Raw genomic sequence first — 144,179 nt, 5'->3', positions numbered from 1 at the left:
ATTGGAGCATCCTCAGCTTATAGTCCTGGGTGACTTTAATGTCCACACAGAGGATGCAGCATCCACTCGGGTGACAGACCTAGTGCTTTCCATGGCAGCACTGGGACTCTCCCAACATATAACAGCACCCATGCATCAGGCTGGGCACACATTAGACCTGATCTTTGCGGCGGGAGTTGCAGTGGATCAGATTTCTGCCAAGGCAGTGCAATGGTCTAACCACCATGCCCTGAGGGCTCGTGTGGATGTTCCACCACTACCCCGTTTAGGTGGTGAGAGGGTTTTAGCCTTCCCACGAAGCCAGATGGACCCTCTGCAGCTTCAAACGGCTATGCGGGATCCCTGGCCCTCTGGTAACTCGCTGGATGAACTGGTGGAGAACTGGAACAACCAACTCTCCACGGCCATCGACGAGATCGCCCCCTGACGTCCTTTTCATCCTCGTTCATGATCTGCTCCATGGTATATCCTGGAGCTGCGATCAATGAAACGGCGATTAAGATGACTAGAGAGACAATGGCGGCATACTCACGACGAAGCTACGAGAACATCTTATAGGTCATTTATGCGGACCTATGAGATGGCAGTCCAGGCCACAAAGAAGACTTACTTTGCGTCCCGGATTGCATCTGCGACCTCGCGCCCAACACTATTGATTAGTATAATTCGGTCATTAACAATTTTACCGCATGGTAAACAAAACATTAGAGAATTGGAAATAGGCTGTGAGGCTTTTGCGAGTTTTTTCGCTCCGACGTGACCTTCCCGCCATAATTGATATAGTGAAAGAACTTGGGGCACCGAGCGCGTCTTCTGGTCTAGTTCTAGATTCCTTCAGTCCACTCAGCCTGGAGGAAGTTGACAGGATCCTTTTAGCTGTATGCCCTACGACTTGTAGGTTGGATCCGTGCCCGTCCTGGCTTATAAAAGGTCGGTATCAAACCTTCCCTTTTTGGGTAAGGTTATAGAGCGGGTGGTGGCAATTCAGCTACAGGGATTCCTGGAGGACACTTCCGCACTGGATCCATTCCAGTCTGGCTTTCGACCAGGTCACGGGACGGAGACGGTTTTGGTCGCTCTCATGGATGACCTCATGCGACATCTGGATCGGGGCGGCTCAGCAGTGCTGTTATTATTAGACCTGTCAGCCACTTTTGATACGGTTGATCATCAGCTACTGACTAACTGCCTTGCCGACATGGGGATTCAGGGGTCCACCTTACAGTGGTTGGCCTCCTTTCTCCAAGATCGGGGACAAAGGGTGGTGATAGGGGAGGAGTCATCCCAGAGGCACTCACTCATATGTGGTGTGCCACAGGGTACGGTTCTGTCCCCGATGTTATTTAACATCTATACGTGCCCCCTTGCCCAGATTGTCAGGAGGTATGGACTGGGTTGTCACCAATATGCAGACGACACCCAGCTATATCTAGTGATGGGCGGGCCAGTCCGACTGTACCCTGGAAAATGTAGACCTGGCTCTTCAAGCCGTAGCATCTTGGCTCAGGCTGAGTCGGCTGAAGCTGAATCCGACGAAGACGGAGGTTCTCTATCTGAGCCTGGGTTGTCCAAGGGGAGGTGTCCATCTGCCGGCTCTTGAATGGGGTGCCATTGATACCGGCCCCTAAGGTCAAGAGCTTGGGCATGCTCCTTGAGTCCTCCCTCACAATGGAGGCCCAGGTAGCAGCCACTATTAGATCTGCCTTTTTTCATCTTCGGCGGGTGCGGCAGTTGGCTCCTTTCCTGGAGCACAACGACTTAGCAATGGTGATCCATGCTACGGTCACCTCAAGAATAGATCACTGTAATGCTCTCTACATGGGGCTACCCTTGATGCTGACTCGGAAACTACAGCTAGTGCAGAACGCTGCGGCGCGGCTGTTAATGAGGCTCCTCCGATGGGAGCACATTTGGCCAGCACTGAAAGAGCTGCACAGGCTACCTATTGTGTTCCGAATCTGTTTCAAGGTGTTGGTATTGACCTTTAAAGCCCTTTATGGTCAGGGACCTGTCTATCTGCGGAACCGCCTTTCCCCATATATTCCCCAGAGAGCACTGCATTCAGGGACAAAAAAATCTACTGTCCATCCCTGGACCAAAGGAGGCCAGGTTGCGTTCGACACGAGCCAGGGCCTTCTCGATGGCAGCACCAGAATTATGGAATGCTCTCCCAGAGGCCATAAGGGCCCTGCGGGACCTCTATACGTTCCGCAGGGCCTGTAAGACTGAATTGTTTCGACAGGCCTTCGATATTTAACTGAGAGAGAGCTGCCACCTGGCATCAGTTAGAGTACTCGGTGATCACTGTCTGAAAAGCAGAACCGCCAATATAGTAATGATACAGCACCATGAAATAGCTTTTTAAAAAAAAATTAATTGTAATGATGTTTTATTGATTTTAATTGTGTAAATGAATGTTGTGAGCCGCCCTGAGTTCGCTTGCGGAGAGGGCGGGATAGAAATTTAATGTAATAAATCTCTCTCTCTCGGCTTGGCTTCGCGAACGAAGATTTAAGAAGGGTGCAATAGTCCACGTTTGCTGCAGGCTCGCTGGTGGCTGACAAGACCAATGTGGGACAGGCAGGTCCGGCCACAGCGGCTGCAGGGAAAAGTCTGATTTAGGGTTGGTCCTGTAGCAGTGCGATTCTTCCTCAATCTCCTTTTGTCCTCAAGACCAGCTATGCGTGTGTTCTCAAAGGAAGAGACAGCCTGGTGGATGGTGTGCCTCCATGCTTTGCGATCTGAGGCTAGGTCAGACCACTGGTGATGGTTGATGTGACAGGTGCTAAGGGATTTCTTCAAGGAGTCCTTGTACCTCTTCTTTGGTGCCCCTCTATTTCGATGGCCGGTGGAGAGTTCGCCATACAGGGCAATCTTGGGAAGGCGGTGGTTTTCCATCCTAGAAATATGCCCTGCCCAGCGCAGCTGCGTCTTCAACAGCAGTGCCTCGATGTAATAAATAAATAAATAATAAATAACAGCCCTGTGAGGTAGGCTAGGCTGAGCGTGTGAGTGGCCCAAGGTCACCTAGTGGCAGGCAGAGTGGGGATTCAGACTTGAGTTTCCCAGATCCTAGTCCAACACTTCAACTGCTGCACCACGTAGGCTCATAGAAAAATGACTTCTTTTCTCTTTAGAGCAAAGGAATATGGGGGTAGAATCATAGCATCTAGGGTTGCCAAGTCCAATTTCAGAAATATCTGGGGACTTTGGGGGTGGAGCCAGGAGACTTTGGGGCTGGAGCCAGGAGACACTGGGGTGGAGCTAGGGGGAGGGGGGGAAACGGCGCCAAGGAGCGTGGCGAGCTGCCCCATCTCGGAGCGGGCGGCCGCTGCACTGCTGCCACCTGTTCTCCGCTCACCGTAGCTGCTCCTCCGAGATGGGCTGAGGCTGAGCCCATCTCGGAGGAGCAGCTAAGATGAAGCCGAGAAAAGGCGGCAGCCGCGCAGCAGCATCGCCCGCTCTGAGATGGGGCGGCTTGCCGCGCTCCTTGGCGCCATTTCCTCCCTCCCCCCCGCTTCCATTTTTTTGAGGAGCGGGGGAAGAGGCTGGAAATCCTGGGGTCTCCTGCCAGGGCGGGAGGGTTGGGAAGCCTAATAGCATCGTAGAGTTGGAAGGGACCTCCAGGGTCATCTAGTCCATTCCCCTGCACAATGCAGGAAACTCACAAACCCCTCCCCCTAAATTCACAGGATCGTCATTACTGTCAGAGGGCCATCTAGTCTCTGTTTCAGAACCTCCAAGGAAGGAGAGCCCACCACTTCCCGAGGAAGCCTCTTCCACTATATGTTTCGTGGTTGGGATGGACGTATTCAAGCCTCTAATGAACACCATCGATGTATGAGATAATTTCTTAATAACTTCCTCAGAGAGGCATAATATCAGTCCACATCATTCCAAAATGGACCACAAAAGTGGTGCCACTGCACACTGCTAGCCGGCTGGAGGGGCTCTCCAGGTCTGTGCACCGCTTGCAGGTGTGCTCCTGAGCCCCAGGCCCCAAACTGGGCAACCCCCCAAACAAAAATCTTGGCTATGTGCCCCATCGCAATTGAAATCTTGGCTACAACCCTGAGTGTGCTCGATCTCTGCACCAAAGGCACGAATCAGCAGCTCTGTATAAGTGGAACAGGGGGAAATGTTTGATCTAGCTCGGTAACATTGGTATGATTTATTATGAGGCCTAAACCACCACTATATGTTCTTAAAACACAAAAATTACTTGCGGTTTACTGCAGGCTTTGCCACCGTTCTCTGTATGAACTCTCTTCCTTCTCCCACTCCTAAAAGCCCCACAGCAAAGCATTCAAACACTGCAAAATTCCCTTCCCACATGTACCTGCGCTGACAGGCAAGAAGTGGCACAGCCCAATTTCTACCAAATGTGTAAATTGCCCCTCCTATATGAAGTGAGGACAGGATCGTCCCATTTGCTCACTCGCAGGGGTGGAATTCTAGCAGGAGCTCCTTTGTGTCAAGCATGTTGTTTCTGAATGTTGTATTGCCTATGTTTCTCTCATCTACCCTTACCCCCTCTCTCCCTTTATTTCTTTTCTTCTATCCTCACCATGCATAATAAATCTCACCAGCTCAGAATGTGTCGGTAACCTTGTAATGGAAATGGAAATGCCTCTCCCACAGGTTCTCACCAAACGGGCTTATCAGTATGGGAAGAATGTATGCGAACAGGAGATGTTGCCATTCCGTAGTGACCAAAGAGATAGTTGCTTGTAGCCTTTGAACCCTCAATGCAATTCACATCCTGATGTTATTCTTTTGAAGTTATCTGTAACCCCTGCCTTTGAAGTAACCTTTAAGATGCTATGCAAAGTAACAACCTGTATTACTTCTAAGGTTTCTGTCCTTGGCGCAAGTCATAGAGTTTCAAATAAAACGAGTCTTTGATTTAAACAAAAGCTTGATTATTTCGAAATATCGATGCTTGACACTTTGCATATTAGGCCCTGATGTAGCCAATCCTCCTGGAGCTTAGAAAAAAGAGCCCTGTAAACTCTTGGAGGATTGGTTATATCAGGGGTGTGTGGCCTAATATGCAAAAGAGCTCCTGCTACAATTCCACCCCTGCTCACTCGAAGGTTGCCAATCGCCAGCTGGGACCTGGAGACCCCCAGACGACAGAAGTCAGTTCCCCTCAGGCCTATAGCCAGGATTTTAAAAGTTGGGGGGGCATGTAAAACAGTTGGGGGACACTTAGCAGCTCCCTTCTCCTGGCTGCCATGACTCAAGGTGTCTAACTGATTGGCAGGCCCTTTAAATGCCTGGGAGGGGCAGTGGCTGCTACTGAGTACCCCTCCCATGCAATTTAAATTGGGGGGGGGTGGCTTTTACCCCCACAGTGATGGCAGGGGGAGGGGGAGGGAGAGGGCACCTGACATGAAGTCAGGGGGCATGGCCCCTAAACATCCCCCTGTAGCTACAGGCCTGGTTCCCCTGGAGAAAATGGCTGCTTTGGAGGGGGGGGGGCTCTATAGGATGTTCTACTGTGAAGAGATTCCTTCCACCCACCCCTCCTCAGGCACCATCACCAAATCTCCCTGGATTTCCCCCCCCCCCACCCAGAACTGCGACCCAAGTTCACTTTCATCTTGCAAGAGGCTGTGGCTGCAGACTAGAATGCTTCCTTTCATTCTGGAGCATGTGTATTTTGCTCAAGCTTGGCAAATCCCAAGAAGAAGCATGTTACCTTTAACATGCCCTGACCTGCCTCGCCCCGTGAAGAAGTTGGCTGCTTTGATTTGTTCAGAGGGCCTCATCAGCTGACACCATGTGGGATTCTCCCTCTCTCTCTCTCTCTCTGTGGGAAAGAACATCCCAGGAATGGCTTGGGTAGAATACGACCCTGAAGTTCCACAGTGTATTTCATATTTACAGAACAGTTAGCAAAACAAGTATGCGGGAAGTCATAGCAACAGGGTGAAAGTGAATGTTTGGAATGATGTCCACATCTTTCATGGGAAAACCAAAGCAAACACACTTGAAGCGGATGATAAGAGCAAAGCGGAGGAGCCAACAAAAATATGTGTGCGATTTTTAAAAATGGACACAATCCAGCACCAAACTATGTACTCCTGATTTCAGTGGAGGCATCAGGTCTATGGTTAACAGGGCAAACCTCGATCCAGGTGGGCAGCTGTGTTGGTCTGAAGCAGCAGAACAAAATTTGAGTCCTCGAATGGGCACCTTGAAGACCAACGAAGTTTTATTCAGAGTATAAGCTTTTGTGTGCAGGCTCGTGTCATCAGATTCATTGAAACAGGTGGGGAGGAAGTTGCCAAGTTAGTTGCCAAGAAGGGCTAGTTAGAGTCAAGATGCATAAGTAACCGAGCCATAAATACAGTTGAAATTGGATTACAGCAGCAAATTAGCATACTGAAAGAATTAACAAATAGACATGAAAACTAAGTTTGAGTCAGTGGCAAACCCAAGAAAAGTTATACCCCTCTAAAGCTCCTTGATTTCATTGGATTTAGGAAGGTGAAACGCCGTTTAGGATTGTACTGTTAATTTTCCTTGCAGAAAACAAAATATGCTTAATTTCCATTTTAAAAAATATTATTAATTGTTGTCATATTACAAAAGAATACCACTAAAATTACACACAAATTCTAGTAAGTGGCATCCACTTTCTCTCGAAATTTTCAAATATAAAGAGGGCATTCCTTTTTTTATCTCAGTTTTGTCAATTTCCAGGATATCAACTAATCACTCCATAATTTACTAGACCAGGCCTATTTTCATAAGAAGCAAAAGATTCTGCAATAATCTCACAGCCTCTTCTTCCTGTCATTCAAAGGCAATCAATTTTTAATCTCTGATGCCCCCTGGAATAGTCACCGGCCTGAGAGAAGCCAAGTGTTAAAGAGTCTTTCTGTTTGCACAATTGACTGGATTTTATAAGTCTCACTTGTGCTCCACACAAGATTATGTTCTCTGCACTTTTGGTATACAATTTTGCGTTGCATGTCAGGACATATATACAACCTCTGCAATGACCGGCCACAAATGGATTTCTGGTGCTGTTGTTCTTTTGTTAAAAATATCTACATTTGATCAAAACCAATCATTGCTCCCTCTATTAACTGATTGTCAAAGGGTTCAACAACAAAATTAGTTGCCTCTTACCTTGCTAGGGAGTTGCACCACTCAGTTTTCCCAATAATACCAGATGTTTCCTTCCGGGCAGTAGTACATGTCCTCAAATCCAAGCAAATGTAGATATTCCAATGGGCAACAGTCTTTCCAAGACAAAGGCAAATGTGCCTTCTTTGCAACTCATGGGCTTCTCTGGACTGCTCTGGAGCACAATTCCCAGGCTTTGCAACTGTCTTTCTCAGCTAAATAAACTCCCCCTCCTTGCCTTGAACTGCAGCCAGGCGCTCTAATCTAAAGCAACTGTCAACCTTGCTGTGAAGCTCTCCTTTGGAGAAGAGGTCCCACTCACTACATGCAGGAGACAAGTCTGACTAGAAAGCACTGAGTGCTGGCAGTAAGGTGACATAATACATAGGAAACGCTGTGGGCCAAATCCTCTCATTTAATAAAAAGAATAAGGAAAGAGGAGAAGGGAAAGCAGTCGTTTCTGGCCAAAGCTGAATTTATGATGGATTTGAAACAGGAATTACCAGTCTCATGGACCTGAAAAATAAAGAGTTAGCAGGTCACCCGATCTGTTCATCGAGGACACAGAAGGAACATTCTAGGGTTGCCACCCTCCAGGTGGAGGCTGAAGATCTGCTTTCAAAACTGATCTCCAGAGTGCGGAGATCTGGTCCCCTGGAGAAAATAGCTGCTTTGGAGGACAGACTCTATGGCATCATATCCCTCCTGAGGTCCCCTCCCCTTCTCAAACCACGCCTTCCCCAGGCTCTACCCCAAATCTCCAGGAATTTCACAACCAGGCCTTGAATCCAGCAGGAGCTCACAGGAGTTCAGGTCCTGAACCTTTCTGAGGGTTCCCCCTCTTCCTCCCCACTTACCATGTCCATTGAATAGTAGGTGCAGCTGCATAACAATCCCTGGATTAGGAGAGCGGGCAGCCAGCCAGCCACACCCCCAGCAGCCCTCATTAACCCCTGGAGAAGCCCACACCACCCTTTCTCCACTTCTTATGTGATTTTGGGTGGCGGGTGGCTTGCTGGCTTTTTGAATGGGGGGAGGCAGTCTAGGAGAGTCCCAGGTGAGCGAGGTCTGCTTGGGCCAGCTGGGTCTCTAGCCGGCCCAAGCAGGCCTTGCTTGCCTGGGGCTCTCCTTTCTTGCATCAAGTTGCTTTTGGCTGGTTGGGGGGGTGGCATATGCTAATAAATTATGCTAATGAGCTCCACCACCTATTTTTCTACAAAATGACCCCTGTTCACAACCATAGACTGGGTGACTTGGGGAGGGCACGGACCTCAGCAGGGTATAATCCCCTAGAGCCCACCCTCCAGCCTGCAGCAGCCATTTCCTTTAGGGTTGCCAAGTCCAATTCAAGAAATATCTGGGGACTTTGGGGGTGGAGCCAGGAGACTTTGGAGGTGGGGCCAGGAGACATTGAGGGTGGAGTCATGAGCAAGGTTGGAACAAGTACAATTGAACTCCAAAGGGAGTTCTGGCCATCGCATTGAAAGGGACTGCACACCTTTTCAATGCCTTCCCTCCATTAGAAATAATGAAGGATAGGGGCACCTTCTTCGGGGACTCACAGAATTGGCCCCCCTGGTCCAATCCTTTTGAAACTTGGAGGGTGTTTTGAGGAAAGGCATCAGATGCTATGCGGCAAATCCGGTGCCTCTACCTCAAAGAACATCCCCCCCAGAGCCCCAGATACATCAATTCAACATTATTCCCTATGGGAATCGTTCTCCATAGGGAATAATAGAGTGCCCAGTGGACATTTCCCTCTCCCCGCCCCGCTTTCTAAAGGTTTCTAAAGTGGGGGGAGGGCCTCCAAACTGGGGATTGCCCTGCCCCCTCTCTCTCATACACTCACACTCTCTCTCACACGCACTTACTGGGTCTGGTTCCTCCACAACTTTACTAGCTTTGAAAACGAAAGCAAAACAAACGGAGGGTCTGTGCTCTGACGAAAGTGCTGCTGACCCTTCCCCATGAAGCGCTTCCTGTTTCCTGCTCAACTTTAAAGGCACACATTTTAAAAACAGACCTGTTTGCAGGTTTCTAAACCTGCCGGAGCTCTAAATCTACATGGTGATTGTGGGGGGCGGGGCTTCCCCTGCTGGCCAGCTGGCTGGGGGCGGGGGGAAGCCTGTAAAACCGGGGGATCCCTCGCTGGGACCTGGGGATTGGGAAGCCTAATTTCCTTCCTCCAGGGCAGCTGGTCTCTGTCATGTGGAGATCAGGGGTAACCCCTGAAGATCTCTGTGGGTGGCTCTCCTGGAAGTTGACAAGCCTGTCTGTGTCTCTACCCCCAACACAGAGATAATATGATCCTCCTGCTTTTTGTGGGGTTTGTAATAATTTCTAAGATGATGCAAGTGAACTTCGACTCAAAATGCTGCACATCAAATCCTAAATCGGAATTAAAAAATGCGAATTGAAAACTACACGCAAGGGGGAAACTGTGACTCCTTTGCAGCACCCCCCTTCTCATTTTGCCTATCTAAAATGCTCATCCAATAAATCCTGATGCTCGCTGGCCATGTGCAGCCTGACATGGATTCCTCCAGGATCCCAGAGCATCACAACCCCCGTGACAACCCCTCGTTGTCTTGCAGAGCCTCATCTGGCAGACAGCTGTGCCCTCCTCCTCCTCACTTGCCTCTCTTTTGAGAGAACTTTGGTGCTTCAGCGGGTTCCAATCAGGCCACAGACGTGATTTCCAGGGCAAGGAACAGGACTGCAACTCAAGCGTCTTCCATGTACAGCAAAGAGCTTGTTTGCTGGCTGGGAGGGATTTTGCCGCATAAAATACGGCTCGCCCTTTGATGTCAGCAGCTGCGGTTTTTCCTCAGGCTATATAAACGGAATGCATCTGCATCCAGAAAGCCGTCGAGACAACAGTCAAGTCCTTGGTAATGTCTGCCTGTGTCTTGTTCTTCATTCTGCACGACTGATTGGGGCCCTTCAAACAGGTTGCCTGTACAAGGCGGGGCAGAGTGAAACCAGGGATGTCAAACATAAGGCCCAGGGGCCAGAACTGGCCTGTCCAGGGCTTGGGCGGAGGAGGCGGAGCCACTCCAACTGTGGTGAGTTGAGAGCCATGGCAGCCATATTCATGCCAGCTCAGGTGACTTGCTTTGGCCTGGGGGGCATTCTTTAACAGTTTCTCCCACACATAGAGGGCCTATTATTGGCACCAAACACACAACTCAGTGGCCGAGCTTCCCTCTCCCATGGACCATCTGGTGGCCTTCAGGCATTGGTGGTGGCTGCCTCATGGGGGGCAGTGCCAACAATCTCCAGCTCTACTAGACACTGAGTGGCCCGGGGCCTCTGTCCCCTATGTGGCCTTGTGCATGTAGTGCTCATTCCCCCTTTGGCCTGGGGTGGCCGCTGCTGCATGGGGCTAATATGGCTTGCTGACAATCTCTTGCTTGAATCCCAGCATCACCCCTCCATGGAATAGAGGGAATGCTTATTAAATTTGCCCATGATACTAAATTGGGAGGGGTTGCAAATACAGTAGAAGACAGAAACAGGATACAGGATGACCTTGACAGGCTGGAAAACTGGGCTAAAACCAATACAATGAATTTTAACAGGGATAAATGTAAAGTTCTACGTTTAGGTAGGAAAAATCCAATGCATGGTTATAGGATGGGGGGGACTTGTCTTAGCAGTAGTATGTGGGAAAAGGATCTAGGGGTCTTAGTGGATCATACGCTGAACATGAGTAAACAGTGTGATGCAGTGGCTAAAAAGGCAAATGCAATTTTGGGCTGTATCAACAGAAGTCTAGTGTCCAGACCACGTGATCACTTTGCTCTGGTAAGATCTCACCTGGAGTGTTCAGTTTTGGGCACCACATTTTAAGAAGCATATATAGACAAGCTGGAATTTGCAATCCATCTTCACCCAGCTGTAGACCCAAGCAAAGCCCATTAACAACAGGTAAAGCTGCAGAACTGAAGTCCAAATTCTCTGCTCACGACCTGAGTTCGATCCCAGCAGAAGCTGAGTTCAGGTAGCCGGCTCAAGGTTGACTCAGCCTTCCCTCCTTCCGAGGTTGGCAAAATTAGTAGCCAGCTTGCTGAGGGGAAAATGTAGATGACTGGGGAAGGCAATGGCAAACCACCCCGTTAAAAAAAAAAGTCTGCTGTGAAAACACTGTGATACAACGTTACCCCAGAGTTGGAAACAACTGGTTCTTGCACAGGGGATTACCTTGACCTTTTTAGCAGCGTTATGCATTTTCTTCACAGAAAACAAAGAGCGTTTTCCCACATAGCTTACCTCGGAGCGACGTCCCTCTTCACCACGCAGCATCTGCGCAGATTTCGCACCAACTGCTCCGCATAACCAGGAAGAGCCGCGGCTTTTGCGTCGCAGATGTAAACCGCTAAAAACCAGTTTACATCTGCGACGCAAAAGCCGCGGCTCTTCCTGGTTATGCGGAGCAGTTGGTGCGAAATCTGCGCAGATGCTGCACGGTGAAGAGGGACGTCGCTCCGAGGTAAGCTATGTGGGAAAATGCCCAAAGTCTGCAAACCACAGGTATACTGCTGGTCTGTCATGCACACATCGTATGGGCATGGCTACTTGTGGAGGATTTGATGGCGTTAGAAAGTTCCGTCTCCTCGTCTTAAGATACCGTAGTTTTTTTGCATATGGCTGCCCTCTAGTGGTGCTTTGAAGAGACATACTTGTTTCTACAAGGGCAGGGACTGCAATTCTGCTTCTCCAGCCCCCAGATTCTTAAACCACACATCCACTGCTCCTCATTTTACTACAGGTGGCAGCTATTATGGAGCACAGCTGTTTGAAAGAAACCTGTTTGAACAGCTCCTTCTGGTCTCAAACTTGGTGTTGGTTTTCACGACGGTGTGCTGTCTTCTGTATTTGAAGCTGGGGGTGAAGGGTTGATTTGTTTCACCACTGTGCTTGACCTGCATAGATCTCATACATTGCAAACGGGTAAAGGGTAGGTCAGTGCTTATCATGAAAGAACAGAACAAAGCTTGCATCCGGTGGTACCTTTAAGAGCAGCAAAGTTTAATTCTAGGCATAAGCTTTTGTGTGTGTGCACACTTCATCTGATTGATGCACCCAAAAGCTTATACCCAGAATTAAACCTTGCTGCTCTTAAAGAAGCCACTAGACTCAAACTTTATTCTATTGCTTCAGACCAACCTGGCTACCCACCTGAAAACAGTGATTATCATTCATCCATTTCTGCTGTCAGAGAGCTGTTTATTACTTTGCTGGGAAACTGCTTGTGTTTAAAGCCACCAAGTGGTCAAAGGCCTTCGAAGGTCAGAATTGGTATTCAAAAAGTGATGGACGCAATCCTAATCAAATACGTATTATGGGAGGGGGTGGATAAAGGTTCCTAGCCTCAATTTCAACTCAACTCTGTTCCATTTGAAACAGAAGACCATCCCTTAAACAGAACAAGTATTTGTGGACGGATGCAGTCTCCACACACTCTCTGAGCAGGGCAACTAAATAGGCCCTTCAACATAACTTCTATCTCAGTGATTCAAGTTCTCATATTGCTGGAGATGAATTTCACTTGCTTTGCCTGGGTCACATTAAATTATCCTGTCTTTTATATGAGGACCTCACCGCTCTTTTGTCAAGATCTGTGGCCAGCCTGCATAAGCTTGCAGGCTCCTTTTTGGAATGTCGTTCCGACGAGGGCTTAGCTATTAACGTTACTAATGTTACTGCTCTTTTCAGTAAGAAGCAGAGGATAAAGACATACAAGTGGTCAGTAGCAGGTGAATCCGTGGAGCGAGTGGAACATGTGTTTTTCAAGCAAGCCTTTCTCGGGAAGTGCCCTTGAATTCTCTTGTGAGAGCTGCATTTCGACATCAGAAAAGCCCTGCTGCAGCAGATCAGCCAATTACAGCTATCATATTCCACTTAAATGTCTCCCTGGAGCTTTAGCCTTCCCTTACAGGGGATGGTCAATAAAGAAGCCTTGCAGTGCCTCCTAAAGGTTTTCAGGAATGAATGCCCACCCTCATCTCCTGTTCCAAAAAGCAGGAACAGTCTGTTACAGCTATGGCCGCTTCGGCTACTCCCAGGGGCCGTCATTCCACTGGTGAGGCTGCCATTTCTTCTGTCTGCAGCTGTAGAGCTGCATGTTCCAGTCAGTGAATGGGGTGAAAGAAGAGCACAGCTCTTTCATCTAGGGGTGGGGGGTGAGGGGCAGCTTCATCTGGTGATGGGCAGAACTTTTCTTTCTGTGCTACAGCCAGGACTGGTTCCAGGTGTCAGGAGACCCTGAATGCTCAGCGCTCCCCCGTGCCCTCCTTTCCACCCCCACAGCTGCATGCCCCCTCCTCACCTGCCCATGTGTTCTTCTCCTGCTTGGAAGCCCTCCCACCACCCACACTCTGCGGCCTGCATTACCAGCACCCTCGTTCCCCATCAGCAGTGGCCAGTGGATGCCGCGGGGACTACTGCTGCCATTACTGCCACTGGGTCCCCACATGCCCTCCCATAAGGATTCAGGGGCACAGACCGTAGCTGGAGGAGGCTTGTGGGTGAGGATCGGTGGCAGTGGGCCCCACCAGAAACCCTGGGCCCTGGTGGCAACTGCTGAGGTCAGCCCTAGCTACAGTCAGGTGAGACACCACATGTTAGATACACAGTGTGGTTGCACATCCAGCATTGCATTCATCCACACATTCTCTGTACTTGGAGATGTGGCCCCCTCCGGAACTTGGATATTGGTGACTAACTATTATGGATCTGGGGTGTGTGTGTGCGTGGGGGGGGAGTACTTGTGAATTTCCTGCACTGTGCAGCGGGTTCGGCTAGATGACCCGGTGATTCTATGATTTGGAAGACTTCTATCCCTCCTTTGGATCCAGTGATCCACCAGAGAGTTTGGACACAACAGATTGCACTCAGCCCCACTCCCCACTCCCTTTTCAACGGCAGAGAGCAGGGTGTCCTTCCCGTGATATCCGCACTGTGCAACGGAGAGGGGAAGCCAGTGGTCTGTGGTTGCTCCTTCTCTTGCAAATGGGTGAGGCCAAGCTGGTCTTCCCCCATGTCCTAATATGAAGTCTTCCTTCCCAGGATATTTTATGGCTGAAAGTGGCCAGATTTGTGCACGTATGCACACAGTCTGGTCTGTGGTTCTGTCCCTTTTTGTTCTGCATGCCTTACTGTTCCCCAGATGTTTTGGGGTGGCCTGTTCTCACCAAGAGTTCATGTGGGAGGGGTCTCTGCCTTCATCTTGCGGTGCAAAAGCACACCATTTTTTGGCGCAATGGCAAGTGATAAGTAGCTCTCTGTTGTGCTCTGGAGCCTGCAATACTATGCTGAAGCTGTTTTCGGAAAAGAATGGAAGGTGACACATATCAGAGTGCTGAGCTGGGATCACAGGAGGCAGGCGACCCCAGCCTCAAAGGGAGGCCATCTTAAACTGTCAGCCGGGGGCTCAAGAAGGAATAGCAAAGAACATTTGCTTGGACTGCACTGGACTTGATCGTGTTCCACTTGAGAGTGGGCTTGCTTTGGGTATTTGCTCAGATCCTTGAAGATTTGGTACACTATAATTCTGCATTGCGGGTTGCAAGGTATGCTCAGAAACAGAATGACTTACATGACCCCTTGGTCTGATCCAACAAGGTAGTTCTGATGTTCCTATTCTATTGATGTTTGTTCTGCCCTTCTTCTGAGAACTCAGGGCAGTGCAACACACTCCTACCCTCCTCCAGTTTACACTCACAGCAATCCTGGGTGGTAGGGCAGACTGAGAGAGAGTCATTAATCTAAGGGCTTCTTGGCGAGTTGCATGGCTGAACAGGGATTTGAACCTGGGTCTCTCTAGTCCTAGACCAATACCTCAACCAAAGTAGTCTGCAGAACCAGATTCCTCTCAGGAGAGGGGGCTCAGGAGAGCCAGTTTGGTGTGGTTAAGTGCACGGACTCTTATATGGGAGAACAGGTTTGATTCCCTATGTCACGGCTGGGGCCGGGTCAGGCAAAGTCCAGAGGCAGTCCGAGGTCTGTAGCCAGTAAGCAGGAGGGTCCGAGGCGCCAAATCCGAATCACTGTAGAAGTATCGCAGGTCTGAGGTCCAGAAGCCGAGGTCAGGGAGTCCAGAAGTCCAAAGCCAAAGTCAGGGAGTCAGGAACCAAAGTCAAGCCGGAGTGGATGCTAGAATGTCAGGGAGATGACTAGTTGCTTCCACAAAGCTTCCTCCCAAAGCCTACAGCTATATAGCCCTCTGCTGGCTGTTGCCCGTTTGGGCTAATTGCTGGCTCAGGGAGGCAGCCAGGATCCTGTTACCACTCAAGCATCCTTGCTCTTAGAAGGGCCAGAATCCTCTCAGAACTCAGGGCTCAGGGAGCGTCTTGCTTGTGAGCGTGCCGCCCTCCTCCGATCCCTGAGGTCCTGCCGGAGGCGGTCACGCACACGAGCCACCCGAGAGGGCGAGGCAGGGGGGCTGGGATCTTCTCCAGCAGGAGGCAGGGGCACTGGTGCAGGTGGCAGGGGCACAGTTTCCTCATCAGACTCAACCTCCTCTGAAGGGTCCCCAGCACCCATGACACTATCCCCCCCCCCAGGGCCCCCCTCCGTCGAGGGACCTGGAAGGTCGGGGTGGTCGTTGTGGAACTGGTGCACCAAGTCCGGGGCATGAAGATTGTCCTCGGGCTCCCAAGACCGGTCTTCTGGGCCGTATCCCTCCCAGTCCACCAGGTACTGGAGGCCTCCACGATGGTACCGGGAGTCCAGGATCTGGCGCACCTCATATTCTTCCTCGTCATCCACCAACACTGGTGGTGGCGGCGGTGGGGAAGGAGTCCGAGCTGGGTCAGGGGGTGCAGCCGGAACAAGGAGGGAGCGATGAAACACGGGGTGAATGCGGAGGTGGGGTGGCAACTGGAGCCTGAAGGCGACGGGGTTTATTTGTTCAACGACGGGGTAGGGTCCAATGAACCGTGCATCCAGCTTGTGAGACCGACCAGGCCGGCGCAGGTAGCGAGTTGAGAGCCACACCTGATCCCCCAGCTGCACTGGAGGGCCTTCTTGCCTCTTTCGGTCCGCAGCCCGTTTATATGCCTCCTTGGCTTGCTGTAGCTGCTCTCGGAGCAAGTCTTGGCTGGCACGGAGTTCTTGCAGGTAGGCATCGACGGCGGGGACATTCGTGGGTGGTAGGATCGCTGGGAAGTACCGAGGGTGGTACCCGTAGGTTGCAGCAAACGGGGTCATTTGGGTGGATGAATGGACCGCGTTGTTGTATGCAAACTCCGCTAGGGGCAATAGAGTGGTCCAGTCATCCTGCTGGTAACAGGTGTAACAGCGGAGATATTGCTCTAGCGTGGCATTGGTGCGCTCTGTCTGGCCATCTGTCTGTGGGTGGTAGGCCGAGGACAGGTGCACTCGAGTACCCAGGCTGGAATGGAGGGCTTGCCAGAACCGAGAGGAGAACTGAGGGCCCCGATCGGAGATCAGATGGGCTGGGAGTCCATGCAGACGAAAGATGTGTTGCAGGTAAAGCTGGGCCGTCTCCTGAGCTGTGGGGAGTTTCGGGCACGGAACAAAGTGGGCCATCTTGGTAAATAGGTCAACGACCACCCAGATACAAGTCTGACCCTTGGAGCATGGAAGTTCCGTGATGAAGTCCATCGAGATGGTATCCCAGGGTCCTGAAGATGTGGGCAAGGGCTGCAGCAACCCTGAGGGTTTGGCTGGGATGTCTTTGGCCCGTCGGCAGACGTCACAGGAGCTGACATAGCGGGCAACATCAGCGCGAACTCGTGGCCACCAGAATTCCCTTGTCAGCAAGTGGGTGGTCTTATGCTGTCCAAAGTGCCCGGCGGGTAATGAGTCGTGGGTCAGGCGTAGCACTTCTGCCCGCAAGGGCCCGGGCGGCACATAGAGGCGTTCGCGGTGTAGCAAGAGGCCGCCTCGAGTCGTGAACTCCCCTGTTGGGTCATCTTGGAGAGCCTGGAGGTGTTGCTGGACCCAGGGATCATTGGCCTGGCTAGCCCGAATGTCCTCCACGAGTGCTGGTGAAGTGGAGGTGGCTGCAAATACTGAGGGCGGCAGGATTGGAGCAGCGGGCGCGGTCTCAGTTGAGGCAGGGGCGTATTCCGGTTTCCGGGAGAGCGCATCTGCTTTCCGGTTCTGGGTATGGGGGATGTAGGAGATCCGGAAGTCGAAGCGAGAGAAGAATAGGGACCACCGGATCTGGCGCTGGTTGAGACGGCGGGTGGTCTGGAGGTGTTCCAAGTTCCGGTGATCGGTGAGCACTTGAACAGGGTGGCGAGCCCCTTCGAGGTAATGTCGCCAAACCTCAAACGCCGCCTTGATCGCGAGCAACTCCCTCTCCCAGATGGTATAGTTCCTCTCTGCAGCAGTGAGCTGCCGCGAGTAATAGGCGCAGGGCTGTAGTGGCTGGGACGGCTCCTCGCGCTGGGACAGCACTGCTCCCAGGGCCACGTTGGAGGCATCAGCTTCCACCGTAAAGGGAAGCTGGGGGTCGGGGTATCTCAGGAGTGGCCCGGTGGCAAAGCGAGTCTTCAGGGTGGAGAAGGCGTTATCGGCCTCTGGGGACCAGCGGAAGGGTTCTTTGGGGCGGAGTAGTTGAGTCAGGGGTGTGGTCAGGGATGCGTAGGCCGGGATGAATTGCCGATAGTAGTTGGCAAAACCGAGGAACCGCTGCAGGTCTTTGCGATTCTGAGGAGCCTGCCAGGTCAGGACCGCTTCTACTTTTTTCGGGTCCATGAGGATCCCCTGCGGTGACACGATGTGCCCAAGGAACTCGACGGAGCGCAGGTCGAAGTCGCACTTCTCCAGCTTGGCGTAGAGACCATGGGCTCGTAGGCGCTGCAGGACCTGGCGGACGTGCTCGGCGTGCTGGGCAGGATTGTGGGAGTAAATTAGGATGTCATCCAGGTATATGATCGTGAAGCGGTCGAGCAGGTCCCGGAATATGTCATTCATGAACCTCTGGAAGACAGCGGGGGCATTGGTCAGTCCGAAGGGCATTACCAGGTGCTCGTACTGCCCGTATCGGGTCCCAAACGCGGTCTTCCATTCGTCTCCGGGCCGTATGCGCACCAAATTGTACGCTCCACGGAGGTCCAGCTTGGTGTAGATTTGGGCCCCCTTTAGGCGATCCAAGAGTTCAGGGATCAGTGGTAGAGGGTACCGGTCGCGGATGGTGATCTTGTTCAGGGCCCGGTAGTCATTGCACAGCCGGAGCTCCCCACTTTTCTTCTTCACGAAGAGCACTGGAGCAGATAGGGGAGAGGTTGAGGGTCGGATGAATCCGCGTTTCAGGTTCTTGTCCAGGAAGTCTCGCAGAGCTGCCAACTCCGGCTCCGACATTGGGTACAGACGCCCCACCGGGAGTGGTGCCCCAGGTACCAAATCAATGGCACAGTCGTAGGGCCGGTGAGGGGGAAGCTGATCAGCTCCTGTCTCTTCGAAGACATCAGCAAAGTCCACATACTTCTGAGGGAGCTGAGGACCACCACTCGGGATGCCAGCTGCTAGAGTGGTGGGAGGAGTCAGATGGGGGCATGGGTCTCGGAAGCGTAGTTCCTGCTGGGCCCAGTCCACGATGGGGTTGTGCAGCTTCAGCCAGGAAAGGCCTAGAATCAGCGGGAAGCGAGGCATGCGGGCGACATCAAACCGCAGCTGTTCTTGGTGCTGCTGGACGTGGAAGGTGATGGGACAGGTCTCCTGGGTGACGGGGCCAGAACGGAGGAGGCGCCCGTCAATAGCCTCCACCAGCGACGGAATCCCTTTTGTCTGCACAGGGATCTGGTGCTGCTTCACAAAGGCGGCATCTATAAAACAGTGGGCCGCTCCCGAGTCCAGCATGGCATACACGAACAGCCAGCGTTCATCAGGCAGACGGAGTTTGACTGGTAGCAGGAATGGCCCTGGGGTATCAGCCCGCTGTTCGGAGGACCCAGCTAGTCGCCCCAGGCTGGGGGGTCCACTTACGCCTGGGGCTGCCCTTTTGGCGGCGGTGGCAGCGAAGGTCCAGGTATCCGATGCTTAGCAGGGCAGCCAGAGGCATAGTGGCCTGCCGTGCCGCAGTAGAGGCACAGATTCTGCGTGCGGCGTCTGGTCTTTTCCTCTGGGGTCAGGCGGGGTCGAGCAGCTCCAAGCTGCATAGGCTCATCCTTGGTGCTGGTACTAGCTGGGGACGGGCGAGGAGCCAGGTAGCACGGCGCAGGGAGCTGGCGCCCTCTGGTCTTGGCTTGGGGGCGACTTTCCAGGCGGCCATCGATGCGGAGGCAGAGGGTGATAAGTTCTTGGAGCGTGAGTGGCTGCTCCACCCTGGCCAGTTCATCCAGGACCTCCTCTGCCAACCCCTCAGTAAACTGGTCCATCTGGGCAGCCTCATTCCACGCCAAGTCCTGGGTCAGGAGCTTGAATTCAGTGGCATATTGAGCCACCGAGGAGTTGCCTTGTCTCAGTGCCCTGATCTTCCGGTTGGCTGTGGCTGCTTGGACTGGGTTTGAGAAAGCAGCAGACAGGTGGGCCTCAAACCCCTGGTAATCAGTCAGTAGGGGAGAGGACGCGACCAGTAAGGGTGTGGCCCATTTGGCCGCCTGCCCCTTTAACAGACTGATGACGAAACACACCTTGGTTTTGTCATTGAGGAAGTCCCGTGCTCTCAGTTCAAAGTACAGCCGACACTGTGCTAGGAAGGCAGGAAATTCTTCCACGGCACCCCCAAATCTGTCAGGTGGGGGAACTGGGCACTTGGCTGGAGCACTGGCCGCAGGTTGTTGCTGCAAGTGCACTACTGCCTGTGTTAGCTGCTGTACCTGGGCTTGGAGCGCAGCCAGTAGTTCTGTGGTTTCACTTGCTTCAGCATCCATCCTGTGGAGTGGGTGTTTGTCGGTGGAAGCAATCTGTCACGGCTGGGGCCGGGTCAGGCAAAGTCCAGAGGCAGTCCGAGGTCTGTAGCCAGTAAGCAGGAGGGTCCGAGGCGCCAAATCCGAATCACTGTAGAAGTATCGCAGGTCTGAGGTCCAGAAGCCGAGGTCAGGGAGTCCAGAAGTCCAAAGCCAAAGTCAGGGAGTCAGGAACCAAAGTCAAGCCGGAGTGGATGCTAGAATGTCAGGGAGATGACTAGTTGCTTCCACAAAGCTTCCTCCCAAAGCCCACAGCTCTATAGCCCTCTGCTGGCTGTTGCCCGTTTGGGCTAATTGCTGGCTCAGGGAGGCAGCCAGGATCCTGTTACCACTCAAGCATCCTTGCTCTTAGAAGGGCCAGAATCCTCTCAGAACTCAGGGCTCAGGGAGCGTCTTGCTTGTGAGCGTGCCGCCCTCCTCCGATCCCTGAGGTCCTGCCGGAGGCGGTCACGCACACGAGCCACCCGAGAGGGCGAGGCAGGGGGGCTGGGATCTTCTCCAGCAGGAGGCAGGGGCACTGGTGCAGGTGGCAGGGGCACAGTTTCCTCATCAGACTCAACCTCCTCTGAAGGGTCCCCAGCACCCATGACACCCTACTCCTTCACTTGTAGCTGCTGGAATGGCCTTGGGTTAGCCATAGCACTGGCAGAGGTTGTCCTTGAAAGGGCAGCTACTGTGAGAGCCCTCTCAGCCTCACCCACCTCACAGTCTGTTGTGGGGGGCAGGGAAGATAAAGGAGATACTGAGCTGCTCTGAGACTCTGAGATTCAGAGTGGAGAGAACCGGGTTTGATTCCGCACTCCTTCACTTGCAGCTGCTGGAATGGCCATGGGTCAGCCAGAGCTCTCTTATCTGGGAGAACCGGGTTTGATTCCGCACTCCTCCACTTGCAGCTGCTGGAATGGCCTTGGGTCAGCCAGAGCTCTCTTATCTGGGAGAACCGGGTTTGATTCTGCACTCCTCCACTTGCAGCTGCTGGAATGGCCTTGGGTCAGCCATAGCTCTGGCAGAGGTTGTCCTTGAAAGGGCAGCTGCTGTGGGAGCCCTCTCAGCCCCACCCACCTCACAGGGTGTCTGTTGTGGGGGAGGAAGGTAAAGGAGATTGTGAGCCGCTCTGAGACTCTGAGATTCAGAGTGGAGGGCGGGATATAAATCCAATAACTTCTTCTTCGTCCTTACTTCTCCTGAACATCTGTCTTCATCTTCTCCTACGTCTTTAGTGCTGAGAAAGTTTGTCCTGGGGATTTTTATATGTGAACCTGCTCTGCATCTCTCCTTATGTCAACGGCTGCTCTGTTAATAGCCCTCACTTCAGAGACCATTTGATGACGGTGTGTTTAATACAAAGGTCAACCTCAATTGCCGCCATTTTTGCACCATTAAACCCAGAGAAGAAAAATATGTTCCAAGGCAGCCCCTTTGCTCCACAAATTGTTTCTTCTTGCTATCGCTCTTATTCTGTATGAAAAAGATTGTGTTCCTGATAGGAAAAGCAGGCAACATAGAGGGGAAAGTAATGGGGTGAATTGTTATCATCTGCTGTGTCTATCGAACGGAGGCTTTCTCAGTACTGCAGCTGCTGCAGCCGCACGATGGCAGAAGAGCTGTTTCCCTTTCAGCAGCCCCTACAGCGAGGCTCTTTAAGGACAACCAGGTTGTGAGGTCTGCATTTTCATTAAAATCTCCTGGCCACGGTTTGTGTTTAAAGCCTGCCTAGTCGTCCCATTCTTTCTGCAGAGTTCCCTGCTCCCTTCGTCCCACTGCCCTGCCTCCAGCAATAGCTACGTTTTCCTGAAAATAAAATATATTTCATTTTAAAAGACGACCATGAATTGGTCTAATTAGGATTAAATGTACACAGTGGCAGGAATCAGACGACATCTGATATACGTCAGATGAGAGATGTGCAGAGTCCATCAATGGATGGTGAAGAAGAAGAAGGTATTGGATTTATATCCCACCCTCCACTTTGAATCTCAGAGTGGCTCACAATCTCCTTTACCTTCCTCCCCCACAACAGGGGCCCTGTGAGGTGGGTGGGGCTGAGAGGGCTCTCACAGCAGCTGCCCTTTCAAGGACAACCTCTGCCAGAGCTATGGCTGACCCAAGGTCATGCTAGCAGGTGCAAGTGGAGGAGTGGGGAATCAAACACGGTTCTCCTAGATAAGAGTCCACACAATTAACTACTACACCAAACTAGTGAAAAGTGTCCGGGGAGGGAAAGCCCTGAGGATCAACTGAAATGCAAACTTTTGTTCACTCGTCTCACTATCTCCTATACCCATGTCCCCAACATGGTGCCTGTAGGCCCGCCCCCCATGGCACTCACCAACATTTTTCCTGCTTCCCATCAAGTGGTTTTCAATATAGGTGGGGCCAAATGGGACTTTTGCTTAGGAAGGCTTCTGATTGGCCATTGGAGATTTGATTGGCTGCACCAATGCCCCATGATGCAGAGTGGTAAAGCTGCAGTACTGCAGTCCAAGCTGTCTGTTTACGACCTGAGTTTGATCCCGGTGGAAGCTGGATGACTCAGCCTTCCATCCTCCCGAGGTTGGTAAAATGAGTATCCAGCTTGCTGGGGGGGGAGTGTAGATGACTGGGGAAGGCAATGGCAAACCACCCCGTAAAAAAGCTTTGTTGGTCTTAAAGGTGCAACTTGACTCCTACATTGTTCCACTTCATAAAAAGTCTGCTGTGAAAACGTGATGCGACGTCACCCCAGAGTGAGAAATGACTGGTGCTTGCACAGGGGACTACCTTTACCTTTACCTTTTTTTTTTTTTAAAGATCTTTTATTTTTTTCACCCAGTTTTAAATTTTTTATTAAGTTTGAATATAAAGAGGGTAGGAAATGTGGGGTTTTGTTGTTCAGTTGCACAGTCGAGTCCGACTCTTTGCGATCCCATGGACAAAGTCACGCCAGGCCTTCCTGTCTTCCACCATCCTCCCAAGTCTGCTTAAATTTGTGTTTGTTACATCAGTAACACTGTCCAGCCATCTCATCTTTTGCCGCCCCCTTCTTACCTGTTACATTTCTACCTCAAGACAAAATACCAAATTCTTTCTACCCGAAAGCCTTAAATTTTTACCCATTATAACCCTTTAATTCTACAGTCTTATTATTTTGTTATATACTTTTAACTATTCTGTTTGCTTATAATATAAATCTAAACTTTTCATCTTCAGTACATACAAATGAGAAAAGCAGAAGAACCAACCATGAAACAGAGCTGACTGGTTAAATTTAGCAATATTAAAAACAAAAGCTAACTAACTGGTTTAACAATATTAGCAGTTAACATAAGCATAAACGGTAAATATAGTTCCTTTATCCGTAATGTTAATTTATTTTTAGCAGAGAGAGAAAGCAGAAACAGAAAACACAGTAATTTATCTATTTCCTTATAGACAGTTTCTCTTGTCAGAAATATCAGGAGCAGACTTAAGATTACAAAATATTTGTGTAGCCTGTCTTATTACAAATTTACTCAAATTGACTTTTTATCTACTTTAAACATTTAGAATTCTTTTAAAATTTTGGAGACTATAAATCCTATTTTCATAGTGCTCTGAAAAACACAGGTTAATATGCAATAGTTACCTCATCTCCCATACTTGTTTATTTTTAGGTAAATAAAAACCCATACAATCTCCTTAGCCCACTCTTAATTACATTATTCTATTTAACTCCCATAGATAATTATAACAAACTGAAAAAAGGCATCCCAATTCTTAAAGCCTCATTTGCCATTACGGAATCACTTATTAGCCCCTTTTATTAATTCAATATTAGCCAGCTAGATGTAAAAAAAAAAGGCGGAGCAAAAAACCCCCTGCAGTTAAAATCTCTTCTTTTTGAATGCTTTCCAAAATTTGATCTTGCTGAAATTTGCCTTTTCTCCTCTTGATATCTCCATTCATTTTGCTGAAAGTGTTACGATCACTGCTTCGTCACTTCCTCCCATGCAAGCTATAGTCGATGTTGATTTCCGTTTCAACTTTATAACTACGCAGGCTGTCTCCATTTTGATTTTCTTCCAAACCTTTCCCAACGGATCTTTAGCTTTTTTTCTCAGCTTGACAGACATCACTGGGGTCTCTTTATTACTCTGCTCATGTAGATTTTCGTTTTTGCTGAATTTCAAAATAAAAGTCTCCTTCTGTTGTCGCATCAACTCCGCTAAACGACCAAGTCCCTGCTTTAAGGAGGTTATGTTAATCATAATATCACACGCTTTAGTCTGAACTGGCATTTCCTCCACAGAAAAAACTCAGTCTGTTAATCAAAGTTAGAGAATCGTTCAAAGACCCAGTTAACCTGTTTCCTTCAGCTTCGAATTTTCCTCCTGCATTTCGATTGTAACCATTTCAGTCCTAATTAAGAATCACATACGTTTCTCTTGTAAGCAAAATTACTTTTTGTTCAGACTGTGTTGTAATCAGAAGGTGATCTCATTAATGCTTATTTATTTATAAACCAAATCTGTTCAAATAACTTTGCTCAGTCCAATTTAAATTGTTGAAAATTTTCCAATTTGTTTGCTTTCTGAAGCCTTCTTTGCGAAGAAGGGGGGGGATTTTTCCTCCTCTTTCCCTTTCTTTTGGAACAGTTCCAATTGTTGTTATGTTAAAGATCCATTAACCAGTATTGTTAGAAAGCTTACTCTCATGGTAGAATTCCAGTGATTAAGGTAGAAGAATGATGCATCAGAAGCAATGTTCCCTCTAAGCTGCAGAGTCCTGTGAGCAAAAATTATACTTTGTGAGCTACTAGCATTAAAGTTGTGAGCTACAGGAGTTAAAAGTTTCAAGCTGCTGCATAAATCAGTGTGCTCTGGGGTCATCCTTCCTGAGCTAAGACAAAAACGTATGAGTCGGAGGCTAGAAATCTGTGAGCTAGCTCAAGCTAACTCAGCTTAGAGGCAACACTGATCAGAAGCTTATTGAAAGAGAAAAGCGGTTGGGCAACCACCTCTTGCTGCCATCATGGCGATTTTGGCAGCAGGAGCACTGGAGCAGACAGGAAGAATAGGGAACAACCGCTGTTGTTTCTCTGGGTCCTGTAAAATTCCTTGCTGACAGGGCCTCCCCCGCCAAGGCCCCCTTCGGGATGCTACGGCTGTAGCACCCCTCCTGCCACCTGATTCGGGGGGGGGGGGGTCATTGGAGCCGAGCTCCTCCTACCACCTCTGAGCTTGAGGCACTGAAACCCAGGAAGTCCTTTACAGATCTTTTAAAATGTTGCTTAACCAGCAGCTGCCACCACAGCACAAGGATCTGCTCTGTATGATTGAAAGTAAGCTGTGGCAGCCATTTTGTGGCTGGCTCTGCGTTCTGCAGCAGCCATTTTGTGACAGCTATTTTGTGGTTGCCCCCACCCCACTGTGTCAGAATTCCGAAGATGCCTCACAGGCTGAAAAATGTTGGGGACCCCTGTCTATACCAACTGGAGCATCTCTCCAAGGGCTCAGACAGAGTTCTTTCTTAGCCAAGTCTCCTGAGAACCTCTTAACTGTAGTTGCTAGGAATGGTAAACTATAGACTGTCTTCAGCTACTCCTCTCTTGGATTGCCTCTCTCTGTGCTGGCCTGTTTCCTCAGCAGTCATGTTGGTCCAGCAGCTGGACATCATTTCAATCATGTCACAAAGCTGGAGAAAGTAAGACAGACTGGACAGGTCTCTTGTTCTAGACCTCTCCTTTACCTCCTGCTTGGTCTCCTGCCAAAGTTCTGCCTGGAGACTTCATTCCAAAGCTACCCTTCTGTCAGTTAGCTTGTTTGTTTGCTGGTTTCAGCTCATTATTCAGGATTCCTGTACAGGGAACTGCCAAGCAGGAAAAATGTTCTGGAAAATGCATCCTTCTGAAGTCACCATATGGCCAGTATTCATCTTGCTTAGCGATATATCACCAAAGTCAGATGCTGGTGCCCATCACAAGGCGCTCCTGACCACAGCAATAAACCAATTTGCAGCAGAAGATAAATGAATGCTCCTGCTGCTGGCCTGGCTTTTAAAGGGAATTTGTTTTCCTTGCTGATACGAACTGGGAAATGCAGCCTTGGTTTCACTCAGCACTATTCACTCATACACTATTAAAGCAAATGGTCAAAACGTTAGAAAATGGGGACATATAGAAGGAGAGAGGCAATCATTTCCCCAGAAAGCACTTTCCTGGGAACACCTTTGAGGTGGGGGCTGTAGCTTGGACCCCGTAAATCCAACCCTCATCAAACTTGTAGAGGCAGGTAGAGGAGAGTCAGCCAGAGGTCCCCTGAGTTTGGTGTCTCTACACGCGGGCAAGGGGAGGGCATTCTGCTACATCACAAATCTCATAAACTGAAATCTCATAAACTTAGCTTGACAGCTAAAAGTTCATGACACACCACAAACCAAACCACATTTTCCCAGTTGTGTTCATCCCTAGCAGGGAATGTTAGTAGCGAGTGATAATACAAGGTGTTAAGTAGTGGGCTCAAGATGCTACCGTGATTTCAGCATAGGTCTCTTTATTCAGTAACAAGGCTCAAGATGCCACCGTGATTTCAGCATAGGTCTCTTTATTCAGTAACAAGGCTCAAGATGCCACCGTGATTTCAGCATAGGTCTCTTTATTCAGTAACAAGGCTCAAGATGCCACCGTGATTTCAGCATAGGTCTCTTTATTCAGTAACAAGGCTCAAGATGCCACCGTGATTTCAGCATAGGTCTCTTTATTCAGTAACAAGGCTCAAGATGCCACCGTGATTTCAGCATAGGTCTCTTTATTCAGTAACAAGGCTCAAGATGCCACCGTGATTTCAGCATAGGTCTCTTTATTCAGTCACAAGGCTCAAGATGCCACCGTGATTTCAGCATAGGTCTCTTTATTCAGTCACAAGGCTCAAGATGCCACCGTGATTTCAGCATAGGTCTCTTTATTCAGTAACAAGGCTCAAGATGCCACCGTGATTTCAGCATAGGTCTCTTTATTCAGTAACGAGGCTCAAGATGCCACCGTGATTTCAGCATAGGTCTCTTTATTCAGTAACGAGGCTCAAGATGCCACCGTGATTTCAGCATAGGTCTCTTTATTCAGTAACGAGGCTCAAGATGCCACCGTGATTTCAGCATAGGTCTCTTTATTCAGTAACGAGGCTCAAGATGCCACCGTGATTTCAGCATAGGTCTCTTTATTCAGTAACGAGGCTCAAGATGCCACCGTGATTTCAGCATAGGTCTCTTTATTCAGTAACGAGGCTCAAGATGCCACCGTGATTTCAGCATAGGTCTCTTTATTCAGTAACGAGGCTCAAGATGCCACCGTGATTTCAGCATAGGTCTCTTTATTCAGTAACGAGGCTCAAGATGCCACCGTGATTTCAGCATAGGTCTCTTTATTCAGTAACGAGGCTCAAGATGCCACCGTGATTTCAGCATAGGTCTCTTTATTCAGTAACGAGGCTCAAGATGCCACCGTGATTTCAGCATAGGTCTCTTTATTCAGTAACGAGGCTCAAGATGCCACCGTGATTTCAGCATAGGTCTCTTTATTCAGTAACGAGGCTCAAGATGCCACCGTGATTTCAGCATAGGTCTCTTTATTCAGTAACGAGGCTCAAGATGCCACCGTGATTTCAGCATAGGTCTCTTTATTCAGTAACAAGGCTCAAGATGCCACCGTGATTTCAGCATAGGTCTCTTTATTCAGTAACGAGGCTCAAGATGCCACCGAGATTTCAGCATAGGTCTCTTTATTCAGTAACGAGGCTCAAGATGCCACCGTGATTTCAGCATAGGTCTCTTTATTCAGTAACGAGGCTCAAGATGCCACCGTGATTTCTGCATAGGTCTCTTTATTCAGTAACGAGGCTCAAGATGCCACCGTGATTTCAGCATAGGTCTCTTTATTCAGTAACGAGGCTCAAGATGCCACCGTGATTTCAGCATAGGTCTCTTTATTCAGTAACGAGGCTCAAGATGCCACCGTGATTTCAGCATAGGTCTCTTTATTCAGTAACAAGGCTCAAGATGCCACCGTGATTTCAGCATAGGTCTCTTTATTCAGTAACAAGGCTCAAGATGCCACCGTGATTTCAGCATAGGTCTCTTTATTCAGTAACAAGGCTCAAGATGCCACCGTGATTTCTGCATAGGTCTCTTTATTCAGTAACAAGGCTCAAGATGCCACCGTGATTTCTGCATAGGTCTCTTTATTCAGTAACAAGGCTCAAATTGCTACCGTGATTTCAGCATAGGTCTCTTTATTCAGTAACAAGGCTCAAGATGCTACCGTGATTTCAGCATAGGTCTCTTTATTCAGTAACAAGGCTCAAGTTGCTACCGTGATTTCAGCATAGGTCTCTTTATTCAGTAACAAGGCTCAAGATGCCACCGTGATTTCTGCATAGGTCTCTTTATTCAGTAACAAGGCTCAAGTTGCTACCGTGATTTCTGCATAGGTCTCTTTATTCAGTAACAAGGCTCAAGATGCCACCGTGATTTCTGCATAGGTCTCTTTATTCAGTAACAAGGCTCAAATTGCTACCGTGATTTCAGCATAGGTCTCTTTATTCAGTAACAAGGCTCAAGATGCTACCGTGATTTCAGCATAGGTCTCTTTATTCAGTCACAAGGCTCAAGATGCCACCGTGATTTCAGCATAGGTCTCTTTATTCAGTAACAAGGCTCAAGATGCCACCGTGATTTCAGCATAGGTCTCTTTATTCAGTAACAAGGCTCAAGATGCCACCGTGATTTCAGCATAGGTCTCTTTATTCAGTAACAAGGCTCAAGATGTTACCGTGATTTCAGCATAGGTCTCTTTATTCAGTAACAAGGCTCAAGATGCCACCGTGATTTCAGCATAGGTCTCTTTATTCAGTAACAAAGCTCAAGATGCCACCGTGATTTCAGCATAGGTCTCTTTATTCAGTAACAAGGCTCAAGATGCTACCGTGATTTCAGCATAGGTCTCTTTATTCAGTAACAAGGCTCAAGATGCCACCGTGATTTCAGCATAGGTCTCTTTATTCAGTAACAAGGCTCAAGATGCCACCGTGATTTCAGCATAGGTCTCTTTATTCAGTAACAAGGCTCAAGATGCCACCGTGATTTCAGCATAGGTCTCTTTATTCAGTCACAAGGCTCAAGATGCCACCGTGATTTCAGCATAGGTCTCTTTATTCAGTCACAAGGCTCAAGATGCCACCGTGATTTCAGCATAGGTCTCTTTATTCAGTCACAAGGCTCAAGATGCCACCGTGATTTCAGCATAGGTCTCTTTATTCAGTCACAAGGCTCAAGATGCCACCGTGATTTCAGCATAGGTCTCTTTATTCAGTAACAAGGCTCAAGTTGCTACCGTGATTTCAGCATAGGTCTCTTTATTCAGTCACAAGGCTCAAGATGCCACCGTGATTTCAGCATAGGTCTCTTTATTCAGTCACAAGGCTCAAGATGCCACCGTGATTTCAGCATAGGTCTCTTTATTCAGTAACAAGGCTCAAGATGCCACCGTGATTTCAGCATAGGTCTCTTTATTCAGTCACAAGGCTCAAGATGCCACCGTGATTTCAGCATAGGTCTCTTTATTCAGTAACAAGGCTCAAGTTGCTACCGTGATTTCAGCATAGGTCTCTTTATTCAGTAACAAGGCTCAAGATGCTACCGTGATTTCAGCATAGGTCTCTTTATTCAGTCACAAGGCTCAAGATGCCACCGTGATTTCAGCATAGGTCTCTTTATTCAGTAACAAGGCTCAAGATGCCACCGTGATTTCAGCATAGGTCTCTTTATTCAGTAACGAGGCTCAAGATGCCACCGTGATTTCAGCATAGGTCTCTTTATTCAGTAACAAGGCTCAAGATGCCACCGTGATTTCAGCATAGGTCTCTTTATTCAGTAACAAGGCTCAAGATGCCACCGAGATTTCAGCATAGGTCTCTTTATTCAGTAACAAGGCTCAAGATGCCACCGTGATTTCAGCATAGGTCTCTTTATTCAGTAACGAGGCTCAAGATGCCACCGTGATTTCTGCATAGGTCTCTTTATTCAGTAACGAGGCTCAAGATGCCACCGTGATTTCAGCATAGGTCTCTTTATTCAGTAACGAGGCTCAAGATGCCACCGTGATTTCAGCATAGGTCTCTTTATTCAGTAACGAGGCTCAAGATGCCACCGTGATTTCAGCATAGGTCTCTTTATTCAGTAACAAGGCTCAAGATGCCACCGTGATTTCAGCATAGGTCTCTTTATTCAGTAACAAGGCTCAAGATGCCACCGTGATTTCTGCATAGGTCTCTTTATTCAGTAACAAGGCTCAAGATGCCACCGTGATTTCTGCATAGGTCTCTTTATTCAGTAACAAGGCTCAAATTGCTACCGTGATTTCAGCATAAGTCTCTTTATTCAGTAACAAGGCTCAAGATGCTACCGTGATTTCAGCATAGGTCTCTTTATTCAGTAACAAGGCTCAAGATGCCACCGTGATTTCTGCATAGGTCTCTTTATTCAGTAACAAGGCTCAAATTGCTACCGTGATTTCAGCATAGGTCTCTTTATTCAGTAACAAGGCTCAAGATGCTACCGTGATTTCAGCATAGGTCTCTTTATTCAGTCACAAGGCTCAAGATGCCACCGTGATTTCAGCATAGGTCTCTTTATTCAGTAACAAGGCTCAAGATGCCACCGTGATTTCAGCATAGGTCTCTTTATTCAGTAACAAGGCTCAAGATGCCACCGTGATTTCAGCATAGGTCTCTTTATTCAGTAACAAGGCTCAAGATGTTACCGTGATTTCAGCATAGGTCTCTTTATTCAGTAACAAGGCTCAAGATGCCACCGTGATTTCAGCATAGGTCTCTTTATTCAGTAACAAAGCTCAAGATGCCACCGTGATTTCAGCATAGGTCTCTTTATTCAGTAACAAGGCTCAAGATGCTACCGTGATTTGAGCATAGGTCTCTTTATTCAGTAACAAGGCTCAAGATGCCACCGTGATTTCAGCATAGGTCTCTTTATTCAGTAACAAGGCTCAAGATGCCACCGTGATTTCAGCATAGGTCTCTTTATTCAGTAACAAGGCTCAAGATGCCACCGTGATTTCAGCATAGGTCTCTTTATTCAGTAACAAGGCTCAAGATGCCACCGTGATTTCAGCATAGGTCTCTTTATTCAGTCACAAGGCTCAAGATGCCACCGTGATTTCAGCATAGGTCTCTTTATTCAGTCACAAGGCTCAAGATGCCACCGTGATTTCAGCATAGGTCTCTTTATTCAGTCACAAGGCTCAAGATGCCACCGTGATTTCAGCATAGGTCTCTTTATTCAGTAACAAGGCTCAAGTTGCTACCGTGATTTCAGCATAGGTCTCTTTATTCAGTCACAAGGCTCAAGATGCCACCGTGATTTCAGCATAGGTCTCTTTATTCAGTCACAAGGCTCAAGATGCCACCGTGATTTCAGCATAGGTCTCTTTATTCAGTAACAAGGCTCAAGATGCCACCGTGATTTCAGCATAGGTCTCTTTATTCAGTCACAAGGCTCAAGATGCCACCGTGATTTCAGCATAGGTCTCTTTATTCAGTAACAAGGCTCAAGATGCCACCGTGATTTCAGCATAGGTCTCTTTATTCAGTAACAAGGCTCAAGTTGCTACCGTGATTTCAGCATAGGTCTCTTTATTCAGTAACAAGGCTCAAGATGCTACCGTGATTTCAGCATAGGTCTCTTTATTCAGTCACAAGGCTCAAGATGCCACCGTGATTTCAGCATAGGTCTCTTTATTCAGTCACAAGGCTCAAGATGCCACCGTGATTTCAGCATAGGTCTCTTTATTCAGTAACAAGGCTCAAGATGCCACCGTGATTTCAGCATAGGTCTCTTTATTCAGTAACAAGGCTCAAGATGCCACCGTGATTTCAGCATAGGTCTCTTTATTCAGTAACAAGGCTCAAGATGCCACCGTGATTTCAGCATAGGTCTCTTTATTCAGTAACAAGGCTCAAGATGCCACCGTGATTTCAGCATAGGTCTCTTTATTCAGTAACAAGGCTCAAGATGCCACCGTGATTTCAGCATAGGTCTCTTTATTCAGTAACAAGGCTCAAGATGCCACCGTGATTTCAGCATAGGTCTCTTTATTCAGTAACAAGGCTCAAGATGCCACCGTGATATCAGCATAGGTCTCTTTATTCAGTAACGAGGCTCAAGATGCCACCGTGATATCAGCATAGGTCTCTTTATTCAGTAACAAGGCTCAAGATGCCACCGTGATTTCAGCATAGGTCTCTTTATTCAGTAACAAGGCTCAAGATGCCACCGTGATTTCAGCATAGGTCTCTTTATTCAGTAACAAGGCTCAAGATGCCACCGTGATATCAGCATAGGTCTCTTTATTCAGTAACGAGGCTCAAGATGCCACCGTGATATCAGCATAGGTCTCTTTATTCAGTAACGAGGCTCAAGATGCCACCGTGATTTCAGCATAGGTCTCTTTATTCAGTAACAAGGCTCAAGATGCCACCGTGATTTCAGCATAGGTCTCTTTATTCAGTAACAAGGCTCAAGATGCCACCGTGATATCAGCATAGGTCTCTTTATTCAGTAACGAGGCTCAAGATGCCACCGTGATTTCAGCATAGGTCTCTTTATTCAGTAACAAGGCTCAAGATGCCACCGTGATTTCAGCATAGGTCTCTTTATTCAGTAACAAGGCTCAAGATGCCACCGTGATTTCAGCATAGGTCTCTTTATTCAGTAACAAGGCTCAAGATGCCACCGTGATTTCAGCATAGGTCTCTTTATTCAGTAACAAGGCTCAAGATGCCACCGTGATTTCTGCATAGGTCTCTTTATTCAGTAACAAGGCTCAAGATGCCACCGTGATTTCTGCATAGGTCTCTTTATTCAGTAACAAGGCTCAAGATGCCACCGTGATTTCAGCATAGGTCTCTTTATTCAGTAACAAGGCTCAAGATGCCACCGTGATTTCAGCATAGGTCTCTTTATTCAGTAACAAGGCTCAAGATGCCACCGTGATTTCAGCATAGGTCTCTTTATTCAGTAACAAGGCTCAAGATGCCACCGTGATTTCAGCATAGGTCTCTTTATTCAGTAACAAGGCTCAAGATGCCACCGTGATTTCAGCATAGGTCTCTTTATTCAGTAACGAGGCTCAAGATGCCACCGTGATTTCAGCATAGGTCTCTTTATTCAGTAACGAGGCTCAAGATGCCACCGTGATTTCAGCATAGGTCTCTTTATTCAGTAACGAGGCTCAAGATGCCACCGTGATTTCAGCATAGGTCTCTTTATTCAGTAACGAGGCTCAAGATGCCACCGTGATTTCAGCATAGGTCTCTTTATTCAGTAACGAGGCTCAAGATGCCACCGTGATTTCAGCATAGGTCTCTTTATTCAGTAACGAGGCTCAAGATGCCACCGTGATTTCAGCATAGGTCTCTTTATTCAGTAACGAGGCTCAAGATGCCACCGTGATTTCAGCATAGGTCTCTTTATTCAGTAACGAGGCTCAAGATGCCACCGTGATTTCAGCATAGGTCTCTTTATTCAGTAACAAGGCTCAAGATGCCACCGTGATTTCAGCATAGGTCTCTTTATTCAGTAACAAGGCTCAAGATGCCACCGTGATTTCAGCATAGGTCTCTTTATTCAGTAACAAGGCTCAAGATGCCACCGTGATTTCAGCATAGGTCTCTTTATTCAGTAACAAGGCTCAAGATGCCACCGTGATTTCAGCATAGGTCTCTTTATTCAGTAACAAGGCTCAAGATGCCACCGTGATTTCAGCATAGGTCTCTTTATTCAGTAACAAGGCTCAAGATGTTACCGTGATTTCAGCATAGGTCTCTTTATTCAGTAACAAGGCTCAAGATGCCACCGTGATTTCAGCATAGGTCTCTTTATTCAGTAACAAGGCTCAAGATGCCACCGTGATTTCAGCATAGGTCTCTTTATTCAGTCACAAGGCTCAAGATGCCACCGTGATTTCAGCATAGGTCTCTTTATTCAGTAACAAGGCTCAAGATGCCACCGTGATTTCAGCATAGGTCTCTTTATTCAGTAACAAGGCTCAAGATGCCACCGTGATTTCAGCATAGGTCTCTTTATTCAGTAACAAGGCTCAAGATGCCACCGTGATTTCAGCATAGGTCTCTTTATTCAGTAACAAGGCTCAAGATGCTACCGTGATTTCAGCATAGGTCTCTTTATTCAGTAACAAGGCTCAAGATGCCACCGTGATTTCAGCATAGGTCTCTTTATTCAGTCACAAGGCTCAAGATGCTACCGTGATTTCAGCATAGGTCTCTTTATTCAGTAACAAGGCTCAAGATGCCACCGTGATTTCAGCATAGGTGTCTTTATTCAGTCACAAGGCTCAAGATGCTACCGTGATTTCAGCATAGGTCTCTTTATTCAGTCACGAGGCTCAAGATGCCACAGTGATTTCAGCATAGGTCTCTTTATTCAGTCACGAGGCTCAAGATGCCACCGTGATTTCAGCATAGGTCTCTTTATTCAGTAACGAGGCTCAAGATGCCACCGTGATTTCAGCATAGGTCTCTTTATTCAGTCACGAGGCTCAAGATGCTACCGTGATTTCAGCATAGGTCTCTTTATTCAGTAACAAGGCTCAAGATGCCACCGTGATTTCAGCATAGGTCTCTTTATTCAGTAACGAGGCTCAAGATGCCACCGTGATTTCAGCATAGGTCTCTTTATTCAGTAACGAGGCTCAAGATGCTACCGTGATTTCAGCATAGGTCTCTTTATTCAGTAACAAGGCTCAAGATGCTACCGTGATTTCAGCATAGGTCTCTTTATTCAGTAACAAGGCTCAAGATGCCACCGTGATTTCAGCATAGGTCTCTTTATTCAGTAACGAGGCTCAAGATGCCACCGTGATTTCAGCATAGGTCTCTTTATTCAGTAACGAGGCTCAAGATGCCACCGTGATTTCAGCATAGGTCTCTTTATTCAGTCACGAGGCTCAAGATGCTACCGTGATTTCAGCATAGGTCTCTTTATTCAGTCACGAGGCTCAAGATGCCACCGTGATTTCAGCATAGGTCTCTTTATTCAGTCACGAGGCTCAAGATGCCACCGTGATTTCAGCATAGGTCTCTTTATTCAGTCACAAGGCTCAAGATGCTACCGTGATTTCAGCATAGGTCTCTTTATTCAGTCACAAGGCTCAAGTTGCTACCGTGATTTCAGCATAGGTCTCTTTATTCAGTCACAAGGCTCAAGATGCTACCGTGATTTCAGCATAGGTCTCTTTATTCAGTCACAAGGCTCAAGATGCCACCGTGATTTCAGCATAGGTCTCTTTATTCAGTCACAAGGCTCAAGATGCCACCGTGATTTCAGCATAGGTCTCTTTATTCAGTCACAAGGCTCAAGTTGCCACCGTGATTTCAGCATAGGTCTCTTTATTCAGTCACAAGGCTCAAGATGCCACCGTGATTTCAGCATAGGTCTCTTTATTCAGTAACAAGGCTCAAGATGCCACCGTGATTTCAGCATAGGTCTCTTTATTCAGTAACAAGGCTCAAGATGCCACCGTGATTTCAGCATAGGTCTCTTTATTCAGTAACAAGGCTCAAGATGCCACCGTGATTTCAGCATAGGTCTCTTTATTCAGTCACAAGGCTCAAGATGCCACCGTGATTTCAGCATAGGTCTCTTTATTCAGTCACAAGGCTCAAGATGCCACCGTGATTTCAGCATAGGTCTCTTTATTCAGTCACAAGGCTCAAGATGCCACCGTGATTTCAGCATAGGTCTCTTTATTCAGTAACAAGGCTCAAGTTGCTACCGTGATTTCAGCATAGGTCTCTTTATTCAGTCACAAGGCTCAAGATGCCACCGTGATTTCAGCATAGGTCTCTTTATTCAGTCACAAGGCTCAAGATGCCACCGTGATTTCAGCATAGGTCTCTTTATTCAGTAACAAGGCTCAAGATGCCACCGTGATTTCAGCATAGGTCTCTTTATTCAGTAACAAGGCTCAAGTTGCTACCGTGATTTCAGCATAGGTCTCTTTATTCAGTAACAAGGCTCAAGATGTTACCGTGATTTCAGCATAGGTCTCTTTATTCAGTCACAAGGCTCAAGATGCCACCGTGATTTCAGCATAGGTCTCTTTATTCAGTAACAAGGCTCAAGATGCCACCGTGATTTCAGCATAGGTCTCTTTATTCAGTAACAAGGCTCAAGATGCCACCGTGATTTCAGCATAGGTCTCTTTATTCAGTAACAAGGCTCAAGTTGCTACCGTGATTTCAGCATAGGTCTCTTTATTCAGTAACAAGGCTCAAGATGTTACCGTGATTTCAGCATAGGTCTCTTTATTCAGTCACAAGGCTCAAGATGCCACCGTGATTTCAGCATAGGTCTCTTTATTCAGTAACAAGGCTCAAGATGCCACCGTGATTTCAGCATAGGTCTCTTTATTCAGTAACGAGGCTCAAGATGCCACCGTGATTTCAGCATAGGTCTCTTTATTCAGTCACGAGGCTCAAGATGCTACCGTGATTTCAGCATAGGTCTCTTTATTCAGTCACGAGGCTCAAGATGCCACCGTGATTTCAGCATAGGTCTCTTTATTCAGTCACGAGGCTCAAGATGCCACCGTGATTTCAGCATAGGTCTCTTTATTCAGTCACGAGGCTCAAGATGCTACCGTGATTTCAGCATAGGTCTCTTTATTCAGTCACAAGGCTCAAGTTGCTACCGTGATTTCAGCATAGGTCTCTTTATTCAGTCACAAGGCTCAAGATGCTACCGTGATTTCAGCATAGGTCTCTTTATTCAGTCACAAGGCTCAAGATGCCACCGTGATTTCAGCATAGGTCTCTTTATTCAGTCACAAGGCTCAAGATGCCACCGTGATTTCAGCATAGGTCTCTTTATTCAGTCACAAGGCTCAAGTTGCCACCGTGATTTCAGCATAGGTCTCTTTATTCAGTCACAAGGCTCAAGATGCCACCGTGATTTCAGCATAGGTCTCTTTATTCAGTAACAAGGCTCAAGATGCCACCGTGATTTCAGCATAGGTCTCTTTATTCAGTAACAAGGCTCAAGATGCCACCGTGATTTCAGCATAGGTCTCTTTATTCAGTAACAAGGCTCAAGATGCCACCGTGATTTCAGCATAGGTCTCTTTATTCAGTCACAAGGCTCAAGATGCCACCGTGATTTCAGCATAGGTCTCTTTATTCAGTCACAAGGCTCAAGATGCCACCGTGATTTCAGCATAGGTCTCTTTATTCAGTCACAAGGCTCAAGATGCCACCGTGATTTCAGCATAGGTCTCTTTATTCAGTAACAAGGCTCAAGTTGCTACCGTGATTTCAGCATAGGTCTCTTTATTCAGTCACAAGGCTCAAGATGCCACCGTGATTTCAGCATAGGTCTCTTTATTCAGTCACAAGGCTCAAGATGCCACCGTGATTTCAGCATAGGTCTCTTTATTCAGTAACAAGGCTCAAGATGCCACCGTGATTTCAGCATAGGTCTCTTTATTCAGTAACAAGGCTCAAGTTGCCACCGTGATTTCAGCATAGGTCTCTTTATTCAGTAACAAGGCTCAAGATGTTACCGTGATTTCAGCATAGGTCTCTTTATTCAGTCACAAGGCTCAAGATGCCACCGTGATTTCAGCATAGGTCTCTTTATTCAGTAACAAGGCTCAAGATGCCACCGTGATTTCAGCATAGGTCTCTTTATTCAGTAACAAGGCTCAAGATGCCACCGTGATTTCAGCATAGGTCTCTTTATTCAGTAACAAGGCTCAAGATGCCACCGTGATTTCAGCATAGATCTCTTTATTCAGTAACAAGGCTCAAGATGCCACCGTGATTTCAGCATAGGTCTCTTTATTCAGTAACAAGGCTCAAGATGCCACCGTGATTTCAGCATAGGTCTCTTTATTCAGTAACAAGGCTCAAGATGCCACCGTGATTTCAGCATAGGTCTCTTTATTCAGTAACAAGGCTCAAGATGCCACCGTGATTTCAGCATAGGTCTCTTTATTCAGTAACGAGGCTCAAGATGCCACCGTGATATCAGCATAGGTCTCTTTATTCAGTAACGAGGCTCAAGATGCCACCGTGATTTCAGCATAGGTCTCTTTATTCAGTAACAAGGCTCAAGATGCCACCGTGATTTCAGCATAGGTCTCTTTATTCAGTAACAAGGCTCAAGATGCCACCGTGATTTCAGCATAGGTCTCTTTATTCAGTAACAAGGATCAAGATGCCACCGTGATTTCAGCATAGGTCTCTTTATTCAGTAACAAGGCTCAAGATGCCACCGTGATTTCAGCATAGGTCTCTTTATTCAGTAACAAGGCTCAAGATGCCACCGTGATTTCAGCATAGGTCTCTTTATTCAGTAACAAGGCTCAAGATGCCACCGTGATTTCTGCATAGGTCTCTTTATTCAGTAACAAGGCTCAAGATGCCACCGTGATTTCAGCATAGGTCTCTTTATTCAGTAACAAGGCTCAAGATGCCACCGTGATTTCAGCATAGGTCTCTTTATTCAGTAACAAGGCTCAAGATGCCACCGTGATTTCAGCATAGGTCTCTTTATTCAGTAACAAGGCTCAAGATGCCACCGTGATTTCAGCATAGGTCTCTTTATTCAGTAACAAGGCTCAAGATGCCACCGTGATTTCAGCATAGGTCTCTTTATTCAGTAACGAGGCTCAAGATGCCACCGTGATTTCAGCATAGGTCTCTTTATTCAGTAACGAGGCTCAAGATGCCACCGTGATTTCAGCATAGGTCTCTTTATTCAGTCACGAGGCTCAAGTTGCTACCGTGATTTCAGCATAGGTCTCTTTATTCAGTCACAAGGCTCAAGATGCTACCGTGATTTCAGCATAGGTCTCTTTATTCAGTCACAAGGCTCAAGATGCCACCGTGATTTCAGCATAGGTCTCTTTATTCAGTCACAAGGCTCAAGATGCCACCGTGATTTCAGCATAGGTCTCTTTATTCAGTCACAAGGCTCAAGTTGCCACCGTGATTTCAGCATAGGTCTCTTTATTCAGTCACAAGGCTCAAGATGCCACCGTGATTTCAGCATAGGTCTCTTTATTCAGTAACAAGGCTCAAGATGCCACCGTGATTTCAGCATAGGTCTCTTTATTCAGTAACAAGGCTCAAGATGCCACCGTGATTTCAGCATAGGTCTCTTTATTCAGTAACAAGGCTCAAGATGCCACCGTGATTTCAGCATAGGTCTCTTTATTCAGTCACAAGGCTCAAGATGCCACCGTGATTTCAGCATAGGTCTCTTTATTCAGTCACAAGGCTCAAGATGCCACCGTGATTTCAGCATAGGTCTCTTTATTCAGTCACAAGGCTCAAGATGCCACCGTGATTTCAGCATAGGTCTCTTTATTCAGTAACAAGGCTCAAGTTGCTACCGTGATTTCAGCATAGGTCTCTTTATTCAGTCACAAGGCTCAAGATGCCACCGTGATTTCAGCATAGGTCTCTTTATTCAGTCACAAGGCTCAAGATGCCACCGTGATTTCAGCATAGGTCTCTTTATTCAGTAACAAGGCTCAAGATGCCACCGTGATTTCAGCATAGGTCTCTTTATTCAGTAACAAGGCTCAAGTTGCTACCGTGATTTCAGCATAGGTCTCTTTATTCAGTAACAAGGCTCAAGATGTTACCGTGATTTCAGCATAGGTCTCTTTATTCAGTCACAAGGCTCAAGATGCCACCGTGATTTCAGCATAGGTCTCTTTATTCAGTAACAAGGCTCAAGATGCCACCGTGATTTCAGCATAGGTCTCTTTATTCAGTAACAAGGCTCAAGATGCCACCGTGATTTCAGCATAGGTCTCTTTATTCAGTAACAAGGCTCAAGATGCCACCGTGATTTCAGCATAGATCTCTTTATTCAGTAACAAGGCTCAAGATGCCACCGTGATTTCAGCATAGATCTCTTTATTCAGTAACAAGGCTCAAGATGCCACCGTGATTTCAGCATAGGTCTCTTTATTCAGTAACAAGGCTCAAGATGCCACCGTGATTTCAGCATAGGTCTCTTTATTCAGTAACAAGGCTCAAGATGCCACCGTGATTTCAGCATAGGTCTCTTTATTCAGTAACAAGGCTCAAGATGCCACCGTGATTTCAGCATAGGTCTCTTTATTCAGTAACGAGGCTCAAGATGCCACCGTGATATCAGCATAGGTCTCTTTATTCAGTAACGAGGCTCAAGATGCCACCGTGATTTCAGCATAGGTCTCTTTATTCAGTAACAAGGCTCAAGATGCCACCGTGATTTCAGCATAGGTCTCTTTATTCAGTAACAAGGCTCAAGATGCCACCGTGATTTCAGCATAGGTCTCTTTATTCAGTAACAAGGATCAAGATGCCACCGTGATTTCAGCATAGGTCTCTTTATTCAGTAACAAGGCTCAAGATGCCACCGTGATTTCAGCATAGGTCTCTTTATTCAGTAACAAGGCTCAAGATGCCACCGTGATTTCAGCATAGGTCTCTTTATTCAGTAACAAGGCTCAAGATGCCACCGTGATTTCTGCATAGGTCTCTTTATTCAGTAACAAGGCTCAAGATGCCACCGTGATTTCAGCATAGGTCTCTTTATTCAGTAACAAGGCTCAAGATGCCACCGTGATTTCAGCATAGGTCTCTTTATTCAGTAACAAGGCTCAAGATGCCACCGTGATTTCAGCATAGGTCTCTTTATTCAGTAACAAGGCTCAAGATGCCACCGTGATTTCAGCATAGGTCTCTTTATTCAGTAACAAGGCTCAAGATGCCACCGTGATTTCAGCATAGGTCTCTTTATTCAGTAACGAGGCTCAAGATGCCACCGTGATTTCAGCATAGGTCTCTTTATTCAGTAACGAGGCTCAAGATGCCACCGTGATTTCAGCATAGGTCTCTTTATTCAGTAACGAGGCTCAAGATGCCACCGTGATTTCAGCATAGGTCTCTTTATTCAGTAACGAGGCTCAAGATGCCACCGTGATTTCAGCATAGGTCTCTTTATTCAGTAACGAGGCTCAAGATGCCACCGTGATTTCAGCATAGGTCTCTTTATTCAGTAACGAGGCTCAAGATGCCACCGTGATTTCAGCATAGGTCTCTTTATTCAGTAACGAGGCTCAAGATGCCACCGTGATTTCAGCATAGGTCTCTTTATTCAGTAACAAGGCTCAAGATGCCACCGTGATTTCAGCATAGGTCTCTTTATTCAGTAACAAGGCTCAAGATGCCACCGTGATTTCAGCATAGGTCTCTTTATTCAGTAACAAGGCTCAAGATGCCACCGTGATTTCAGCATAGGTCTCTTTATTCAGTAACAAGGCTCAAGATGCCACCGTGATTTCAGCATAGGTCTCTTTATTCAGTAACAAGGCTCAAGATGTTACCGTGATTTCAGCATAGGTCTCTTTATTCAGTAACAAGGCTCAAGATGCCACCGTGATTTCAGCATAGGTCTCTTTATTCAGTAACAAGGCTCAAGATGTTACCGTGATTTCAGCATAGGTCTCTTTATTCAGTAACAAGGCTCAAGATGCCACCGTGATTTCAGCATAGGTCTCTTTATTCAGTAACAAGGCTCAAGATGCCACCGTGATTTCAGCATAGGTCTCTTTATTCAGTCACAAGGCTCAAGATGCCACCGTGATTTCAGCATAGGTCTCTTTATTCAGTAACAAGGCTCAAGATGCCACCGTGATTTCAGCATAGGTCTCTTTATTCAGTAACAAGGCTCAAGATGCCACCGTGATTTCAGCATAGGTCTCTTTATTCAGTAACAAGGCTCAAGATGCCACCGTGATTTCAGCATAGGTCTCTTTATTCAGTAACAAGGCTCAAGATGCTACCGTGATTTCAGCATAGGTCTCTTTATTCAGTAACAAGGCTCAAGATGCCACCGTGATTTCAGCATAGGTCTCTTTATTCAGTCACAAGGCTCAAGATGCTACCGTGATTTCAGCATAGGTCTCTTTATTCAGTCACAAGGCTCAAGATGCCACCGTGATTTCAGCATAGGTCTCTTTATTCAGTCACAAGGCTCAAGATGCTACCGTGATTTCAGCATAGGTCTCTTTATTCAGTCACGAGGCTCAAGATGCCACAGTGATTTCAGCATAGGTCTCTTTATTCAGTCACGAGGCTCAAGATGCCACCGTGATTTCAGCATAGGTCTCTTTATTCAGTCACGAGGCTCAAGATGCCACCGTGATTTCAGCATAGGTCTCTTTATTCAGTCACGAGGCTCAAGATGCTACCGTGATTTCAGCATAGGTCTCTTTATTCAGTAACAAGGCTCAAGATGCCACCGTGATTTCAGCATAGGTCTCTTTATTCAGTAACGAGGCTCAAGATGCCACCGTGATTTCAGCATAGGTCTCTTTATTCAGTAACGAGGCTCAAGATGCCACCGTGATTTCAGCATAGGTCTCTTTATTCAGTCACGAGGCTCAAGATGCTACCGTGATTTCAGCATAGGTCTCTTTATTCAGTCACGAGGCTCAAGATGCCACCGTGATTTCAGCATAGGTCTCTTTATTCAGTCACGAGGCTCAAGTTGCTACCGTGATTTCAGCATAGGTCTCTTTATTCAGTCACAAGGCTCAAGATGCTACCGTGATTTCAGCATAGGTCTCTTTATTCAGTCACAAGGCTCAAGATGCCACCGTGATTTCAGCATAGGTCTCTTTATTCAGTCACAAGGCTCAAGATGCCACCGTGATTTCAGCATAGGTCTCTTTATTCAGTCACAAGGCTCAAGTTGCCACCGTGATTTCAGCATAGGTCTCTTTATTCAGTCACAAGGCTCAAGTTGCTACCGTGATTTCAGCATAGGTCTCTTTATTCAGTCACAAGGCTCAAGATGCTACCGTGATTTCAGCATAGGTCTCTTTATTCAGTCACAAGGCTCAAGATGCCACCGTGATTTCAGCATAGGTCTCTTTATTCAGTCACAAGGCTCAAGATGCCACCGTGATTTCAGCATAGGTCTCTTTATTCAGTCACAAGGCTCAAGTTGCCACCGTGATTTCAGCATAGGTCTCTTTATTCAGTCACAAGGCTCAAGATGCCACCGTGATTTCAGCATAGGTCTCTTTATTCAGTCACAAGGCTCAAGATGCTACCGTGATTTCAGCATAGGTCTCTTTATTCAGTCACAAGGCTCAAGATGCCACCGTGATTTCAGCATAGGTCTCTTTATTCAGTCACAAGGCTCAAGATGCCACCGTGATTTCAGCATAGGTCTCTTTATTCAGTCACAAGGCTCAAGATGCCACCGTGATTTCAGCATAGGTCTCTTTATTCAGTCACAAGGCTCAAGATGCCACCGTGATTTCAGCATAGGTCTCTTTATTCAGTCACAAGGCTCAAGATGCCACCGTGATTTCAGCATAGGTCCCTTTATTCAGTAACAAGGCTCAAGATGCCACCGTGATTTCAGCATAGGTCTCTTTATTCAGTAACAAGGCTCAAGATGCCACCGTGATTTCAGCATAGGTCTCTTTATTCAGTAACAAGGCTCAAGATGCCACCGTGATTTCAGCATAGGTCTCTTTATTCAGTAACAAGGCTCAAGATGCCACCGTGATTTCAGCATAGGTCTCTTTATTCAGTAACAAGGCTCAAGATGCCACCGTGATTTCAGCATAGGTCTCTTTATTCAGTAACAAGGCTCAAGATGCCACCGTGATTTCAGCATAGGTCTCTTTATTCAGTAACAAGGCTCAAGATGCCACCGTGATTTCAGCATAGGTCTCTTTATTCAGTAACAAGGCTCAAGATGCCACCGTGATTTCAGCATAGGTCTCTTTATTCAGTAACAAGGCTCAAGATGTTACCGTGATTTCAGCATAGGTCTCTTTATTCAGTAACAAGGCTCAAGATGCCACCGTGATTTCAGCATAGGTCTCTTTATTCAGTAACAAGGCTCAAGATGCTACCGTGATTTCAGCATAGGTCTCTTTATTCAGTAACAAGGCTCAAGATGCCACCGTGATTTCAGCATAGGTCTCTTTATTCAGTCACAAGGCTCAAGATGCCACCGTGATTTCAGCATAGGTCTCTTTATTCAGTCACAAGGCTCAAGATGCCACAGTGATTTCAGCATAGGTCTCTTTATTCAGTCACGAGGCTCAAGATGCCACCGTGATTTCAGCATAGGTCTCTTTATTCAGTCACAAGGCTCAAGATGCTACCGTGATTTCAGCATAGGTCTCTTTATTCAGTCACAAGGCTCAAGATGCCACAGTGATTTCAGCATAGGTCTCTTTATTCAGTCACGAGGCTCAAGATGCCACCGTGATTTCAGCATAGGTCTCTTTATTCAGTAACGAGGCTCAAGATGCCACCGTGATTTCAGCATAGGTCTCTTTATTCAGTAACGAGGCTCAAGATGCTACCGTGATTTCAGCATAGGTCTCTTTATTCAGTAACAAGGCTCAAGATGCCACCGTGATTTCAGCATAGGTCTCTTTATTCAGTCACGAGGCTCAAGATGCCACCGTGATTTCAGCATAGGTCTCTTTATTCAGTAACGAGGCTCAAGATGCCACCGTGATTTCAGCATAGGTCTCTTTATTCAGTAACGAGGCTCAAGATGCCACCGTGATTTCAGCATAGGTCTCTTTATTCAGTAACGAGGCTCAAGATGCTACCGTGATTTCAGCATAGGTCTCTTTATTCAGTAACAAGGCTCAAGATGCCACCGTGATTTCAGCATAGGTCTCTTTATTCAGTAACGAGGCTCAAGATGCCACCGTGATTTCAGCATAGGTCTCTTTATTCAGTAACGAGGCTCAAGATGCTACCGTGATTTCAGCATAGGTCTCTTTATTCAGTAACAAGGCTCAAGATGCTACCGTGATTTCAGCATAGGTCTCTTTATTCAGTAACAAGGCTCAAGATGCTACCGTGATTTCAGCATAGGTCTCTTTATTCAGTAACGAGGCTCAAGATGCCACCGTGATTTCAGCATAGGTCTCTTTATTCAGTAACGAGGCTCAAGATGCCACCGTGATTTCAGCATAGGTCTCTTTATTCAGTAACGAGGCTCAAGATGCCACCGTGATTTCAGCATAGGTCTCTTTATTCAGTCACGAGGCTCAAGATGCTACCGTGATTTCAGCATAGGTCTCTTTATTCAGTCACGAGGCTCAAGATGCCACCGTGATTTCAGCATAGGTCTCTTTATTCAGTCACGAGGCTCAAGATGCCACCGTGATTTCAGCATAGGTCTCTTTATTCAGTCACGAGGCTCAAGATGCCACCGTGATTTCAGCATAGGTCTCTTTATTCAGTCACAAGGCTCAAGATGCTACCGTGATTTCAGCATAGGTCTCTTTATTCAGTCAAAAGGCTCAAGTTGCTACCGTGATTTCAGCATAGGTCTCTTTATTCAGTCACAAGGCTCAAGATGCTACCGTGATTTCAGCATAGGTCTCTTTATTCAGTCACAAGGCTCAAGATGCCACCGTGATTTCAGCATAGGTCTCTTTATTCAGTCACAAGGCTCAAGATGCCACCGTGATTTCAGCATAGGTCTCTTTATTCAGTCACAAGGCTCAAGTTGCCACCGTGATTTCAGCATAGGTCTCTTTATTCAGTCACAAGGCTCAAGATGCCACCGTGATTTCAGCATAGGTCTCTTTATTCAGTCACAAGGCTCAAGATGCTACCGTGATTTCAGCATAGGTCTCTTTATTCAGTCACGAGGCTCAAGATGCCACCGTGATTTCAGCATAGGTCTCTTTATTCAGTCACGAGGCTCAAGATGCCACCGTGATTTCAGCATAGGTCTCTTTATTCAGTAACGAGGCTCAAGATGCCACCGTGATTTCAGCATAGGTCTCTTTATTCAGTCACGAGGCTCAAGATGCTACCGTGATTTCAGCATAGGTCTCTTTATTCAGTAACAAGGCTCAAGATGCCACCGTGATTTCAGCATAGGTCTCTTTATTCAGTAACGAGGCTCAAGATGCCACCGTGATTTCAGCATAGGTCTCTTTATTCAGTAACGAGGCTCAAGATGCCACCGTGATTTCAGCATAGGTCTCTTTATTCAGTCACGAGGCTCAAGATGCTACCGTGATTTCAGCATAGGTCTCTTTATTCAGTCACGAGGCTCAAGATGCCACCGTGATTTCAGCATAGGTCTCTTTATTCAGTCACGAGGCTCAAGTTGCTACCGTGATTTCAGCATAGGTCTCTTTATTCAGTCACAAGGCTCAAGATGCTACCGTGATTTCAGCATAGGTCTCTTTATTCAGTCACAAGGCTCAAGATGCCACCGTGATTTCAGCATAGGTCTCTTTATTCAGTCACAAGGCTCAAGATGCCACCGTGATTTCAGCATAGGTCTCTTTATTCAGTCACAAGGCTCAAGTTGCCACCGTGATTTCAGCATAGGTCTCTTTATTCAGTCACAAGGCTCAAGTTGCCACCGTGATTTCAGCATAGGTCTCTTTATTCAGTCACAAGGCTCAAGATGCTACCGTGATTTCAGCATAGGTCTCTTTATTCAGTCACAAGGCTCAAGATGCCACCGTGATTTCAGCATAGGTCTCTTTATTCAGTCACAAGGCTCAAGATGCCACCGTGATTTCAGCATAGGTCTCTTTATTCAGTCACAAGGCTCAAGATGCCACCGTGATTTCAGCATAGGTCTCTTTATTCAGTCACAAGGCTCAAGATGCCACCGTGATTTCAGCATAGGTCTCTTTATTCAGTCACAAGGCTCAAGATGCACCGTGATTTCAGCATAGGTCTCTTTATTCAGTCACAAGGCTCAAGATGCCACCGTGATTTCAGCATAGGTCTCTTTATTCAGTCACAAGGCTCAAGATGCCACCGTGATTTCAGCATAGGTCTCTTTATTCAGTCACAAGGCTCAAGATGCCACCGTGATTTCAGCATAGGTCTCTTTATTCAGTAACAAGGCTCAAGATGCCACCGTGATTTCAGCATAGGTCTCTTTATTCAGTAACAAGGCTCAAGATGCCACCGTGATTTCAGCATAGGTCTCTTTATTCAGTAACAAGGCTCAAGATGCCACCGTGATTTCAGCATAGGTCTCTTTATTCAGTAACAAGGCTCAAGATGCCACCGTGATTTCAGCATAGGTCTCTTTATTCAGTAACAAGGCTCAAGATGCCACCGTGATTTCAGCATAGGTCTCTTTATTCAGTAACAAGGCTCAAGATGCCACCGTGATTTCAGCATAGGTCTCTTTATTCAGTAACAAGGCTCAAGATGCCACCGTGATTTCAGCATAGGTCTCTTTATTCAGTAACAAGGCTCAAGATGCCACCGTGATTTCAGCATAGGTCTCTTTATTCAGTAACAAGGCTCAAGATGCCACCGTGATTTCAGCATAGGTCTCTTTATTCAGTAACAAGGCTCAAGATGCTACCGTGATTTCAGCATAGGTCTCTTTATTCAGTAACAAGGCTCAAGATGCCACCGTGATTTCAGCATAGGTCTCTTTATTCAGTAACAAGGCTCAAGATGCTACCGTGATTTCAGCATAGGTCTCTTTATTCAGTAACAAGGCTCAAGATGCCACCGTGATTTCAGCATAGGTCTCTTTATTCAGTCACAAGGCTCAAGATGCCACCGTGATTTCAGCATAGGTCTCTTTATTCCAGTAACAAGGCTCAAGATGCTACCGTGATTTCAGCATAGGTCTCTTTATTCAGTAACGAGGCTCAAGATGCCACCGTGATTTCAGCATAGGTCTCTTTATTCAGTCACGAAGCTCAAGATGCCACCGTGATTTCAGCATAGGTCTCTTTATTCAGTCACGAGGCTCAAGATGCCACCGTGATTTCAGCATAGGTCTCTTTATTCAGTCACAAGGCTCAAGATGCTACCGTGATTTCAGCATAGGTCTCTTCATTCAGTCACAAGGCTCAAGTTGCTACCGTGATTTCAGCATAGGTCTCTTTATTCAGTCACAAGGCTCAAGATGCTACCGTGATTTCAGCATAGGTCTCTTTATTCAGTCACAAGGCTCAAGATGCCACCGTGATTTCAGCATAGGTCTCTTTATTCAGTCACAAGGCTCAAGTTGCCACCGTGATTTCAGCATAGGTCTCTTTATTCAGTCACAAGGCTCAAGTTGCCACCGTGATTTCAGCATAGGTCTCTTTATTCAGTCACAAGGCTCAAGATGCCACCGTGATTTCAGCATAGGTCTCTTTATTCAGTCACAAGGCTCAAGATGCCACCGTGATTTCAGCATAGGTCTCTTTATTCAGTCACAAGGCTCAAGATGCCACCGTGATTTCAGCATAGGTCTCTTTATTCAGTCACAAGGCTCAAGATGCCACCGTGATTTCAGCATAGGTCTCTTTATTCAGTCACAAGGCTCAAGATGCCACCGTGATTTCAGCATAGGTCTCTTTATTCAGTCACAAGGCTCAAGATGCCACCGTGATTTCAGCATAGGTCTCTTTATTCAGTCACAAGGCTCAAGATGCCACCGTGATTTCAGCATAGGTCTCTTTATTCAGTCACAAGGCTCAAGATGCCACCGTGATTTCAGCATAGGTCTCTTTATTCAGTAACAAGGCTCAAGATGCCACCGTGATTTCAGCATAGGTCTCTTTATTCAGTAACAAGGCTCAAGATGCTACCGTGATTTCAGCATAGGTCTCTTTATTCAGTAACAAGGCTCAAGATGCCACCGTGATTTCAGCATAGGTCTCTTTATTCAGTCACAAGGCTCAAGATGCTACCGTGATTTCAGCATAGGTCTCTTTATTCAGTAACAAGGCTCAAGATGCCACCGTGATTTCAGCATAGGTCTCTTTATTCAGTCACAAGGCTCAAGATGCTACCGTGATTTCAGCATAGGTCTCTTTATTCAGTCACGAGGCTCAAGATGCCACAGTGATTTCAGCATAGGTCTCTTTATTCAGTCACGAGGCTCAAGATGCCACCGTGATTTCAGCATAGGTCTCTTTATTCAGTAACGAGGCTCAAGATGCCACCGTGATTTCAGCATAGGTCTCTTTATTCAGTAACGAGGCTCAAGATGCTACCGTGATTTCAGCATAGGTCTCTTTATTCAGTAACAAGGCTCAAGATGCCACCGTGATTTCAGCATAGGTCTCTTTATTCAGTAACGAGGCTCAAGATGCCACCGTGATTTCAGCATAGGTCTCTTTATTCAGTAACGAGGCTCAAGATGCTACCGTGATTTCAGCATAGGTCTCTTTATTCAGTAACAAGGCTCAAGATGCTACCGTGATTTCAGCATAGGTCTCTTTATTCAGTAACAAGGCTCAAGATGCTACCGTGATTTCAGCATAGGTCTCTTTATTCAGTAACGAGGCTCAAGATGCCACCGTGATTTCAGCATAGGTCTCTTTATTCAGTCACGAGGCTCAAGATGCCACCGTGATTTCAGCATAGGTCTCTTTATTCAGTCACGAGGCTCAAGATGCCACCGTGATTTCAGCATAGGTCTCTTTATTCAGTCACAAGGCTCAAGATGCTACCGTGATTTCAGCATAGGTCTCTTTATTCAGTCACAAGGCTCAAGTTGCTACCGTGATTTCAGCATAGGTCTCTTTATTCAGTCACAAGGCTCAAGATGCTACCGTGATTTCAGCATAGGTCTCTTTATTCAGTCACAAGGCTCAAGATGCCACCGTGATTTCAGCATAGGTCTCTTTATTCAGTCACAAGGCTCAAGTTGCCACCGTGATTTCAGCATAGGTCTCTTTATTCAGTCACAAGGCTCAAGTTGCCACCGTGATTTCAGCATAGGTCTCTTTATTCAGTCACAAGGCTCAAGATGCCACCGTGATTTCAGCATAGGTCTCTTTATTCAGTCACAAGGCTCAAGATGCCACCGTGATTTCAGCATAGGTCTCTTTATTCAGTCACAAGGCTCAAGATGCCACCGTGATTTCAGCATAGGTCTCTTTATTCAGTCACAAGGCTCAAGATGCCACCGTGATTTCAGCATAGGTCTCTTTATTCAGTCACAAGGCTCAAGATGCCACCGTGATTTCAGCATAGGTCTCTTTATTCAGTCACAAGGCTCAAGATGCCACCGTGATTTCAGCATAGGTCTCTTTATTCAGTCACAAGGCTCAAGATGCCACCGTGATTTCAGCATAGGTCTCTTTATTCAGTCACAAGGCTCAAGATGCCACCGTGATTTCAGCATAGGTCTCTTTATTCAGTCACAAGGCTCAAGATGCCACCGTGATTTCAGCATAGGTCTCTTTATTCAGTCACAAGGCTCAAGATGCCACCGTGATTTCAGCATAGGTCTCTTTATTCAGTCACAAGGCTCAAGATGCCACCGTGATTTCAGCATAGGTCTCTTTATTCAGTAACAAGGCTCAAGATGCCACCGTGATTTCAGCATAGGTCTCTTTATTCAGTAACAAGGCTCAAGATGCCACCGTGATTTCAGCATAGGTCTCTTTATTCAGTAACAAGGCTCAAGATGCCACCGTGATTTCTGCATAGGTCTCTTTATTCAGTAACAAGGCTCAAGATGCCACCGTGATTTCTGCATAGGTCTCTTTATTCAGTAACAAGGCTCAAGATGCCACCGTGATTTCAGCATAGGTCTCTTTATTCAGTAACAAGGCTCAAGATGCCACCGTGATTTCTGCATAGGTCTCTTTATTCAGTAACGAGGCTCAAGATGCCACCGTGATTTCTGCATAGGTCTCTTTATTCAGTAACGAGGCTCAAGATGCCACCGTGATTTCAGCATAGGTCTCTTTATTCAGTCACGAGGCTCAAGATGCCACCGTGATTTCAGCATAGGTCTCTTTATTCAGTAACAAGGCTCAAGATGCCACCGTGATTTCAGCATAGGTCTCTTTATTCAGTCACAAGGCTCAAGTTGCCACCGTGATTTCAGCATAGGTCTCTTTATTCAGTCACAAGGCTCAAGTTGCCACCGTGATTTCAGCATAGGTCTCTTTATTCAGTCACAAGGCTCAAGATGCCACCGTGATTTCAGCATAGGTCTCTTTATTCAGTCACAAGGCTCAAGATGCCACCGTGATTTCAGCATAGGTCTCTTTATTCAGTCACAAGGCTCAAGATGCCACCGTGATTTCAGCATAGGTCTCTTTATTCAGTCACAAGGCTCAAGATGCCACCGTGATTTCAGCATAGGTCTCTTTATTCAGTCACAAGGCTCAAGATGCCACCGTGATTTCAGCATAGGTCTCTTTATTCAGTCACAAGGCTCAAGATGCCACCGTGATTTCAGCATAGGTCTCTTTATTCAGTCACAAGGCTCAAGATGCCACCGTGATTTCAGCATAGGTCTCTTTATTCAGTCACAAGGCTCAAGATGCCACCGTGATTTCAGCATAGGTCTCTTTATTCAGTCACAAGGCTCAAGATGCCACCGTGATTTCAGCATAGGTCTCTTTATTCAGTCACAAGGCTCAAGATGCCACCGTGATTTCAGCATAGGTCTCTTTATTCAGTAACAAGGCTCAAGATGCCACCGTGATTTCAGCATAGGTCTCTTTATTCAGTAACAAGGCTCAAGATGCCACCGTGATTTCAGCATAGGTCTCTTTATTCAGTAACAAGGCTCAAGATGCCACCGTGATTTCAGCATAGGTCTCTTTATTCAGTAACAAGGCTCAAGATGCCACCGTGATTTCTGCATAGGTCTCTTTATTCAGTAACAAGGCTCAAGATGCCACCGTGATTTCAGCATAGGTCTCTTTATTCAGTAACAAGGCTCAAGATGCCACCGTGATTTCAGCATAGGTCTCTTTATTCAGTAACAAGGCTCAAGATGCCACCGTGATTTCTGCATAGGTCTCTTTATTCAGTAACGAGGCTCAAGATGCCACCGTGATTTCTGCATAGGTCTCTTTATTCAGTAACGAGGCTCAAGATGCCACCGTGATTTCAGCATAGGTCTCTTTATTCAGTAACGAGGCTCAAGATGCCACCGTGATTTCAGCATAGGTCTCTTTATTCAGTAACGAGGCTCAAGATGCCACCGTGATTTCAGCATAGGTCTCTTTATTCAGTAACAAGGCTCAAGATGCCACCGTGATTTCAGCATAGGTCTCTTTATTCAGTAACAAGGCTCAAGATGCCACCGTGATTTCAGCATAGGTCTCTTTATTCAGTAACAAGGCTCAAGATGCTACCGTGATTTCAGCATAGGTCTCTTTATTCAGTAACAAGGCTCAAATTGCTACCGTGATTTCAGCATAGGTCTCTTTATTCAGTAACAAGGCTCAAGATGCCACCGTGATTTCAGCATAGGTCTCTTTATTCAGTAACAAGGCTCAAGATGCTACCGTGATTTCAGCATAGGTCTCTTTATTCAGTAACAAGCTTGTAACACACGTGGCAAGCCACAACTATATACACACAAACCCAAAACACCCCCCCCCCCAGAATACAAACACACCAATAGGGACAACAGGCACTCGGAACCCTTATTTGCATGAGCACCAGTCTACTGATGTTACCTGATTGACTGGCTCAGCAAGGGCAGCCAATCTGAATGCAGCTGCTAGGAGCCTCTTGGACTATTGCAGCTTGAAGCTACAATACACAAGACCAGGTCTAGTTTGATATATGCTGTGGTGAGTGGGAAGCACTTTTGGGAAGGGATCTTGAGAAGAGGTGCGAAAGAGGAAAGCAGAGTTTTGAGCGGACTAATGAGATAAAACGATAACAGCAATTTTAACAGTTTTCTTTTATCTTCTTCTCAATTGGATCGGAACCTTGCCTGAGGCACTTATGTGAAAGGGGACACCCTTTCTAGCTCATGTTTTCTCTTTCTGGGAGAGAGACCACCTTTATTCTTTCCAGAGCCAGCACATGGCAGCACAGCAGTGTAGTCAAGGCTGGCCCTGCCACTAAGCAAACTAGGCACTCGCCTAGGGCGCTGGCCTTCTGTGGGTGCCAAATTGGGCGTCCCAGGTGACTTAATGATGTTATCAGTGGGGGGGGGGCAGCACCAGAAGTTAGCCTTGTGTAGGGTGCCAGACAGTCTAGGGTTGGCCCTGAGTGTTGTTAGCTGAGTTACAGTAATCAATGCTAGTATTTCAGCTTTATCAATTGGCACAGAATGCTGTGGCTCAAATATTATTAGCAGCTAGATGGAGCTTCCTTTCTGTAGTCACTTCACTGGTTGCCCATCATTTGCATGTAGAAGAAGTGCCATCAAGTTGCTTCTGCCTTATGCCATCCCTATGAATTTACAGCCTTGCTCAGATATTGGCAACGGATGGGGAACACTAGGACATGAATTAACTTTATCTTGGCCACCAGTGAGACATCCTTACACTTAAGAATCTTATCTGGTTCCTTCATGCCCTTCCCAGCCACAACCTCCTCCTGATTTCTTGTTGCTGCAGCCTCTCCTTTGGTTGATGATGGAGCCAAGAAATGAAAAATCTTGAATTATTTCAAGCCCCTCATTGTCCGCCTTGAAATTGTGTAATTCCCCAGGAGCCATTACTTTTGCTTCATGATCTTCAACTATAATCCTGTTTAGCAGCACAAACAGTTGGCCCCAGTTATAGCTTTCTTAAAAAAACAAGAATAATTTTGTTCCCTGTTAAGTTTTTGCTTAGGTAAGCTATGGGCTGTCTTCAGCTACTGGTCTCTTGGATCAACACCACTCTCAGGCCCAACTGATGGGCACCAGTTATAATGATAATTTTTTAAGTGAAATCTGGGGCTTTGAAATCAAGGCCTCCTTCAAAGCAAAGCCTTCTGACATTCCTATGTGCACTTTCTGAAGTGTAGATTGTCCTTCTTTGTGGGGGTAGGCAAGGCAAGGGGGGTCTCATCAAAATTTGGGATAAACTTTCTGTTCAACTCCACTATTGCTAGGAATGCCCGCTCCTGTTTTTTCCTTTGGGGCAAGGCTAAATCCCTGATTGCCTCCACCCTGAATCTCTTGAAAAATACAGCTCTTTCCATACACCACTGGCTCAGTGGAGGGGAAAGGGGGCATGAGTAGGCTTGCCAATCCCCAGGTGGGGGCAAGGGATACCCCGGTTTGGAGGACCTCCCCCCCGCTTCAGGGTCATCAGAAAGCAGGGGAAGGAGGGAAATGACTGCTGGGCACTCCATTATGCCCTATGGAGACCGTTTCCTATAGGGCAGTGTTTCCCACTTGCAGGGTTGTGACCCGGTACTGGGCCATGGAAGCCTCACTACCGGGTCACAAGAAAAGCCAAAGCTAGCCCCACCCCCAGCAAAGCATGACCTCTGCTCTGCTTCCTTCCTTCCCCCGTCTCTCTGTTGTGCAGAGAAAAGCTAGCCTTGAAGACTGACACAGGCTGCAAAGCCTGAGCTCCATTTGGCTTCCTTCCTTCCCCCGTCTCTCTGTTGTACAGATAAAAACTAGCCTTGAAGACTGACACAGGCTGCAAAGCCTCTTCTCCATTTGACTTTCTTCCTTCCCCCGTCTCTCTGTTGTGCAGAGAAAAGCTAGCCTTGAAGACTGACACAGGCTGCAAAGTCTGAGCTCTGTTTGGCTTCCTTCCTTCCACCGTCTCTGTGTTGTGCAGAGAGGAGCTGGGCTGCCTCTCCTTCCTTCTCCCCCCTCCCAGTGTTTGAGAGAAAAGCTGATGTCCACTGGCACTTTAGACCCATGAAGTGTTCTTCAAGGTATGAGCTTTCCTGTGCCTTGCAGTATGTTCTTTTGAGGAGATTTCCTCGGGAGGCCTGGGTAGCAAAGAAGGGTGTGTGTGTTTTTTTTCAGCCGGGAGGGGCAGGGAATAGGCATTCCAGTAGCTATTTTTTTTTTTTTTACCAAACGACCCCTGGGCAGAATTGTTGCTGTCTGGGGTCATCTGATGGTGAGGAAGGCTTTTTTTTCTTTGCCCCCCCTTCATTTCTTTCCCTGCAAGTGATGCTCTGTCTGTATTCTTGGTGCTGGGAGGTGGGGAAGCAACAGTGGGAGGGCTTCTAGTGCCCTGGCCCCACAGATGGACATTTTGGAAGTGACATCACAGGAAAAGGTGGAGTTTTGGTTCAGTGTGCCCCAGAAGTGACATCACTTGGCCCTTAACACCACAGGAAATGACATAATTTCTGTCACCCCAAAGTCTCCTGGCTCTGCTCCCAAATTTTAGTGGATCATGAAGGAGAAGTGTAAAAATAACCGGGCCATGGGAAAGAAAAGTTTGGAAAACCCTGCTATAGGGTATAATGGAGAATTGATCTGTGGGGCTCTGGGGGGCATTGTTTTAGGTAGAGGCACCAAATTTTCAGCATAGTATCCGGTGCCTCTTTTCAAAGCACCCTCCAAGTTTCAAAAGGATTGGTGCAGGGGGTCCAATTCTATGAGCCCCCCCAAAGGTGCCCCTATCCTTCATTATTTCCAATAGAGGGAAGGCATATAAAAAGTGTGCAGTCCCTTGAAATGTGATGGACAGAAGTCCCTTTGGAGTTCAATGATGCTTGTCACAACATTGCTCCTGGCTCCACCCCCAAAGTCCCCAGATATTTCTTGAGTTGGACTTGGCAACCCTGGGCATGAGGGAAGGGAAAGACGAAGACTCACCATTAATGAAATCCAGGCTGCCCAGCAAAGACCTCACTGAGGCTGTGGGGAGAGTTCTCCCCAGAGAAAGACAGGTTGCTTACCTGTAACTGTAGATCTTCGAGTGGTCATCTGTGCAGTCACACTTGTGGGATACTGCGCCTGCGCGGGTCCCCGATCGGTATCTGTAAGAAGCCCGGGAATTTTCCGCGGTCGGCGCCACTGGGCATGCGCAGGCGTCCCATTGCGCACGCCCAACGGCGCCACCGCGGTAATCCTGCCAGTTCCTTCATGACCGCTGAAAAAAGCCCCCCATAAGAGGGAGACCGTCAGCAGTGGGGAAGGAGGGCGGGTAGTGTGACTGCACAGATGACCACTCGAAGATCTACAGTTACAGGTAAGCAACCTGTCTATCTTCTTCGTGGTCTCTGTGCATCACACTTGTGGGAGATTAGCAAGCAAGGCATACCTGGAGGTGGGAAGACGGTCAACCGGAGACGACAGATTGCAGCACCGCAGTCCCCAACCGAGTCCTCTGCTGAGCATGCACGTCCAGCGCGTAGTGCTTCATGAAGGCATGCGGGGAGGACCAGGTGGCAGCTTTGCAGACGTCCGCCAAGGAGACGCCTTTCAGGAACGCCACCGATGTCGCCATTGCTCTGGTGGAGTGTCCGCGAACAGGTCCTGGCAGCGGCCTCTTTGCTAGGAGGTAACAGGTCTTGATGGTCTCCGTCAGCCACTTCGAGAATCGCTGTGAAGAGATCCTAGACCCTAGCCTGGGCGAAGTATATGAGACGAACAGCTGTTGGTCCCTGCGAAAGGCTTTAGAGCGCTTTAGGTAAAAGAGTAAGGCACGCCTGACGTCTAGGGAGTGCAGCCTCCGCTCCTTGTCCGAGGAGGGGTTAGGGAAGAAGGTGGGTAGGCAAACCTCAAGATTGAGGTGGAATTGGGAGGGTACCTTGGGGAGGAAGTTGATATCTGGGGCCAGGGAGACACCAGATTCTATAAAAGCTAGGTAGGGGTAGTCACAGCGCATCGCCGTGAGTTCCCCCACGCGACGAGCAGAGGTGATGGCCACGAGGAAGGCAGTCTTCCAGGACAGGAGCTGCAGAGAGCACGTGGCCATAGGTTCAAAGGGACGCCTGGTTAGCATGTCTAGGACCAGAGTCAAGTCCCACAGCTGAGTGGGAGGTCTAGATGGTGGATGTAGTCTAAATAGTCCCCTCATAAACTTTTTGGACTGAGGGTGGGCGAAAACTGAGTATCCGCCCACAGGGTCGTGAAAGGCAGATATTGCTGCCAAGTAGACCCTGATGGACGAGAAGACTAGGCCTGCGTCGACTAGAGACAATAGGAAGTCGAAGATTGCCGGCAGGCCTGCCCTCTGTGGTGTGCCTGGCCGGTCGGCCAGAAAGTTGGAGAATTTCTTCCACTTTCTATCGTAGGAAGCCCTGGTAGAGGGTTTTCTGCTATTTAGTAGGACTTCCTGGACCCTGCTGGAGAAGTCTAGGGGTCTATGAGCCACGCTGTCAGTTTCAGGTGTGGCACATTGTGGTGCAGCACTAGCCCCCCTTGAGATGACAGGAGGTCTGGGTCCGCTGGGAAGTGGTAGAAGTTCCTCCCTGCCATGCGTAGTAGGGAGGAGAACCAGTTCTGACGTGGCCACCAGGGGGCCACTAGGATGCAGCGTGGCCTGTCCCTGGCTATCTTGTTGAGTACCCTCGTCAAAAGGGGGAGGGGCGGAAAGAGATAGAGGAAGCGGCCCTCCCAGGAGATGAGAAGGCCGTCCCCGAGGGATGCCGGGTCGGCACCCCCTCTGGAGCAGAACCTGGGACACTTCTTGTTGTGTGCTGTGGCGAAGGCGTCCAGCTGAGGGTAACCCCACAGCTGGAAGACTGGCTGCAGGAAGCGCCACTGGAGTTCCCACTCGTGCGGTGAGGCCCCCCCTCTGCTCAGGGAGTCCGCCTGTATGTTGAGGACCCCTGGGAGGTGCGCGGCCTTGACGAAGATGTCGTGCTGGATGCATTCCGCCCATAAGTCCGTTGCCAGTGCGCAAAGGCGACGGGACACTGTTCCACCCTGTCTGTTGATGTATGCCAGGGCGGTGGTGTTGTCTGTGAGCAGAGCCACCGTCTTCCCTGTCAGCTTCGGGCGGAATGAACGCAGAGCAAAGTGGATTGCTAACAGTTCCAGGTAGTTTATGTGTTGCAGGGCCAGCTTGGGTGGCCACTGGCCCCCCACGCACAGTCCTTCCATGTGAGCGCCCCATCCCCACTGGGAAGCGTCCGTGGTGATGGTCACTGTGGGGGCCGGAAGGTGGAAGGGCGCTCCTTGGCAGATGTTGTCCTTTGACCCCCACCAGTGAAGCGAGTGGAGCGCCATGGGGGGAATAGTGAACCTCTTTCGAGGTGAGTCCCTGGTTGGGCGGAACTGACGTAGGAACCATAGCTGCATGTTCCTCATCCTCAGTTTCGCGAAGAGAAGCACGCTTGTCGTCGCCGCCATCAGGCCCAGCATCCGCTGGATCTGTTTGACTGTGCCCCATCCCTGCCTCTGGAGCAATTGTACAGAGCTGGTAATGTCTTTTGCCCTTTGGGCGGGTAAGAACGCTCGGTGCAGGTTTGTATCCAGCACTGCTCCTATAAACTGCACTGACCTTGATGGGGTGAGTTTCGATTTTTCTAGGTTGACCTGTAGGCCCAGGGCATCCAGGAGGCGTAGCGTGGACGTGATGTGAGCAGATAGGCTTTCCCTTGAACTGGCTACCAGGAGCCAGTCGTCTATGTATGGGAAGACCATCACCCCTTGTAGCCTGAGGTGGGCAGCCACTACGCTCATCATTTTTGTAAACACCCTGGGTGCTGTGGAAAGTCCGAATGGTAGGGCCGTGAACTGGAAGTGCTGCGGGCCTACCGCAAACCTTAGAAACCGTCTGAACTCTGGGTGGATGCTGATGTGGAAATAGGCATCCTTGAGATCTAGGGTGGCCATCCAATCGCCTTGGTTGATGAGGGGCAGGATGGATTGCAGTGTGGACATCCGGAACTTGCGGTATAGGATGAACTTGTTCAGATTCCGAAGGTCCATGATGGGTCTCAGTCCCCCGTCCCTCTTGGGAACCAGGAAGTAACGGGAGTAGAAACCCCCGGGACTGTCCTCTGGAGGTACTTCCTCTATGGCTTGTTTCTGTAGGAGGGTGGCCACCTCTGCCAGCAGCGGTGGGGAGGGGGGGGTGGTAACCACCACGGACTGGTTTGGAATCTGAGCAAAGTCTAATTTGTAGCCCTCTTTGATGATGGAGAGAGCCCACCTGTCTGAGGAGACCTGCTCCCAGGCAGGGAGGAAGGGGCGGAGGCGGATGGTGCAGCGGGCAGGGGCGACGATGCGTGGGACAGAAAAGTCAAAGTCCCTGCTTGGAGGGGCGGGCACCCTTAGGTTTGCCTGAATGCTGGGTGGTGTAGCGCCCCCTGTTAGTGTTATTGCCCGAATAGGCCTGCTTGTCGGGCTGCGAAGGGCGTGGGCGCCACTGTTGGTCTGTGGACGACTTGTGGGAGGGTTTCCTAGTCCAGGATCTACTCCACTGTCTAGCCCTGGGCTGTCTGGAGGGTGCCTGCACTCCCAGGCTCTTGGAGATCTTAAGGTTCTTATCTAGTTCCTGCAGGGCGTTATCTGTAGTGGAACTAAAGAGCCCGTCCCCCTCAAACGGCAGGTCCTCGATAAGTGCCCTGGTGTCCTGCTGCAGGGCGGTGGACCTCAGCCAGGAGTGCCTGCGGATGGCGATAGCGGACATGATGTGTGAGGCAGAGACGTCCACTAGGTGCTTTGCAGTTGTCAATTGCTGCTTGGCCACCTTCAGGCCCTCCTGCTGCAGTTTCTTGGCAGCCGCTTTTTTGTCCTCAGGCAGGGCGGATAGGAGCGGGGACAACTGTTCCCACATGGCGTATTGATATCTCGCCATGCAGGCTGTGTAGTTGGAGGCCTTGGCACCCAAGGATGCTGCAGAATAGATCTTCCTGCCCATGGAGTCTAGTTTCTTCCCCTCCTTGTCAGGGGGGGCAGAATGCACCTTGCGCGACCTCGAGGAAGACGAGACGATGGCTGAGTTGGGTGTTGGATGAGTGAATAAAAACTCAGCCCCCGCCTCCTGGATCTTGTATATGTGATCCAACTTCCTCGAGGACACCGGTGCCGATGATGGCTTTTTCCATGGGTCCTTGAGTGCCTGCAACATGACCCTGGTCATCGGTAGGGCTATGGCTGTGGAGGCGTCGCGTTGGACGATATCGAAGACGCTATCGTCCACCACTGGCTTGGGTTGCGAGATGGGTAAAGCGATGGTCGATGCCATCCTCTTGATCATCTCCGCATAGGAGCTCAGGTCCTCGGAGGGTGAAACCGGGAGGTCCTCCGCAGTATTTGGGTCGGGCGAGGGTTCCCAGGTCCTCCCCTCGTCGCTCTCCGAACCCGATGGCTCGGACTCTTCACAGTCCGAGTGTGTCGACAGAGGTGGTGTTGGCTCCCTCTGCTGGATCGGCGTCAGCGGTCGGGTCGGGGGGTCTGTCGCGGCGGCGCGTTCCTCCGGCGGGATCGAGCGTGATGCCGATGGTTGCCTGGGTCGGTGTGATGTCCTAGAGAAGGAGGACGTATCGGACCGACGCTCCCATTCCTGGTGTTCCGGTGGCTGGTACCAGTGGTAAGGCGGGCAGCAGGGATACGAAGGCTGCCATCTGTGCTGTTCCCAGGGGGGCATAGATGGGAAGCGGCGCGGGTCGGCCGATGGGTCCCTTCGTCTCACGCGCTCGACCGATGGGTCGGTTCGCCTCACGCGCTCGACCGACGGGTCCCCTTGTCTCGGTCGCTTGGGCGCTGCAGGCGTCGCCTCGTCAGCCGATGGTAGGGGCTCGACGTCCGATGCCGAGTCGATGCTCCTCCGACGAGAGGCCACCGAAGGGGATCGACGGGTTAGGTCGATCTCCGCTTCTGGTGCTGGAATGTGCTGCCCCTTAGCGCTCGGGTCGAGGATCGGCGAGGTGTGCTGCCGATGAGCGCTAGCCCTCGGAGTTGAGGGACTGCGCGGCCGATGGACGCTAGCCCGCTGAGTTGTAGGGCTGTGCGACGTATGCGCGCCGACCGCTGGAGTCGAGGGGCTGCGGAGCGGAGAGGGAGGAACCCTTCTGCGCGGCTCAGTGGCGGTCGATGCCGCCGTGTCCGGTGGCGGAGGAGAGGAGCGAGGTCGCTTTTTCTTTTCTTTACTCTTCTCCTTCTTGGAGGACTCGCGGCCCGCTTCCTCGCGTCGCTTCTTCGACGGCTTCTCGGTCGACAGCTCGAGGGACCGTTTCGCCGAGTGCTGATCTCTCGGCGTTCCCGTGTCGACTACGGGGGCATCGACCGATGGACCCGTCGACAGTTGGGCATTTGCCATTTTCGGTACCGAAGCCGAAACTGGAGGTCTCAGTGCCGAGGCGGTTAGCGCTGCCGAAAGTCTTGCCGCCCTGTTCTTCCTTGTCTGTTTGGAGAAGTGCTGGCAGTGTGGGCAGGTCTCCACGCGGTGCGCCTCTCCCAAACAAAGAAGACACAGGGAATGGCCGTCGGGAGGGGCGATCTTCTTCCCGCAGGCCTGGCACCTCTTGAAGAAACCCCAGCGACTGTCCATAGACAGTGGTCGCTAGGAGGGTCCTCTCAGAGTCCTCTGAGAGGAGAAAAAATTTTAGGGAGCAGGGGAGGGGGGGGAGTCCCGGAGGACAAACCCCGCGACACGCACCCTGAGAAAAAACAGCTTTTTTTTTTTTTTTTTTTTTTCTAACTAGCTAACTACTAAGAACTAACTACTATTCTAAGAAAAACAATAAACAGGCTAATATATATACAGAGGCTAAGGGGGAAAAAAGGGTGAAAAACCCCGAAGCTCACCGACCGGGAACACGATGAAAACGCAGCTTCTTCGCGCAGCGGTCAGAAAGGAACTGGCGGGATTACCGCGGTGGCGCCGTTGGGCGTGCGCAATGGGACGCCTGCGCATGCCCAGTGGCGCCGACCGCGGAAAATTCCCGGGCTTCTTACAGATACCGATCGGGGACCCGCGCAGGCGCAGTATCCCACAAGTGTGATGCACAGAGACCACGAAGAAGATTTGGCTCCTTTGCAGGCTCCTGTTGGGCAGTCCAGTTTAAACTAGGCTGAGCAGCAGAGCCTACAGACAAGGAAAGATCATCTGGGGCAGTTCGGAGCTGCCAGGTCCAGCCACCCAGCTGATCCGGGGTTGGCTCCTCTTGCAGCTTGGTTTAAAGAGGAGGCAGTGAGCCCCAGCCAAGGCAGTGTGGAGGTCATCTCAGCTGATTCTTTCCTGCAGCTCAGAGCTGGGGCAGCACAGTGCCGACAGCTCCATGCCGCTTCTGCTGGGGCTGGCTGGCCCAAACAAAAGCCAAAAGAATTGTGGTTTGCAGGCTGAACTGTATCAGGAGACAAAGGCAGATCTCAAATACAGTAGTCTAATACAGGGCTCGATAAATACCTTATTGGTATTTATTAAGCCAAATAAAGATCTCTGCTTTGGCTTAATAAATACTGATAAGGTATTTTGGGGGGTATTTGGTGCGGTTTATACCAAACGCACACCCCTAGAACCAAGCAGCTTATTGGTTCCAGTGAAGTAGCCTCCAGTCCTGTTGGAATGGACGCAGGTTCCTCCTCCATGAACGCCTTCTCCACTTGCATCTCTGGTGTGGCCCTGCAGTTGACCCACATTTGGAACTCTCCCTGCAGCCTCAGGGGAGTCTCAGCTGGGCAGCCTGGTTCAAAGAGAGCCTGCTAAGGGGCCAGTCTGCTCTGCTGGGTTGCCCAGTTGCAACTGGACTGCCCTGCAAGAACGATGCTTCTTAAGGTCAGCAGAAAGGATGCTGGGGCAGGAGGGGGAGATCTGAGATCTTCCCTTCCTCCTTTCTGCTGGCTGCAGCTCCTGGGGGCCAGCAGAACGGAAGGTGGGGGGAGAGATCTGAGATCTTTCTTCCCTCCTTTCTGATAGCTGCAGCTCCCAGAGGCCAGCAGAATGGATGACAGTCATTGACTCTGCTGTGCTGGGGCAGTCTTCTTCGCTGCTGGGCTACTGAAGTACAAAAATGCTTTCCCCCATAAGCTTGTATGACAGCGCCCGCCTCACGGTCCCACTGGATCGCTTCTATGTGCTGTTTATGGCTACCCCAGCCCCTCAGTTTCTCCTCAGTTCTTCCTTTTAAAACTTTTACCTCAGGAATATATAACTAAAGGGGTGGGTATGATATGGATTTCACTCTTCTAATCTCTTCGGGGTTTTTGTTTTCAGATGGATATATAATTCTAATTCGCAGGGGACCACAGCAGCTTTGACAGTTTTCCCAAATTAAAGGCACCAGAGAACTTTAACGTAAACCACCGATATTTATTTTAAACACAAAGTCTTCAACTGGGGATATGGGAGATATTTACACGGGCTATAAAGTATCTCACGTAGTTAACAAGTTGCTCAGTTGTTTTAGGCTTTCTAATATATCTTTCTTCTTAGGTCTCTCAGGTTCACAGTTCCTAAATAAACACTCTCCAACTCTAGCATCGGCTGGCCTCTTGGGTATGATGTGCCAAGTCTCTCCAGTCGACTGGAGCCTCTACTCCCAGCCCTTCAGACTCTTAGACCCACACATATTCCCTCAACCACCTCTCTAGATCTTAAGAGATGTTTATATATGTGTCTGTGACCGTTCAGGTCTTCACGTGACTCTTCCTTTTAGTCACACACAGCCCCTTGCTGTTTTTATAGAGCTAGCAGTCAGCTTTGCTTCTCATGAAGACTCTCCTTAGCTACTGCCCCAGCTCCCTCAAAGACCAACTCGCTCAGATTCTGTCAGGCACCAACTCTCTCCGGCTCTGACAGGCACTAACAGACTGCCTCAGCCATTAGCTGTCAATCTCACACTGAGAGTTCTGAGCACTCTGGCCCCCACCCTCAGGTCACCTGATGCAGGCTCTGTGCGTCCTTGGTTTTCTGTTTAACCCATACCTTACCGTCACAGCTTGCTTTTAATGGCGCCCCTTGATCAGAGTGGGCTTTTGGGGTAAACTAGAAGCAAATCTTGTCAGTGGTGGTGGTGTGGGGCTCACCCAAGCAAAATGAACAAAGGAGGTGGCTCATCTGAGTGGGTCATTTTTGTGCCACCGTGGAGACATTCCATAAATAAGGCTTTTGGGGACATATCTGTTGAGAGAAGAAGTCCCAGAAGCAAGAAAAGTTTTTTGAAGTCTTTCAATAACGGATCAACATCAGAGCGGAGGAGAACACAACCCAACCAGGCGGTGGTGAGGAAAGGCCTGAGGGAGAGGGAGGGCCCGGTTGGTGGCTGGCCTGTGCAAAGGCATTCTCCGTATGGGACTGCACAGAAGATTGAAAACTATTATTTATTATTTTATTTCTTCTATTTATATCCCGCTCTTCCCATGAGTGGGCTTATTGTGGCTTACAAGGTCACATAAAATTTCATGACAGAGAAACAATATAATATTCAAACAATTAAAATTTTAAAAATTGTTATAAGAGAACCAGAGCGAAAGTTGCCTTGGTAGTGCCACTGGGATGGAAACCTTCTGAGTGGGGTTGTGGGGTATCAAACCACTAACCACTAGGCTGGGCCTATCAGCAGGGAAAGCCAACAATGGGATTTCGATGCCCCCTGCATCAACGGAAAGCTTGGTGGAACAGCTCTGTTTTGCAGGTTCTGCGAAATTGTAACAGATGGACTGTAGGTATGCTGCTTCAGTGACACTGGGGCGTACACAACCACAAGGATACAGTTCTTGTGCTGATTTTGTTTCCAAAGAGAGGTCTTTTAGAGCCAGTGTCATGGACAGGATTTGCCAAGCACAAGAGCAAAAATATTTGTGCTAAATATTTAAACACAATATTGTGCTAAATATTTAAGCACAAGAGCTAAAATATTTACGTACCACGGCATCTTTTCTATACTTTCTACTGTAAAACCCAGCATAGGAAATAATTTGGGTTGGTAGTAATGTTTCTTCTAAGCTGCGGAGTCTTGTGAGCAAAAATTCTACTTTGTGAGCTACTGGCATAAAAGTTGTGAGCTGCTGCATAAATTAGTTTGCTCTGGGGCCATTTTTCCTGAGCAAAGACAAAAATGTGTGAGCCGGAGGCTAAAAAACAATGAGTTAGCTCACACTAACGCAGCTTAGAGGGAGCACTGGTTGGTAGTCCACTTATGGACAGTGTAAGTTTGTGTGTTCCACAGAATTCACTGTGATTAGGTAATGAAATGGTTCTGCTTCCTTGACAGCTCTCTGGTGATAACGTGACAAATTCATCTTACTTTATTGCCATTTTCATACCGCTGCCATTCAACAAATGCATGTGTCTGACTGCTAAATAAATCACTTTCATAGCAGACAGCCATTTAGCCACACAACAGATATTGACTTGCACCTTCCAAAACAATGACCCCAATCCCATCAGCAGGTTTTATCTTTTCAAAAGGTCACTACAGTCTTTAGGGGAATTGACAACAGTGAGATTGCTGAGCATGCAACTGTATAAATCAGTCGCCTTCAAAACATTCTGCTGTTTCACACTGACTTGCGTGAACAAGAAATGCTGTTTGCACAGAGCATGCTCATAGTTGCCCTGTGGAGACAGCCAAGTCTCCCTCCGGAACACTGCCCCACAAGGCCTGCGGTAGAGCAGGACCAGTCATGTTCAGCCAGGGAAACTTTCTCACCCATCTTTTCAAGCCCCAATGAGTTTCTCCAGGACTCCCAAGATTCTCCGGAAATGCAATGTGGAAATCACCAATAGGTAATGGGGAACTTGACGGTGAATTTGTTGGCATATTTCTGTAAGTTCCAGAAACTGTCTCTAAGTGAATATCTGACGGCCAAACTCGATTGTGACTGTCTCCTTCTGGCTGCCACAAGGAAGCTGCCACCATAAACAGGTTGCTTACCTGTAACTGATGATTTTTGAGTGGTCACCTGTGCATTCACACTGATGGGATATAGTGCACCTGCACCGATCCTCATCAGGACTTCAAAGCCTAAGAAAAAGTTTTTGTACCCTTTCCAATTGCCCTATGCAGGGGCTCCACCACACATGCCCAGTGGGATGGGCACGAGGATCCTGCCAGTTCCTTCTGACCACTGAAAGTCCCTAGAAGACGACTTACAAAAGTGGGGAAGGAAGATGGATAGTGTGAATGCACAGATGACCACTCAAAGATCATCAGTTACAGGTAAGCAACCTCTTTATCTTCTTTGTAGTCTCTGCTTCACACGGATGGGAGATTAGCAAGCATGAGAGAGTGGAAGAGAGTGCTAGTGCCCTTGCAGGATGGGCATGAGGAGGCTTCTTTGCCAATACATAACAAAGTTTTATGGTCTCCATGTTGTTTTGACAGGCGTTGGGAGGAGATTCGGCACCCCATGGTTCTGGCAGCGTATGATACGAACAAGAAACAAGTGTTATGAGTTCAGTGGAGGGAGGATGAAACCCGGTGGACATCCAGGGTATGGAGTCGACGCTCCTTGTCAAAAACTGGATGTGGGTAAAAGGTAAGTAGAATAATGTCTGCAGAGAGATGGAACTCAAAGATGACTTTGGGTAGAAAGTTCCCTGTGCACGGCAAATAGGAAAGGCATGAAAATAGTTTTCCATAGGCTTTGAAGTACCGATTGGGATTGGCGCAGGTGCACTATATCCCATCAGTATGAAGCACACAGACCACGAAGAAGATTTTAAAGCTATTTAAAAATGCTGCAACGACCCAATTTTGATTGGACCTGCAATGATGTGGGCTGAGGACTGTTCCTCCCCCAATACATTATCAGGTGCCAAAACGGCTGCAACCCACTGCAGCTGTCTCAGCACCTGAAAAAGTGCTGGGGACAAGAACACTGCGGGGCTGATCAGGATTGGGGCCTCACAGCATTTTTAATGACTGTAAAATGGCAAGGCTGCCAATATTGTCCAGTTTGGTCGTAAGTTTATGGATCAAGTTCTCCTTCTTTGGAGGTTTTTCAACAGAGGCTAGACGGCCATCTGACAGCAATGGAGATCCTGTGAATTTAGGGGGAGGTGTTTGTGAGTTTCCTGCATTGTGCGGGGGGTTGGACTAGATGAACCTGGAGGTCCCTTCCAACTCTATGATGCTATCCTAAGTACAGTTGCACCCTTCTAAATCCACTGGAACAGATGGGTTCAGAATGGCACAAGTCTTTGGATGCCTGGTTAGTCTCTTTTTACTTTCTCACCTTCCAGGAATGGCCGCACATCAAAACAAGCCACTTCCGGATGAAGCTCATAAGCTGCCCTCCCTCTCTAAAATATGGTCCAATCACCATGCTGCAACTGTGCATTTCCAGGGCATTAAAAAAATTAGCTCTCGTTTACAGAGTGGGGGTTACTTTGTGGGTCCTGCGTGAGTGCCTGTAGCAGTCTGGATGCATCCTGCGGACCGCAGAGTCGACATCTGCCAGGGATCCTGGAGGTTTTTTGCCATCTTTAGGGCATTGGTGGGGGGATATATTTGTGAATTTCCTGTATTGTGCACTAGATGACCCTGGAGGTACCATCCAACTCTAGGATTCTTGCTTTATTCCATACTGATCCGCAACCTCTTTCCATGAGACAGGTCACCCCCACCCCCCATCAGACAGGATTAACACCTGGTTACAAATTGATATTGGCCGGGGTCTCCCCAACCAGGATTGCCATCCTTTCTGAGCCTGATGCTCCAATGATATTGTCTCTTCCAAAAACTGCATAAGAGAGAGAAAGGAAATCGCAGTGATCAGAACTTCTGGGTTTGGGCGCTAAGAGCCAGTGTTTTGTGATGGTTAATAGAAGAATGTCAGACTAGGATCTGGAGACTCAGGACAAGCTGGAACGGGTCCAGAGGAGACTGACGAAGATAGTGAGGGGTCTGGGGACCAAGTCCTATGAGGAAAGGCTGAAGGAACTGGGGATGTTTAGCCTGGAGAGGAGGCAGCTGAGAGGTGATAGGACCACCACCTTCAAGTCCTTGAAGGGCTGTCCTACAGAGGATGGTGTGGAATTGTTTTCTGTGGCCCCGGAAGGTAGGACCAGAACCAAAGGGTTGAAATTAAATCGAGTTTCTGGCTCAACATTAGGAAGAACTTCCTGACCGTTAGAGCGGTTCCTGAGTAGAATAGGCTTCCTCGGGAGGTGGTGGGCTCTCCTTCCTTGGAGGTTTTTAAACAGAGGCTAGACGGCCATCTGATAGCAATGAAGATCCTGTGAATTTAGGGGGAGGTGTTTGTGAGTTTCCTGCATTGTGCAGGGGTTGGATTAGATGACCCTAGAGGTCCCTTCCAACTCTATGATTCTATGATAAAATCTTCATTCTGCTATGGAAGCTTGTTGGGTCACTTTGGACGTGTCATACACACTCGGGCCATATTCTATCTCACAGAGAGGACAAAAAGAAGGCGAGGAGAATGGCATAAGCCACTTTGGGGGAGTCTATAAATGAAGCAAACGGAATGATTGCAGACGGAGCTCCCGTCTTGCATGCAGCAATATTATCTGCATAGCATTGGTGGTGGTGTGGCTCTGCTTCTCCTTCCACCACACGAAGTCTGCCACTGCAGAGGGATACAACAGATCTTCAACGTGGAATGAAGATTTCACGACAGAATAATTATTTCTACCCTGGATAAGAAGCTCAGCAGTATGGAGTCTACAGACCTTGAACAGAATGCCTTTCATCTGCCAGAAAACCTGTGGGATTTGGGGCCCTGAAAGACAAGGGCAGGCAAGTTGGTTAACTGAAGAATCCATCCCTCTCTCTCTCCTTTAACAAAACCCTTCCTGCAATTTCAGCCTCTTGGCTATGTGGGGATTACTTGTCCGGAGGGCAGCCGGATAATCTCCCCTGTTGTGTCTCTCAGCACACGAATGCCCTCCTCTCCCCCGCTGCAAGGTTTGATAAAGCCTGCACCATAAAAGAGTGCAAGACCCTTGGTTCCACTGATACCTTCCGGGGAAAAAACTGATCTGAGAAGAGACTTAGGTTCTTCTATTTCAAGCCCCAGAAGGACAAAGTAACTGAGGCGAGTGACATGCAGTGGGTCACAGAGAGGGTTGCCAGCTCTGGGTTGGGAAATACCTGGAGATCTGGGGGTTAAGAGACTTGAGGGTTTGGGGAATGCTGGGAGCTCAGAAGGGTACAATGCCATAGTGTTCGCCCTCCAAGGTAGCCATTTTCTCCAGGGGAACTGATCTTTGTCACCTACAGAATAACTAAAATAAAGGGAGATCTTTAGGCCTCATTTGGAAGCTGGCAACCCCAGTCACAGAGTGGTAAAGCTGCAGTCTGAGCTCTCTGCTCATGACCTGAGTTCAATCCCGGCAGAAGCTGCGTTCAGGTGGCTGGCTCAGGGTGTCTCAGCCTTCCATCCTTCCGAGGTCAGTAAAATGAGTCCCCAGCTTGCTGGAGGTAAAGTGTAGATGACTGGGGAAGGCAATGGCAAACCACCCCGTCAAAAGTCTGCTGTGAAAACGCTGTGATGCGACATCACTCCAGAGTCGGAAACAACTGGTGCTTGCACAGGGGACTATCTTTACCTTTAAACCCAGTCACAATATATATCTATATATCTCTATCTAAAGGCAAAGGTAGTCTCCTATGTAAGCACCAGTCGTTTCCGACTCTGGGGTGACATCGTATCACGACATTTTCACGGCAGACTTTGTAAGGGGTGGTTTGCCATTGCCTTCCCCAGTCATCTACACTTTCCCTCCACCCAGCTGGGTACTTATTTTACCGACCTCGGAAAGATGGAAGGCTGAGTCAACCATATGTATGTGCGTGTGAGCATATTTTCAAAATATTGCATGGAAAGGATTGTATGCCAAACATTTTTAACACTTCAAATTAAGTTTTGCACAACTAAGCGAGAAATCACCATGGGGCCTTGGTGTGCAGAGAAGGACTGTGATTACACGGAGGAACCAAAACTTCTGAAGACAGTTTTTCGTTAAGCGAGTTTCGAGTCCACAATTCAAAAATAAGGAACTACAATCCTGAGGAAAAATATGCCAATAACTTAATAGTTTATTAGTCAGTCAACGATATTACAAATATTTAAAAATTACTTAATATATAAATAATTGGCAGCAAACTATTCCATTACAGAGTTAAATTACCAGTACAACAGACAGACTGGAGATTTAGACACCTGGAAGATAACAGTAAAATTAACCAATTTTTAAACAAAAGTTTTAAAGCCGAAGGTGATTCACTTGGGGTGCAAACCACCAAACACTGCTGTCGCCAAACCTCTTCCCTCTCTTTTCCATGAGGCTTTTATGGGTTCCCAATGGAAGCGCCACTGAGCCCAAGGGCTCAGCCGCAGTGCCTGGTAGATTGCTCCCTTTGTGTCCATAAAAGCATGGGTTTTATTTTTATTTAGAAAAAATAAAATAAAATAAAAACTGCTTCAACACCACATTAGGAATACAAAATAAAATTAACTGAAAATATTGATTTTGCATATCAAAGAACCATTTATAATTACAATTGAAACACTCCATAAACCACTTGTGCGATTCTTTACAGAAACTCGAAATTTAGAAACTAGTTGCTTTAATATTACAAAGATTTTTAGCTCCAAAAATAATTCAACATAAAATAAACTTTTAGCAATTAGCGTCATAAAATTATATATTTCCACACAAAAATACAAAATAATATTAATGACAAGAATATGAAAAATTATTCCAAGTATTTTTTTTACTATTTGAAATAAAAGAAAAACAAAAAAACCCAAAAGACAACAAAATAGAAATATGCATGAAAAAAGTCTCTCCTTTTGTTAGCAAAACACTATCCAAAATAACTACGATCATTTACATCAGTACAAAGATTTCTGGATTTTAAAAAATATTTGCAATGACAAAAGGGGTTTTTCTTCTTCTGACAGTAAAAAATGACACTGTGGATAAAATTTGCAAAAAATGCAATGAAAAAAATAAAATTTGCATTTAAAAAGGTTTACACTGTTATTCTTTTTTATACAAACATTAGAAACAGTATTGCACGTCACAACACAGAATCGAGGTTAGTCAGCCTTCCAAAATGTGTTATATTCAAGTTTTGTAGCATCTTTGAGGAGAGGCTCTGTGCAGCCAGATGCAACAGGGAATAAAATATCAAGTGTTTTCCATTCACAAATATATAAATGCTAAATGTTTCCTTCTTAACAAAAAAAGTGTGGACTTTTAAAGTATTTTTTTTTTCCTCCACAGTCATATGTTTGGGCAGCAATATGCACATTTGGGGGATCAAAGTAAAGAAGCTTTAAAAATACAAAAATACAATAAAATTAATCTGCTACAAAAATAGTAAAATAAATATGATTTGTAAAAAAAGAAAGAACCCAACCAAACACCGTGGAACCACAAGGAGGGAAAAAAATAAAAAAGAGCACAATCCACCCAATCACCAGTGCTCTGTGCTCAGGGGCAAAGAACTACACTTATGTCCTTGCCCGGCTCCCACAAGTTCCAAAGGCTGCTGGCACCAAAGACCTTCATGGTGGATTCTGCCCTAAGAGCACAATCTTCAAAAGAACAAAAGAAAGAGAACAGATGCAGAAGCTATCTGCTTTAATAGCTCCAGAAATTTAAGTGTCAAGCAAAGTTTGATATTTTGGTTACATTTACCCACACCAAAATTAAAGAAGAGATGTCCTCATGTTTCTCTAGCTTTCATAGCGTAATGGGAAGATAAATGGATTTTTCAACATCTCCAATTATTTCAATTGTTTTTCCATATTTGTTTTCATTATTTAAAACACGTAAAGGCTCTTCAATTTTAAACTTCAAGCAAGAAATATGAAAATAAAGTTAAAAACATCTGCAGAATTAAATTATATCTAAATAATTAACATTGCAAAACTACTGATTTTTTTTTCCTCTTTTCTGAATTCCAAAAATTGAGGTATAGCAAAGGAGATGTCATCAGTCAAAAAAAGGTGTGCCTTAAAATAGCTGACTTGTTGGAAAAAAATCTCTCTTAGAGATATAAAAATAGTGCATAACAAATGTCAAAAATGGATCAAGGTTTGGCAGGGTTTTAAAGGTTAGAAAAGAATACTCCAAAAAATCTGGAGGATCATGGTTAAGTAACAAATAGGGAACATTGACAAACAAATCAGTTTAAAAGCTCTTCTTAAAACAGCATCAACTTTAAAACATTAAAAACATGAACCACAACCACGACAAAACAGCAGAGTTAGACACGAACCACATATCGTACAGTACAAAAAGCACACTGCAAATGACCAATGTAAGAGTAACACTTTGCATACATGAAGGATTGTCCCCATGGGGTTGCCAAGAGCAAAACCCTTGTACGTTTCTCTCTAGGAGTTAGAGACTTTCAGTTTTGCATTTGCCATTGCTGAGTGCTTGCTTAAACTGTAGAGCAGCTCTTTCTTTTCACTGAAACGTAAGGGCTAGTTGCAGTGAAATGCTTGGAGAGGGACAAATGCTAATGAATATCTCTCGTTCAGAATCTATGGAAAGTAGGCATGTAGTTTTCATTTCTTCTCAAAAAATTTGCAGGCCATGTCATCACTAGATCTCCATCAACATTAAAAGAAATTACTATGTTTGGTTGTCAATCAACTAATGACATTTCATGCAACAGTGACCCCAATTGGACAGAACACCAAATGCACTCAAGGTCAAGCAAGCACACATACAATTTTAATCCCATTTCACTGTTGTCTTAAAGGTAAATTTTAGCTTATGCAACTAGCTGTCTGTATATTACACCATCTCCATTTTGACTTCATTTAGATTTTATTACTAAAGCGTCAGCCTTTCCTTTATGAACACGTTTCTACACATATTTCTCAGTAGTTTCCCATTTGGTGACTGGTTAGCAGTGGGCTGGCCATCTTTGGTTTTGTAGAGGAAGTTTTAACCATGAATGATTAATGGGGCTGAAAGAATAAGTTTGGAAAAAAACAAAACCCTAGTAGTTGTTTTTCTTACTCAAACGTGTCTATGCTACACCACGCCACATTAATTAGAAACACACATCACAAAATTGCACAGGGGTTACAATATTATATCCAGTCTGCAAAAATTGAATTCCACTACCAACCAGGTCACAAAATGGCTGCACTTTCTAATCTAAAACTAATTTGCATATCGTACACATGTAGGACGTTATAAAACTTTGAGTCACAATCATGCATGCAAGTCTTTTTTGTAACAAATTTTGCAATTTGCTCATGCTACCTAGAGTTCAGAGCCTTTAAAAAAAACTGCAATAACTTGCGTCTTGTTAGATCTAGTGCATGCATATGGTGTATACAGGTAAGTAAACATGCAGTTTTTCACATTCTAAAACTATGGCAGTTTTTGGCCATACGGTGTTGCCTGCATTTTAATCTGTAATGCAGTGTATCTTGAAATCCCGTATTTATAGGTGGCATTACACACAACACCTATATAGCAGCAAAGCTAATACAGCTTGTGATTATAAATGTTTAAAAATAGCTAATAAATCAGATTATCTTGAGGTATTATTTCTTGCAAGTCAAAACGGAGGCAAAAAAATCAACCCTATTTTTTTAATCGATGTATACACTGAAAATAGCAACAATAAAAATAAGCTTTTTTTTGTAGCAGACATATTCCATCTTCACTATTTTTGCTACCTTTGGTAAATTACTGGGGCAGATCTTGAACTTTAAAAACCCATGTTTAGAAATAAGTGCACGCTTCACCCACTAAATATAGCAGCAGACTGCCTGCCCCTATGCAAAAACATTCTCATATTTAGTTTTAAATTTACATATAAAAATAAGTTGGAGAAAAATACAAAAAAACATTTTTTTTTATTTTAACATGAAAATATCACAAAAATCAGTAAGCCTGAGATGTAGGGTTTTGGTGAAAAACAAGAGGCTTTTGTAGTGTTTTGGCTGCTGAAAAAGATGCATGTATTGAGAGTTGGGGTAAGAAGCAGAAAAATGCACTTATTTCTTCTGCATGTCAGTTTCTTCAAACACAGTAGGCCACATGCACTCTTCTTTCCTTATGAGGATCTTGACAAATCTAGCTCAGTTCCAGCGGAAGTGGATCTGGCGTGGGCGGTCAGCCCCCTCCTTAACCAATGGCTTATGGAATTCACGTCCTGCCCGAGAATGGATGTTCGCCCAGCAAAACTCACAGTAATACTGCAGGCAAGTGACGTTGGCACAGAAAAAAGGAGCAAACTTTCCACCACATCTTGCACCCTGGCATTCGTCACACATCTGGTCATCCAACACATATGGCTTTACCTCCACCTGTTTAAACAAAGGAAACAGGAGCAAAAGAAATCTCTGACTGTCCTCAAATGTGTTTCTTCCCAAACTTGACAGAACCAATGTTTTGAAATTTCTACCAAGTCTTCCCTAGAAGTAACTCCAAGTCAGGCCCCTCAGTTGATCCATGAAGCTTATTCCCCATGAGGTAGGTCGCAGTGGTCGTGAGTAACTCACAGCCACATGGACTGAGCAAAGTGTTTAACCCAGGACCAATCATCTACCCACAATCTATCCTCTGCTGCTCCAATTATATTCAAAGAAACAGTTTTTGGGGGGACTGAAAGTAGCAGTAAGGGATCTTCATCAAAAGATGTACTTTGTCTTCCTCCTATTCCCCCTCCTACAGGTTCTGTGGCTGCTAAACAAAGAAGATCCTGAAGCATCATTAGGCAAACAACAAGGGGAAAACAGCTTCAGAAATTAGCTTTGCTATTACACACACCACCCCCAACAAGGAAGGAAGGAATGAATGAATGACCAGTCTCCTGCATATTTCCAAGAGTGATCATGTGGCAAATGTTAATCAGCAGAAGAACAGGGGCACAAAAAGCTCTTTGATGCTCTGGTCACAGTAACAGCTCAAGAAAAATGTATTTTTTGTACTATTAAGTATCCTTTACACAGAACTTTGCAAAACATTGACATTAAATCCTGGCAGCAGAGTCTCCATATTTCTGCATGCTGGCCATGCCTATTCTGCTCACAGATGAAGGAAGTGCTACTCCAAGGAAACAGAAGAGCAAGATTCAAATCCTGCAGCACCTTAAAGACAAACAGGATTTCAAGGGAATATGTTTCGAGAGTCAAAGTTCCCTTTAACAGCGCTTTATATCCTGGAAATCTCATTGGTCTTTTAGGTGCTACTAAACATGTATGTGTGTGTGGTATCCATTATGTTTTGTTGAATAGTATACAAATATGTGCATACAAAGTTGCCATTGCCTGTTTATATGTTAATTTTACACGTGTTGGTAGACAAATTCATTTCTTAACTAGTTGCCTTCTATATTGGTTCCAACATTCCATTAAAGCAACAGTGGAATGAGCAGAGAGAAGGGAGAAGTTAGTCTAGGGTTAATTAGTTTTTAGTCATAGCAATAGCAACCCGGGCTATCCCTATATTTATTATCACTTTTGTCGTGACACAAAATTACAAGAAATTGTGAAGAAGTTAGGATTCGGTTTTGTGGTAACAATCATTAGAAAATATGGTAATTAATTTATGAAACCTTGAAGACTGACAGGAGTCTAACTCCTCAATTTTGGGGCTGGCTTCTAGAGCCAAGAAAATGATCACTAAAGGCCTGCTTTAAAACCAGGCTTCCAAATTATAGTTGATGGGACAGCTCAAACCATAACTGGCAAATACTGAAGTCATGAGAAAAAAGATGATGATGATATTGGATTTATATCCCGCCCTCCCCTCCGAATCTCAGAGCGGCTCACAATCTCCTTTATCTTCCTCCCCCACAACAGACACCCTGTGAGGTAGGTGGGGCTGAGAGGACTCTCACAGCAGCTGCCCTTTCAAGGATAACCTCTGCCAGAGCTATGGCTGACCCAAGGCCATTCCAGCAGGTGCAAGTGGAGGAGTGGGGAATCAAACCGCACACTTAACCACTACACCAGACTGGCTCTGAGAAGGTACATACAGGCAGCACTGAAATGGAAGTGGAAAGGGAGGAAGAAGCATGCAAGCCCTTGGCTTATTTTCTTATGAAGAGACCCAGTTTGGTGTAGTGGTTAAGTGCGTGGACTCTTATCTGGGAGAACCGGGTTTGATTCCTCATTCCTCCACTTGCACCTGCTGGAATGGCCTTGGGTCAGCCATAGCTTTTGTAGGAGTTGTCCTTGAAAGGGCAGCTGCTGTGAGAGCCCTCTCAGCCCCACCCAGCTCACAGGGTGTCTGTTGTGGGGGAGGAAGATAAAGGAGATTGTGAGCCGCTCTGAGTCTCTGATTCAGAGAGAAGGGCGGGGTATAAATCTGCAATGCTTCTTTTTATTATTTCCTGTGTACAGCCCCACTTGCACCCCGTGTCCTTCAAAGGCCTTGGTTCAGGTTCAGTGGGAATTCTCAGGCTGCCATGGAGACACCTGCCTTATATACTGTTTTCTTCACAAACACAGGTGGACTATCAGGATGGAAACACGGCAGGGATCCAAAGAGGATGAGGCCAAGGCAGCTGAGCTGCTAACACAGCGTGTGAAGAAAACAGACGCTCAAAAGGAAAAGCCAACATGCTGTGTTTTTTTTTTAAAGCAATTCTCTCTTTATAGTGAATGTGCCTCCAAGCCCTTTAATCCAAGTGTCCCAGAAAATCCAGAGGATTTTATGAAGATCTGCATGCGCGGGTGTGTGTGTGTAATTTTTGTCAATTTCCCCCTTGCTGTGGCAGTCTGTAACCTCTCTACCGATGCTACTTCTGGGGAAGCCCTGTCCACAGCAGATTTCAGGCTGCAGCAGGGAGGGGGAGCTGGGGAACTAATGCTTCATGCCCAGAATTTACATGGAATCCAACCCACTACTTTGCATCAAGCAAATCTAGTATAAAAACCTCTATATCTGACTGCTTCTGTGACGAGATGCTCTGTATATTAATGACTTAACTGGGCATGTATAGGTATGTACATGAACAGCAGCTACTTTTATGAGCATGGACAACAAATGTAGGGTCAGGAGACAATGGGTGCATCCACACTACTCTAAATAATGCATTTTGCAACTGGATTTTTGCTATTCTTACACAGTAAAAATCCAGTTACAAAACACATTACTTAGTGTGGTGTGAATGCGCCCAGTATTCTTAAAGGCTGTTGCTAATAGTGGAGGCCCTTCCCCCTTTATATGCCTTGACCAGAAGCGGTTACTGCCTGTCCTCTCCTTTTGACAGTGGTGATTGAAGGAGCATGGGACAGCTGCATCCTGTTGGAGCCTCCAAGAGGAATTAGACAGTGCATGTTAGTGTGTGCGTGTATGCAACACAGAGAGGCATGCATAGGAGAGGAGGATGGGGAAGGGAAACCTATAATCAAAAGGCAGACCATCAAACCACCCATGACCAATGTTCTCTCTAAAGCTGCTAAGTCTTGTGAGCAAAAATTCTACTTTGTGAGCTCCTGCACAAATTAGTGTGCTCTGGGGTCATCCCTGCCTGAACTAAGACAAAAATGTGTGAGCTGAAGGCTAAAAATCTGTGAGCTGGCTCACGCTAACTCAGCTTACAGGGAACACTGTTCATGACACAGAATCGGAGGAAGGTATCTCCAGGGTCATCTAATCCAACCCCCTGCACAATGCAGGAAATTCAAAAGTACCTCCCCGCTACACACACACCTAGTGACCCCTGCTCCATGCCTAGAAGATGACAACCCAAAAAACCTCTCCAGGATTCCCTGGCCAAACTGACCTGGAGAAAAAAAATTATTTATTCGATTTATGAACATATGAAGCTGCCTTATAATGAATCAGACCTTTGGTCCATCAAAGTCAGTATTGTCTTCTCAGACTGGCAGCGGCTCTCCAGGGTCTCAAGCTGAGGTTTTTCACACCTATTTGCCTGGACCCTTTTTTGGAGATGCCGGGGATCGAACCTGGGACCTTCTGCTTCCCAAGCAGATGCTCTACCACTGAGCCACCGTCCCTCCCCGGTGGATTTATATCCCGCCCTCCCCACCGAGGCAGGCTCAGGGAAGGTCCCCCCCCCCATCCTCCTCTCCTATGCATGCCTCTCTGTGTTGTAGTGGCAAACAGCAGTTCAGTGGGTGTGTAAGGAAGGGCCACGAGAACCAAGCACTGATGCAACCCTTCCTGCCCTCCCTCTCATAATCTGCCTGTGTCCACAGAATCAGCATTGCCGCCGATGGCCAAGTAGACTTTGTTTAAAAACCTCCAAAGGAGAGCCCACCACCTCCCAAGGAAACCACTGTTACTGGCATGAAGCTCTTCCTAATGTGGAGCCAAAAACTCTTCTGATTTAATTTCAATCCGCTGGTTCTGGTCCAACCTTCTGGTGCAACAGAAAACAACTCCACAAGTCTATATGACAGCCCTTCAAGTACTTGACGATGGTGACCATGTTACATGTTAGTAAGTGTTTTCACTGCACACGAACAAGTCTTATGAAGGTTTCAGAGGGTAGCCATGACGGTCTGCAGTAAAACAGATCCCGGTCCAGGAGCACCTTAGAGACCAACAGGAGTTTCAGGGAAGAGGCTTTCGAGGGTCAAGCTGTCTGATGAAATGACCTCTGACCTCTTGAAAGCTCCCGCCCTGAAACTCCTGCTGGTCTCTAAGGTGCTCCTGGTTTGAAATCTAAGCATTATGAAGAACAGCAGACTCAAATATTTTAATAATAGGAGGCAAAACACAAACCCTTTGAGAGGCAACTGATTTATACCTGATGAGAATCAAATCCAGGCACAAGGAGTATCTGACTACTTCCCCTCTTAAAGCTTGCTGGTACAAATCATTTAATTTATAGCCCAGGTTGCAACCTAAAGAGATCCCAAAGGTGTCTAAAAATGCTTTGAAGTTAAGGGGAGTCCTAAGGAAACCAGAGAAGCAAAACCAGGCACAGCGATAAGGACTGTATTGGAAGACGAGGAGTCTGCGCAACTTCTGTTCTATAGATAGCTGTCCCGAAGATGCCGCTTAGTACACTGTCATATGTTCTAACCCAGAGAAACGCTTCATGTACAACTTACTCGTTTATCAATATCGCCATGCTGAAGTTGAACAAACCGAGCGCTAATGGCAGCAATGTAGCTCTGCTGATTGGAGAAAGCAACTCGCCCAGCACCTTTTGGGTATTTCAGTTCAGGATCTGTATCGATTCCTGCATAACAAACTCCACCGTAGAGTCGGTCCATTATCATGGCCAACTCCACTACAAAGAAACAGGGGGGAATGCATTACAGTAACGCTTTAAATTAAGCTGAAATACTTTAATATAATGTAAAAAATCAACAGGAAAAACATTTGAGAAGCCATAATATATTGTATGATGGAGAAATAATGAACTAGAACTTATTTTTTACAACTAAAGCAAGATTAAGGACCAGGTTCCCAGCTCCAGAAAAGATGACACTTTTGTTACATTCCCTGGAAGATGATTCTCTTGTACCAGATGTGCACCAGTCAGCCTATAAAACTGATGCACGAGGCTAGGGTCAAAAAACTGGGGCACAATTCACTAGGGGCTGCTGCTGTCTATGAATTAGAGGAGTAATCAAAGGTTTCCTGTTTATTCACAAGCATCAATTTTGAGGACAAATTACACAACTATATCTCCTGGAATTCTTTCTGCTGTAATTCCAGCTTCTTAATTCCCATAATAAGCAAGCTGCATTAAGTAAGAACAGCACATCAGTATGCATTAACAAAAAATGAGAACGTGATCAGTGAATGAGTGAAACCAGTATCAATGTAAATAATAATATTTCTGGCAGCTAAACCCTTCAAACATACTTGTTAATGCTGATGCTATAGGAAGTCTATAAGAAGCCCTGAAGTGACATGCAGAAAAAAGCTGATTTCATTTAATTCCAAACCAACCATGAGGATTCTCCTCAACAAGGCCCATGAAAATCAAACATAATACATTCAGAGTGTAGTTTTTGCAGACATTTGTATTAAAATTAATGTGACTTTTTTTTTTAAAAAAATGGGCTTGTTCTTAATGAGCTCTTACTATACATTCAACACATTCACAAATGGTAAAAGCGATGCTTTATGACTAAAGTTCCTCAAAAAAGTTGCCAAAGAATGTGAACAGCATTCAGTATCGACATAAATCTTACCAAGGGGTATGAAATGTTCAGTTTTACACATCCACAAACATTAATCTGTGCACACATCACATCAAGCCTCTTGTTTTCTCTGTGATGACCTAAGCTATGCAGTGATGCCAACATCTATGGGAATGTGTGTTGCCAGCTGCTGGTAACACCCCCATAAATACACAGCCGAGGCTGCCTACTGACTGCTTGCTACCCACACTGGGCAATACATGTTCCATGCTCATGTCAGCCTTTTCTAGAGCCCAGCTGGGCTAAGTAGGTTTTAAATAATAAATAACACTAATTTGATAATGCCCATTGCAGAGAGAGGTTAGGAGAAAATAGTGCAAATCTGAATCCATTTGCTACCTTATACTGAATCAGACCAGGGGTGGAATTCTAGCAGGAGCTCCTTTGCATATTAGGCCATACCCCCCTGATGTAGCCAATTCTCCAAGAGCTTACAAAAAAGAGCCTTGCAAGCTCTTGGAGGATTGGCTACATCAGGGGTGTGTGGCCTAATAGGCAAAAGAGCTCCTGCTAGAATTCCACCCTGAATCAGACCCTTGGTCCATCACAATCAGCACTGTCTACAAAGACTGGTAGCCACTTTCCAGGGTTTCAGGCAGAGGTCTTTCTCATCACTTAGTGCCCAGTCTTTTTAACTGGAGATGCCAGGGACTGAACCTGGGACTTTCTGCATGCGAAGGAGATGCTCTACCACTGAGCCACGCCTCCTTAACCAAAATGTTAGGGATTTGAACCTGGGTCTCCCAGATACTAGTCCGACACTCTAACCATGACTCACACACTGCATGGCTGGAGAACTGGATTTCTAAGAAATAATGCCCAGCAACAACAAAGCATGAGTGACACTACCAGGACTAGGAAAAGGATGACGGGAACTATGACAACAGGAGCCCTGGAGCAGGGCTCTCTCAAAACCTTCTCTTTCATGCCAAAATAATTGCTTGCAAATTTTCTGTTCTGCTCTTACTAAGATTCTTACTAAGAACAGTAACTCTATACTCACCAGCTCTTAATGGCCTGGGGACACCGCCCACAAATATAGTTTTCCGAGGGTCAAGAGGTTGTGAACCATCCATTACAAAGTCACTATCGCTTAAGTTCCAGGGACGGATTTGGACCTAGTGAAACAAAGACCATGGCTACTGAAGTCTCACTACATTGTTTGAACTGTGATTTCATCAGTCCAAAATAAACTGCCAGACAGTCACAATTCTGTTAGCTTCTCTGGTTGTTTTCTTTGTAAACCTATGTATTCAACATACTGAGCAAAACATTTCATAATTGATCAAACTATCCCTGTGATGGAACCAACCCGATTGGACTTACAGACCTGGCTCTGCCAGCCTCCTCCTAGGCTTGTGCCACTTCTTGGAGGGTGCTATTCTGCTTCCTGCCACAAGGGTGTGCTGGCACCATCTGCTCAATTTAGAGGTCTTGAGAGAAACAGGACTCTCACAACCCCCCTAAGTTCTGAGGCCAGGCCTGATGGTCTCCTGCTACTCAGTGCCTGATTACCACAGAGACCAAATTCCTTTTTCAGGAGGTCCCTGGAGAATTGGCAACCTGTTGCCCTGGGCTGTTTGTGCTCCCGCTTCCCGGGATTCCCCTCTTAAAGTCACATGGTCTAAAGTGGTTGGGGACCTATGCGGCACAGAGATTTACTGCCAGCATCCAAAATATTAAAATGTGTTTTTAAAAGAAAAAAGGGTACAAGCATGCTTTCAGCACTGGATCAGCAAGCAGAAGAACAAATCAAGGTTGGTCATCATCACACGGTTCTAAAAACATAGATGTTGAAATACGGCTGGCATTTCTACGTTTAGTAAGTTACAAAATGTTCTAAGGATGCCTCATTACTTCAGACCTCCTTCCTCCAGCCAGAGAGTCCAGGCTAGCCGCATGGTCAATATGGTTGCTGACCAGAGCTCTGCAGTCTGTTTTCTTCCAATGCCCAGCAAGCACTTTTATTAATCCTCTGACTCCACCCACTTTACATCGCTCTCCTCCCCTTGTTACCTGCTCCGCCTGTGGTCTTCAGGATGCCTCCTTTTTTTGGAAGGCATCCTGGGAAACCCCCATGTGTTCTAGGAAATCTCCAGCTCATTCCTGGAGATAGTCTCTGGGCTGATCTAGCCCAACGCCCACCCCACTCTGTTTCTTGCCTAGAGGAGGGGGATGAGCGGGTTCATCTCACTGTCTCTTCAGGCAGTTCTCTTAGCATCTCTTAAGAAGCACCTGGGTTACCATGGTCTAATTCCGCACCGCACACCACCCCTCCTTCTGCCTGCCTCTGAATTCAGAGAGAGAAGCCTGCTTGCCACCTCCCCGGGAGGCAAAGCATTTCTCCACAATCCCCACTGTCTTAATCCTAAATTATTGCCAGCATCTGATTCCTTTAATCCTCCTCTTCCACTTAGAAGCAGCCTTCAGACAGATGGCAGCTACCGCCTGAAGGCCATCTTGTATTTCAGGGGTGGCCGATGGTAGCTCTCCAGATGTTTTTTGCCTACAACTCCCATCAGCCCCAGCCATTGGCCATGCTGGCCGGGGCTGATGGGAGTTGTAGGCAAAAAAAAACATCTGGAGAGCTACCGTTGGCCACTCCTGTTGCATTTACTTACTGGCTTATCCTTGATAGTGGGGCTAGAAACACACAGATAGAGCTTTCCATCTTCTTCTATGCAGGCATCAATCAGTGCCTGGACAGAACTCTCCTCTTGGAAAAGGAGGAATGCATAACCTGGAAAGGACAGAGGAAGGGGGGGGGGCAGGAAGAGAATTTTAAATATGGTTAATATTTTCCTTCATCTTTTCAAAATCTTTGATAACATATGACCCAGATCCAAAAGGCCCCTTGGTCACACCTAAAGTGCTTCCAAAGAATGCTAGGCTTTGCTGAAGCTTCACTTTGCGCTCAAATCCCTTGCATTGTTATGTGACCACTGTGAACAGCTGGGGGGGAAGACAGATCCAGGTGGGCAGCAGCGATGGTCTGAAGCAACAGAACTACTTTGGCAGAGATTCTGGCTTGGTACTATTTTGCATGCTTATATATGTAACTCTGCTCACTGTACCCCATTTCATTGTCTGATGAAGTGCGCATGAACGCGAAGGCTTACATTCTGAATAAAACCTTGTTGGTCTTAAAGGTGCTACTGGACTCCAGATGGGAGGGAAGAAAAGAGAACGACAGGAGGAGGAGGAAGAAAAAGGAGGAGGACGACAGCACTGGATTTATACCCCGCCCTTCACTTGGGAGTCTCAGAGTGGCTTACAATCTCTTTTTCCTTCCTCCCCCCACAATGGACACCCTGTGAGGTAGGTGGGTGTGAGAGAACTCTGACAGAAACTGCTCTTTAACAGAACAGCTCTGAGAGAGTTATGACTGATCCAAGGTCACACCAGCAGTTGCATGGGGAGGAGTGGAGAATCAAACCTGGTTCTCCCAGGTAAGTCTGCACACTTAACCACTACAGCCATAGCAGTTCATGATTCCAAAAATGATCAGGTCACAAATGTATAAGGCCAGTACCGTCATCCGCAAAAAGATTTTTCCCAGTCAGTCTCTCTGCCAAATACGCTTACGACGTAACAAACTGCTGTACTGTTCCCAAGTATGTACTAGTCTACTCATAATAATCAAAACCTGGCTGCCTTTTCCATGATAAAAAAATCTTAAATTTGTATTTAGTTTCCCAATTCATACTTAACTGTTAGGAATGGATGCTGTACCATGAAAACTAGATCTCACGTGACAGGACTAATCTCAGTTTTGGAGATTAAAAATAAAAGTCTGTCGTGTAAACAACCTAGGAAGTTTCCCATCATAGCACAAACAAAAATTCAAAGAGTATTTCATGTATGATTTTTAATTTTAAAAAATCTAGATACCAACTGTGCTCCATGTACAGTACAAAGCAGCAACCTAACCTGAATGTTACTAGTCCATGGAAGAACTGCAGTTTGCACAGGCTGGTAAAATGCCCTTTCCGGTTTGGAGGCGCTCTGGCAAAGTAAGAACTGGCTTGAACAGTATCCCCACTGAAATATAAGATCCATACAGGAACCCTCCATGTAGGTAAACATCTATCAAAACAACAGGATGTGCACTACATGCGTTAATGCATTTAGTTGACTTCTATAATTATATTAGGGTTTTAGGGTTTGTAGAATCTTTCCGGCTCAAGTGCCGTGTTCTACTGGAGAAAGTTTTTCTTCCAAACGTTTCGTTCTCAATGTCTGGAAGAAAAAACTTTCTCCAGTAGAACACGGCACTTGAGCCCGAAAGATTCTACAAACCCTAATGATGATGCCAGCCGTGAAAACCTGAAATCTGTGATATTAGAGTTTATTTGAGCTGTAGTCCTTAACTGGTATATCTCTGAGAAGCAAGCTGATTAAAATAGGAGACACAATTTACTCAAGTTAGCCACTCCACCCTCCCTGCGCCTCAACCACTCCTAGAACAGTGGGCACCCAGCTGTGACGGTGGCTGTCCTGCCCTTCTTGGAGTCATGTCCCAGCCCCTCGTCACTGAGTTTTCAATGTGCAGAGCCACAGCGACATCCCATCAGGAGGGAGGGAGTGTCTGAATGCTGAAGAAGAAGAAGAAGATGATATTGGATTTATATCCCGCCCTCCACTCCAAAGAGTCTCAGAGCGGCTCACAATCTCCTTTACCTTCCTCCCCCACAACAGACACCCTGTGAGGTGGGTGGGGCTGAGAGGACTCTCACAGCAGCTGCCCTTTCAAGGACAACCTCTGCCAGGGCTATGGCTGACCCAAGGCCATTCCAGCAGGTGCAAGTGGAGGAGTGGGGAATCAAACCCGGTTCTCCCAGATTAGGGGTCCCAATCCCCCCGCTTTAGCGGGAGACTTCTGGGTTCCCAGCTTAATCTCCCGGTCTTCAAAAATTGAGAACCGGGGGGGTGGGGGGGTGGAGGGGGGGAGAACATACCTATAGAGCTCCTGAGCAGTTTGTAAAATCCCTGTCCCTTTAAGGCTGGGCAGGAAGGAGGAAACAGGAAGGGCTTCGGAGAACGGCCCCTCCCTTCTTTGCTTTCGTTTTCACAGCAGGCACAGTTCTCCGGAAGAAGACCAAGTAAGTATTTGTGTGTGTGTGTGTGTGAGAGAGGGAGGGGGCAGGGAGGGGGATTCCCTTGTATGGAGGCCCTCCCCCCCTTTAGAAAGCGTGGGGGGGGGAGGGAAATGTCTACTGGGCACTCTATTATTCCCTATGGAGAATGATTCCCATAGGGAATAATAGGGAATTGATCCGTGGGTATTGGGGGCTCTGGGGGGGCTATTTTTTGAGGTAGAGGCACCAGATTTTTAGTATAGCATCTAGTGCCTCTCCCCAAAATACCCCCCAAGTTTCAAAACGATTGGACCAGAGGGTCCAATTCTATGAGCCCCAAAAGATGGTGCCCCTATCCTTAATTATTTCCTATGGAAGAAAGGCATTTAAAAAGGTGAGCTGTCCCTTTAAATGTGATGGCCAGAACTCCCTTGGAGTTCAATTATGCTTGTCACACCCTTGTTCCTGGCTCCACCCCCAAAGTCTCCTGGCTCCGCCCCCAAAGTCCCCAGATTTTTCTTTAATTGGACTTGGCAACCCTATCCCAGATAAGAGTCCACACACTTAACCACTACACCAAACTGGCTATGAGTGGGAGAGGAGAAACGGGATTGAGATCATTCCAGGGAGAAGGGACTCAGTGGGGGCTAAAAGTCTGGCTCAGAGAGATCAGGCTGGTTATTTGATGAAGGCTGCTGAGGAAAAGTCATCTTAATCCAGAGTGAGCCTATCTTCTGAAGGAAGCAGACTGGAGATACCGGATTGCTGATTTGAAGGACTTCTGAAGTTGGAGTGGCTGCACATTGGCAGACTGATTACATTGTCAATAATCTGGGTTGAAAGTCCATTTATCCTCTGAAGGGAGCTGGATTAGCCGGTATCCCTGCCCCCCTTTCCCACCAGAACACTAATCCTTTGAAACAGAGAAGGTTTGCCTCAGCAGGAAACTTTATTGCTATAACATTCAAATATCAGGAACTGTTAAGGCATTCTAACAAAGTAATAAACAATTCTGCTTACTTCTTTTGCGAACCTGCCTCTTTTGCCTCAGTCACATTTACAAATAGTTCAGCTGTCTTCACAATAATGAATTCATATTAATATAGCTTTTGAAATAAAGACTGAGTCGTGTCAGTTTAAACCAAAGGTGTCAAAACTCATTTGTTTCAAGGGCCAGATCTTTGCTGTTGTTTTGTTGGCCAGACCATGTGTGCCATAAAATGTAACATGAGATTCTGGCGATAAAAAGCTATAAAGATGATTTCAGATGCCAAACGGCAAGAGGCTTGATTGGATTAGGTGTGATATGCAGAGGAGTAGCAGGCATAGAGATATCACCATTGGTAATGAGACAAGAAACCTAGGTCTCAGTTTGGTCCAAGAGGATGCAAAGAATAAAAAAAAGGTAAAGGTAGTCCCCTGCTCAAGCACGTCGTTTTCAACTCTGGGGTGACGTTGCTTTCACTCCAAAGACCCAACAAAAATTAAAGCCTATATTGCTTGTAAGACAGCCTTCCTGGAGCTTATTACATCCAAAAAGAAAGTTTTCCTTTCAGAATAAATGGGACCAACTTTACCACTCGATAAAATCTAATGATAATAAGGCTTTCTGGAGAATCATTTCGGGTAATCTAAAAAACAATTCTGTTACTGACCCAAAAATTTCAGCGCAAACATGGTTTGATTACTTCTCTAACATTTTTGCTGCTCCATGTGTATCCCCCTCCTATCTTAGCAAACCCCACAGTTACTGATATGCCGGTCTGGCCTTCAGTAACTCTAGAGGAAATCAGTGATTTATTGAAGGATAAAGCGCCAGGCCCTGATGGCCTTCCCGCTGAGGTATTCACAAAGTTTGCCGATTGGTGGCTCTTGCCCCTTGCAAAATTGTTCTCTTTCACTAATCTGCATGGCTCCATCCCAGACTCTTGGCTTGATTTTATAATTATCCCAATTTACAAAAAGGGGGGTTGGAGTTACCAGAAAATTTCCGCCTCATTAGTTTATTATCTATAATGGGCAAATTGTATGCCAAACATTTAGAACGATTAAATGACTGGATGCACCTAGGAAACATAGGTCCTGAACAAATTGGCTTCTCCAAAGGCAAATCTGCTATGGACCATTGCTGCACTTTGGCCTTCCTTGCTGAAAAATATATGCATACCAGTAGAAAAAAATTATACGCTGCCTTCATCAACTTGAAGGGTGCATTTGATTCAACAGATAGAGCCCAACTATGGATTAAGCTAGGTTACCTGGGAATGGACCCTCGTCTGCTGTTTCTCTTGAGGAAACTTCATTCTAATACTTTTTGCCAAGTGAAATTTTCTTCTAGTGGTGACTTGACTAGCAAAATCCCAGTGTTAAAGGGGGTTAAACAAGGTTGCGTGCTGTCCCCGAATCTTTGAGGCCTTGCCTCTGTGTCTCCTGCTGCCCAGTGCCTGGTCACCATGAGGACCATCTGCTGCCTTGTGCGCCCCTGCAAGAATAGCCAGTTGCCAACTACTTGTTCACAAGCACACTTTCAGCACAGCACCAGACTGTGCAAGGGATTCAAAAGAAATGGGTAACACACAATTCCTCTATCCCTCTCTATACATGTCCTATCAGATGTTAAAATACAAGACATGCTCCTTAGCTTAGGATGTTATAGCTCTCTGCAGAGTCCCATCACCTTGCAGCTTCCTCCAGCTTTTCAAGCCCACCCATGATTAATGGCTGCCTCCTCCAGATCTCAGTTAAGAGTTCAGTCTGCTCTGATGGACTCAGCACCAAAGATACCTTCCTCTTTATTCCCCTAAGTTTTATCACCTCTATTTTCCCCCCCCACTGACCAAGACAGGCCAGAGAAGCTTTTCCTGAAGTCTGTCTAGGATTTCACACCTCCAAATCTCTGTTTCCTGCTTGAAGAGGGGCAGAAGCTTGACCAGGAACACACAGGAATGCTCAAAGCCACCTCTGCTCATCTCTTGCCTTGGCTGGCTTGGCATCACGGGGTGTGGCCTAATATGCAAATGAGTTCCTGCTGGGCTTGACCATTCCACTGTCTAGACTTTTTAGCATTTATATGAAGGTGGGCTGAGGTAAGCCTGGAAAGCGACTGAACTGACTTTCCCCTCTTTCTGCCTGCTCTCTGCCCAGCGAGAAAAAAACCTTTAAAATTCAAGAGTGAAAGTTTTACTCATTCCAAACCTCCAAAGGAAAAAAAAAATGCACTTCTTCACAGGGACCAATCATGCAATTGCCCTCCAACAAAAATCCAGGGGCAGTTCAGTGGTAAACAGGGAGCCCTGGGTACTCAAGGACGGCCTGACACGTGATGCCAGCCCTTGCAGTTAGAAACATTTGTATTTAATAAGAAACTGAAAAGAAGTTCAGATATATTTGAAACAGAACTTTAAAAAAAGTATTTACCTTTAGGGGGGAAATAGGATTTGCTTTCTGCTTTGTGAGGCCAGTCAACCACCAGAGGTCCAAATCGTCTGAAGCTAGCAGTAATTTCATCTGGAAAAAAATTGCATACTAACTGCAGTTAATGTATTATATTGGCATGTCTTTTAAAACTGTTTTTCAAAGCTAGCTGCGGACATCCAATTTACTGTGTTTCCAAAAATGATTTTTTTGACGTACATAAAATATATTTAAAAGAAACACAGGAAAAAGGGGAAAGCTAGTAATGAACACCTAACTTTTTAGAGTGCTGAAACAAAAACTGTTATGGATTTACAGAACTGATTTTCTTCTTGCAAGCAACAAAATGCATCAGTGGTCGTGGATAACATATGGGATGTCTTTTGGCCCATTTTATTTAATTCATACATGGATAATTTAGTAATTTTTATCAATTACAATGTCCAAGGCTAGGAATATATTAAGTCCTCATCTTTTTATATCGTGTATTCCGTCAGAACATTTTGGAGGTCTGCAAAATATTTGATGGAATGAAAGAATCTTTCCTCATATAACACTTATGATCCTCTGTTCTCAAACAATGCCATCCAAGAGCAATATAAGAAGGCACTGCCACAGCGGTTTGGGGCATAAGTTCTACAACTGAAATTTAGGATGTTTGTCATTAATTCATGCACTGCCCCATATATATGAAGAAGAAACTATTTCAATTACCAAAGAAGAAACTATTTCAATAGTTGCTGTTACTTCTGTTCAAGAGAAATCATGAATATGTTTAAAACTTTTCTTTTTTACTTTGTAACATTCGGTGTAGGAGCCCTAATAACACAGACTAGCCTGACCAGCTAAGCAGAGTCAGTTTGGGAGACTAGCAAGGAAAACGGGCAGCTCTGCAGAGGAAGGCAACAGCGAACCACCTCTGCCTTGAAAGCCCCATGCAGTGGAACTCCATGGGGTCACTGAGAGTCAGTTGTGGCTTAAAGGCACACTTCACCTTTATACATTTAGTATGTCCATAGTGGCCAGATTTGCAGTCTGGGTCTGGAAAATTAGCAACAAATTCATGGTAGTTTATATGGTTGAATGTTCTGCAGTAAGAGCTATTGTTATTTTATCATTCCTTTAGTATTTATGTTGTTTTAATCGTAGAACCATAGAGTTGGAAGGGGCTATACAGGCCATCTAGTCCAACCCCCTCTGCTTAATATAGGATCAGCCCGGAGCATCTCTGACAAGTGTTTGTCCAAGCGCTGCTTAAAGATTGACAGTAAGGAGGAGCTCACAACCTTTCTCAGTAGCTGATTCCACTGATGAACAACTCTTGTAAAAAATTTTCCCTAATATCCAGCTGGTGCCTTCCTATCCTTAATTTAAACCCATTATTATGAGTTCTCTCCTCTGCTATCAACAGGAACAGCTCTCTGTCCTCTTCTAAGTGACAGCCCTTCAAACACTTCAAGAGAGCAATCATGTCCCCCCTCAGCTCCTCTTCTCCAGAATGAACATTCCCTCAGCCTTTCCTTTTAGGTCCCTGATAATCCTCATCGTTCTCCTTTGCACCCACTCCATTCTGTCCACATCCTTCTTGAAGTGAGATCTCCAGAACTGCACACAATACTCCAGGTGTGGCCTGACCAATGCAGTGTACAGTGGAACTGATCTCTTGCAATTTAGATGTTATGCTTTTGTTGATACAATCCAAAATCATGTTAGTCTTTTTTGTCGCTGCATCACATTGGCTGCTCATATTTAACTTACATTCCATTTGTGGCTTCCCATTACCAGTGGTTAAAACTTTCTGGGTGATCAATACATTCAAATGGATTCAATATTGATTAGTTTAGCTATGATTTAGCAATCAAATATTGAGCACATTCTATAAATTAGCTTAGCAGTAATTTCTATTGTTGTTTTGGTTCTTCTTATCTATGTCCAACAAAATAATGAACAATTGTTGCTGAGACAAAGCAGCCTTTTGGGCAGTTTAATGGCTCAGAAGGAAGCCCACTGCATCTAACTGCCCACCCCACCCATACCCCACTCAAATGTTTCACTTGTCAGTAATCAGGGCTTTTTTTCTGGGGAAAAAAGGTGCCGGAACTCTCAAGAGGGAAATGAAGGGAAAACACACAGGTGCCCCTCACACACTTTGAAACATTTTTTGAGAAATATGTTTTCACACAGAGGTTCTGGAACTCCGTTCCACTGTGTTCCCCCCAGAAAAGAAGCCCTGCCAGTAATAACATGGTCTGAGTGCTGGGAAATGCATTCTGTTCTCATACAACACATACTGCACTATCATGTTCATGCTGTTGCTCTTTCTTTTCTCATGCTAAGTATGGGATCTTTGGGAGACAATTACACTGAATGATTTTTTTTTATTTTCGCTGAAAAGCAACTCACCTTCATCGATGTCTGGCGGAAGACCACCAACAAACACTTTTCGAGAGAACCGTTCTATCCGTTCTCCGTTTTGATGAGCGGAATAGCAAGTAGGTGAATTCAACACACCAACTTGATCAGTATGACCATCGTCCAACAATCCGTCGTCTATTGGGAAGAGTGAAGAACGACCTTAAAACAAGAGAGAGAGAGGGGACAGAAGAGAGTTTTGTAGGTTGCTGTCAACACATAAAATGGGTTCGATTCAGTCCTCAATTCAAATCTCACTTGAACTCACTAGGGCAACCTGAGGCAAGCGATCTTCTCAGTCTCAGCCTACCCATCTGTAATATGAGGATACTAATTCTGACCTACCACACTGGACGGTTGTAAGGATTACTGAAATTATACCTGTGAAATACCCTGAACATCCTAAATTTCTAGACAAATGTTAATACCTTGGTACAAATTAAAAACAATTTTTTGGGGGTGGTGTTGGTAATCAGGCATAGTGAAAAATCACCAGTTCATTAATTTTAATCCAGTATATTTCAAAACTATGGAATTGGAGGCTCACTAAATGCTACAGCTGTAGTTTTAATACATGCATGCTATTTTGCAAAAGGAAAATACATACTGAGGGAGCAGGCAAATACAGTTAGAAATCATATTTAATACTGGTTATATGGGCTAAATAAAAAAAATTGAGACATAGTAAAACACCCTGAAAGGTTAATGCATAAGTAGATTCATCCCACTGGCAATCATCTCTGTGTATATAACCTGAGGATGGCACCGACACGTCTGAATCCTCCCCAAGGTTCTCTGGGTGAAGAGAATCAGAAAAGAACAGGAAGGCACAAATGCCGAGGGGACCAGTAAACCAAGGCAGAGATATTTTAGAGTTGATCCATTTTTCTCCCCTGACAAGGTGTTCTTGATAAATGCCAAGTTTACTTTAGTGAAAGGTGCAAAGCAACCTGATAAGTGTTTTTTGACGCTAAGCAGTACCAGTCAACAACTGAATTAAGATGTTGCTTGGGAGTTCCATGTCTGCTATGGACCACTGCCTTTCCAGAGAGCAGAATTTAAATGTCCGTGAGCTTTTAGAAGCACCATTTAACAGAATGCTCTATGAACATTTAAATAGCAAGGGCAAAATGAAAGATGTCATGTACTTCAATCATTAGGGAGCCACGCTGTCAGGAGGCCCCTTCCAAAACTACACAGGCCACCTTCTATGTAGTGGTAGCAGAAAAGTGGCACTGCTGGCCAAATTTTTTGGGAGGGGGGATGGATTACAGACATAATAAAAACAGTTAAAACCCAACGATGGAATAATAATGCAGGATTGCACATACTCCCCATATGACACAGCAGGCAGATACTACTCACTTATTTCCACAGGTAAATCGCACCATTAATTCCTGACACAGATAACGTGTGTGTAGGAAACTTCATGGAACTCACACATATGGTCTCATACGACATACTTGCTTCACCATATACACATCCGTAGAATGGCTGCTGCCAGTCTGGGCTTTCAGCCGTGCAGCTCTAATTCATATTTTTAATGTTCGCAGTGTAAAAGACCATCTACGCTGATGGCTTGCCCATGGAGCAAGAATAGGTATACAGTGCTACAAACAAAGCACACCTTCCTGGAGAAGAGCAGTGCCCTGTTTCCAGGGCATTCTCTAGACTGCCACCCTAGGCAAGGTTAACTTCTGCCCCCGCCCCGATAACCATTTTCAAAAACAGATGATGAAGAAGAGGATATTGGATTTATATCCCGCCCTCCACTCCGAAGAGGCTCAGAGTGGCTCACAATCTCCTTTACCTTCCTCCCCCACAACAGACACCCTGTGAGGTAGATGAAGATATTGGATTTATATCCCGCCCTCCACTCCGAAGAGTCTCAGAGCGGCTCACAATCTCCTTTACCTTCCTCCCCCACAACAGACACCTTGTGAGGTAGATGAAGATATTGGATTTATATCCCGCCCTCCACTCCAAAGAGTCTCAGAGCGGCTCACAATCTCCTTTACCTTCCTCCCCCACAACAGACACCCAGTGAGGTAGATGAAGATATTGGATTTATATCCCACCCTCCACTCCGAATCTCAGAGCGGCTCACAATCTCCTTTACCTTCCTTCCCCACAACAGACACCCAGTGAGGTAGATGAAGATATTGGATTTATATCCCGCCCTCCACTCCGAAGAGTCTCAGAGCGGCTCACAATCTCCTTTACCTTCCTCCCCCACAACAGACACCTTGTGAGGTAGATGAAGATATTGGATTTATATCCCGCCCTCCACTCCAAAGAGTCTCAGAGCGGCTCACAATCTCCTTTACCTTCCTCCCCCACAACAGACACCCAGTGAGGTAGATGAAGATATTGGATTTATATCCCATCCTCCACTCCGAATCTCAGAGCGGCTCACAATCTCCTTTACCTTCCTTCCCCACAACAGACACCCAGTGAGGTAGGTGGGGCTGAGAGGGCTCTCACAGCAGCTGCCCTTTCAAGGACAACCTCTGCCAGAGCTACGGCTGACCCAAGGCCATTCCAGCAGCTGTAAGGGGAGGAGTGGGGAATCAAACCCGGTTCTCCCACATAAGAGAGCTATGGCTGACCCCAGGCCATTCCAGCAGCTGCAAGTGGAGGAGTGGGGAATCCAAGCCGGTTCTCCCAGATAAGAGAGCTCTGGCTGTCCCAAGGCCATTCCAGCAGCTGCAAGTGGAGGAGTGTGGAATCAAACCCGGTTCTCCCACATAAGAGAGCTATGGCTGACCCCAGGCCATTCCAGCAGCTGCAAGTGGAGGAGTGGGGAATCCAAGCCGGTTCTCCCAGATAAGAGAGCTCTGGCTGACCCAAGGCAATTCCAACAGCTGCAAGTGGAGGAGTGGGGAATCAAACCCCGTTCTCCCAGATAAGAGAGCTCTGGCTGACCCCAGGCCATTCCAGCAGGTGCAAGCGGAGGAGTGGGGAATCAAACCTGGTTCTCCCAGATAAGAGAGCTCTGGCTGACTCAAGGCCATTCCAGCAGCTGCAAGTGGAGGAGTGGGGAATCAAACCCGGTTCTCCCAGATAAGAGAGCTATGGCTGACCCAAGGCCATTCCAGCAGCTGCAAGTGGAGGAGTGGGGAATCAAACCCGGTTCTCCCAGATAAGAGAGCTATGGCTGTCCCAAGGCCATTCCAGCAGCTGTAAGGGGAGGAGTGGGGAATCAAACCCGGTTCTCCCACATAAGAGAGCTATGGCTGACCCCAGGCCATTCCAGCAGCTGCAAGTGGAGGAGTGGGGAATCCAACCTGGTTCTCCCAGATAAGAGAGCTCTGGCTGTCCCAAGGCCATTCCAGCAGCTGCAAGTGGAGGAGTGGGGAATCAAACCCGGTTCTCCCAGATAAGAGTCCGCACACTTAACCACTACACCAGTCTGGCTCTCCAGATGAATTGTGGGGAAGATGTGTGTCTGATTTGGACCCCGCCCCCCACCCCCATGATTGCCTATTTCACCTAGTGGCAGGGCTGGCCCCGTCTGTTTCAAAAGTGGCCAAATACATCTATGAAGACCACAAAGAGGGCATTATATATGCGGAGATCAGACGCAATAGTGTACGCACTTATAGCATGTTCTTCAAGATTTGCAATGAAATTCTCAGAACATTCACTCGAAAGTAAATCTCATGCAGCATAACTGACCAGGATAGACCGGGCTAACCTGACCTCATCAGATCTCAGAAGCCCAGCTGGGTCAGCCCTGGACTAGTATCCGGATGGGAGACCACGAAGGAATACCAGGGTTGTGACGCGGAGGCAGACAGTGGCAAGCCACCTTTGAATGCCTCTTGCCTTGAAAACCCTATGGAGTTGCCATAAATCACCACCACTAAGCACGTTCAAGACTGCAGCCTTGGTTTGTCAGAGGACTTCCAAGGGTAAATAGGTGAGACTGCTGAATCTCTGGTAAGCAGGTAAGCATCCAAGCACAATGCAGGGTGAGTTACATGTCATATATGCTCAGCCAGCTGCTCAAATGCTTCTATGGAAAACGCATGCACTGGAAAAAGCAGAATACCGTGCCCATATAGAATCAGAATCCCCCAGTACACACAGTATCATCTTCAAGGACAACAGCCACAACTGTATGTTATAGATTAGAACTCTAAACCAACAGGGAACAGATCAATCCCCTGCAATTGTTCAGTATGAGAGTGTCATTCTCCATGAGACATAAGAAGATCGTGAGCACAACAAGGACCGTGCTTTTGTGCATTTAATCTTTAACTTGGACTTGCGAGCAGTGAGCTGAAATACTACCAGCTGTCATCACTGGTATTATATAGCAGAAATGAACAAAAACAAGGGGGAGGGGGGCATTCAACCCAGAACAGGTAACCAAAGAAGCTGAAAAAAAGAATAAAGGCTTTGTATGCAGAAATATCAAGATCAATTCCAACAAAAAACCTAAACTTCTATTAAATAAAAAGATCTTTACTCGATTGTAAATATTAAAAATTGTGCATAAAAATCTATCAACATCAGTTACATATAAAGGTACCTTCCTGTACAACAAAAAAGAAACTTCCTTTTGTACAATTATACTTCCATACACAATGATGTCAAGACCAACTACAGTTAATACTATCATAGGTCTCTGGGCCCTATCTTATCAGGGCACAGTAACCATAATGGAAAATCCATTCCACATTTTCCTTGCAGCTTTGCTTCCTGCTGCACCCGGCAAAGACAAAGCAGGAAGAACAGGGAACTTTGTCAGCCTTGGAGCTACAAAGAGTGATGACAGGAGGGGGGAGAAAAGAGCCCTCTTGGCCTGAATAGAGCCCTGGGCGGGCCAGTTCTGGTCTGTCGGCCAGAGGTTTGACACCTCTGACCTAGACCATTTCTTTTCTCTTTTAGGATGTTCAGTGCTTTGGTCATGCATAATGTAATTTTAACAAACACACTGCATGGTGTATTAAGAGGTGCTGAACTTATTTGTTACGAGGGCCAGATCTAATATAAATATGACTTTGTGGGGCTGGGCCACATGCGTCATAAAATGTAATGCCAGGTAATGGAGATAAAAACTTTATAAAAGATATGAACACAATTAAATATTATACATATTACTTAAAATACAAACATACTTTAAACTCTTGTGATATTTTGTGGAAAGGTGGAAAAATAGCGGGATTTGGCAACACAATTTTTTAAATAAAACATTAAGTACAAAGATGACAGTAGAAACTAAAAATATAGCATGCTCTGATTCTAGGAAAACGTGAAATGGCTGGGTATTGCAAGCTTCTCCCCGCTCCACAGTCTACTCCGAGTGGCAATGGCTCTCCGGTGTAATGTCCCCCTTTGGCTGTGCGTTCCCAGGTAAGATTATTCACTGGGCACCCATTCTCAGGTCCATTCAGCAGAGACATGTTGGCTCAAAGCATCAACTATTTAAATGCCTTTTCTGTCATTTTTTTTCTATCCCCCTTTCCATTTAAGTCATATATGATTTATGGTGTGATGAGCAGTACGTCCATTGATTGACAGAGTGCCAGGACACTCATCACAAGCATGAGCAGCATTTGCAAGAAGGTTTGTCCTGAGATGTACCATGGCTGACTATTGGGAAACTGGTCATGCCCTTGATTTTTTTTCTGCACCAGCAGCTGCGTTTTCTTTTGATGTAGTCTATGGACTACTTTGTGAGCAGATAGATCTATTACTTCTTTAATGTGATTCTAGGACACATCCACTTGTTACTTTTAGTACTTTCCCCTTCTCTCTCATGTGATATTTGTGGTTTATCTTGTCCCTTTTCAAGACAGGTCACAGTATTTTAAAAGCAGATGAAAACCAAGGGGGGCCTCCTCATTGAGAAAATTACAGCAATCTATCCTTAGTATTGAGAAAATTACAGCAATCTATCCTTAGTATTAACACGGCCGTAAGAAAAGACTCTAAGTTCAAAAGTGTAATTCAAAAGGAGGACCACCCTGCTCAAATGTATCTCAAATCCATCAATAATGGATCTTCTTACATATTCCTAGATGTTGCTATCCTTCCTTCACATATCATCAAGTTATTTTCCTGTATGAACCAGCCACTAGATGAAGAAAGTAATGCATTTTATACTATCAAAACAAACCAATTAAACCTGAGGATTAATATTTTTATTAGCCATGAAGTTTGAAATCTGAACTTAAATCTTGTCATATCAAAAATAGATGCAAAGATTCCAGAATTAGTTTTATTGTATATAACAACTACATACAGAATCTAATTCATGATACTTGAAAGAAAGGGAGAGGAGGTGAAAGCTATTACTGAAGGTGCATATTTGACAAGTATTTACTGTCAGAACTAATGAAATTATAAATGGTATAGCAAAATATTTGACTGAGAGAATTTACATTCAGTTATTGTACAAAAATAAGAATCTAAGACAGTGAAAGATTTTTTCTTAAGTGTGAGGTCATGCAAAGTCAAGGGAATCAGCTGGCCTTATTAAGATCAGTTGGTATTTTACCACCAAGTTCAATGAGAAGCCATTAAGCCTACTGAGAACCATCAATCTGAAGTAATTAGTCACATCTACCACTATTACCCCTTGATCAGCATTCTAAGTATTAAAGCAAATGTAAGAGAATTACCTCGTCTTCTCCCATAGCTCCTCGCTGCATGTAAACAAAGGACAAATTGTAAAATGTCAAAGAACTACTACACATACACCATTACAAAAACACAGTTACGAAACAAGAGAGCTGTGTGTTTCTGGACAAACTAAGCCTGCATTAGTGAATTGCTACTGACGTGCAATTTTGTTTTCATTTTATGAAGGCCATTTAAATAAGTAAAATATTTTGGATCATCACTTAAAATGTGGTATTATCTAATGAATAGTTGTCTGTTGACATTAGCAGCAATAAACGCAATTTGTTTTATGCAAATATTTAAACATTCCGTCCCTTAAACGTGTAGCTTTTCGACTTTGTGCAGGAACTTAGGCAACATGGACAGCTAACATTATTAACAGAAAGCTCTTCAATCTTAACAGCGTCAAAAGACTTAGATGAATGTCAGAAGTGTCCTGGCTCTTGGGACATTTTGTCCTGTCCCCTACTGCAGCAATACAAATACCAAAGCCAAGATCTTCATTTGCCGGGAAGACAGCTGGCAGAAAATTAACTCAAAGACTTTTGTCTGGAACAAAAGCTTCTTTATGAGCAGACAGGTCTTGCAGATTAACTGGGTGGTTCTGGCCCACTTGGCTGCCCTCAACAGACTGAACTTTTTTGCCATTTAAAATCTGGCACAGTTGTGGATTCAACTGCCAATCTGCTCCTGTTCCCTCTTACCTAGGCCAACAAGCCACGCGGTGACATTTTCACACTTGCTGTTTCAGAACTGTAAATTCCTAGGAGGGTGGAGCACACAGCCACGAGAGCAGGAGGACGGTTGCCTGCTTTCAGCTGCTCTTGCCCCACCCATTTGCCACTCACATCTTACATGACTGTATGAGTCACTCCTGCGGTCCTGTTCAAATTAGGATTTGTGCTAAAACCACAGTTTACACTGAAACCATAATGAATGCACGCTGCAGGGAAACCATGGTTTGGGAAACACGTCTGTTTTCATTTTCTACACTTATTCGCAGGGCGGTACAGCTGACTCTGGAGGCAGAGTGACGGCTGTTGCTATGGTTTGTTAACTCCCAATGCTGAGCACTGCTGGAAGGTGCTGGGAGAGTGGTGGTGAAGAGGCTCACAGGCTTAGAAACACCTAGCACTGGGAAAGGAAGAAAGGAGGGCTGTAGGCAGGTCATACTCTGCAGAATGGGAAGGAGCCCTTGTCAAACTGAGCATGGCAGCTGGATTTCTGGACTTGCAAATTCACTTCAGAACGACAGCTTTCACTTGCTTGTGGAGGACAAAACATTGTTCCTACACTACACAGAGGCTAGACGGGATCCAGGTTTGTAAAATGATGTAATTAAGCTTCATTAGAGTTTGTAGAATCTTTTGGGCTCAAGTGCCGTGTTCTACTGGAGAAAGTTTTTCTTCCAGACGTTTCGTTCTCAGCTGCGGAGAACAGCTGAGAACGAAACGTCTGGAAGAAAAACTTTCTCCAGTAGAACACGGCACTTGAGCCCGAAAGATTCTACAAAACCTAATGATGTTACCAGCCGTGAAAACCTGAAATCTTTGATAATTAAGCTTCCTTAAACTTGATTGGAACGATGTCTAAAATGAACCCACATCTGTACAATATACAAGGCTGCAATGTGTAGCTCCCACTTGTACTCAGACCCAAGTTTTGTAACCACAACTTTAATTCAGTGATCTGTGGGACTATTGCTCATTGAGTATCTTCTGTGCAAACGCACGTAAGGGAACTGCAATGAGCAGGCCTCCAGGAGGTGCTGTGCGCCAGGGACCATGGCTCCCTGCCCTCAGTACCTCTAGCACCCCTGAAGCAAGAGCATGCAGCGGGGCAATAGGGAGGGTCCCAATAGTCGTGATCCCAGTCTCCACTCAAATTAACATCAGTGGACAAATACCTAATTCTTGGAAACATTCTATTATTGTCCCAATAATTTTAAAAGAGATCCAGACGTGACCCATCCTGTTAGCGATCAATCAGCCTTCTCTCTACTCTGGGAAAACGATATTGTTTTCTTACCAAAGAAACTCCAGGATTGGATGGAATCATAAACCGTACTGGGGCAGGAACAGGTAGGATTTAGGTGGGGTTCCTCGACATACGACCATAGTCTAGTTCTTTATCACTTGGCTGAGAATATTCATCTTTTGGGGGCAGAGATTGTATCTGGCTTTTATTGACCCTCAAGGGGGTCTTCCGACTCCATAAATCTCCCTAGATTGAGGAACAAACTTAAACTACTGTGCACAAAAGGCTTCTGGGACTCATTCAATACTTATACTTGGGTTTCACTGGGTATGATCGGAATTTAATAAATCATTTAATCTGGAAAAGGGGGTTCATCAGGTATGCTTGTTTGCACCTTTCTTGTTTAATTTATACTTAAATGATGTAGCAATTTTTGATATTATTGTCACCCGCCAAAATTAGCTGAGATTGGTGTACCTATTTTGCTTTATGCAGTCGACGCCATGATTTTGTCCTGAACCAGGGTTGGACTAAAAGGGGCCTTGAAATCTTCCTCCAGTTGTTGTTGGGAAAGAATGGTGATTAACTGCCCCAAATCTAACAACCTACTCTTCACCAAGACCAGAAAATGCAAGCCATCTCAATGGTCGATCAACACCACCAATACTGAGAAAGTCAAGACCTTCTCATATTTGGATTTTCTTCTTGGGAGACCTATCTTGGAACACGCCCCCCCCCCCAATTCAGAACAGTGCTTAATAGAGCAAAACCTTGTGCAAATGCCAGAGATAGATTTTTTCCCCCCCACAATAAAGGGGGAAAGTTTGTTCCTGGACCAGTAAAAGCCTTTAATTTTAAAGTGGCTCCCATCATTCTTTATGGTTCAGCTATTTGGATTAAAGCCATCTCTGATAATATCGACCAACCACTAGCCCAATTCTTAAAGTACTGAATATTCCCCGCTGCATGTCAAACATTGTATTATGAGCAGAATTTGGACAGATACCCATGGAAGCAAGAGCGTGGCTTTTTTGCCTTCAAACTGAGGCTAAAAAAAGCTCTTTGCTGAAGATGGTTCGTTAGTTATTAGCCGCTTTAAATCAGGATACCCACAGATCAGATTGGATGAAAGCCCTGGAGGAGAAACTGATGAAAGCTAGAACGCTGACTGAAGATATTTTGAGATGGGCAAAACCAAAGCATTCTCTTTGATCAAAAAGTGAGTCCTCGAAATCCACCATGGTAGTCTGAACCTGAGAGCCCCCGGAGTATGCTCACCCCTATTTTTTGGTCTTTCTTACTCAAAATCTTTACCCCCTTATATACAATAGTAATTCCACATTATTGCAGAGCTTTTTTGTTTGCAGGACTGAACATAATACCTACAAGGGTTTTGCAAGTGATATCTTTGAATAGACCATACACTGACAGAATCTGTGTCAAGAATGTTTCTTGCCATGAGAACATCCATTTTGGATTCCTGCTGCAGCTATGATGATTTGCTTTCTTGCTTTGCTTAGAGGGCTTGCTGGCTTATTAATCTACTGTATTGTGCCTGTAAAACTGCTTAAATAACTTTCCACCCTGGGAAAGAGTGGCATGAGTAGATGCTGAAGGGCAAATGCTTCTCAGATCCAGAGACTTTTGCTTATGAGAATAATCTGCTGCAACTGCAACTGATAACAAGGGGGGGGGGATGCTCTTATTGGTAGAAAAAAGGTGCTTTGAGTTTAACTTTGTAAAAGCTTGGAATCGGCTATATCTGTGTGCCTGAGCCAGGGTGGGGAGGGGCTCAGTTTCACCAAGACACAGTCTTGGAACTGTAATGTCTTCATTTAATGAATAAACCTGATTACATCATAGAGCTAGATCATTGATGGGGACTGTGCGGCACTCGACAACCTGCCCTTGTGTCTGTTGCAAGGGCTCCATTTTTTTCATCTGCAAATGGCCAAGTAACTAGTCCCCAAACTTTCCTCCTGCTACCTAGCTACGGTGATCCACAGAATGATCATCTCCAGGCTGGATCACTGTAACTCGCTTTACGCAGTGCTACCCAATTGAGACTGATCTGGAAACAGCAGCTGGTCCAAAATGCAGTGGTGTATGTTGTCATATGGACACATCTGAATGTACACATGCATCTGGTGCTGTGCCAGCTGCATTGGCTACCAGTTGAATTCTGGATCAAGTTCAAGGTCTTGGTTCTTATATTTAAAGCCATATGTGGATTGGGACCAACACATCTACAGTACTATCTCTCTCTATAAATATACCCCTCAAAGGGCCTTGCGCTCTTCTGCTCAACATCTACTAGTCATCCCCAGCCCCAAAGGTGTCTGCCAGCCTCAACCAGAGCCAGAGCTTTCTCAGCTCTGGCGCCAGCCTGGAGGAACGCTACCTCACTGGGTCAGGGGAATGCTATAGACATAGTTTATCTTGACTTCAGTAAAGCTTTTAATAAGGTTCCAAATCATATTCTTGTTGACAAGTTGGTAAAACGTGGTTTGATCCTGTTATTGTTAGGTGGATCTGTAACAGGTTGACAGATCACATCCAAAGAGTGCTTGTGAATGGTTCGTTATCCTCTTGGAGAAGAGTGACATGTGGAGTACCTCAAAGATCTGTTCTGGGACCTGTTTTGTTTACTATCTTTATAAATGATTTGGATGAAGGGACGGGTAGCAAATGCAGTAGAAGACAGAGTCAGGATTCAGGGTAATCTTGACTGGCTGGAAAACTGGGCTAAAACAAATAAAATGAATTTTAACAGGGATACATTCTGCATTTAGGTAGGAAAAATCAAATGCATCATTACAGGATGGGAGAGACTTGTCTTGGCAGCAGGGGTCTGGTAGGGGTCTTAGTTGACCACACACTGAACATGAGTCAGCAGTGTGATGCGGCAGCTAAAAAAGTCAATGCGATTTTGGGCTGTATCAACAGAAGTGTAGTGTCCAGATCACTCAATGTGATGGTATAACTATGCTCGGGTTAGACTTTACCTAGAGTCTTGTGTTCAGTTTTGGGCCCCACAATTTAAGAAAGATATAGACAAGTTGGAACCTGTCCAGAGGAGGGCAACGAAGATGGTGAGGAGTCTGGAGACCAAGTCCTATGAGGAAAGGTTGAAGGAATTGGGTATGTTTAGCCTGGAGAGGAGATGACTGAGAGGTGATATGATCATCATCTTTAAGTCCTCGAAGGACTGTTGTATAGAAGGTGGTGCAGAGTTGCTTTTCTGTTGCCCTAGAAGGTCAGACAACAACCAATGGGTTGAAATTAAATGAAAAGAGTTTTTGACTAAACATTAGGAAGACCTTTCTGATAGTTAGAGTGGTTCCTCAGTGGAACAAGCTTCCTTGGGAGATGGTGGGCTCTCCTTCCTTGGAGGTTTTTGAACAGAGACTAGATAGCCATCTGACAGCAATGCTGATTTTGTGAACTTAGATAGATTATGAGAAGCAGGGCAGGAAGAGTTGCATCAGTGCTTAGTTCTTGTGGCCCTTACACACCCAGGGAAATGCTGTTTGCCACTTTGGGGATCAGGCAGAAGATATGCAAGGGATTCTGGAAGTTTTTTTTTTTTTTACCATCTTCTGGGCTTGGAGCAGGGGTCACAGGGGATGTGGGGGCAGGCATTTGTGAATCTCCTGCATTGTGCAAGGGGTTGGACTAAATGGCCCTGTAGGTTTCTTCCAATTCTATGATTCTAACTTCTGAGTGTTTTATTTCATATTATCATAAACTGGAGGCCTCTGTAATAATCAACCCTTATGTTTGAACTTAGTATGCTAAATTAGAATACAAAAGACTGGTCTTAATTCCCTGCCCAACAAAGCTGAGCATAATACCACTAAGTGGAAAGTAATTGCCTCCACCATAGTGACATGGACAAAACCAATGAAAAAGCCTAAGATCTCCATTTACAAACCTCTGAGACAGTTACTGCTCCTTTTATTCATCATCTGTTACCAGTACTTGTCATCTAATCTGTACACACAGAAAAAATGTCACTTTTCCAGTATATTGTCATTGTCAACGGCCAACAATAGCATAATGTTCCATGACAACACTAACCATCTAACACTAACTAACTACAAGATAATGCATGGGATGGAGAAAGTAAAGAAGGAAGTACTTTTCTCCCTTTCTCACAATACAAAAACTCATGGGCATTCGATGAAATTGCTGAGCAGTCAGGTTAAAACGGATAAAAGGAAGTACTTCTTCACTCAAAGGGTGATTAACATGTGGAATTCACTGCCACAGGAGGTGGTGGCGGCTACAAGCATAGACAGTTTCAAGAGGGGGTTAGATAAAAATATGGACCAGAGCTCCATCAGTGGCTATTAGCCACAGTGTGTATATATAATTTTTTGGACCACTGTGTGACACAGAGCCATTGGCCTGATCCAACATGGCTTCTCTTGTGTTCTTAATCTGGTACTGGGGTCAACTTCATATATTCAGCATAGTCTAAATTTTGATCATTCACTGGTAACTCAACTGCTGAAGAAACCTGGAGCTCTTTAAAGACTGCAATATGAAAGAGCCAACAAGAAGACTGCTTGCAAGACAGCACTACTCTAACACCAAAGTGAGGGATTTAAGAAAGAAAAGGCAACTAGATGCTATTGAAAGGCGGACTGTGCAAGGAAATACAAAATTCTGCTGACTACAACAGTAGTGATGTCATGTACAGGAATAAGCTATTAAGAAGAGTTGGCTTTACCTACCCTTCACTTGGAGTCTCAGAGCTGCTTACAATCTCCTTCCCTTCCTCTCCCTACAGGACACCATATGAGGTAGGTGAGGCTGAGAGAGCTCTGGGAGAAGTGTGACCGAGTGGGGAATCAAACCCGGTCCTCCAAATTAGCACAAAAAGATGAACAGCACAAAAGGGGGGGGAGAAACCCAACTATCCACTAATAATGAAAAATATATGAAAAGAATATTCAGAAAATATATACAATGACATAGAAGAAATATACCAAAATACAAGAAAATCCAATGACCATTTGCAAGAAAACATGACTGAGAAATTACAAAAGAACTGAATGACAACATTGAAAGTCAGATAAATTTTATTCTTTGCTTCAAATATGAAGCTTGCACTGGGTAAGCCTGTTAAAATGAAGAGTTGAAGATACCGGTTTCTATTTGCAGCTTCATGCAAGAAAGAAAGAAACTCCATACTTGAAATTAATCAACAACATTGGTCTTTAGCGAAGAGAAAAATCAGCTCCCTGCCAAAGCTTCTTAGTTCTATCTAATATTTCCATAACATAATGAATGGTACTACAACAGTCTGACGGAAATACAACTGAATGCTTCATAACAGAAAACTGAATGAGACTGTCGCTGTCAAAACTTTTTTGGCCCCACCTTTTCAGCATTCAGACTCTAAAATGTTGAGGATTGGTAGAGACAGATGGCAAGCTATATAGTCTTCACCTAAAAGCTAAAAACAAAGCATGGCACAACTTGGATAACTGCTGTTCACAAACCGTGTTACACTTGTCCTCACACTAAGTCAGTTACATATCCTTGTGGACCTCCTCTCTATTCATGGTTTACAGTCTTTGTTATGATCAGCATAACTATAGTCATGGGACGAAATACTGTGAAGTATAATCATGGGACAAAGAATTGCATAACAACGTATGATCTCCATTTAGAGGCCTCGGAGACAGTTACTAAATTCTCCTTTAATTCATCGTTTGTTATTGGTATTTGACATTTCAGTAAGCACGAAATATATCAAGAAAATCAACTACTGCCACGTTTAGCCAACTTACCGGGCATGCTTGAAATATCAAAGAGAGCCATCTACTGAAGATCCTGCTCACACACATTTCCTCAGCACTTTGTCACATGGTAGTGAGATATGGGCCACCCTCCAGTTGCCCAGAGAAGGAAGTCAACAGCCTCAAACAGTGCTATTTACACATCATGCCTGGCACTTCCTGGTAAACTAAGCAAACTGGTACAGATACCTCTAGCATACCAACCTCCCTAAAACAGAGTCTTGGCCTGAACACATTCACAGGACAGAAGACTAAGAGAAACAGAGACCAACCCACTCTGAAATTCACATCAATGAGTTTTTCAAAACAGGACAAACTGGTGTCAGATTCAGGCAGCTGCAGCAACATTAAGCAATTAGCAGGTTTAATGGGGCAGCCTATCAATTTCAAGGGAGAAGTTCATCTCTTCCTCCGATACCCTGTACCTTCACATGGCCAAACCATTAACTGAACAGAGACACCTTTGTGGGCAATGGAGTATTTTTGTGGCTAGATTAGGGCACATAAAGACAAAACTGTTCATTGTATGTATTATATTGTAGACCCACTGCCAAAATGTATACATACATTTACACCTAGTAACTAAAAATCTGATAAGAATATTCACCTTTTTAAAAGGAAACCTCTACTTTGAGTAAAAGTATTCAAGATTTAACTAATATTGCTAGAATCTTCTGCCTATGGCATATTATTATCATGGCAAACATCGGGGAGAGGGGGGGGGGAGAATCAGTATTTAGATCAGCAGAAACTAAATTAAGAACATAAGAACATAAGAGAAGCCATGTTAGATCAGGCCAATGGCCCATCCAGTCCAACATTCTGTGTCACACAGCGGCCAAATATATATATATATATATATATATATATATATATATATATATATATATATATATATATATATATACACACACACACACACACACACACACACAAAAATTTGCCTGAATTTATTACACGTTCAAAATGTTACATTACATGGACACATTTGCAACATGTCCTGTGTTCCCAGTGGAACACTATGAACAAAGCTGCCTGTTTCACATGGTAAAGTCTGTAAAATAGAAAGCTCTTTCTGTGATACGACACAGAAGTCTGCTGTCCAAAGCAAAAAGTCCCACAAGAAATGCCTGAACCCTTGGAAGAAGAAAGTTTCTTATTCCTCTTGCCTGTCCGCCCACTGTGACAAGCCTGGTATGTAGCCTTAGCAGACGAATCAAATACAGCAACTGCCACAAGGAAGAGAGAAAGGAGGACAGTGGCAACTGCATTCTTACTGATATCAGAAACAATGTAATACTAAAAAATGAATAGAATGTACAATAATGATCGCAAACAAAAGTTCTGAAACACCGTAATTGCACAATCCTACATCAAAGGGCATTTGAACAGTATTTGGCAATTCTTTACTATACCATAAAGCAACAATTCTATGTCAAAAACTTTGTTTAAAGGATGGGTGTCAGAAAACCTAAGCAACACCATTCATTATTTCCAGTTACCCTGTTTCACACTTGTCCTTAGGCTCAAGAGCTCATTATACATGTTAGTTTTATTCTTCATTTAAATGGTTTGGGTGGCAGAATGGCTCTCTCTGCCTTGTGGGCCCTGCTCTGCTTCAGCCTTCGGAGGCACCAGTGGCCGTCCTGAGTCTCAGCCTGGCACCATGCCACTCTTCTGGCTCGCTCGACTCTGAGGGAGCTTCTTTCACCAAAAGGGCTGGCACTCCTAGCTTTCCTTTAAAGTCTCTGCCTAGTGACTGCATCTTCCACTACTCAGCAAATGGTTACCATGGGGGGGGGGGGGGGACTGCTTACCGCATGTGCACACTCCCAGGAAATAAGCAATCCCGCAACCAACCACTTCCCTTCCCTTGCTGCCCACTTTGAACAGCACGTTCAGGCAGCAGAGGTCTGTGGATCTGAAGAACCACTACCAGCATTCTCCTCTTTCTTATTCCACTCCTCTGACCTACAGGTCTAGAACAGCATTTATTAAACATAACTGGGAACATGAGGAAGAAAGAACCCAGAAGGAAGGAAGAATTCAGACCAGACAGGGCTAGTGCGTATGCTACAAAGACAACTGCTACCTTGTAAGTTGCCCCAACCTCTCACGGCCCAAACTAAAAATTTATCTGAAATGAATACATTTTCTACCCTTGAATCTGCTAATGATTTACAAAATTAGGATGTCTATTGAGAACCTGGTCCACTGTTGTGTATGTCAAGATCGACTAATAACGACTTGAGACTGGGGGATCATGGCCTAAGCAATAGGCCCTGTTAAAATCTTAAGGGATCCACTGCTACTAATGTTCTACCTTAGTTGCTCCCCTTCCCCCCTTTTCTTATTTTGATTTGTAACTGGGGTGAAGGAACTAGCCGGCACCTTCTCAGGGCCTGAGGTGGGAGGAAGCCTTGCATAAAAATTCAAGAGCAGGAAGTATCTAGTAGTTGTGTGTGAATGTTTCCTCCTGTAAACCCCCCCCCCCCCCCCGTAGGAATGTTTTGAAGTGTACCTTAAAACCCATGTATCACTGTATTGGTTTCATTCTTAGCAAGCTAGAGGCTTGCGCCAGAGTACCGGTTATCAATAAATGGGAACTTAGTATCAACTTTGACTCATTCTTGAATCCATCGGCTTGACAGTTGTGTCAAAGGTTTAAATCATTTCTGTCTTGCCTTATTACCCAGGAACAATCAAATAAAACAAGTCTCACAGATCCAACAGCTCCTGTACCACAGCTACAATATCTATTTAAGAATGGTATGTCCAATGAGTGGCCTTTAGAAACCAAAGAAGGGAATGCATTTAATCTTGCAAGCATAATTGCTCATACGTACTTCGGGACTGCTAAGCTGAATAAATACTTCAGAACTGTAAAGGATTCAGAACAGTAAATAATTCATTAAAAGGAAAATGTCCTCACTGCACAGCAACAGACTTTAGCAAGGAATACAAAGAAAAGGTGCAAAGATGCAGTCCTTCAGCCCTCAACTCTAAACAAGCCCCAGCTCAGGGGTGTCAAACTAATTTGTTATGAGGGCCAGTTCGGACATAAATGAGACCTTGTCCGGCCAGGCTGTGTTGGGCTGGGCCATGTGTGGACCTATTTATGATTATATAGCAGAGATATAAACTTTTAAAAGGACACAGACAAACATGATTAAAGGGTTTTTTGAAACTTAAAATAAAGCATGCTTTAAACATTAGCACTTGTTGGTCTTAAAGGCATTTTCTTTGTATTTCTCATATGGGATCCACAGAACTGGGCAAAGGAAGCTCTGGCTCTTTCTCTCCCCCCACCCCAGGGGACCAGGAGGCAGAGAAGCCTCAACCAATGGAGAAAATAGAGGTTTTGCTCTGTAGCTCCTGTGTGATTGAGGAAGCCTTGCAAAGCAAGCTGAGATGCAGAAGGAAGCAGGAGAGAGAGAAGGAAGCTCACAAGAGTCAGTTGCTTAGGGGCCTGATAGGAGCCCTCCAGGAGCCTGATTCAGCCCCCAGGTTGCAAGTTTGACACCCTTGCCCTAGCTGGTCTTATTCTAAAGTGTGCTCTCTTTTTTTCCATATAAAGGCTATACTTTAAACTATTGTGTTTACAGTGCTTAAATATTAATACAGTATTAACCAATGTCTGCCATAAATGTAAAACATCTATTACTTTCGTTGTCTCAGTATATTCTTGTAAAAATTCCAAAATTGGAAATCATATTGCTGTGAAGTCTGAACAGCTGTCAAAGTTATTCATTGGCTTTGTAATAAGGTATGCTCTTAAAGCTTAGACATTTCAGCATTCTGAAAGCTTCCCATTACCTTGAAGTCTTTGACCAGACAGCCCTTTGTCTGTTCCCTGCAACAATGGGAGCCATTGAGATGCAGGCCAGGGGTGAGAACTCCTTCCTCCAGATGAAATCAGCCAAAAATGGTTCCTTTCCCTCCATCCAAGCAGTTTTATTTCTTCTCTGCCCACAACAAAATTTCAATCCACTTCAGTGACTGTTTGCAAGTGAATTTTGCCATTTCACACAGTAAAACCCAGTTACAAAGTGAACTGAAAGTCTGTTATTTAGCATGTGTGAAAGCACCCATTGTGCTGTTTGCCTGCACTATTTAGGCATGTGGTTGCAAAGCCAACTACCATCATGTTCTTTGACACAGTGACTGGTAAATCCCATTCTATAGCCATCCTGTCTATATAAAAGTTGTTTCGGCTTGGCAAAACTGAGCTCCCTCTGATAGTGCTGCATCAACCTTTGGCCCATAAAACTATCAATCAAGAGAGCTTGCATGCTGTTGGCTGAGTCTGCTCCTCTCTCCCACCTGAGTGGATTTTGCTAGCCAGCCAAGCTGGTTCTGTCAGGGAAAGGCAACCAACCTTGATTCTGGCTGTTGCTGGCTCTCCCTACTCTCCCATTGGTTGAGCTGCCTGTTGCGCTGCTTTGCAGCAGAAAGTAAGAAACCCCTTCCCTCGATTGGCTGAGGGAGGAGGCAAAGAGCCAGAAAAAGCCTTCTCTTGATTGGCTGAGAGCTCCTCCCTCTCCTACTCTGGAAGGGAAACAGCCAGAGATTGGGAGGGGGAAGGGATGGTGTCCCCTGGCAGCACATCAGATAAAGGGAGGGAGGGACCAATGGACAGCAAGACAGAGAGAGAGACAGAGATTGCACTCCTGTGCTTAAGACCAACATTATTAGAGAGAGATTGTTGGTCTGTAAGGTATCACTAAAGGCCTCCGACAGAGAACTCACTGGGGCCAGTCTGCCCGTTCCAGGTTGGTGGGAAATTCTTGGAGATTCTGTGGTGGAGGACATGGGAGTTAGGGCTTCAGAGTGGGGTCTGCCAGACACAAATTCTTGCTGTCGAGTGATTTCGGACTAGTCACAGACTTTCAGCCTAACCTACCCTCACAGGGTTGTTGTGCAAATCAAGGGGAGAGAAAATGATGTAAGCTGCTTTGGTTTCCCTGCCCCCCCCCCCACTGTGGAGAAAGACTGTCCTTTTCCTATGTAGAGGCTGCAGGGAGAGGGAAGGTGATGGAAAGCTGAAGTCAGAGGGGCAAATAAAGGAAAGGAGATATGGTTGGCAACTCCAGGTTAGGAAATCCTGGAGATTTAAGGGGTGGAGCCTGGAGATAGTGGGGCCTGAGGAGGGATGGGACCTCAGACAGGTACAATGCCATTTCCTCCTGGGAAACCACTGTTGCCAATCTCCAAATGAGGGCTGAAGATCACTCAGAATCACAACTGCTCTCCAGATGGCAGAGATCAGCTCCCCTTGAGGGGGGGGGGAGTGAATGCCTTCACCTGGTGGGTGAGAAGACAGCAAGAGAGGGGAGGCATTCACCCAGAGCCTCTTTCTAGAATCCATAGTAATTTTTCTTCACAAAGGGCCTTATTCCTAGTTTAATACCATATTTCTTATGAGCTGAGTGTCTCAAAGAATGAATTCAAAGATGTTGAAGAAACAAGAAATGAAGCCACATTCAGAGGGCAATAATGTAAATTTGATCAGAAACACCTGCGCACTGTATTCGGTTAAGTTTCTTTTACGAATATTTACATGCATTTCTGCATCATGAACAAGATGGGAAAATGGTTCTACTTGCTCTCAGACTTCAGTCAAAAAGGGAACACTGCAGATATTTGTCTGCAACAGAACAGCAGCTCTATACTTGTCTGTTTCTATATTTAGGTCACTGCAAGCAGTCACCATTTTACAAGGACAAAAACAGGGTCAATGGTACTCACTAAATACTCCTTAGCCTTGTATGTATATCAAGTGTGGTGGGTATTGCAAAATCAAAACATCCACAATATAGTTTAAAATTATAATGTTTAAAGGCTATGTGATCTTTGCCATCAAGCAGCATTTAAAAAAAAAATCTTAGCTGAACACATCTGCTATTCTTCTCTAATGTCTTAACTCCAGTATCTCAGTGCTTCAGACTTAATTTTTTAAAAAATATCTGACTTATAAAATGTTTATTATGCTGGTATATATCGCTACAGGAGAAAATTTTCAATCATCAGCATTTTAAATGCACTGCATGAATTATAAGCTTTTCTAGTGGGGGGTCAGTAATTACGATGCGGTAAATGAGTTAAACTCTTTGTGAAAGATTTTTAACTTCCTTTAACGATGTAAACTACTTTGAATCCCATTTGAAAAAAAATCACACGTAGACTTAAAAATAAATAAAAGCACAAATGAATTTTAAAAACCAGATGAAAATTCCCTAACATGCATTAATATTTGCAACGAACAAGCGCTTTTGAGTAGGTCTGGCAGCCAAACATTATTTTTAGTCCCCACTTCCAACTCTCCATTCCAGCTGACTCCTTCCCCAGCCTTCTCCCACCATATGCCCTCATATGAATTCATATTGGTCATGTGAAGTTTTCCTTTCCAGCTCACCGGCACAAGAAGTTGAGCACAACAGATACAGGGCAGTTGTCAATATTTAAAAGAGGCTGGTAAAGCACTTGAACCTAAGGTGGCAAGAGAATGACCAAACACACACTCTGCCCATTCACACTACTATTACTAAAGCTCAGCCCCGAATAAAGAAAGAAAAACCTGCCTGCTAGGTCATCATCTTCGCTGACCAGTTTAGATATAACAGATTTAGATATTTTTTATTTGGTTGTGCATATTTCTGGAGGGTTGAGGTCTGCATCCTTCTCTATGCATAAATTCAAATATGCCTAAAGCTCAGTTAAACGATTTAGGAGAAGACAGCATTATAGAACAGGTTAATTTCTTCTAAGGCCACAGAATCAAGATCTGAGATTTTATATCCTGAATGAATTATCTGTCATTTTTCCTGCTACAAGCCATTGAGTTTTAAATAGGCACTACCTAGAGAAAACACATTAACAGAAGAGGAAAGCATATCTGAAAGACAGAAATAAAGTAAATGCAATGTGGCTTTAAAATACTGCTACTATTTAGAACTGGAAGATAATTGTGATTTTCTGAGTGAAACGGTATATTGTCGCAATAAACATGTGAAACTTGAACAGGATATAATTAAAAGCTGCTAAAAGACTACCTCTTACCATTTAACATTAGAAGATTGTCAGTCCCTGGATGTGGATAATTCAAACGACCTAGGAACAGATATACAGACAATTTAGCTATTCATAGTTTAGGAAGGAAAGGTACGAGACAAAAAAGTAACTACACTGAAATGTAACTACATCTAGAACTCTGCTTGGTCGATGCAAACCAGATAATTTTTCACTCCATGAGCAAATACTACCCCCTTGACCCAACTTAAAGTTGAAAGGAACAAAAAAGGAACTTCTTAACCTCAATTCTTTGGTCATAAGATCTGCAGTCTGCTCTGGGATCAACTCCAAGAGGATAAAAGGGCCTCTTTGTTTCAAGAAAGTCAGAAATAGTGCTAACTACTTCAGGACTTATTTTTCATTCTCAGTATGAAGACGACCATTGGATACTTACCATGAAGGGTCATTCTCCTCTAAGGAAAGGAGGACATCTTATAGTTGCTTAACTCAGTCACACCGGAAAATTTCAAATGGCTGAAAACCCACACACAGCATTTGAAGTTTCACTTCAAACTAAAAGCACTAACATTAACTTGCACCCGTAATTCCTACTGATCAAAAGAAGACTGGAAAGACCTTCAGAAATGTAAGGAATTATTCTTTGTCTTTAGAACATCAACAGCTGATAGTCCATTAGTTTTTTTTTTTTAAATACAGTTAAAAGTATCTGTCACTCAAACTAACACTATAATTATCTTGCCCCTCTGCTCAGCCTTCTACCCTTGCATCTTGCCCCAATCCAGCCTCAGAACAGGAGGGAGGCAATTCAGAGCTAGTTGTCCCTTGCATGCAGAAAAATGACTTCACCCTCTGCTTCCTCTCTGGTTTGACTGGCTATACCTTATTTGTGTATTTACAAATTTGAGGATGGACCACCATTCACTCCTCCACTTCCTTGTTCTTCCCATTCCATGATCCCATCCTCCCTCTATCAGGCCCTGATCCCCCCCCCCCATGGACCAGCTCTCACCCACTCTTGTCTCCACCCTTTGCCTCAGAGCCACAGAAATGAGGCTGGAGACTGGTGCATCCTTAGGGTGAGCCAGGCTCTGCTAAGGCTTTCCCCATGCTGCTGAAAAGCTCCTTACCTTGCCACTGCCAGCTGCTGTCACTGTTGCTGGCTGTGGGAACACTGTCACCACCCCTACACTTGAGGGGATGCTGGGTATCTCACTGCTAAGCAGTTCGCGCCCCCCCCAGCTCCTCACTGGCCACGTTCCCTGACTCCCTGCTGACCTTCAGGTAAGAGGCCAGCTGTTCACCGACATGAACTGCGATTTAGAATTCCTGTTTGTGAGAAGGAACAAACTCTAGTTTGCCCAGGCACCTATAATTGGACATAATGACTAATCTGCTTCACAAACCAGGATGCATTCAGCCATACCCTGTCTACAAGGAGGACTAGGAGGGACAAAGTGCACAACAAACAGGAAGACAAGCCGCATTCAGGCACATCAAAAGCAAATCTGTCTAGCACTTTAATATGACACACTATATTATGACACCATTGGGTTCTGCAATCTGTTTTTGAATTTAATTGGTCTTACTGATTGATGTATTTTTGCCCCTTGTTGTACATCACCTAGAGCCAGGATGGGGCGATTCATCAAGCATCATCAATAACAACAACAACAACAATAATATAATGTGGCTCAAGTCCAGCACTGACTCGATATATCCCATGATTTTTTTTTTTCCAGAACAAGAATACAGCAAAACAGAATGAGCTCCATACTAACATACCTTTAAGAGGATCATGCTCAGCTCTCATTATATCAATAAGAGAATTTTCCAACGAGTGCATGTTCAGACTGTCATACATTCGGTTTCGATCCTAGAAAAGAACAAATCCTGAGTATTAGAACTACAACTCTATAAAGACCAACAAGGAACTAATGTGTTTACATGAAAAGTTCCAACAGATCTTGCTTAGGAATGGATTATCATCTATTCTGCCAACATGTAATTGCAATATGTTAGAATATCCAGACAGGAATAGTCTCTCTCTCATACACACACACAATTATAATTTGGGAGGACTTTAAAGAACATACTGCCGTCAATCTCTGGAAAAATGCTTGATTGCCAACTTGTAAGAATAGTAAGAGTTGTTCAACAGTAGAATCAGCTACCAAGGGAGGTGATGAGCTCCCCCTCACTGGCAGTCTTTATGTAGTGGCTGGACAAACTCTTGTTAAGGGTGCTCTAGGTTCAGGGCTTTTTTTTTGGTAGCAGGAACTCCTTTGCATATTAGGCCACATACCCCTAATGTAGCCAATCCTCCAAGAGCTTACAGATGAAGAGTCAATTATCCAACATATATTTATATATCCATAACTGTATTGCTTTAAGAGCCCCGTGGCGCAGAGTGGTAAAGCTACAGTACTGCAGTCGGAGCTTTCTGCTCACGACCTGAGTTTGATCCCAGCGGTTCAGGTAGCCAGCTCCAGGTTGACTCTGCCTTCCATCCTTCTGAGGTTGGTAAAATAAATACCCAGCTTGCTGGGGGGGTGGGGTGTAGATGAATGGGGAAGGCAATGACAAACCACTCCGTAAAACAGGGGCGGGGAACCTTTTTTCTACCAAGGGCCATATGGATATTTATAACATCATTCGCGGGCCATAAAAAAATATCAACTTAAAAAACAGTGCTCCACAGAGGGAAAATGATTCAGGCCAGCAAAATTAATGCAAATAATTGTTTTTCTATTTGAAGTCATGTGGGGAGAGCCTAATTGGGTGCGCACACACACACACAGAGGGCCCATCGCCCTAGGCAAATGCACAGGTCCAACACTTTTTGGTAAAAAACCCCAGCAGGAACTCAGTAGCATATTAGATCACATCCCCTAATATTAGCATATTACGTCACACACTCATTAGCATATTAGCCTACACTATCTGGGATAATCAAGTGCAAACTGAACTGTGACAGTAACTTTTCCAGGCCCTGCAGCAATTCTGACTGGCCAGGCAGGCCCCAGGAAGGCTGCTGCACAGTACATCTGGGTCCTGTGATCTCTGTCTGGCCCTGGGGAGGCTACTGCACAATATGATCCTTGCTGCCCAGCCAGGCCCCATGGAGGCTGTCACATGGCTTGGTTCGGCCCAGCAATCCCCAACAGCCACACCAAGTGACCTCGAGGGCCGTATACGGCCCTTGGGATGGAGGTTCCCCAACCCTGCCATAAAAAGTCTGCCGTGAAAACGCTGTGAAAGCAACATCACCCCAGAGTCGAAAACGACTGGGGACTACCTTTACCTTTTCATTGTTTTAGGTGTTCCTAAAACAATTCATGCACATATATTTACAACTGTACTGACCCATGTATTACAATACCAGTATTCACTAGCCCTCAGATATATTCACTGCATTCTTTTAAGGTTTACAGAAAACAGAACTGTCAAGCATCGATATTTCTCAATAATCAAGCTTTGGTTCTTTAATCAAAAGTTGCTTTATTGTAAAACTCAATAGCTTGCCCAAGGATGGACTCCTTGGAAGTAATGACGTACATAGCATTGAATAGTAACTTATAGGCACACTTCAAACAGATAGGTTACAGATAACTTCAAAAGAACAACATAAAGAAGCAAATTGAGTTGAGGGTTCAAAGGCTACTCATTAGTACCTCTTTTATGACTCAGGAATGTCAGCTAATAAAAACATCTCCCTTTCTCACACATTCTCTGAGAACCGATAAGACCTGGCTGCGTGAATCTGGGGGAGAGGCACTCTACACCATTAACACAAGGTTACTCAAAACATCCTGGCTCCAGAGAGATTTATTATGCATCCTTTGGTAAGAAGGAGAAAACAGGAGGGGGGGAAGTAAGAGGGGGGTTCTGCTTTGTATCTAGCTTGTCTGCTAACCACCTTTAGAAATAGCATGCTTGACAAGAAATGGTAACAAAAGAGGCCACAGTAGAGGGCAAGCCAATGTAGGAAGCAAGGGCCTAATCTCATCTCCCTAGTAACAGAAGATAGGTACCAAGGAAAGATGTCTGCAAGGTGGAATGTGGCCTTGGGGAAGATTAACACCAGAGTCTGGGAACTAATTCAAAGACTTTTGAGCAGGAGAACATTAGGCGGGAGAAATGATGGGCCTACATTAACCTATAACCTATATATGGATTGTAACTTTTGTTTTATGCCAGTCTGGCAAAAAGTATTCTTGAATGAACATACTACAAGTGTTTGTTACCTGAGTCTTCATTAAAAGCTCCTTTTGCATTTACTTAAGATGCCTCGTGATAGATTCTGGGCAAAATCTTACAAATCTCCAGGGAGTGGCTATTACAGATAGTGGCTATAACAACTGAACTCCTGGCAACAGAGGTCAGTTCACCTTAAGAAAATGGCCACTATGGAGGACTGTATGGCATTATACCTCACTGAAGTCCCTTCCCTCCCCAAACCCCGGCCTCCTCAGCTCCCAAGCCGCCAGGTATTCCCCAGCCTAGAACTGGCAACCCTATGAAAGAGACAGTCAGGTATTTACATGGGATCCAAGAATGCATCTCATTTTCCACAGAACTCAAAAAGATCACAGGCAGCATGAAAGCTCAGTGTGCATGCACCACTAAAGATATCTGCCAGGGTCATCTATAATCTTAGGGTAGGAATGGAAGAAAGCCCTTCATTTTTATGTCTTTTGTGCAACAAATTTTAAAGATTCTTTGACAAGGCTGCTAATGTAGCTACTTGCAGGGGTATCACTCACCCAGTAAAAATATCTGAGCAGGTCTGCTATTACTGCATGCAGGTGAGGAAAATGGTTAGTAAAATCAGGAAATGTCTTTTCCCCCCAATCTTAGTCATTAATTTGCCAATTTTTTTTTTTAAAAATTCAGTAAGGTCAGTATTTCTTTGTTTTTGTGAATTCAATTTGTGTTTTTTTGTTTTTGTTACTGCATTTTGGGTGAAAGAAGAGCACAAGGAAAAATGCTTGTGGATGCAGTGCAGAAAACAGTTACGAAACAAAAGAGTTCATTAATGACCTTTTTTCAGCAAAAAAACTAAAGTAAAAGTAAAGTCTTATCCTACAGTAATTATGTTTCAGTCTCATGATTATTTTATGAATTATTTAAATATGTTTTGTTATTTATTATTTTTTAAATTTGATTTTTATACAGCCCATTCCCTGTAAACAGGGCTCAGGGTGGTGTACAACAATAAACAAACAATGATATAGGTTAAAACATCACAATTCCAATAAAATATCAGTGAAATTTGCTCGGATGGCAAAATTTCCAATTATGCTACCATCTTGGGGGGTGGGTGGGTTTGGTACCAGCCAGATGAATGCTGTCGCTGTCGTCAACTGAATACCTGGCAGAACATCTCTACTCTACATGCCCCGTGGAACTGCATCAAGTACCACAGGGGATGGATGTTCCTTAACTGAGAGTTCCACCAAGTTGGGGCCAGGGCACTAAAAGCCCTAGCCCTACTTGAGGACAGCTCTCAGGCCAGGGACCACAAGCAGGTTCTTAACAGCTGAGCATAATGCCCTTTAGGGAACATACCAGGAGAGGTGGTCCCAAAGATACGTGGTTCCAGACAATTATGAACCTTAAAGGTAAACACCCAAACCTTGAACCTGATCCAGTGCTCACCCAGTGCAGCTCACACAGCACAGGTAAAATGTGTGCTGTTTGCTAGGTCCCCGTATGGACCCATGTCGCTGCATTCTGTACCAGATGGAATTTCTGGGTCAGTCTCAAGGGCAGGCCCATGTAGAGCAAGTTACAGCAGTCCAATCTGGAGGTGACCATTGCATGAATTACTGTGGCTAGGTCAGGGCGGGGTGAGCAGATATGGAAAGCACATTTAACGGCCCATCATTCTTCCTTCCCGTTCAAAAGTCTTTGAATTAGTTCCCAGACTCCAGTGTTACTCCTCTCCAAGGTCGCATTCCAGCTTACAGACATCTTTAGTTGGTACTTGTCTTCCTTTACCAGGGAGATGAGATGAGATTAGGTCAGTGCTTCCCACATTTGCTCACCCTCCACTGTGGCCTCTTTTGTTACCAATGCTACTCTACATAAAACTTTAAAAGAATACAATGAATATATGTGAGGGTTAGTGGATACTGATATTGTAATACATGGGTTAGTACAGTCATGAATAAACAGGTTTATGTACATGTATAAACACATAACACAATATAGTTATAAATATATGCATATGCATGAATACTGGATAACTGATTACTCATCAGCAATGACAACAATATTAGGGAACTCAAGAGACAGTTTCTGAACTACAAGTTAGAGACAAATTCTTCTCAGGGACTTGTACCTGTCAAAGAGTTTGGGTGTGATTCTGGACGCCTCCTCATCAATGGAGGCCCAGAGCACAAATGTTGCCAGACTGGCATTTTTCCAGCTATGCCAGGTCAGGCAACTGGCCTCCTACTTGTCCCACCCTGACCTAGCCTAGACATCCCACCATGGCCTCCAACCTTTCAGCCAAAACTGATGGAGCGATATGCAACCAGCCACCTATCAACAGATACAGCATACTGATGACATCACAGCCTGAAACGGCTTTGTTGTTTTGTTATCTGCGGTATGTGATTATTTTTAAAAGGGAAATTTTTTTTGGCCTTAAATTTTGTATAATAATGAAAACCCTGTCTTATCTTAATAAAAATAGTGGGGTTTTCCCAAATAAAAAAGTGTGCAATGGCTGGCTATGGCGATGGTGGAGGCTAGACAAAGATAATTTTTAATGAAGTCCAAGTTTTACTTTAATTGGCTGAAGTTAAATTGTTCAGTAATTTGTCAGTTTTTGGTCAGATTTTGTTTTGATTTTGGAATTTTGACCAGTAAAATCAGTAATTTTGACTATTTCCCACCCCATTACTGGCAAAGTCTATCGGGCACAAAATTACTGAAATGCAGTAGCAAAAATTATCACTGTTCACAAACTCCAGCTTCAGTATCCAAAGGGCACAATATATATATACCAGGGGTGGCCAACGGTAGCTCTCCAGATGTTTTTTGCCTACAACTCCCATCAGCCCCAGCCAGCATGGCCAATGGCTGGGGCTGATGGGAGTTGTAGGCAAAAAACATCTGGAGAGCTACCGCTGGCAACCCGATATATACCATTCCCATAATCTAGAATGGATTAGATGACACTCTACACTCAATATGATGAGACTGCATGCATACTATGAAGAACAATGAAAACTAGCTTGCCTTGCTAAGGTATACCTTAACCTCCACCTCCAGCTCTGACTCAAAGAATTTTTGCTAAAGGCTACACAAAATCCAGAATGATTTGTACCAGGGATCAAAACACGGAAAGATGAAGAAGTGCCCTCAAAAAACAGGCCAATCTGATTTTCTCTTGTACATGGGATTGTTACTACACCAAAGACCAATCAGGAAATTCTTATTACCATGTGTTAAAACTCACCTCAGCAACTGATAAGGCAAGTAAATTAAGAAGATCAGTGTGTGGAATCTGAACATTGATCAAGTCAGCAAAGAGAAGGCTGCTATTTACAATAATATATGCTTGGTAAAATTTTGTACTGATACAGCCTAGGAGGGGATCTTAGCTCGCATATATTACTTCCCCACTCTCTCAACTTAAACAGCTCCTCCAATTTGTTGTTGGAAACTATAATCACAAAATGTTAATTGTACACAATAAAATTTAATATGCCACATTGAGCAGGTCTCTATAAAGGTGGCAAATAGATTTCACAATTAAATTCTAAAATAAACAATTGGTTGGAACGTTTTTGAAGAAAGCAGAATATATCTAAAACTGCTAGCAATTTTCCACTTCCATTCTCCTCAGCTGTTGTTCAGCTCTAATTAGGCATGACTTGTAGAATTTTTAATAAATCCTCCCCTCACAAACCCTTGGTGGCAATAATTGTACAAGAGCCCAGATGGGCAGCGGGATAGAAACTGGCCTGCCCAAGCCATACAAAATCATGGTATAGCCATAGGGAATATGTGGGTTCCTGGTTAAGCAATGAATGGCAGACTTTGAAACCAGAAGTCTCAGGTTCCACTACCAGACAGAGAGGATATGGAAATTTCTGGGGCAGAAACATCGGAACCTGAACAGCCAAAGAGTTTTTAAAATCAGGGCAACTATCAGAGCAACCTGGCAAAGGCCATCAGTCCTAGAACTATATGAAAATCCCAATCAAGCTGAAGGAAACTCCAGAAAGGCAAGCCTTAGAGGACTTAAGAATTTTTCCCCTTCCGGGGGTGGGGGGGGTGGGGAGGGGAATGGATCAGAAGAGTGCTCCCTTTCCTGGAATTCTCTGAAAGAGAAATGAAAGAGGAATCTACACCCCTTCTTTCCAACAGACAAAATATGGTCTATACCAAAATATTTACACATTGCCCGATTTGTTAGATTCATCTGGTAGATGTACCCATCATGGCTCTCATCTCAGGCACACTCAGGGATGGAATTCTAGCAGGAGCTCCTTTGCACATTAGGCCACACACTCCTCATGTAGCCAGTCCTCCAAGAGCTTACAAGGCTCTTTTTTGTAAACTTTTGGAGGATTGGCTACATGAGAGGTGTGTGGCCTAATATGCAAAGGAGCTCCTGCTAGAATGCCACCCGTGGGCACACTCATGTTCAAGGACAGAGAAGGGTCCCTCAGGGATGAATCTGAATTTGCCTTCCTCACCACTCATGATCAGGACCTCTGCTACAACCTCCCTTTCTGCCAGAGCCTCCAACATCAGGGCATGTAAGCTGCTTCAGTTGATACTGGATAAGAGGAAGTGGGAGGGTGAATTCAGACTCCTAAAGACTGCCTCAAATCATGACAGATATGAGCTCGGACATTCTAAGTTTCTCATCAAGAATCATTCAGAAGTGACAGCCAGAAACAACCTGTGGTTGAATCTTAGGATGCAGATTTTTACTCCAAACTCACCTTAGGGTACTTTTCTTTTGGGAGGGGAGACAGTGATTCAGACATAACCATGGTTTCCACTAAAATATCACAGATGTTAAGAAAAAAGGTAAGGTGTTATGGAATTAGGGATGGACTGAGTGTCAGTCCATGCTAACCCAGTGTCTATTTCAAATTGCTATATTAATTAGACTCTATACTATAGTTGAAACTTTGGTTCTGTTTCCCAGGAAGCTTTAGAACACTTTGGGTGATATGGCCTTCCTGGTACCACAACACTGTCTTTCAACCGCACATGACTTTTGCAACTAGCTTCCTTGACTCTGAGTCACCCTGACTTTTTGAGCCAGAGACAGGGAGAAAGGGCTGAGCTCTGTTGTACGCCACTCTATGTCAGATACTCATCACAGAGTTGATCTTATGGATGGAGAAAGGTACTTAATGTGTGAACATATTCTTGTTCTTCATTGTTCTGGCCAACCTCCGTGTGATATGGGACTTGACAGAATAACCAGGATATATCCTTTTATAAACTTACTATGCACAATGCTTCAGTACTGAATTCTGATTAATGATATATGATTCTTATACGTTCTAATGAATTTACACTGAGATTGAAGGTAAATAAATAGAGGGGGGGGGGTTGGAATCACTGTTTCTCTTTCTTGATGCAATTGGGAATCCAGTTTCTTTCCCTCCTCAAATGAACACAATGGAAATGGGAGTGCCTGCAACCGTTCCTGCACCCCACATTTCCTCAACATAAGGCTAAGGGGGGGGGGAGTCATATTTAAGGCTGGCATGCAGAAGGACCAATGTCAGAGAAACCAGTCTTATTATTTCTTCCCCCCCCCCCCCCCAATGTATCTTACTTTGCACCCATAGGGGCAGGCAGGCCCTGGTGGAGCAATAAGATTTTATCCACAAAATAGCTCACAAAGGCCTCACAGTTAATTGGCAAATTAGAAACTTTTTGAGTTCCCAATGAAAGGGAACTCAAGGAGCTAATTAATTATTCTAAACAACTGAGCTGGGCGAGAGCTAGCAGATGCAATGGCAGTTACACAGAATTCTGTCTTTGTGGCTTCCACTGCCACCGCAAAGGCTTTCTTAAATGTCCTATAAGATGTTCTTGCAGGTTTGTCATTGAGTCCTAGACTCACTCTAGCCACCTCAGCTCTCATTTCATCCTGCGTAGCTCCAAGGTTTTAGTTTGGAGTGGGGGGTGAAGAGGGCATCAGCGAGCATTTTTGTCATTGGCTTCAGAGGGGGCTATGCTAGGCTTCTACCAGCACAGCCAATAAGTCGCCAGGGGGCATCGGATCCCACAGAGCATTCTAGAAGCCAACTGGATCCATCATTCTCTGCGGGTCAGCATAAATCATCTTGTTGCCTAAGCAAAGAGGGGTTTAGTAGCACATTTAAAGAGGCACAACTCTCACTGAGCCTCAAGTATGCCTTCTGGCTTGCTTTAATCTTTTTAGTATTCTTTCAGTTATCTAATATATGACATTAAATATAAAAGAATAATTATTAAAATATTAATATAAAGTAAAGAGTTTTGAGAAAGTTTCCAAATCAAAATTTAGGGCTATTATCACTGGTTAAATCCTGAGCTGGTCACACTAAAGTTATTCAAATTCAAAGAACAATTGTATAATGGAGATAACAGCGCTCAAACAAAAGTATAATATAGATTTTCTTAAGATATTTGTAAACAAGTTTCCAAATACAATGGCACCCACGTTACTATACTAATAATGGCTTCTGAGGTGTGAGGCTCTGTTCATGGGAACGTAAGCACATTTCTACACAGTGTACTTGAGGACTATTGCTTACTTCTGCATTTTTTCAGACATGTTAATGACAGAACATATAAACATTTCTACCATCAGTCTGCAAAAACACACTGACATAACCAGTGGCACCCCATAAAAAGAAAAGGAAGGCTTTATTTTTTAAAAATTCACACAAACAATGACATTAGCCATGCTTGTGTTTCCACAAGATTCGTCCCTGTTTCTAAACACAAAACTGCATATGGTACGCACTTTGGGAATCCCAGAATTTTCGGTAGGAATTTTGATTGGACACCTTCAATGTTATTATCCAAGGCTGTGATCCACACTGGGACCCCATATAAGAGCTGCGGTGTCACTTTAGCCTTAAAGATTTTTAGCGCAGCTGGGATAAACTGACTGCCTCTGCTGTAAAAGCCGCGCTGGATAGCTGCAACGCTAACATTGACTGACTTAATTATACAGTTACGATGATTAGTCCAAAGTGTGTTATACTGAAAATGAATCCCTAGGTATTTGTAGCATTTTACTTGTTCTATCTCTTTGCCGCCTACTGACCATTTAGTTGGTTTCCAAGATTTGGAAAAAAACAACAATTTTAGATTTGTCATAGTTCATTAGGAGCTTGTTGTTAAGGAAGGTGATACAGCGAACAAGCAAACGCTTTAATCCAATTCTGGAACAAGATAGTAAGACTGTATCGTCCGCATATAACAGTAAGGGAACGTGTCTGGCACCAAGTTTTGGACTATGATGGTCAGTATCTGACAAAAAGGGAGCAAGATAATTAAGAAAGAGGTTAAACAAAAAGGAGGCCAACACACAGCCTTGTTTAACCCCCTTTCTTAACGGGATTTTTGACGTAAGATTGCCTGATAAAGAGCATTTGACTTGACAAAAGTTGAACGTATATAATTTTTTAATGAGCATAAGGAGTCTTTTATCAATACTTGTTTGTTCCAGTTTATCCCACAACAGGTCTCTGTCAATTGAATCAAATGCTCCCTTTAAGTCTAAAAAGGCTACATACAATTTCATCTTTTTTCCCAATAGTGTATTTGGAAATTAGATGGGACAAAGTATTACAATGATCGAGAGTAGTTTTGCCTTTACAAAAACCCAGCTGTTCCAGACCAAGAATTTTTTTTCTCGTGTCATCCATTGTTCAAGTTTCCTCAGCAGATACTTAGAATATAATTTACCAATGGTGGATAGGAGACTAATCGGCCTGTAATTATTTGGAATGGCGGGATCTCCTTTTTTTATAAATTGGAACCACTATTGAATTAAGCCAGGCTTTAGGAATTATGCCTGTTCTGTCAATACTAGTAAAGAGAGATGCGAGCGGAGTAGCCCACCAATCTGAATCTAACTTTAGGATTTCAGAGGGAATAACACCTGGTCCTGTGGCTTTACCTGATTTCAATTGCAAAATTAGATCTTTAACTTCATCGGAAGTCACAGAGGGCCACTCCGGAAGATCTACCTAAGTTCGAAAGGTCTAGAAGTGTATAGTTTACTTTGGGAGAACATAGAGAAGAAATATTGGTACCAGATATTGGGGGAAATGGCAGACATAGAACTCTGTGGGCACCTGATACAGTAGACCAGAATTTTTTAGAGTTCTTTAAGATTATGGCCTGGTATAGCTCCTCCCATTGAAGTTTAGCAAACAATGAAGGAGCTAGAATAGTGAGAAGTCCATATTTTTGCTCCACACCAGCTGTAATTCTGGGGTATGAATAATCCAGAAATTAAAGAGAATTGTGCACATTTGTCAATGAAGTAATTGCTCCTTCCAATATGACTGTGATGGACTGCACTTTTTAAAAGCTTAGAAGTGCTGTACACACAGCTGAAGGACAGTGAAGGGTCAATTCTTCACAGAAACAGAACACTGAGTGACAAGCTGCTCCAAGCAATCTGATTGGTTAGCATCAGTTGAGCAGAGAAAGACTTGAGAGCTGTATGCTGAGAAGTGAGCCACAGTCAGATTTTGCCTTGACAGAGTTGAGAGCAGTTTTACGCAAACAGGAGATCACAAGGAAGTCTGGAAAGTTTGGACCAAGAAAGGGCATAGGATCTTCTAGAGAGAGCAGTTCTCTACCCAGTCAAACAGGGAGTTAGCTCTGAAGAGTGCAAAGATCCCTAGTCTGGTGTGGTTAGAAACTGCCTTTAGAGACCTTAAGAGGCAGTTAAAAACATAAGATAAGTATTGGTGTTTCAAGACAAGGGGTTTGGGTACAATGTACCAGCCTTCTAGAAACCAAAAAAGTCAGCGAATACTCAAAGAAAGAGTACCAGAATGTTTGGGACGCACTGGAACAAAAGCCTCTCAACATAAAGATATAAGTAACTGTGCATACCTTAAGAAACTCTCATTAAGCCTGAAACATAAGAACTAAAGTCTGTGGATGAACTGATTTTATCTCGAAGTTATCTATATTGAGCTATTTCAGAAATGTTCAACCCCTGATTTCACCTGATCCTCTGTTGAATAAAGTATTTTCTTATTTTTGAATTTCAAAACACCTCAAGTGCTAGTCAAGTTAAGTTAAAGGAGCTCCTGATCCTTCCCTCAGGTTCCCAGGCTGAGCCAACAGCCAAAACATCGTACTGTGCCAGAGTGGGCCAGCCAGCGTTCTTTAGCAATGAAGAAAACGCACTACCAGGGCAACTCAGTCAGTAAATGGAAAGAGAAACAGAGGGAACATGTAGCCTCTGAGGGAGGGAACTAGACAGGGTCATCATAATGACCTAAGAGCTTGACAAACTTTGTAGATGCTGTGGGGGCCCTACAGCACAGTGGGCTCAGGAGCTCTCCCCCACTCGTGCCTTATTAAGTACCAGAATGGCTGCTTACACAACCCTGCAGCTGTTTCAGCTCCTGAAAATGTATGAGGGGATGTACAAGAAAGCTGCTGTTGTGGGTCTCAACAGGACTGGGCCCTCACAGCATTTTCAAATGAGTTTTAAATGCCAGAAGTGTCTTCATGGTGGCCATGAGGGTACCATAATGTCAAGTTTGGTCCTAGAAGCCTGCTTCCACAAGTAAAATAGAAATGCTCAAGCTCGATGACGAGACCTACGTCTCTGTCTGTGGGCATCAACATACCTGCGAAGATCAACTATTGTACGTGACAACCAACTAATAACAAATGCAAACAGTATGGCTTAGATGTTTTATGAAACTTCTCCATAAGCTTTTATACTGTGGCATTTAATAAAAGTGTTAAATACATGTTAAAATTTAACTGAAATCTGAATGACCTTTCTCTCTTTGCATCAAGTTGTACTTGAAAAATTTAATATACAAGAACTAATAACTTAGGTTAAAAATTTTGATTAAAAGCCACAGTAGTTATGTTTCTGATATTTCCTGCATATATCATCTCTGGAATCTCAAAAACGAACACATTTATTGTGGTGTAAGCTTTGGCGGACTAAATCCCACTTTTTCATTCACATGAAACATGATCTAGTGCAGTCACACCCAATATTCCCTCTAAGCTCTAGAGTCTTGTGAGCAAAAATTCTGCTTCATGAGCTACCAGCATTAAACAAGTGAGAACGCCTACATTTGACTATTGCATAAATCTAAGCCTACCTCAGAAGGTGGTTCTGAAGTTAAGACAGAGGATGAGACAGCTCTGCACAACTTGGGGGAATGAGGACAATTAAAATGTACTAAATATCCAATTTAAAAATGTGTAGAAATCCAGTTCCAATCTGATTTCCTATTTGTCCACTGAAGGAAATTCAGATACATCATTGGGCTAACAATTGTAAAGTGTGGAGGTGTCCTAACTGCAGACAGCCTGTGGTTAGAGCGTCACATTGGGATCTAGGAGAGTAAGGTTCAAATAGGGTTGGCCAACGGTAGCTCTCCAGATGTTTTTTGCCTACAACTCCCATCAGCCCCAGCCATTGGCCATGCTGGTTGGGGCTGATGGGAGTTGCAGGCAAAAAACATCTGGAGAGCTACCGTTGGCCACCCCTGCCCTATACTGTTATGCCAGCTTGCTGGTGAATCATTTTACGACATATACTATATGCCAGGGGTGGCCAACGGTAGCTCTCCAGAGGTGTTTTGCCTACAACTCCCATCAGCCCCAGCCGTTGGCCATGCTGTCTGGGGCTGATGGGAGTTGTAGGCAAAAAAACATCTGGAGAGCTACTGCTGGCCACCCCTGCAATATGCCATATAAAATATGTCATTAAATATCAACGGTGCACTTAAGGTAGAGAAAAGCACGATATTAAAACCAACCCTTCTGCTGCTGCTGTTCTGGTTAGAAAAGTATGGCTATCTACACAATAAAGTTTACTCAATCCCCTCTTAAACTCTGAAGATTATGGCAAGAGTCCAAGCAGGATGGTGACCCTGGAGTAACCCCTAAAGTTTCTAGCAGTTGTGAGGTCTGACAACCCTAGGAGGCCTAGTAATCCCATCAAGTAATAGGAATAACACTATTCTGTCAAGTCCTACTCTGCAGAAAGACTACATCGAACCTGAAAGTTTTTCATTCAGAGTGTAACTGAATCCTGACCCCACTCCCCCAAAAAGACAGAGGGAGAAAGAAAGAGGGAGCCCTACTCACCTGCAAACATATAAACACATGCACACACACCACCACCCCTCTGCAAGACTGCCTTAGAAAGGAGGGGAGGAGAGGCTTGCATGGCTCCAGCTGCCTTTGCAAAAAGCTGAGCAAAGTGCAGGCCTCCTTGCAGCTTGCTGCTGCCAACAAGTACCAGGGCCAAACCCTACTTATGGCCATCTCTCACCCCCACCCAAATGTGCCCCCAATCCCCTCCCTCTAAAGCCCATCAGAAGAGCAAGTGAGAGCACAACAGAATGTGACAAGGAGACTCCTCCTTCTGGCTCACCTCGCTTGCAGTTGGGCTGAGTCCATTCCCTTCTCCCTCCAGCTCCTCCCCGCCTGCTGGCTCTTGCTCAGCTCACCAGAAGGTCAGGAAGGAGATAGGTAAGCTCCCTGGCTTAACTTGCCCCCTTGCCCACCTTGCCCACTAGTCACCCTGCACTGAAAAATATTCTGTGTGCTAAGGGGCCAAAACTTGGGGGTGACTGAACAGCGGCGCAGCTTAGGGGGAACGCTGATCACCAGGGCCGGTCCTGCCACTAGGCAAACTAGGCAATTGCCTAGGGTGCCAGCCTTCTGGGGACACCGAATTGGGCACCCCCCATGTGACTCAGTGATGTTAGCAGTGCAGGGGGAGGGGTGCCAGAAGTGAGCCTTGCGTGGGGAGCCAGACAGTCTAGGGCCGGCCCTGCTGATTGCAGCAGTTTTTCTTATTACAGCTAACGAAACACAGTTGTCCTTCTGGAATTTCCTTTTGTTTTTAAAAGGCTGTCAAGAAGCTAAATGAAGAATAATCCTCAGAACAATGCAGAAGCCACAGAACAGCATCAAAATAAATAAAAAGCAGTGGCGAAGAATGACAGACAACAATTAAAACTATCTAATGCCTGCATGAAAATGTCTTAATTTGATGCCAGAAAACAGCAAACAAGGAACCATTTCAATCTGAAAGGAAGTCCATACACAGAGCATTATCACACAGAAGGCAGGAGCCCTGATTGGTACCCCACCACCACCACCGAAAGCAAGGGCAGCTTCCAAAGACGACTTCAGATCAGAGGCTCGCTCCAGCTAGCAGTCCTTCAGGCACCTGGCCCCTAGCGCTTTAAAGGTCAAAATCAGTGACTGCCAATTGTGCCAGGTAAAAACTGGTTTCCAGCCTTTCAGTCTTGGGAAAGTACCACTGATTCAGCCACTTCCAGTTTATATCCTGGACCAACTGAACTTTCTGAATATCCTTGCAATACAGTCCCACACATTAAGCTCTGCAACAGCCTAACCTGGATTTCGACAGAGCACGGGTGGCAGAGGCAGGGCTTCTGCTGGTGGACCAGCCTAAACTGGCCAAATGAGCGCTGTGCTACAAAGTCACCTTGGAACAAACTTCCAAGTAATAGATGAATTTAATTCAAGCTGCTTAGATGGCCCTTCTGTGGAAGTGCAACCCATCCTGAACAGACTGAAAAATACATTCCTGAATAAATGTTCATTCTATCTGGATTACACTCCAATTTTATTAGCCCTAACCCAGTTCATTACCAACTTTAGATACCAATTCAGGACTTCTACTTCACCCTGACCAACAGGAGAGAAAAATACAGTTGAGGGTCATCACAGCTAATGTGGTGTAGTGAAGCTAGGATCTGGGAGACCCAGGTTCAAATCCTCACTCTGCTAGGGAAGCTCACTGGGTGACTTTGGGGCAGTCACACACACACAACCTAATCTCCCTCCCAAGGGTGTTGTGAGGATAAAACGAAGGAGGAAAGCACAACATCAGTAGCTTTGAGTCCCCAGTGGAGAGAAAAGCAGGAATAAATCAATAATAAATTCATAAAGAAACATTACCAGTGACACCTAAATCCCCAAATCACCTCTCACAGCACTTTACATAGATGTCAGATAGCATGTGGGAAGAATGGGCCCTCACAAATCATAGCATATGCTACGGGTCAAGCAAAAATCTTCGAGCATCACCTATAGAAACGGACACTTCATGTGGTAGCAGCAGCTTCCATCCCAGGCAGATGATCCATAATGATACTATTATATGAAAACCTACTAAGATGTCTAGGGGAATCATTACAGCATTGCCTCCCTTGCCTTACTGCAGGTGCATGTCACATACCAGGACAACTAATATAAGATGAGCCCTGCTAGATCAAGCCAGTGGTCCATCTAGTCCAGCGTCCTGTCTTACGGTGGATAACTAGTTCCTCTGCAGGGCCAAAAACAGGGCATAGAGGCTGAGACCATCTCCTGATGTTGCTTCCTGGCCCTGGGATTCAGAGGTTTAGCGCCTCTGAATGTGGAGGTTTCCCTCAGTCTCCATGGTTAGTAGCCGCTGACAGACCTGATCTCCATAAACCTATCCAACCCCCTTTTCAAGCTTGTGACCATCACTACATTCTTGTGACCATCACTACATCCTCTGGCATCAAATTCCACATTTTCATCACTCTCTGTGTAAATTCTGTCTGTCCTGAACCCCCTGCCCATCCGCTTCACTGGATGCCCTTGAGTTCCAGAATTTTGGGAGAGAGAGCAAAATGTCTCTTTTGTCAACTATCTCCACCACTATGGCAGCTTAAGTCTTGATCACAGTCCACACAAGATTTACTCATTTGGGATAACTTCTTTTGATGTGTTATGGATTGTACTCTTTAATATAATTATGGTGTGTTTTCAAAGTTAGTATTGTTTCAAATAACAGGAAATAAACTCTCACTTGTCATTTTTTTTTGGTCTCCCATCCAAGTGCAATGAAATTCTCAGGGATTGTATGTGTCCTCCAAACTCTTGAGGCAGGAAGGAGAAAGCCTCTATTCTCTACAATTAAAATTCTCATTCTGAAACCAGGCTGGGGAACAACTAAAAAAAAAAAAGCCCTCCCAGAAAAAAATATATATATTTTTTAAAAAAATTCTTTTCTTAGTTTGTACATTTTTAATCTCAAAAACCAGTTTGAAGAAGTGGCTTGGTGGAGATGAGTTAGCAGTGAGAATGAAGGTTCAACATTGTCTCTTGTGCAGACCTTCCATTTTACACAGTCAAAGAGCCTTCACAGGTGACACTCATAAGCATGAACTAAGTGTGTACTTTGGACCACATCTGCATAGAATTCATGCTTTGTATTGCTTTCCCCAGTGCTGCTGCAACTACAGATGAGTTCAGGGAATTTCAGAAGAAGTAATAATAATAATAATAATAATAATAATAATAATAATAATAATAATAATAAATTTTTGTATCCTGCCCTCCCCCACCAAGGCAGGCTCAGGGCGGCTCACAGACATGGAACAACCATGATTTCAGTAAAATACAATCAATACAATAAGACAAATTAAAATACAATTAAATTACAGTTGTAAATTAGGTTAAAATTAGATAAAACAGCTGTTATGTATTAATAATTAAGGTGCTACAATTCACAGTCATATATAAGATGGCTAAAAGTCCTTTGCTTAAAGACAATTAGGCTATTGCCCAGCCATGATAATTACTTCAGCAAAGAGTTTTTGTAGACTATGATAGCACTCCATAAGCCAGTGAGCCACCAATATGAGGTTAAACCCTATGCACAGAAACACCACAGAAACACTGGGATCATCATCATTAGGGGTTAAATTTTCTGATTGGACTGTCAGGATCCTATCAACCCAGACAGTTTTTACACAAACTTTAGTCCTTATGTACTCCTGTTCAGGCCAAGAGAAAGATCTTCAGGAAGAGAAGAAGATCACCTACACAGTTGAACAGGGAAAACAGCTCTGAGGAGTACAGAGATCCCTGGTCTGGCATGAACAAAAACTGCCCATAGAAATCTCAAGAGTCAGTAAAAAACTGGTGTTTCAAGAGAAGGGTGTTTGGGTACTGAAAAGGGTGCACCAACTTGTTGGGAAACCAAAAAGAGTTTGAGAGGCACTAAAGAAAGTGTGCGGGAGTGTTAAGGGAAAATACTGGAACAAAAACCTCTCAGTGTAAAGTTTCAAGAAACTAAAAACTAACTCTCATTAGCCTGTACATAAGAACTAAAGTTTGTGCAAAAACTGGTTTTACCCCAGAAATTTCAACCCCTGAATTCACCTGACCTTTTCCCTTCTATGTCAAATTCTTTCTGAATTTTAAAAATGTCTCAAGGGCCAGTTTTGTATCCAGTACAGTTGGGACCCTGCAGAACTATTGTGACCCACAAGTCCAAATGTACTTGGTAAGGCAAGGATGTACTATATACTATTATGTTATTCTTGCTCCATATTGCTTTTTAAATTGATTATGTTGGACCAAAATAGGAAGGTACAGAACTGAAACACTATTTTGGTTACATGTATCTGATCTGGACACAAAGTGGTATCATATGAGGCCTATATAGTCAGCCTTGCCTTGAGTCCCTGATCATAATTTCCACTTAGTCCTACATTGCAATGTGTGTAACATTTATGCTTCACCACTCAGAAGGCCAGTAGGGCACAAATGCATCTGTTTTAGGATTGCATAAGGTCCTAACTGTGACTATTATATGATCTGAATTCTTACTGAGGCTATGCTTGGCCTTATAACTGGTTTAAAACCAATTTGTAATCAATGTATTTTTGTATAATTTGTATATTAATGTTCTATACTTATTGAAATTAATATCGGGCACCTTAATTTGTATCCAAGTAACCTTCTGGTTCTTAATTCACCTTTCCGGGTGAAGTTTTTGTTCCTCTCATTTTTTTTTCCTACTATTATTTCAGTGACATCTAAATGATGAAAAACACTGGTGGGCGAAGAGGAACAGAACAGAACATTCACATAGATATGCCTTAGCTTACAAAAACAATACTGTTAAAAAGAGACTGGCAGTGCAATGCTAAACGTGTGCAATGGCAGATACGAGAACAGCTATACTGGTGCAGTATGACGATCGACATCTGCATATACCCTCCTAACAACAAGTTCGCTTTCACGGCAGTTCTTAATATCAAACTGCTAGATTTTACTCTTATGTATAGATTCAGCCCATAAGCAAAGTCTGACTGAAATGTTTAAAGTTAAGAGCCACACACGCTGAATTTGGGGTGCAGAGATAGGTCTCACGAATGTTCAACTTAGTTGCAAATAAAGCAGCTGAGGGGGGGGGTGATATGGGCCAGGAATACGGCACTGGGGAAAGGGGGCTACATTTGTCCCTCTGTGCCATTTCCCTCAATCCCTGCCCCAACTGCCTTAAATCCCCTTGTGAAGAAAGTGGACAGGTACAGTACAAGTACTGCCTTCTGAACATACATCTGCAAACTCTAACTGGTGCAGAATGCAGTGGCGCTAGAGTTGATAGCGCTGCCTGTATGCACCAACTGCACTGCCTACCGGTTGAGTACCGGATCCATTTTAAGGTTTTGGTATTAACCTTAAAATGAATGACATGCCTGAGGGACCGCCTCTTCTCATATGTGCCCCAAAGAGCCTTGTAGTCTATGGAACAAGGTCTTCTGGTTGTCCCTGGCCCAAACGATGTCCACCTAGCCTCAATCAAGGCTTTCTCACCCACCAGAGATCAGGGCCCTCTGGGATCCACTGCCACTCCTCAGGGCCTGAAAAACAGAGCTGTTCTGCCAGGCCTTTGGTTGAAGCAGCCGGGTGCCTAGGAAGATCTTATCTCCCCCCACCCCACCCCCGACACTGCTGGCACCGTTAATATTGCTGAAGTATCATGTACCATCTTATGCAGTCCTGTTTATAAAGCTGGACACCAATGTTTTCAGCTGGAAACCTTGTGTTTTATAGAAATGTTATACTGTTTTATTGATGTTAAATAGTTATTTATATTGATTCTAACGTCCCTGTTTTTACGTTGTGAGCCTGCTGGTGGGGAGCGGGGGATATAAATAAATAAATAAATAAAGGCTGAGGGGATCAATTTTGATTTAAGAAATGGGACAAGGGGAGCAAAGAAATGATTTGATCGTCAGCAGTAGTAATCTACACATCAAAAAATCATGGATCCTCATGAAGTCTGGCCCCAAATCTTAAACTGAGATTTTCCACAGGAGAACTGTCCTACTCTTCTGCAAAAACTACTCTTCAGGCATCAGCTACTAGCAGAAGAACTAAGTCTGTTGATAACATACTATGTTCCCCATAATATTCGCTCCTCATGTTGAACATCCTATTATATATGTAACCAAAAAGTACATCCTACACAGGATAGGTTCCACTTCTGCCTTTAATTTATTTTTCTATTCCTTTTTTAACCTAATTAATTATTTCATGCTCTTTTACAGCTAGTCAGTCGCTTTGCAGTGTTCATAAATGAATGCTTAGTTCAGAAAGGAGAGAAGTTTAAACAGTCCTGATAGCGTGAATACAAAATTTCAATTATTAAAAATGAGCAGTGGTTTCAGCTGGATGCAAGGTGAAAAGGAGCATAATTGTGTTTGTGTTGATGCAAGTACACACACATACACCCTGAGAACAAGAAACAATTTATGACCACTGAGAGAACAGGCTGACTCTGCAAGAAGAACAGGAATTAAGCTAGAAGGATTAGATATTTAAAGGTACAGTATCCCTAAGAAACTTTTACTATGCTGGAAAGTATGATACAAGCAGCTGTATTTTATATTTTAAAATTCTCCTCCATCAGGCCTAAAAAAGATGGTGGAGGGAACACATTACACTCTGGAATGCAACACTTTATCAACAAGGCCACCTAGATTCTTCACTGAAACTGAATACCCAAGTAACAGCAACTCCTAACCGTTACACAAAGAACACAGCATACTACAGTGTGCTATATGGTGGTCAGCGTGTTATATGGTGGTTAAGAGTGTCAGACTAGGATCTGGGAGACCTGGGTTCAAATCCCCACTCTAACAGAGCTCGATGGGTGACCTTGGATCAGTCACTTTCTTAGCCTAACCAACTCTCAAGGTTGCTGTGAAGGTAAAATGAAGGAGAGGGAGAACCATGTAAGTCACTTTGAGTCCACATTGGAAAGAAGAATATAAATGAATCGTTACATCTGTATTCTGCAACTCAATGCAGCTTACACAGGAATCACAGGAGGTTTCCCATTTAACTACTGCCAGACTGAAAGTGCTTACTTTCAGAAATCTTGTGCCCTCCAAGCATACACCCAGACTACCGAAACAGAGGATTTAATTAAGCAATTCTAGCTCCATCTTCTAAACATCTCCATCACTAAATGTATGCACCAAAAGGATTTTAAATCCAAACACTTAAGCCACAGTTCTAGAAACTTAGCTAAAACACACTTTTTACAACTTTTTTACTCATTACAAATCCTGATAACTTTTCATCATCGTATCATCTACAAAAATTCAAATTAAGCAACAATCAAAAGGTTGTTACATACCATTCTTACCTGTAAGGGTAAGAGCGTGTTACTGTTACTATCCGTCCGGAAAACGTTATCTTCAATCCACGATTTCGGTGTCAACGACGGAGTAGAACGTGTAAATTTAGGTGGAGCTATGACGTTTCCAGAAAACGGCTTTTTCAAGGGAGAGATCTGGTTCATGGTTCCTGGAATCCCTGTGTTTCCAGTTCTACGGTGGTCCCTACCATGAATACTTCCCCACGACATGTTTCCTGTGCTCCAGCCACTGTTCTGATGGTTACTCCAAGGTGACGGCTTCAAAAGAGGCTGCGAGAAGGAGGTTACCAAGTTATTTTTAAAACAGTTGATGAATTTGGTAATCTTTACTTAAAAGATTTATACCCCAACTCTTAGCCTAAAACATTCCCAAGGAGGCTTACAATATCTTAAAACAAGAATTAACAAACACTAAAAACCATCTATAAAATGTATACTCTAATCAGTTATAACAAAAAGGGTGGAGGGAGGAACACACAGCCCAAAGATAAAATGCTTTAGCCCAGTGACAAATAGCTGTGCAAAGGGCATTCTTCAATCAAGGTGTCACTCCAGAGAAGACCCAGTCCTGAATGCAAACCCATTTAGAAAGTGGAGGCACAAAATGCCACCTCCAAAGTTGCTAGGCAGGTTCATATGGATGCAAATGGCCCTTTAAGTGTCACAACCGGTTGTGGCTTTAAAAGAAATAACTGCTACTTTGAAGTGAAGCAATTAAGTAGCAGGCACAGTTCCTCCAAAACTGGGGAGATATGTTCTCTACGGTTAGTGCCTACTTGCAATTTTGCCATTTCATTCTACATCACTGAAGTTTCTGAACAGTCTTCCTAGGCAACTTCATGAAGAACACACTGCAGAAGTCCAATCTGCAAATGATCAGACCACGGATAACTACATTCAGATTTTGCTTAGCCAGGAAACACTGGAGCTGGCACACCAACCAGTGTTGAGAAAACGCAACAGAAGCCTCCTATCATACATTTAGAGATGATTTCTAAGAAATCTATGGGACCTGTACTAGTAGCATACATTATATTAAAAACCTCTGCCTAAGCAGGCCCTGGAAATTACTGGGGAAGATACGAACTCTACTTTACCTCTACACCATTCAACGCTTGTGTTTGTTTTCTTGGGACCAGCAGTAGTGCGTCACCCCTTCCCTTCCACCCTTCGGGAGAGCCAGTTTGGTGTAGTGGTTAAATGTGCGGACTCTTATCTGGGAGAACCGGGTTTGATTCCCCACTCCTCCACTTGCACCTGCTAGCATGGCCTTGAGTCAGCCATAGCTCTGGCAGAGGTTGTCCTTGAAAGGGCAGCTGCTGTGAGAGCCCTCTCCAGCCCCACCCACCTAACAGGGTGTCTGTTGTGGGGGAGGAAGGTAAAGGAGATTATGAGCCGCTCTGAGACTCTTCGGAGTGGAGGGCGGGATATAAATCCAATATCTTCTTATCTTCTTCTTCTTCCAAGTGCCCTTCCACCTGAAGTGCTAATGCAATAAGAAATACAGACCTATATTTGTCTTGGTTTACCTTCCTCCCTAATACAGATTTTGTTATATATATATATATATATATATATATATATATATATATATATATATATATATATATATATATATATATATATATATATATATATATATATATATATTTATTCTGGTTTCTCTTAAAATAGTATATTGTATATAGCTTTTCCTACTACTGGTGGCCAAGTGAACTGAAAGCCTGAGATAATCTGATTTAGATATTCAGAACAGCTAGGCCATAATGTAGAAAGATAAATGGGAACAATAAAAACACACACTACTAATAACTAACGGACTCAACTGTGGCATCAGGAAAGATGGGAAGGAGGGTGGGGCCAAAGGCCATCCTTCATTCCACAGATAAACAGAATAAAGATCTAACACGTTTTGCAGCTTTTGATGCAATGCTCTATGTGAAAAAATTAAGTTAAGAGACTCTGTAATATCAGTAATGTTGGGACAATACAACTATAGCTGCGCTTAGACCAGTTCCGCAGGGCCTGCAAGACCGCCCTCTTCAAACAGGCGTTCACCAATGACTGAGCTAATGTTTACTGCTAAATTAATAATGTTTACCGCCAATGTTAGTTTTAGGAATGTTTTGATTATTGATTGATTGGTTTTAATGTGAACTTAATGTTTTATTATTGTACTGTTTTACTTTTAAATGTTGTTAGCCGCCCTGAGCCTGCTCCGGCGGGGGAGGGCGGGATACAAATAAAAATTTTACATTACATTACATTACAATGAAGGCCAGCAAAATAAAAGTGAACCAAGCACTGGGTTTCTTTCTGTTTAAAAATATATCACACACGTGCTAAAACAAGCTGTGTTAGAATTCCTGTATTTTATACAGATCAAAAACTTCACAAGAACAGGAAATAACTGCTTTTAAAATATTGTTACATTTATTTTATATCAAAACATCCTATGCATGTTTATATTTAATTTATATTAAAACATGCTATACAATTACTTCAGAAAACAAAAATGTAATGCATCACAGTGATAATGCATACACAAAATAACCTGGGTTTAAATCCCAAAGCCATTTTAGTAGGATAATAATGTAGACACACCATAATTCTATACAATTGTAAAGAACTGTGTGGTAAGTTTTGAGTGTTTCTGTTGGAATGTTATAACTCTTCATCCTACCAGGGGTCATTTCGTAGAAAAATAGGCGCTGGAACTCATTAATGCAACTCATTTGCATATGTCACACAACCCTGAGGTCTCCCAAAGGCATATTAAAATATAGCAACTCAGCATCTACCCTAAAATGCTTCTCGAATTAGAACTGTCATAATAAAACCTTACTCCCATCATATTTTTTTAAATTACTTCCTCCTGTGTGGCCACAGTGGCATGAGGAAGATTTTCAGCTGTCTGGTTATTTTCCCATTTTTTGGTGGGGAAACATATTAGAACATTTGTCAGATCTTAGAGTTCAGCAAAATTCTCACAGGGGGTTTGAACAATGGAGCCCAGAAGCAAGGGGTTTTTTGGGGGGCGGGGGGGGGGGGGGAGAGCACAATACAATGTAGAGGTTCCAGAGCTCTGCTCCTGTGAGCTCCTGCCCAAAATGAGGCCTGTATCCTACTGCAAACTAAACTGTGAATGTCTCTAACCAGAAGAGATTTTCTTCACCATTAAAAAGTGTGGGACAGTATGTGCTTTACTATTTATTCCAAATTAGAACTATGAGTAACAAGAAAAAAACTTTTTTTTTCTTTTCTTTTAAGTGCCCTGTGAAATCCAAATGAGTGTAATGCCTGATTAACATACTGGAGAGGCTGGGCACAGCCTTCAATTTTTTTTTTTAAATTATTATTTTAGAATTAAAAGTTTTATTAAGTTTAATATAAGAGAGAGAGTGGGGTATGAAAAGAACAATTGAGGGGGGTATGTGAAGTTAGGGTTGGAGGGGGAGAGCAAATACCTCATTTATTTACCATTGTCATAACCTACTGTTTTTATGCTATCTCCCTGCCCCCCCCCCCCCCCCCCGCAAATACTGGTGCTTTCCCAGAATTACAGTCCAAAGGATAAAGTGGAAAACATCAGACCTGGATCTTAGTTTTAACCCCCTTCATAAACGGTGAATACAGAAAGAAGCTTTTTATAAATGAAATAATAAGACCAGAGGGAAAAGATTTAATACAAGAGCATAAGCATAAAAAAAAGGGACAGGAAACTGTATGTTCATCTGACTGTCAGTATGTATCAAAATTAAATCCTTAAAGGGCTCCATAAAGAAACCACCTTCCAGCCAATAGGAGGAGAGAATCCCATCCCACCCATTAAAGCAGCGTTAAGTGCTGCATGCAGGAAGACTGGGACAACCTGAAATTCCACACTTTTCTTGGCAGGGCTTGCAGCTTATACAAGCTGCTTTGTACAGAGCACAGGTTGCAAAAAAAAAAAAAAGAGGGGGGGTTAAAGAGTTTAGCCCCATCCAGTTGGTCTGAAGAAGAGTGCTTGCATGCAAAAGTCCGTACCTTGAATAAACTTTTCTTGGTCTTAAAGGTGCCACTGGACTCAAAATCTGAATAAACTAAGGTCCTTAGACTGGTGCCTTTTTAGTCCAATGTCTTGCAAAGGGAATTGAACTATCAGACTGAGCCTACCTACTGCTTTTATTTTATTTATTTACTTTAGATTTCTATCCTGTCCTCTCCGCAAGCAGACTCATTCAAATGCTCATTCAATACCTTTCAACATGGTCTCTATTTTAAAAAACAAACAAATCAGGATCAAACCAAACCAATCTTAAATGCTTGCCTGAAGCAAATGTTCAGTGCAAAACATTGACACTATACATTAAAAGCTGGCCTGTTCTCTTGCTTGCTTATTATAATATCTGCAGCACCACCAACATCGTCATCATAGTAAAATAAAACTGCTGAAAAGAAACCAAAAGAAACCTATAGGCAGCCAACTGTACAACGCAGAGATTATTTAACATCATCTAGCAGAAATTGTATAGGCCCTTAATTACCGATTCAGCACATTATCACCCTTCAGTAGCTCTAGGCTGTATATACAGGTACAGTATATATGACCCACAGTGGGTGAAAGAAGATGACAGCAAACAGAATGCTAATAGTAGAAAAATGCAAAAGCCCAGTAGCACGGATACTACTAACAAAATTTGTGGCAGGTTTTGTGAGTCACTGCTCACTTCTTCAGAAGTATCTCCACAGAATGCTAACAATTCACTTTGTAACATCAGAGAGAAACGAAGTTGTGAGGTTAAAAGGTGCCCTTGCCTTCCCTGGACTTCTTAGCACATTACCAAATTCCAATTGGGAAGGCATTTCTAAAACTAGCAGAAGAGCACCATACAGAATGGATTTTATACCGCATGCACTAGAAAGGACTGGGGTGCATGGGCGTGAGCAAGCCCACACACAGGTTTTATGCCATTTAAAACACAAATGTGTTTGAAACATTAGCATAACTGTAGGATCCACAGCGAGGCAGTCTGTCTGTTTTGATGCAGCAGTGTTTGTTTTCCCCTCGGAGAGGCCAAGAAAGCTCAATGTGGGAAGAGGAAAAGGGCACATCTCATCCACCTTCTCCTTCCCCCAAGCACAAAGCTGGGCTGACTGAAGAAGAACGCTGCAGGAGCCCCACCCCGCTTTCATAAACCAGCCGGCACACAGTTACTGCTTTGAAATTTCAACTCAGGTGTGGGTGAGCTAGAACGTACACTTTTGAAGCCCATCTCTGGTTGTTACCCATTTTAAAATCCTCTCCCTCCCACTAACCCCCCCCCTCTCCCTACAAAGCAGGTTTATGATCCTGTCAATTCAGAGTCTCCTTGAACCCCAGCCCCATTTCCTTCCACACAGAGAGGTGGCTCCTCTCAAAAAGAGACAAGTCGTCTAACCCTCCCGCCGCCCCAGGACACAGAGCAGCTCCCTTCCGCAAAGTTAGGTTGTGCTATGGGGGGGGGGAGGGGTCAAAAGCAGAGGAAGTTTTTTCTTAAACCTCAATCACATCTCTGAACCTGCCCCACAGCCTGCTCATGGACAGCCTGATCCGATACAATGCCCTTCTACAAGGGGAACAGTGAATGGAGAAAATGAGTTTCACCTATACATGGGGGGAGGGGCTAAAGAGGTCTAAAAGAGACGAAAAGAGGAAGAACATGCATGTCTAAAATTAGGTTTAATGGACACATGTATCCAAAAGTCTGTGTGCACTGCTATATATATATGTGTGTGTGTGTGTATAAATATATATACATATATACAAGCACACACATTTGGCTGCATCATTACATTTAAATAAGCACAGGTAAGCTAAAAACTGTGTATATATTAATACAAATGTAAGTATAAGTGCATAAACACACTGATATTTACATAATATATTTGATATATGCTTCTAGATAAATTTTACATGCATATGCCACAGATATCTGTTAATACAACATATGTGTATCTTACTAGACACACTGAAATTTACATAATATACTTGAAATACACATGTAAGATATGCAACACACACATATACATGCACACGCATACATTTATATAAATGTATCTTATGTACATACGCACCACACATCTGTATATTAATACAAGAATACGTGTATGTTTATACACACACACATCTATATTCACGTATATATCTGCTATGTGCATGTAGATCTATAATACACAGCTAGATCCAAGCGGGCAGCCGTGTCGGTCTGAAGCCGTAGAACAAAGCGGGAGTCAAGCAGCACCTCGAAGACCAACGAACCCCTTACTCAGCACGTAAGCTAAACTGACTATCTAACTGGATTTTAACGTCGTGCCACTTGGCATTCCAAACCCCTCCGGCTCTACGCAGCTCTGTTTTCGTACCTCGTTCCTTGTCCGAAGAAGCGTGCATGCACACGAAAGCTTACGTACGTGCTGAATAAAAAGTCTGTTGCTACTGGACCCCTGCTTTGTTGTAATACACAGAGAGATGCGCAGACATGTAATTAATACACACACAGAAACATATACTTTGTGTGTGTGGGGGGGGGGGTGCTGCTGGGGGCTGGCCAGCTGTGTGCTGGGGAGGCTGCTGAAGCCCAGCCCATATCAAAGATGTCAATATGGGTGTGTGTGTGTGTGTGTGTATATATATCCCCCCAGCCAAAGCTTACCTATGTGCTGAATAAAAGTCTGTTGCTACCGGACTCCTGCTTTGTTGTAATACACAGAGAGATGCGCAGACATGTAATTTACACCCCCCCCCCCCCAATATATACTTTGTGGGGGGTGCTGCTGGGGGCTGGCCAGCTGTGTGCTGGGGAGGCTGCTGAAGCCCAGCCCATATCAAAGATGTCAATATGGGTGTGTGTGTGCGTGTGTGTATATATCCCCCCAGCCAAAGCTTACCTATGTGCTGAATAAAAGTCTGTTGCTACCGGACTCCTGCTTTGTTGTAATACACAGAGAGATGTGCAGACATGTAATTTACACCCCCCCCCCCAATATATACTTTGTGGGGGGTGCTGCTGGGGGCTGGCCAGCTGTGTGCTGGGGAGGCTGCTGAAGCCCAGCCCATATCAAAGATGTCAATATGGGTGTGTGTGTGTGTGTGTATATATCCCCCCAGCCAAAGCTTACCTATGTGCTGAATAAAAGTCTGTTGCTACCGGACTCCTGCTTTGTTGTAACACACAGAGAGATGCGCAGACATGTAATTTACACCCCCCCCCAATATATACTTTGTGGGGGGTGCTGCTGGGGGCTGGCCAGCTGTGTGCTGGGGAGGCTGCTGAAGCCCAGCCCATATCAAAGATGTCAATATGGGTGTGTGTGTGTGTGTGTATATATCCCCCCAGCCAAAGCTTACCTATGTGCTGAATAAAAGTCTGTTGCTACCGGACTCCTGCTTTGTTGTAACACACAGAGAGATGCGCAGACAAGTAATTTACACACACACACACACCCCAACATATACTTTGTGGGGGGTGCTGCTGGGGGCTGGCCAGCTGTGTGCTGGGGAGGCTGCTGAAGCCCCAGCCCACATCAAATCTGTCAATATATGCCCCCCCCGCCCATTGTGGAGGTGTGGGTGTCTGCAGTGCCCCTTCCTTCCTTGCCTGCGACCGACCTGGTGGTGGTTGTAGGAGTTCCTCTGCTGCAGGAAGGCGGCGGCGGCCTGGTGCTGCTGCTGGAGCTGCGGGCTGAGCGGGGAGCGGCGGTTGGGGGGCTGCTGCTGAGGCAAAGCGATCTGAGGCGGCGGCGGCGGCGGAGGAGGCGGCGGCGGGGCCGAGAAGGGGCCGCCGAAGGGCCCGGCGGACGAGGCTGCGGCGTGAGGGGAGAAGCTCTGGAAGAAGGCCGGGTTGAGGGGCGACGGGATGCCGCCGCCGCCGCTGGCCGCGTAGAAGCCGCTCCCGGAGGCCTCGGGGCTGGGCGGCGGGGCCATGGCGGCGGCGCTGGAGGGCGGCGGCGGCGAGCTGTGCACCGACCAGGGCGTGCCGAAGCCGGGCAGGGGCGGCGAGGAGGCGGCCGAGGAGCAGGACCCGCCGCCACTGCCGCCTCCTCCTCCTGCCGCCGCCGCCGGGTGGGGGGCTCCGGGCAGCTCGGCGCTGAAGGCCGCCGGGAGGAGGCTGCCCGCGCTGCCCAGCAAGTGGCCGCCCCCGGGGGGAGACGCCATGGGGCTCAGCGCCGCCGGCAGCACATCGGGCGAGGCGAGGCGGAGGACGCGAAGGAGGGTGACCCGGCCGCGGCTCTCAGGGCGGGGAGCGCCGATGACGCGGGCGAGGAGCGGCCCCACCCAACCGCCGCCCCCTCACGAGCCCGCCTCCCCTGCCCAGCCCCGCATGCCCCGGGCGGAGCGCTTCGCGGATCCGGCGAGGGAAGCGGGTGCCGCGGCCGGCACTGCCCGGTCCCGCGCGGGCTGTTAGCGAAAACCCCTTCCGAAGAAGCGAAGCTTTTGCGATAGAGACATCTAATGTGTGGCTCCCGAAAGGTGTCAAGGCCCTTCTGCCGCCGCCGCCTCCATCCCCCGCCGAGGGCTCCCGCCTCCGTCTCCGGCCGGGCAGAAGAACCCCGGAACTGGCGTCAGCGCCCTCCCGCGTCACAATCCCAGCCCCGCCTCCGCGGCCTGTCAGCGACCCAATCCCCGCGAGGCCACGCCTCCTGCTTCATAATTCATGAGATCCCTCGCCCGTTCTTCTCGCTCTGACCCCGCCTCTCCCTTCGGCTCCCCGCATCCCAATCCCAGCCCCGCCTCCGCGGCCCGTCAGCGGCCCAATCCCCGCGAGGCCACGCCTCCTTCTTCATAATTCATCCCTCGCCCCCCCCCGCCCGTTCTTCTCGCTCTGACCCCGCCTCTCCCTTCGGCTCCTCGCAGCCCGCATCACAATCCCAGCCCCGCCTCCGCGGCCCAATCCCCGCAAGGCCACGCCTCCTTCTTCATAATTCATGAGATCCCCGCCCCCCGCCCGTTCTTCTCGCTGACCCCGCCTCTTTCTTCGGCTCCCCGCAGCCCGCATCACAATCCCAGCCCCGCCTCCGCGGCCCGTCAGCGACCCAATCCCCGCGAGGCCACGCCTCCTTCTTCACAATTCATGAGCCCTCGCCCCCCCCCGCCCGTTCTTCTCGCTCTGACCCCGCCTCTCCCTTCGGCTCCCCGCAGCCCAGGAAGACCGTACCATTGGAGTCCTCCGCGTGTCGTCTTCTCTCGCGCGGCCGCCTCAGAAATCCCTTCCTTATGAAGTAGTGGTCGTTTTATATTTTAACGGGGTGGGGCGGGAGCGTCTGCAGTGACGCGGCGAGCATTCCGGGCGCCTGGTTTGGTTCCTGG

The 144,179-nt window shown here is 45.4% G+C and overlaps 2 protein-coding genes across 3 annotated transcripts; both read right to left on the bottom strand.

Annotated features, from left to right (window-relative positions):
* Positions 1 to 15,756: 15,756 nt before the first annotated feature.
* Positions 15,757 to 56,613, bottom strand: LOC132577484 (uncharacterized; the record flags this gene model as incomplete). Its single annotated transcript, XM_060247272.1, has 3 exons — positions 56,188 to 56,613; positions 17,893 to 18,537; positions 15,757 to 16,077 (listed from the first exon to the last, which is right to left on the bottom strand). Coding segments are annotated over exons 1-3 (1,392 nt in total), but the record flags the coding sequence as incomplete, so codon positions are not given.
* Positions 56,614 to 69,667: 13,054 nt separating this feature from the next.
* On the bottom strand, positions 69,668 to 143,027 carry CPEB2 (cytoplasmic polyadenylation element binding protein 2). Of its 2 annotated transcripts, XM_060246181.1 has the most exons (12): positions 142,982 to 143,027; positions 142,482 to 142,909; positions 134,831 to 135,121; positions 113,905 to 113,995; positions 112,150 to 112,200; positions 97,303 to 97,326; positions 90,662 to 90,832; positions 88,262 to 88,351; positions 82,388 to 82,506; positions 80,770 to 80,884; positions 78,663 to 78,844; positions 69,668 to 73,937 (listed from the first exon to the last, which is right to left on the bottom strand). In XM_060246181.1, the coding sequence occupies exons 1-12, from the start codon at positions 143,025 to 143,027 to the stop codon at positions 73,710 to 73,712; spliced, it is 1,836 nt and encodes a 611-aa protein (XP_060102164.1). In that variant the 3' UTR covers positions 69,668 to 73,709. The 2 variants fall into 2 exon arrangements, with proteins under 2 accessions (XP_060102164.1, XP_060102163.1); XM_060246180.1 differs by having other exon boundaries at positions 142,482 to 143,027.
* Positions 143,028 to 144,179: the final 1,152 nt, after the last annotated feature.

The sequence above is a fragment of the Heteronotia binoei genome, chromosome 9, assembly GCF_032191835.1.
Source record: "Heteronotia binoei isolate CCM8104 ecotype False Entrance Well chromosome 9, APGP_CSIRO_Hbin_v1, whole genome shotgun sequence".
Taxonomy (NCBI): domain Eukaryota; kingdom Metazoa; phylum Chordata; class Lepidosauria; order Squamata; family Gekkonidae; genus Heteronotia; species Heteronotia binoei.
Note: the sequence above shows the minus strand (reverse complement) of the source record. Positions and strands in the feature narration are given on the sequence as shown.

Coding starts and splice junctions, on each gene's coding strand:
- CPEB2 (XM_060246180.1), bottom strand. CDS start 143,027: ATGGCGTCTCCCCCCGGGGGCGGCCACTTGCTGGGCAGCGCGGGCAGC. Junction 135,122..142,481: donor ACTCCTACAACCACCACCAG/GTCGGTCGCAGG, acceptor TCCTTCTCGCAG/CCTCTTTTGAAGCCGTCACC. Junction 82,507..88,261: donor ATCCTATTTCCCCCCTAAAG/GTAAATACTTTT, acceptor TGTCCTTTCCAG/GTTATGCATTCCTCCTTTTC.